This window comes from Salvelinus fontinalis, chromosome 25 (assembly GCF_029448725.1).
Source record: "Salvelinus fontinalis isolate EN_2023a chromosome 25, ASM2944872v1, whole genome shotgun sequence".
NCBI lineage: Eukaryota > Metazoa > Chordata > Actinopteri > Salmoniformes > Salmonidae > Salvelinus > Salvelinus fontinalis.
Window position 1 is genome coordinate 23781983 of NC_074689.1, and position 102519 is coordinate 23884501.

General features: G+C 44.7%; 1 protein-coding gene across 1 annotated transcript; it reads left to right on the forward strand.

Annotated features, from left to right (window-relative positions):
• The first annotated feature begins 22766 nt into the window (after nt 1-22766).
• Nucleotides 22767-80599, forward strand: LOC129823003 (vesicular, overexpressed in cancer, prosurvival protein 1-like). The gene is made up of 5 exons (XM_055881654.1): nt 22767-23258; nt 31609-31667; nt 65616-65693; nt 75852-75985; nt 77648-80599. The coding sequence occupies exons 1-5, from the start codon at nt 23208-23210 to the stop codon at nt 77833-77835; spliced, it is 510 nt and encodes a 169-aa protein (XP_055737629.1). The 5' UTR covers nt 22767-23207; the 3' UTR covers nt 77836-80599.
• The last annotated feature ends 21920 nt before the right edge of the window (nt 80600-102519 follow it).

A 102519-nucleotide genomic window follows, 5' to 3' on the forward strand; every position in this document is an offset into this window, starting at 1 on the left:
GGTTCCCCGCTCCCCTGGGTTCCCCGCTCCCCTGGGTGCCCACTCCCCTGGGTGAGGTGAAGCAAAGCATCAGTGTTGCCCCATTAGCCATTCATATACAGCTGTTAGTTAAGAAGACTACTCTAGCCTTGCAGGTCCTCTCCTCCTCTGTCTCCTTGTCCATCTCTCACCCTCCACTTCTGATGTTTGGCTTTCCAGTGTGTTCTTTTAATAACCACCCTCCAACACCATTATCTTTAGGAAGAAGTTATTGAGGCAGCAATTTCGATATAAAACATTTTCCAGTAGTCCATTGAGTAAGTCATGTCTTTGGTGCAGCTTAAAGAACATACAGAACTGTGACTTAATCCTGTACAACGTATAGGTCTGGGTAGAGAATTATAAATTATATTTGTCAGCAACACAAGAAGGACGTGGTCTATACATTGTTTTCTCCCAAATGACCACTAGATGGCAATGTTGTCTCTATTCTGGGACCTACACATGAGTCATTCACGTTCCATAAAAGTGCCTCCGTTCTTCCTCCCGTCCTTGACGTGATCACTGATTAGACGTGATCGAACAGGTGAGTGCAAGGCCTCCATCACATGGCTTTCACCTCAAGGGAAGGGTGGAAATAAATCGTGCTTGTTTGACACTATTATAAACCTTGATTCAAACAGAACTGTTTCTATATTTACTCCAACCTGATGTAGCCAGTTTGGGAGAGGTGAGGAACAGCTATGGAACAGGGCTTTGTGGTAATGGAAGAATATATCAATATTTTATGTGAGTCATCTTATTTGGTCTGGCAGTAGTGTGGTATGTCATCTTAAAAGATAGCTTACCAAGTATATATACATTTTTTCATGACATTGTTGAACTATTGTAGCCTACTGTTCCAACATGTAGGCCTGCTATGAAATTGCAAACATAAATTTTTTCTCATCCTCCAGGATTTATGCTGCAATAGTTTGTGTCGGGGGACTAGGGTCAGTCTGTTATATCTGGAGTATTTCTCCTTTCTTATCCGGTGTCCTGTGTGAATTTAAAGTATGCTCTCTCTAATTCTTTTCTCTAATTCTGAACACTAGGACCATGCATCAGGACTTTCTGGCCTGATGAATCCTTGCTGTCTCCAGTCCACCCGCTGCTGCTCCAGTTTCAACTGTTCTGCCTGCGGCTAAGGAACCCTGACCTGTTCACCGGACGTGCTACCTGTCCCAGACCTGCTGTTTTCAACTCTCTAGAGACAGCAGGAGCGGTAGAGATACTCTTAATGATCGGCTATGAAAAGCCAACTGACATTTACTCCTGAGGCGCTGACCTGTTGCACCCTTGACAACTACTGTGATTATTATTATTTGACCCTGCTGGTCATCTATGAACATTTGAACATCTTGGCCATGTTCTGTTATAATCTCCACCCGGCACAGCCAGAAGAGGACTGGCCACCCCTCAGAGCCTGGTTCCTCTCTAGGTTTCTACCTAGGTTCTGGCCTTTCTAGGGAGTTGTGCTTCTACAAATGCATTGCTTGCTGTTTGGGGTTTAAGGTTGTGTTTCTGTATAGCACTGTGACATCAGCTGATGTTTTTTTATTTTATTTATTTCACCTTTATTTAACCAGGTAGGCAAATTGAGAACACGTTCTCATTTACAATTGCGACCTGGCCGACCTGATGTATTTATAAAGCCCTTTTTTTTCACATTTGATTTGATTGACATATCCGAAGGGGCCCATTGAGACAAACCTTAACATATCAGATACATATTGCAATTGATTTCCTGCTCTGGCGTTTTAATTTACGATCTAAACGTCTAAATATTTCAGATTGTATCTAAATTCATCCATTTGTTGAGCATTTTAGGATTCTTTTTTTTTCTAGAAGTTTATACGTCTTGACTAATTGAAAAGCTTTGAATTACACAAATAGGTAACGTGAGTTGACTCATGTTAATCAAAGTTAGTTTTTTTTTAAACATGAGTTGGCGCACACCCAGAATAATGGTTTGCGTGGAGGTGCTGACTAACGGCCAATAAACTATCAATATAAAGTCGCACACTCCATGTATAAACTCCCAGCAATTTAATGGGTATTTACCAACATTTTTGGCATCACTGTGCCTTCCTTCGACCCTGTGGAAGGCACAGTGATGCCAAAACGTTGGTAAATACCCATTAAATTGCTGGGAGTTTATACATGGAGTGTGCAACTTTATTTTTGATATTTTATAGTTAATCAGTTTTAACATTTCAGTATGGCGGTGCTGACTTAATTTAACCCAATTATTTTTAACAATGCATGGTTGGCGGTACTTACTTAAGCCTAACAAGCCAATTTGTATCAAAGATACCTCACAACTGTGAAGACAAGGAAAGATGCCATTAGCCTGCAGTGTAGGGTTACTGTGTATTGTTGCTAAATGCATACCATCTTTAATGTTAATTCAAGGATCAGTGAAGTAAGTCTTTTGTTGGAATTCAGTCTGCATATTCCTCATCATTACAGAGGAGCCTTTGTTATTGATGAAGTGAATAAGCATCTCCGCAGTCCAATTAAAAGTAACATACCGAGAGGACTGGCGAGGGGAAATACATATAGATACACCTCTCAGAACAGTGTCATAAATGAAGCATAGCACCAATTACAGGCTGAACATGGAACTCCAGAATAATGAATTGTTGTGACAGACCGCTTGACAAGGGGACATTTGTCATCTGCTCCCCCCGACAGCTATAGTTTATATTAGAATACCCGCACACTCATATTAACTCCCCCGACAGCTATAGTCTACATTAAAAGACACGCACCTTCATATTTACTGTGTCTCTGGCAAACCATTCCAGTTTATTTTGAGTAACTGATGTATGCATGTTGATAGGAGGTATTGCAGGGTTGTCAAGTCTTTCATGTTCAGAAAAAGGGGTTGGCTGCTATATTCTGTCACTGATGTGGAAACCTATGGAAGAAAGCCTATTTGTAGCAGAGGTAGTTCCCTACCTTTACTTTAGCTCCCCAAAACCAATCCCTTGCTTTAGCTCAGTTGGCTAACACTATCTTGTGTTGCAGACAGCCTCGAGTTCGAACCCAGTTGGTCATAGTTCCACAGCTCTTTCGCACTAGCGTGGATGAAGGGAAGGAAACAAGGAGAGGAATCCTAGTCAGGCTACTGACGTTTCACTGTTCCTGAATGTGAATGACACTGATGATAGGGTCCTGCAGAGGGCAGCATGGTCTATCACAATGTTCAGACTGTCCTCTGTCTGCGATGTCTGTGGATGTTTGGCAGAGGCCAATAGCACGGACTTACAGAAGGATATTGGCAGTCAAATACAGTAACTTTCCTTGGAAACTGATGGGAAAGGGTTTCATCACAAGGGTAAAGTCTGATGTGATTGCTGTGGAAAGAACTGACGAAGACACAGGTTCTACTAAATCGAATCCCGTCTGTCCTTGTCATTGGGCCTGAAAATGACTAGAAAATCCTACAGGCCTACTATAGTAAATCCTATAGGCCTACTATAGTAAATCCTATAGGCCTACTATAGTAAATCCTATAGGCCTACTATAGTAAATCCTATAGGCCTACTATAGTAAATCCTATAGGCCTACTATAGTAAATCCTACAGGCCTACTATAGTAAATCCTACAGGCCTACTATAGTAAATCCTATAGGCCTACTATAGTAAATCCTATAGGCCTACTATAGAAAGAAACCCTATAGGATTTACTAGAGAAAGAAACCCTATAGGATTTACTAGAGAAAGAAACCCTATAGGATTTACTAGAGAAAGAAACCCTATAGGATTTACTAGAGAAAGAAACCCTATAGGATTTACTAGAGAAAGAAACCCTATAGGATTTACTAGAGAAAGAAACCCTATAGGATTTACTAGAGAAAGAAACCCTATAGGATTTACTAGAGAAAGAAACCCTATAGGATTTACTATAGAAAGAAACCCTATAGGATTTACTTCTAGGTTAAAATAATCAATTTTCATCCACCACTTCTTCTGGTGTTGATGACTATCATCAATTAGTGCCTGGTATGTTTTTCCCTGATTTTCAGTTGAATCTGCCATTTGTCTGTGCGTCTGTGCCAGCTCTTTGTAGATTGTAGTACAGTGTCTCCATGATACGGCAGAACTCTCTAGTAACAACGTATTGAGATGTTGGTGGAATGAGGGCTAACCCATAATCAGTCAGGATAACAACTTAAATGGGAGGTGGTTACGTTCCCCAGTTTCTGTGGTGTAGTTTGTGTATTTAAGTGTGTGTTTCAGGAGATGGCTTCCTGAGTTCTCCCCAAGCAGCTGATTGGTCGACTCCATGGCTAATTGGAGCTGACCCAGCCCCCTCGTCAGGACGCAGCTGTCTTCAATTACCCATTCCTTCTAAAGCTATATAAAAGCCAGCGTTCTGTTCAGAAAGGAGATCATTGCTGGGAGGAGAATGCAGAGAGGAGATTGATTGTGATAAGAGAGAATTCAATTGCTGAGAGCGATGTTGGTCGTTTTTCAGGGAGCTGAGGGTTATATAGTGTTGGTTGTTTCTCAGAAAGCGATTTGGTATGTACTGTGTTAGTTTGTTGCATTATCAGATGGAGCTTATTTGATGTCCTTGGTTTCTTAATTTGTTTGAGTATTGTTTGATATTCTGTTTCATTTGTTCCCGAAGGGGAAGGCACCTAGGGAGTGCTTAGGCAAGAGGCCCGCGGGCATACATATACCCGTAGTATATTCACTGTCTAGGCACACTAGGTAAGACCGGGGCGGACCACCCCCTGTATTTTGGTTAGCGCACCAGGTGGTACTAGTTAGGTAAGTAGTGGGTAGGCAGGTTAGATAGGAGAGGGAGCTTTGATATTTACTTTCTTTGCGTTGGTTCCGTCCAGCCCCTTTTCACAATATTACCGTGTGATGGAATAAATTCCTTGTGAACGGTACCACTCTCTCTGCCTTAGACATAATTACTCGCACCTACAGTCCATACCTCTTTCACTTCACGGGGAGTTGAGTTGTAGCAGGGTGTTGCGTTCCCTCTTCCTAGAGGCAATGAAAGATCTCTCGTTATAGTTTACAAATGCAGCATAATTCTCCCATCACCAATACAACACCTTGACAGAGCCCTCTTAGTTCATTTTAATTAATTCCTTATCAATTACACAATTAAATGTGTCCCTATGGCTGGTCCCTCTGGCTGGTCCCTCTAGCTGGTCCCTCTAGCTGGTCCCTCTAGCTGGTCTCTATGGCTGGTCTCTATGGCTGGTCTCTATGGCTGGTCCCTCTGGCTGGTCCCTCTAGCTGGTCCCTCTAGCTGGTCTCTATGGCTGGTCCCTCTAGCTGGTCTCTATGGCTGGTCTCTATGGCTGGTCCCTCTGGCTGGTCCCTCTGGCTGGTCCCTCTGGCTGGTCAATCTAGCTGGTCCCTATGGCTGGTCCCTCTGGCAGGTCCCTATGGCTGGTCCCTCTGGCTGGTCCCTCTAGCTGGTGCCTCTGGCTGGTCAATCTAGCTGGTCCCTCTGGCTGGTTCTTCTATCTGGTCTGTATGGCTGGTCCCTCTAGCTGGTCCCTATGGCTGGTCCCTCTGGCTGGTCCCTCTGGCTGGTCCCTCTGGCTGGTCCCTCTAGCTGGTCCCTATGGCTGGTCCCTCTAGCTGGTCCCTATGGCTGGTCCCTCTAGCTGGTCCCTCTGGCTGGTCCCTCTAGCTGGTCCCTCTGGCTGGTCCCTCTAGCTGGTCCCTATGGCTGGTCCCTCTAGCTGGTCCCTATGGCTGGTCCCTCTAGCTGGTCCCTATGGCTGGTCAATCTAGCTGGTCCCTATAGCTGGTCCCTCTAGCTGGACCCTCTGGCTGGACCCTCTGGCTGGTCCCTCTGGCTGGTCCCTCTAGCTGGTCCCTATGGCTGGTCCCTCTGGCTGGTCCCTCTGGCTGGTCCCTCTAGCTGGACCCTCTGGCTGGACCCTCTGGCTGGTCCCTCTGGCTGGTCCCTCTGGCTGGTCTCTATGGCTGGTCCCTCTGGGCGGTGCCTCTAGCTGGTCCCTCATGGCTGGTCCCTCTGGCTGGTCCCTCTGGCTGGTCCCTCTGGCTGGTCCCTCTGGCTGGTCCCTCTGGCTGGTCCCTCTGGCTGGTCCCTCTGGCTGGTCCCTCTAGCTGGTCCCTATGGCTGGTCCCTCTAGCTGGTCCGCATAGCTGGTCCCTCTGGCTGGTCCCTCTAGCTGGTCCGCATAGCTGGTCCGCATAGCTGGTAACTCTGGCTGGTCCCTCTAGCTGGTCCGCATAGCTGGTCCCTCTGGCTGGTCCCTCTGGCTGGTCCCTCTGGCTGGTCCCTCTGGCTGGTCCCTCTGGCTGGTCCCTCTAGCTGTTCCCTCTGGCTGGTCCCTCTAGCTGGTCCCTATAGCTGGTCCCTCTGGCTGGTCAATCTAGCTGGTCCCTATAGCTGGTCCCTATAGCTGGTCCCTCTGGCTGGTCCCTCTGGCTGGTCCCTATGGCTGGTCTGCATGGCTGGTCCCTCTAGCTGGTCCGCATGGCTGGTCCCTAGAGCTGGTCCCTCTAGCTGGTCCCTCTGGCTGGTCTCTATGGCTGGTCTCTATGGCGGGTCTCTATGGCTGGTCCCTATGGCGGGTCCCTATGGCTGGTCCCTATGGCTGGTCCCTCTGGCTGGTCCCTCTAGCTGGTCCCTCTAGCTGGTCCCTCTAGCTGGTCCCTCTAGCTGGTCCCTCTGGCTGGTCTCTATGGCTGGTCTCTATGGCTGGTCTCTATGGCTGGTCTCTATGGCTGGTCTCTATGGCTGGTCCCTATGGCTGGTCCCTATGGCTGGTCCCTATGGCTGGTCTCTATGGCTGGTCTCTCTAGCTGGTCCCTCTATCTGGTCCCTATAGCTGGTCCCTCTGGCTGGTCCCTCTGGCTGGTCCCTCTAGCTGGTCCCTCTAGCTGGTCCCTCTGGCTGGTCCCTCTGGCTGGTCCCTCTGGCTGGTCCCTCTGGCTGGTCCCTCTGGCTGGTCCCTCTAGCTGGTCCCTCTGGCTGGTCTCTATGGCTGGTCTCTATGGCTGGTCTCTATGGCTGGTCCCTATGGCTGGTCCCTATGGCTGGTCCCTATGGCTGGTCCCTATGGCTGGTCTCTATGGCTGGTCTCTATGGCTGATCCCGTCTAGCTGGTCCCTCTAGCTGATCCCGTCTAGCTGGTCCCGTCTAGCTGGTCCCTCTGGCTGGTCTGTCTAGCTGGTCCCTCTGGTTGGTCCCTATGGCTGGTTCCCTATGGCTGGGCTCCAATTCCACTTTCATCTCCTCTTGATTGCAACAACAAATTACATGCATACAGCTTTCCTCTCACTTTCTCACTTCTTACCCATTGCCATGACAACTAGAGTTATTACTCTGAATCTTATTTCACCGACTAGTCTACTCGCTTCCTCCCCTAAGGAGTGCATGTTTGCCGCGTGCTCAAGTGCTAATTTCTCCAGACTGTTTAGTGTTGCGGTGGCTAACTTCACATGCTGGAGAGTAACTCGTGTTGTACAATGGCGTGACTGCGGGAGGTCCCTGGTTGTACCCCACAGAGTTGACTACACAACTCAGCATGTCGCTTTTGATCAAATCGGGGAGGCCTCGACACCGGCTCTATGGGAGGCTTATTGTAGCCTTTGACGCTGACTGACAAGAAGGCCACTGTGGCACAGGCTATCCCTTACTCACAATTTGCAACTCGGGTCACTAGCTGAGGCCAATGTGCACCGTACCGTACCACTGGCCAGAAGACAGACTAGAGATGTAATATGATAAAGGAACATCACCTAAGGTATGATTTGGTGTGACACAGAGAATGTAGCGAACTGTACAAAGAGTTGAGTGAGGTAAAGGACTTCTCCCCCAATTCTAGTGTGGAACACGAGGTTCCCCGCTGCTCCCTGTCTGAATGGATATCACTTGGAGGAAATGTGGTCTGTAATTGAATTAGTAGATTGTCGCTGCTGACTCCTTGGAGAGCTTGACCTATTGTTGCAGGCTCAGTTCAAAGGTCACCTGGAACGGTCCCATGGTTCCATGATACTCACGCCCACAACCTCCCCTCATCAAATATGACCACACTGCTAAAAGTCTCTTACCTCTCACTAAGGAAGAGACAGAGCCACTTCTAGCCGGCCTAATCAACTGACCAGGCAAGACCTTTACCCAGGATGCATTTCTGGAACGGATGGATGTTGGACTCTTTTAGAAATGTCTTTCTTACTCATGAGGAGCATCAACAAGGACCAACTGCTCCAGTGAACTGAATTTTTGTCCCGTCTTTAGTATATCATTCCAGAAGAAGAAATTGATCTTTCTGCATGTAGAAAGTGTTTACTTGGTACATTTGACCAATGTAGTGGAACAGCACGTGACGATAAACTGTACAGGGATAGTGTCTCCAGGTGGATCCAGGGCTAGGAGTGAGGAGATGGGGTACTGCTTGGATTTATATCCTAACTAATAGGTTTAGGGTCAATGCACACAAGCAAGGCCCACCTCCAAGCAATGTCCAGGATCCCTGGTGTTAATCTGAGCTGAGTTTGGTGGTTGTTGTGTCCTGTTAAGCTTACCCTAATTAGCGAAGACTGTACCTAATGAGTGTCTGACACTCAACTAACTTGTCATACCTGCGTTAATCTCTTGTGAAAGACATTAAATATTCGGTTATGGATTCTGAGATTATACCTGTGCAAACCCTCAAACCTTTTACATAAACCACGCATGCGTTGATGTCAGTAGGAGGAGATCTGTGAAGGTTAAAGCTATGCACGTCATGTTAGGACGCGTTCCTTTTGTGATCATTCGGAGGTTTTCTAGGGCGAGTTGGAGGTCTTGAGGTCTATAATTGATTGTATGACCGCAGGAGAACATCGTAGGAAGGCTGCTATCGCTCATTTACATCCCAATTGCAACCCCTGCAGGTAGTCCCCTGTTGCCTGGCAATATTGGAGAGAACAGCACACGTCTGACTTCCTGCTGTGGATGGATACACTGATACTAATCTAATGTGATGGGGCTACGTACATGGAATTATGCGTCAAACAGGATGATGAGAGGGTAACATGGTGAGAGTGGATATCTAATCACTCCGCTACGCATTCCTCCCAGCAAAGCACATCTTCTATACGCCCTGTATATTCCATTCTAATCCTATGCCATGTTCGTCCATGTTCGTGGTAGCCTTGGTGTGGTTGTTTCATGTTGAGAGCAGGACAGCGACACTATAACCCAGCCCCATTATGTATCTCCATGGATCTGTAGGATTGTTTTAGCTAGTTTTCGGCTTGCTCATGTCCTCATACTTTTCTGACCCTGCACCTCCACTGACCGTTCCTGGTCAGTAACCCAACTCCGTCAACAAATCTGATTTCACCACGTTGTACAGAGCAGGTTTTGCTTTGTGTATCTCATGGGATGTATTGAGAGTGGTATGTCCAACTGTGTTTTTTTTAATAGATTTTGATGGATAAATCTTATTAGTGAGGTTAAAACACTTCTGTTCAACAAGCCTTTAAGGAAAGGCTTTCATCAAAGGGAAACGTGTACAGCAGATCTCTCTCTCTACCCATTGTCCTCCCTGGCAACACAGCCCCCCCCCCCCCCCAACCACGTATAAAGACCAACTCTTTCATTATGGAACGAGACTTGAGGCCAAAACACTCTCTCGTTTGAACCATCTCTCCATGGCAATGGTTGATAGGTAAATACACTTTTCTCCTTCGCTGTGATTTCCTCCTGCTGTAGGGAGGAGGCTCAGATCACAGGGATGCAGCAGGAGAGTTGGATTTGAGCCCGGGTTAGGAGGAGAAATGACTTTTCTCCTCCTGTAGATCAGCTCCAATGCAGGGAGAGAGAGGACTGTCTCCTCCTGTAGATCAGCTCCGATGCAGGGAGAGAGAGGACTGTCTCCTCCTGTAGATCGGCTCCGATGCAGGGAGAGAGAGCACTGTCTCCTCCTGTAGATCAGCTCCGATGCAGGGAGAGAGAGCACTGTCTCCTCCTGTAGATCAGCTCCGATGCAGGGAGAGAGAGGACTGTCTCCTCCTGTAGATCAGCTCCGATGCAGGGAGAGAGAGGACTGTCTCCTCCTGTAGATCAGCTCCGATGCAGGGAGAGAGGACTGTCTCCTCCTGTAGATCAGCTCCGATGCAGGGAGAGAGAGGACTGTCTCCTCCTGTAGATCAGCTCCGATGCACGGAGAGAGAGGACTGTCTCCTCCTGTAGATCAGCTCCGATGCAGGGAGAGAGAGGACTGTCTCCTCCTGTAGATCAGCTCCGATGCAGGGAGAGAGAGGACTGTCTCCTCCTGTAGATCAGCTCCGATGCAGGGAGAGAGAGGACTGTCTCCTCCTGTAGATCAGCTCCGATGCAGGGAGAGAGAGGACTGTCTCCTCCTGTAGATCAGCTCCGATGCAGGGAGAGAGAGGACTGTCTCCTCCTGTAGATCAGCTCCGATGCAGGGAGAGAGAGGACTGTCTCCTCCTGTAGATCAGCTCCGATGCAGGGAGAGAGAGGACTGTCTCCTCCTGTAGATCAGCTCCGATGCAGGGAGAGAGAGCACTGTCTCCTCCTGTAGATCAGCTCCGATGCAGGGAGAGAGAGCACTGTCTCCTCCTGTAGATCAGCAAGAGACTGTCACTGATGTATGGCTGCATCTCAATCTCTACCAGTCAATATTACAGCCTCTAAACAAGTGCTGTTTTAACTGCAACTTCAATGGTGCATCTTATTATAAAACCCACTGATTGCCGATGTAATTATACTGAACAAAAATATAAATGCAACGATTTTACTGAGTCACAGTTCATATACTGTAAATGGAAATCGGCCAATTGCAATAAATTCATTATGCCCTAATCTGTGGGTTTCAAATCAAATCAAAGTTTATTTGCTACGTGTGCTGAATACAACAGGTATAGTAGACCTTAAAGTGAAATGCTTACTTAACCAATAGTGTGGAAAAAAGGTGTGTGTGTGTGTGTGTTGGGGGGGGTAAGGAAAGAAATAAAACGACAGTAAAAAGACATTTGAAAATAACAGTAGCGAGGCTATATACAGGCACTGGTTAGTCAGGCTGATTGAGGTAGTATGTACATGTAGATATGGTTAAAGTGACTATGCATATATGATAAACAGAGAGTAGCAGTAGGCAGGCTATATAGAGTAGCGAGGCTATATACAGGCACTGGTTAGTCAGGCTGATTGAGGTAGTATGTACATGTAGATATGGTTAAAGTGACTATGCATATATGATGAACAGAGAGTAGCAGTAGGCAGGCTATATAGAGTAGCGAGGCTATATACAGGCACTGGTTAGTCAGGCTGATTGAGGTAGTATGTACATGTAGATATGGTTAAAGTGACTATGCATATATGATGAACAGAGAGTAGCAGTAGGCAGGCTATATAGAGTAGCGAGGCTATATACAGGCACTGGTTAGTCAGGCTGATTGAGGTAGTATGTACATGTAGATATGGTTAAAGTGACTATGCATATATGATGAACAGAGAGTAGCAGTAGGCAGGCTATATAGAGTAGCGAGGCTATATACAGGCACTGGTTAGTCAGGCTGATTGAGGTAGTATGTACATGTAGATATGGTTAAAGTGACTATGCATATATGATGAACAGAGAGTAGCAGTAGGCAGGCTATATAGAGTAGCGAGGCTATATACAGGCACTGGTTAGTCAGGCTGATTGAGGTAGTATGTACATGTAGATATGGTTAAAGTGACTATGCATATATGATGAACAGAGAGTAGCAGTAGGCAGGCTATATAGAGTAGCGAGGCTATATACAGGCACTGGTTAGTCAGGCTGATTGAGGTAGTATGTACATGTAGATATGGTTAAAGTGACTATGCATATATGATGAACAGAGAGTAGCAGTAGGCAGGCTATATAGAGTAGCGAGGCTATATACAGGCACTGGTTAGTCAGGCTGATTGAGGTAGTATGTACATGTAGATATGGTTAAAGTGACTATGCATATATGATGAACAGAGAGTAGCAGTAGCGTTAAAGAGGGGTTGGCGGGTGGTGGGACACAATGCAGATAGCCCGGTTAGCCAATGTGCAGGAGCACTGGTTGGTCGGGCCAATTGAGGTAGTATGTACATGAATGTATAGTTAAAGTGACCATGCATATATGATAAACGTGACATGTCCGGGCAGGGGAGCAGCCATGGGTGGGCCTAGGAGGGCATAGGCCCACCCACTTGCCAGCCAGGTCCACCCACTGGGAAGCCAGGGCCAGCCAATCAGATTGAGTTTTTCCCCACAAAAAGGCTTAATCACAGACAGAAATACTCCTCAGTTTCATCAACTGTCTGGGAGGCTGATCTCAGATGATCCCGCAGGTGAAGAAGCCGGATGTGGAGGTTCTGGGCTGGCGAGTTTACACGTGGTCTGCAGTTGCGAGGCCGGTTGGACGTACTGCCAAATTCTCAAAAATTACGTTGGAGGTGGCTTATGGTAGAGAATTTAACATTCAATTATATGGCAAGAGCTCTGGTGGACATTCCTGCATTCAGCATGCCAATTGTACACTTCCTCAACTTGAGACATCTGTGGCATTGTGTTGTCACAAAACTGCACATTTTAGTGGCTTTTTGTTGCCCCCAGCACAAGGTGCACCTGTGTAATGATCATGCCACACCTGTCAGGTGGATGGACCATGTTGGCAAAGGAGAAATGATCACTAACAGGGATGTAATAAATTTGTGCACAACATTGGAGAGAAATAAGCGTTGTGCATGTAGATAATGTCTATCTTTGATTTCAGCTCATGAAACATGGGACTACCACTTTACATGTTGCGTTTTATATATTTGTTCAGTATAGTTAGATTCATTCATTTCATAATTCAAAGGTTACAGAATTTTCAAGCGCTGGATTTTAAGTACATTTTATTCTGACTTTAGTCTGGCTTTGAACTGGTGCCGACAGTAGGTGTAGCATGTATAATTCAGTGAGAATTGGATGTGGTGATGCCGACAGTAGGTGTAGCGTGTATAATTCAGTGAGAATTGGATGTGGTGATGCCGACAGTAGGTGTAGCATGTATAATTCAGTGAGAATTGGATGTGGTGATGCCGACAGTAGGTGTAGCATGTATAATTCAGTGAGAATTGGATGTGGTGATGCCGACAGTAGGTGTAGCATGTATAATTCAGTGAGAATTGGATGTGGTGATGCCGACAGTAGGTGTAGCATGTATAATTCAGTGAGAATTGGATGTGGTGATGCCGACAGTAGGTGTAGCATGTATAATTCAGTGAGAATTGGATGTGGTGATGCCGACAGTAGGTGTAGCGTGTATAATTCAGTGAGAATTGGATGTGGTGATGCCGACAGTAGGTGTAGCATGTATAATTCAGTGAGAATTGGATGTGGTGATGCCGACAGTAGGTGTAGCGTGTATAATTCAGTGAGAATTGGATGTGGTGATGCCGACAGTAGGTGTAGCATGTATAATTCAGTGAGAATTGGATGTGGTGATGCCGACAGTAGGTGTAGCATGTATAATTCAGTGAGAATTGGATGTGGTGATGCCGACAGTAGGTGTAGCATGTATAATTCAGTGAGAATTGGATGTGGTGATGCCGACAGTAGGTGTAGCGTGTATAATTCAGTGAGAATTGGATGTGGTGATGCCGACAGTAGGTGTAGCGTGTATAATTCAGTGAGAATTGGATGTGGTGATGCCGACAGTAGGTGTAGCATGTATAATTCAATGAGAATTGGATGTGGTGATGCCGACAGTAGGTGTAGCATGTATAATTCAGTGAGAATTGGATGCACCGACGGCCACAGGAGAAAGCTTGGAAAACATTGCACGAAAGCAGCATCTGTAAGAACTGACAGTGGGTGTAGCATCTATAACTCAGTAAGACCAGACCGACGCCAGTGTTCTCAAAATAGCTCAACTGAAGATTAAAAAAAAAGCTCATTATGAGGCTTAAATCGCTCTCTTGTATTGGAGGTCACCACCGCTTTCCACTTAAGATCACAACTAAGTTGATGCCGGTGTGTTGATCGGCTAGTTTAGGTAATACACCTTAACTTGTTATTTAGGTTAAATTGATGGACGATTCTTTCTGAATTGCTTCTTGAATAGATCCCAGGAGCATGGGAGTCACTCACTACCTAACCTGTCATTCAATTTGTAGAACAACTTAACCCATTTTAAGAGGACCTTAAATGTATTCATTGTAAAATGCAGATATTAATATCTACATATTATGTGAAAACAAATCTGCTAATGTAACGGATTATCCTGTATTTTGCCAAATCTCTCCATAGTCCTGGCAGCAAATATGATACAAGACCTCATTCATGATATCCACTCAGACTGTTTGGGAAGACATGAACACAATTTCTAATATTGTCTATATGGGGTGGGGAAACACTCCATAATGTGTCTATGCTGAGGAAAGCTCCTTACTCCCCCTCGGGTATATAGCAGCATATATGCTGCGGATGGCTACAGAGAGATGCCACTTACTCAAATCATTTTATTTATGACATGATTTGTTAAACAGGTGTAAAATAATAATACAATGAGTAAGGATAACTTTTCTATATACACAGGGTACCAGTACCCAAACCGCTGTGCAGGGTTACGAGGTAATTGAGGTAGATATGTACATATAACTAGGACTAAAGTGACAGCAAATGAATAGTAGCTTCAGCGTATGTGATGAGTCAGTTAGTGCAGAAACGGGCAATGCAGATAGTCCAGATAGCTATTTGGTTTAACGACAGTATTTTACTAAATACACTGAACAAATATAAACGCAACATGTAAAGCGTTGGTTTCATGAGCTGAAATAAAACATCCCAGACTTGATTTATCTCATTCTGTGTACACATTTGTTTACATCCCCGTTAGTGAGCATTTCTCCTTTGCCAAGATAATCTATCCACCTGACAAGTGTGGCATATCAAGAAGCTGATTAAACAGCAAGATCATTACACAGGTTCCCCGTTTCCTGGGGACATAGAAAGGAGGGACATTAAAAGGACACTTTTTATGAGGGAGTGTGCAATTGGCATGCTGACTGAATTGGAGCGGGTCGAGAGTCTCAAGTTTCCCAGTGTCCACATCACCAACAAACTATCATTGTCCAAACACACCAAGAAAGTCATGAGGGCACGACAATGCTTTTCCCCCCTCAGAAGATTTGGCATGGGTCCCCGGGTCCCCAAATCCTCTAAGTTCTACAGCTGCACCATCCTGACCAGTTGCATCACCACCTGTTATGGCAACAGCTCGGCATCCGACCGTAAGGCACTACAGAGGGTAGTGCGTAAAGCTCATTACAACACTGGGGCCAAGATTCCTGCCATCCAGGACCTATATACTAGGTGGTGTCATTGGAAGGCCAAAGAAAAGTGTCGAAGTCTCCAGTCACCCAATTCATAGGCTGTTCTCTGCTACCCCACGGCATAGGTCCAAAAGTCTAGGTCCAAAAGGCTCCTTAACAGCTTCTACACCTAAGCCATAAGACTGCTGAACAATTATTCAAATGGCCACCTAGACTATTTACACCCCCCCCCCCCCCCCTTTGTTTTTACACTGCTGCTACTCGCTGTTTATCTATGCACTGTCACTTTACCCCTACCTACGGGTACAAATTACCTCGACTAATCTGTACCCCCAGAACATTGAGTCTGTACCAGTACCCCCGTATATAGCCTCGTTACTTTTTTTTAAATTTTATTTCTTACTTTAGTTTATCTAGTAAATATTTGCTTAACTCTATTTCTTGAAATGCACTGTTGGATAAGCGCTTGTCAGTAAGCATTTCATTGTTGGTTAGGGGCATGTAAGTAAGCATTTCACGTGTAAGGTCTACACCTGTTGTATTCGGCGCATGTGACAATTTTTTTTATATGTTTTTCACACTGCTGATGAGCAATAGCCTTGTCCTAAAAAGGTTATCACACCACACTAATTCATTGCACTGAATGGGCTGGGCTACCTCAGTCATCTTGACAATGCCTTGTAATTGGGATGACTTAAGTGGTTGAAGGTAAGTTGGAATCCATTTATCACAGCCAATCATCCTCCGTCATTACAAAGGCAGGCCAATTAAACACAAGAGGTGTGTGTTGAGCAAAGGCATTGTCGCCACACCTCTTCTCTTTTGTTAAGATAAAAACACTGTTACCATGACAACAGACACTGGTGAATACACCTGTGTGACAGAAACCTCTGCTTTCACCGGTTTGTTTTTGTACTTTTAGGTTGCTAGATTTTTTTGCCTGCCTATGTTAAAGGACAATAAAAAACTTATGTTCTGTGGTTCTAATGTTGGAGAATATAAGGATCCCTGGTATAAAGTGGCACTAAAACCAAAAGCAGGTAGTCTACTTACAATGTTTAGGCTAAGTTACAACTGTTCAATTATTTGAAAAATAAACAATGGCCTTAACAATGCATATAGAGCAAGGATGAGTTTTAAACAACTTGTTTTTCTAACTTTACACTTAATGTGTAGAAATGGCAATCAGTCTGTACACAAACAGAGATATAACAGCTGTAAGTACCATGTAAAAATGTTGTTAGTTCCTTTAGGGATGTATTTTAGGGACTGGGAGACTTGTCAGGATTCAGGGAAAGATGAACGGAGCAAAGTACAGAGAGATCCTTGATGAAAACTTTCTCCAGGGCGCTTAGGACGTCAGACTGGGTCGATGGCGTGATCTGACGTGATCTTCCTGTCTGGGTTGGCGCCCCCCCTTGGTTTGTGCCGTAGCGGAGATCTTTGTGGGCTATTCTCGGCCTTGTCTCAGGATTGTAAGTTGGTGGTTGAAGATATCCCTCTAGTGGTGCGGGGGCTGTGCTTTGGCAAAGTGGGTGGGGTTATATCCTTCCTGTTTGGCCCTGTCCGGGGGTATCATCGGATGGGGCCACAGTGTCTCCTGACCCCTCCTGTCTCAGCCTCCAGTATTTATGCTGCAGTAGTTTATGTGTCGGGGGGCTAGGGTCAGTTTGTTATATCTGAAGTACTTCTCCTGTCTTATCTGGTGTCCGATGTGAATTTAAGTATGCCCTCTCTAATTCTCTCCTTCTCTCTTTCTTTCTCTCTCTCGGAAGACCTGAGCCCTAGGACCATGCGTCAGGACTACCGGGCATGATGACTCCTTGCTGTCCCCAGTCCACCTGGCCTTGCTGCTGTTCCAATTTCAACTGTTCTGCCTGCGTCTATGGAACTCTGACCTGTCCACCGGACGTGCTACCTGTCCCAGACCTGCTATTTGGGACATTTACTCCTGAGGTGCTGACTTGCTACACCCTCGATAACTTCTGTGATTATTATTATTTGACCATGCTGGTCATTTATGAACATTTGAACATCTTGGCTATGTTCTGTTATAATCTCCACCCGGCACAGCCAGAAGAGGACTGACCACCCCCTCATAGCCTAGTTCCTCTCTAGGTTTCTACCTAGGTTTTGGCCTTTCTAGGGAGTTTTTCCTAGCCATCGTGCTTCTACACCTGCATTGCTTGCTGTTTGGGGTTTTGGCTAGGTTTCTGTACAGCACTTTGAGATATTAGCTGATGTACGAAGGGCTTGCAAGCCGAAAAACACCATCCCAACCGTGAAGCACGGGGGTGGCAGCATCATGTTGTGGGGGTGCTTTGCTGCAGGAGGGATTGGTGCACTTCACAAAATAGATGGCATCATGAGGCAGGACAATTATGTGGATATATTGAAGGAACATCTCAAGAAATCAGTCTGGAAGTTAAAGCTTGGTCGCAAATGGGTCTTCCAAATGGACGATGACCCCAAGCATACTTCCAAAGTAGTGGCAAGATGGCTTAAGGACAACAAAGTCAAATTATTGGAGTGACCATCACAAAGCCCGGACATCAATCCTATAGAACATTTGTGGGCAGAACTGAAACAGTGTGTGCGAGCAAGGAGGCCTACAAACCTGACTCAGTTACACCAGCTCTGTCAGGAGGAATGGGTCAAAATTCACCCAACTTATTGTGGGAAGCTTGTGGAAGGCTACCCGAAATGTTTGACCCAAGTTAAACAATTTTAAGGCAATGCTTCCAAATACTAATTGAGTGTATATAAACTTCTGACCCACTGGGAATGTGATGAAAGGAGTACAAGCTGAAATAAATAATTCTCTCTACTATTATTCTGACATTTCACATTATTAAAATAAAGTTGTGATCCTAACTGAGGTGTATGTAAACTTCCGACTTACACTGTAAAAAAATAAATAAAAAAAATCTAAATTTGCTTGTATTTTGAAAAAGCTGTTTTCGCTTTGTCATTATGGGGTATTGTGTGTAGATTGATGAGGGAAAAATACAATTTAATACATTTTTTAATAAGGCTGTAATGTAACAAAATGTGGAAAAAGTCAAGGGTATAAATACTTTCCGAATGTGATATATGTATATGATGTAATAAGACCAATGTACACTGCTCAAAAAAATAAAGGGAACACTTAAAAAACACAATGTAACTCCAAGTCAATAACACTTCTGTGAAATCAAACTGTCCACTTAGGAAGCAACACTGATTGACAATAAATTTCACATGCTGTTGTGCAAATGGAATAGACAAAAGGTGGAAATTATAGGCAATTAGCAAGACACCCCCCAAAACAGGAGTGATTCTGCAGGTGGTGACCACAGACCACTTCTCAGTTCCTATGCTTCCTGGCTGATGTTTTGGTCACTTTTGAATGCTGGCGGTGCTCTCACTCTAGTGGTAGCATGAGACGGAGTCTACAACCCACACAAGTGGCTCAGGTAGTGCAGTTCATCCAGGATGGCACATCAATGCGAACTGTGGCAAAAAGGTTTTCTGTGTCTGTCAGCGTAGTGTCCAGAGCATGCAGGCGCTACCAGGAGACAGGCCAGTGCATCAGGAGACGTGGAGGAGGCCGTAGGAGGGCAACAACCCAGCAGCAGGACCGCTACCTCCGACTTTGTTCAAGGAGGTGCACTGCCAGAGCCCTGCAAAATGACCTCCAGCAGGCCACAAATGTGCATGTGTCAGCATATGGTCTCACAAGGGGTCTGAGGATCTCATCTCGGTACCTAATGGTAGTCAGGCTACCTCTGGCGAGCACATGGAGGGCTGTGCGGCCCCACAAAGAAATGCCACCCCACACCATGACTGACCCATCGCCAAACCGGTCATGCTGGAGGATGTTGCAGGCAGCAGAACGTTCTCCACGGCGTCTCCAGACTCTGTCACGTCTGTCACATGTGCTCAGTGTGAACCTGCTTTCATCTGTGAAGAGCACTGGGTGCCAGTGGCGAATTTGCCAATCTTGGTGTTCTCTGGCAAATGCCAAACGTCCTGCACGGTGTTGGGCTGTAAGCACAACCCCCACCTGTGGACGTCGGGCCCTCATACCACCCTCATGGAGTTTGTTTCTGACCGTTTGAGCAGACACATGCACATTTGTGGCCTGCTGGAGGTCATTTTGCAGGGCGCTGGCAGTGCACCTCCTTGCACAAAGTCGGAGGTAGAGGTCCTGCTGCTGGGTTGTTGCCCTCCTATGGCCTCCTCCACGTCTCCTGATGTACTGGCCTGTCTCCTGGTAGCGCCTGCATGCTCTGGACACTACGCTGACAGACACAGCAAACCTTTTTGCCTTTTTGCCACAGTTCGCATTGATGTGCCATCCTGGATGAACTGCACTACCTGAGCCACATTCTGGGGGGAATGGCCCTAGCCCTCACCCTCCGATCCAACAGGTCCCAGACGTGCTCAATGGGATTGAGATCCAGGCTCTTCGCTGGCCATGGCACAACACTGACATTCCTGTCTTGCAGGAAATCACGCACAGAATGAGCAGTATGGCTGGTGAATTTGTCATGCTGGAGGGTCATGTCAGGATGAGCCTGCAGGAAGGGTACCACACAATCTCTCTTTCATATCGTCTGAGATCCCCAAAGATTTGAAAGCTGTCGCGGTCATCCCCCTCTTCAAAGGGGGAGACACTCTAGACCCAAACTGTTATAACCCTAACAAACTGTTATAGACCTATATCCATCCTGTCCTGCCTTTCTAAAATCTTCGAAATCCAAGTTAACAAACAGATCACCGACCATTTCGAATCCCACCGTACCTTCTCCCCTATGCAATCTGGTTTCCGAGCTGGTCATGGGTGCACCTCAGCCACGCTCAAGGTCCTAAACGATATCATAACCGCCATCGATAAAAGACAATACTGTATAGCTGAATTCATCGACCTGGCCAAGGCTTTCGACTCTGTCAATCACCGCATTCTTATCGGCAGACTCAATAGCCTTGGCTTCTCAATTGACTGCCTCGCATGGTTCACCAACTACTTCTCAGACAGAGTTCAGTGTGTCAAATCGTAGGGCCTGTTGTCCGGACCTCTAGCAGTCTCTATGGGGTGTCACAGGGTTCAATTCTCGGGCAGACTCTTTTCTATGTATATATCAATGATGTCGCTCTTGCTGCTGGTGATTCTCTGATCCACCTCTACGCAGACGACACCATTCTGATACATCTGGCCCTTCTTTGGACACTGTGCTAACAAACCTCCAAACGAGCTTCAATGCCATACAACACTCCTTCCGTGGCCTCAGCAGCTTTTTAAATGCAAGTAAAACTAAGAGCATGCCCTTCAACCAACTGCTGCCCGCACCTTTCCGCCCGACTATCATCACTACTCTGGACGGTTCTGACCTAGAACATGTGGACAACTACAAATACCTAGGTGTCTGGTTAGACTGTAAACTCTCCTTCCAGACTCACATTAAGCATCTCCAATCCAAAATGAAATCTAGAATCAGCTTCCTATTTCGCAACAAAGCCTCCTAGACTCATGCTGCCAAACATACACTCGGAAAACGGACTATCCTACCGATCCTTACAAAATAGCCCCCAACACTCTAGTCCGCAAACTGGAAACTATCACAGTGCCATCCATTTTGTCACCAAAGCTCCATATACTACCCACCACTGCGACCTGTATGCTCTCATTGGCTGGCCCTCTACATTGGCTGGCCTTCCACTACACATTTGTCGCCAAACCCACTGGCTCCAGGTCATCTATAAGTCTTTGCTAGGTAAAGCCCCACCTTATCTCAGCTCACTGGTCACCATAGCAACACCCACCCGTAGCACGCCCTCCAGCAGGTATATTGCACTGGTCATCCCCAAAGCTAACACTTCCTTTGGCCGCCTTTCCTTCCAGTTCTCTGCTGCCAATGACTGGAACGAATTGCAAAAATCTCTGAAGTTGGAGTCTTATATCTAACTTTAAGCATCAGCTGTCAGAGCAGCTTACCGATCACTGTACCTGTACACAGCCAATCTGTAAATAGCACACCCAACTTCCTCATCCCCATATTATTACTTACCATCTTGCTCTTTTGCACTCCAGTATCTCTACTTGCACATCATCATCTGCACATCTATCACTCCAGTATTAATGCTACATTTAAATTATTTCGCCTCTATGGCCTATTTATTGCCTACCTCCCTACCGTTCTACATTTGCACACACTGTACATAGATTATTACTTTTTTCTTTCTATTGTGTTATTGACTGTACGTTTGTTTATGTAACTCTGTGCTGTTGTTTTTGTCACACTGCTTTGCTTTATGTTGGCCAGGCCGCAGTTGTAAATGAGAACTTGTTCTCAACTGGCCTACCTGGTTAAATAAAGGTGAAAAAAACAACAAAAAAACATGAGGGAGGAGGATGTCTTCCTTGTAACGCATAGCGTTGAGATTGCCGGGCAATGACAACAAGCTCAGTCCGATGATGCTGTGACACACCGGCCCAGACCATGACGGACCTTCACCTCCAAATCGAGTACAGGCCTCGGTGTAACGCTCATTCCTTCGACGATAAACGCGAATCCGACCATCACACCTGGTGAGACAAAACCGCGACTCATCAGTGAGGAGCACTTTTTGCCAGTCCTGTCTGGTCTAGTGACGGTGGGTTTGTGCCCATAGGTGACGTTGTTGCCAGTGATGTCTGGTGAGGACCTGCCTTACAACAGGCCTACAAGCCCTCAGTCCAGCCTCTCTCAGCGTATTGCGGACAGTCTGAGCATTGATGGATGGAGTGTGCGTTCCTGGTGTAACTTGGGCAGTTGTTGTTGCCTTCCTGTATCCTGGATTTGATGTTTGGATGTCCGATCCTGTGCAGGTGTTGTTACACGTGGTCTGCCACTACGAGGACGATCAGCTGTCCGTCCTGTCTCCCTGTAGCGCTGTCTTAGGCGTCTCACAGTACGGACATTGCAATTTATTGCCCTGGCCACATCTGCAGTCCTCATGCCTCCTTGCAGCATGCCTAAGGCACGTTCACGCAGATGAGCAGGGACCCTGGGCATCTTTCTTTTGGTGTTTTTCAGAGTCAGTAGAAAGTCCTCTTTAGTGTCCTACGTTTTCATAATTCATTGCCTACCGTCTGTAAGCTGTTACTGTCTTAATGACTGTTCCAGAGGTGCATGTTCATTAGTTGTTTATGGTTCATTGAACAAGCATGGGAAACAGTGTTTAAACCCTTTACAATGAAGATCTGTGAAGTTATTTGGATTTTTACGAATTGTCTTTGAAAGACAGGGTCCTGAAAAAGGGACATTTATTTTTTTGCCGAGTTGAGAATAGGCTACTGCACCTAGATGAAATGTCAGAGAATCTCATTGCATATAAGATCATGTGGTGTCTTCACTCCCTCTGTGATTATACATATTCGAGTTATCAAATTTCACATTTTCAGAATCAAGAATTCCTCAACTGCACTATGGGGAGGGACAGGAGTAGACAACCTTTTGATTCACCTTATTTGATTTACCTAAGCAGGAGTATCTTCCGGGCTGTTTTGTTAGCGAAAGGGGGCGTGGATTACCGTAAATCCTAATGTAATGCAGCTGTTAGGATAGCCTGCATAATGTCATTGACTACCTTCTTTTTTATCTTTCTTTGGAGCAGTTTTGCTTCAAAATGATAAGATCTAATCGCGGAAAAAATGCCACTAGACCAACAGGAACTCGAGCTAACATTGGCGCTGTCACTGCTCCTATCCCGCATTGACAGCTGGGTTACGCGGAGGCTCGTCGGTCGTATGCTTTGTGTGATGCGGGAAGCTGCTGAACGTTTTGTAGTGGAATGAAATCGACATTGTGATAAGGACTTTGTTCATCTTTTCATTTAAAACGGAGTTTGAAATTCGGCAAGGAGAGATGAAGAATCTACCCCCTGGGATAGTCCTGACGTTTTTTATATTTTTAGAGGTGAGCAGCCCTTAGACAACATCGGCTATTGCCAACTATATAACGGGCGTTTATGGGATTACGCTGTACCTTTTTTGATATAATTTTAATTATGGTGGTAAAGAGAACATTATGACGTGAATGATGCTTTACTGTTAATTTGTCATGGTGGATATATTTAACAATATTTCCAAAGAACGAAGCATCTGCCCCCATCAGATGATATACAGTGTAGGCTACAGTATGATGCAATTTGGCTAAACCCTTTGTCTTTCTGTCCATTCCTCCGTAACAAAACGGAACTCTTCATGTAGGTAATATTGACCAAATCGAGTGCGGAAATGGTTACAAGGACATTATTTGATTTCTGTACAACCGTAAGTGATACTGTCTGGATTCCTAACTTTATCATGGCCTTTTCAATATCTCTCTTCTTTTAACATTTGAAGACGGTACAGGCTTACAAACTCATTCATGAGCCACACATTTGTATGAGAAACATACATGTGGAATTGCCCTCTTGAACCACTGAAAATCACAATGTAAGATTGTTGGAAGACTTTTTGACAATTTCACCAGGTTTTTTTATTTTATTATTATTTTTCATAAATTAACAATTTTGAATGGAATTCTAATCTGCCATGACCTAGTAAAATCTCTTGTGTGCTATATCCATAACACTTCAACAAGCCTGTTTTGGTTTCTGTCGAGTCCATTTTCATTACACTAGATCTTTATCTTTTCAATTATGCCAAGTCAGTTGAACTATGCTCTGTGCCAGATATCATGCTGTCCAATGTACTTGGCTCATATTTTTTATTTTATTTAACCTTTTATTTAACTAGGCAAGTCAGTTAAGAAGAAATTCTTATTTACAATGACGGCCTTCCTCGGCCAAAGCCTCCCCTAACCAGGACGATGCTGGGCCAAGTGTGCGTCGATCACGACTGGTTGTGATACAGCCCGGGATCGAACCAGGATCTGTAGTGACGCCTCTAGCGCTGAGGAGCAGTGCCTTAGACCTCTGCGCCTCTCGGGAGCAACATCCTATGGATGCCCTATAATATTTAATATCAGTTATGTTATTAAAGTAACTAATGTACAAGGTTTTGTGCTGGTTTAGTCCATGCTTAGTCAATAACAGACCGTTTAGCACGCATGCAAACCAACACTAACGTTCACTCGGCAAACACACGCTGAAGTTCAAGCAATATCCAAATTCTACCATGTCTGCCAATCTACTTCCACCAACCTACTTCACAAGAAGTGTAAAATTGCAGCGTAAGAAAATGTATGATTACCACTGAAATTGAAATGCTGTCTTTTTTTAAATTTAATAAAGTGAATAAGTCAAGTAGGGAAAAAGTCTCTGTGCAGGCTGCAATAACTAAGCTTTGCTTGGTCATGAATCCAGAATTGGTGTGCTCAACTCAATTATCAAATGTCTTTGGGTGCTTAGTTGGAAAGGCATATCAGTTGATGTGCTTGGTCATGGACACCTTTTCAAGAGGGGGAGAGAGAGACTGGCTATTTTTAAAGTGGCAGGTTAGTTTTGAGATTAACCTCGCCTGGCCAGCTCACTATGACACCATAACATGGCAGTGGAAAGCTCCCCCGGCAGAAATGTGACCAGAAGCTTCTGTGGTGCTGTGCTGGAGGTGTCAGGTTCTGTGGAGATGGAGGGTTTGCGGTTCAGCGACCCAATGAGACGAGTCAGCCTCTCCATGCTGGAAGGTCACTGCCCCCCTCCCCCCAGGGTGTGGCTCCATTAACTTCCCTAACACACTCTGGCACTAAGATAGCAGCTCTGTGACTGGGAGAGAGCTGGATAAGAGCTTCAGCATGGACTGCCTCACTCTTTGTAGAAGGCGCTATTATGGTTTTGTAAGCTTTTGACTCGGCAGAAATCGAGTGTACATGTTTTGATGTTTCCAGTATGACGTTTGTATCTTATAGACAAAAAAAAGCATACCCTACAGTATTGGGCTCTTTGTTACTTTGGATTCCAATAAATAGGGGTAACTGTATATCTTCACAACTCGACTACCAGAATAGCATTAGAGGGAGGAGACCCCACTAGATATTATTTCAACAATGGGTGTTCCTTGAGGGGATTGTGCCTCATCTTGTACTATAGTTCTATACTGACCAGAGGTATTAGGATAAATTCTGGGTTATCACCACCGCTTCACATTGGGGCGGCAGCGTAGCCTAATGGTTAGAGCGTTGGGCTAGTAACCGAAAGGTTGCAAGTTCGAATCCCTGAGCTGACAAGGTACAAATCTGTCGTTCTGCCCCTGAACAAGGAAGTTCCTAGGCTGTCATTGAAGATAAGAATTTGTTCTTAACTGACTTGCCTCGTTAAATAAAGGTAAAATAAACATTACCAAATTGTCTTCGGCTGTTTTCTCTGTAGCCGACGGGACAACCGAGTGAGTGACCGTTATACAACAGACTGCTGCATCCTGCTTGGTTTTGTCCCAGATGGGCCGGGATTTTGGGAGGACAAGTGTTATTGGTTTAGGAGTATAACTGCCTCTTTATATTCAGCCTCAGCCATTTGAAGCCTTTTAAAGTGGTAAAAATACTCCAGAGATTTTATTCACTCACAGTTGACGCGATCGGACAGTTTTATGACCGGTTTATGTAAAGTAAAGTGGGGAAATCCATCAAAAGACGATCACAAAGCTAACTTGCCATCCAAAAGGATATAGGATTACAAAATTATTTTAAAACTACTGCATTAATCCGACCAGTCATTCATTAGTCATATCATGTCACTGTACTGTAGCTGGGTCATAAATCATAGACATTGGAGGTAGAGTCATAATGGTAAGACTACTATTACATTTACTAGATTATAAAATGGTCAAGTCAATGAGATACTGTTTGACCAGAGTCTGTCAATCACATGACGAGTCTACTATCCATGGATGCATTAGAGATTTCTTGGCTTGGTCAATGTCTTGAAACGTGGAGGGACAGTTTTGTTATATGTTTACTTGCCGATTTGGTTGCGGAATTGTTTTGTTGACAGTATGACAACAAAGAGGGGTTCGGTTTGGGCTTGGTTGGTATACCGAGGCATTTTGGAATATTGTTGGGTATGATTTTCAGTACGGGGGGAATAGTAGTAGGTCAAGGTCATGGCCACATTTTAAAATGTATATTATCACAAGCTAAGCACAACTGAAGTTGGTTGTATACCTCTGGTCAAACAGTATCTCATTGACTTGAACATTTTATAATCTAGTAAATGTAATAGTAGTCTTACCATTATGACTCTACCTCCAATGTCTATGATTTATGACCCAGCTACAGTACAGTGACATGATATGACTAATGAATGACTGGTCGGATTAATGCAGTAGTTTTAAAATAATTTTGTAATCCTATATCCTTTTGGATGGAAAGTTAGCTTTGTGATCGTCTTTTGATGGATGTCCCCACTTTACTTTACATAAACCAGCCATAAAACTGTCCGATCGCGTCAACTGTGAGTGAATAAAATCTCTGGAGTATTTTTACCACTTTAAAAGGCTTCAAATTACTGAGGCTGAATATAAAGAGGCAGTTATACTCCTAAACCAATAACACTTGTCCTCCCAAAATCCCGGCCCATCTGGGACAAAACCAAGCAGGATGCAGCAGTCTGTTGTATAACGGTCACTCACTCGGTTGTCCCTTCGGCTACAGAGAAAACAGCCGACCAAGCAACTGACGCTCTGCAGGTCTTCAGATACTACATTAGAGGGACAATTTAACATACTTGCAAATCAAATCAAATGTATTTATATAGCCCTTCTTACATCAGCTGATATCTCAAAGTGCTGTACAGAAACCCAACCTAAAACCCCAAACCGCAAGCAATGCAGGTGTAGAAGCACGTTGTCTAGGGAAAACTCCCTAGAAAGGCCAAAACCTAGGAAGAAACCTAGAGAGGAACCAGGCTCTGAGGGGTGGCCTCTTCTGGCTGTGCCGGGTGGAGATGATAACAGAACATGGCCAAGATGTTCAAATGTTCATAAATGACCAGCATGGTCAAATAATAATAATCACAGTAGTTGTCAAGGGTGCAGCAAGTCAGCACCTCAGGAGTAAATGTCAGTTAGCTTTTCATAGCCGATCATTAAGAGTATCTCTACCGCTCCTGCTGTCTCTAGAGAGTTGAAAACAGCAGGTCTGGGACAGGTAGCACGTCCGGTGAACAGGTCAGGGTTCCTTAGCCGCAGGCAGAACAGTTGAAACTGGAGCAGCAGCACAGCCAGGTGGACTGGGGACAGCAAGGAGTCATCATGCCAGGTAGTCTTGAGGCATGGTCCTAGGGCTCAGGTCCTTCAAGAGAGAGAAAGAGAGAATTAGAGAGAGCATACTTAAATTCACACAGGACACCGGATAAGACAGGAGAAGTACTCCAAACTGACCCCAGCCCCCCAACATATAAACTACTGCAGCATAAATACTGGAGGCTGAGACAGGAGGGGTCAGGAGACACTGTGGCCCCATCCGATGATACCCCCGGACAGGGCCAAACAGGAAAGATATAACCCCACCCAATTTGCCAAAGCACAGCCCCCACACCATTAGAGGGATATCTTCAACCATCAACTAGCTATTAGCATTAGCGGCTAACAATTAGCATCTCACAAGAGTTAGGGCAACATCCTAAGAAAAGACAAACTTGCTCTTTGCTGATATATGAAACACAAACTAATAGTGTCATTATAGAACGCTAGTGGATTTATATTACGAAGCAAAGTGAAAACAGCATTGTTGTCATCAACATTGTTGCATGTGCTGCTTTGACCATGCAGACTGAACGCAAGTGTCTCGTGGTTGAGGAGCATCAAATGCGCTCCTTGAGTGACGGGGCGTGGCTAGGTCTGTGTGGAAAGTCACGGAGAGAAAGAGCGGAGAGCGAAAAAAAACTATAAAAATGTACATTACACATGGTGTATCACATTTAACAAACCAAACATTCAAATACAGGTTTGAAAGGTAAAGTAAAACCCAAACCGGTCCCTGCATCATAAAATACGGTGTACCGCCCAGCCCTACGCCTGGCTGCGTGGGAGTGTGGGTGGAATGAACGAGCTCGCCTGGCAAGCAGAGCGTGAAACTTGTGGTAAAATGAAACTTGGTAGTCTGCCTGGAAATTAATTTTCAAATATTTTTCATAACAAAAGTTGAGTGCCAAATTCAAGTACTTTAAGCACCTTTAAGCTTGGCTAGGGATGTGTCGTGTGGGGTAGCTCAAGTTTTGAGCACAAATTTGTTTATATCCCTGTAAGTGAGCATTTTTCTTTTGCCAAGATAATCCATCCACCTGACAGGTGTGGCAGATCAAGAAGATGATTAAACCGCATGATCATTACACAGGTGCACCTTGTGCTGGGGACAATAAAAGGCCACTAAAATGTCTAGTTCTGTCACTCAACACAATGCTATAGATGTTTTGAGGGAGCGTGCAATTGGCATGCTGACTGCAGGAATGTCCACTGGAGCTGTTTCCAGATAATTTAATGTTAATTTCTCTACCATAAGCCACATCCAATGTCGTTTTAGAGAATTTGGCAGTATGTCCAACCGGCCTCGCAACTGAAGACCACGTATAACCATGCCAGCCCAGGACCTCCACGTCCACCTTCTTCACCTGCAGGATCATCTGATGAGACCAGCTGCCCATACAGCTGATGAAACTGTGGGATTGCACAACCAAATAATTTCTGAACAAATTGTCAAACTGTCTTAAGGAAGCTCATGGGCGTGTTCGTCGTCATCACCAGGGTCTTGACCTGACTGCAGTTCAGTGGGCAAATGCTCACATTCGATGGCCACTGGCACGCTGGAGAAGTGTGCTCTTCACAGATAAATCCTGGTTTCAACTGTACCGGGCAGTTGGCAGACTGTGTGGGCGAGTGGTTTTCTGATGGCAACGTTTTGAACAGAGTGACCCGTGGTGGGGTGATGGTATGGGCAGGCATAAGCTATGGACAACGAACACAATTGCATTTTATTGACGGCAATTTGAATGCACAGAGGTACCGTGACGAGATCCTGAGGCCCATTGTTGTGCCATTCATCCACTGACATCACCTCATGTTTCAGCATGATAATACAAGGCCCCATGTCACAAGGATCTGTACACAATTCCTGGAAGCTGAAAATGTCGCAGTTCTTCCATGGCCTGCATACTCGCCAGACATGTCTCCCATTGAGCATGTTTAGGATGCTCTGGATCAATGTGTTCCAGTTCTCGGGAGCTTCGCACAGCCATTGAAGCGGAGTGGGACAACATTCCACATGTCACAATCAACAGCCTGATCAACTCTATGTGAAGTAGATGCTGCATGAGGCAAGTGGTGGTCACACCAGATACTGACTGGTTTTCTGATCCACACCCCTACCCTTTTTTAAGGTATCTGTGACCAACAGATGCCTATCTGTATTTCCAGTCATGTGAAATCTATAGTTTAGGGCCTATTCATTTAAATTGACTGATTTTCTTATGAGCTGTAACTCAGTAAAATTGTTGAAATGGTGTGTGTGTGTGTGTGTGTGTGTGTGTGTGTGTGTGTGCGTGTATATAAACCCTGTATTGCCGACACTATGTATTGGCTAATGAGAGGCTTTGAAGCCACCGGTTGTCCCTATTGGCACTCCTCGGAGGAAGCAGTCCTCCATAGGAATAAATGGAACCCTAAAGTATTTCAATTAAATGTTTCAAGGACAAAATTGGCTCATAATAAAATAAAAAAAAATGCATTAAGGTGTCTAATAGAATAATCATGGCAAAAACAAATGTGTGGTGGGGTGTACCTAAAGGGAGGTACGGTGGCTTCAAAACAGCGGCCCTTGTCACTCATCGTGTGTGTGTGGGTAGAACTCATTGGGTAGAACCCACATCCGTTGTGCCCTCAGTGGCCACACATTGTGGGGGAAAACACATGGCACAAACCACAAAGTGGATTCCTGGATGCTCCTGGGATAAAATGTCACATCAGCCATCCACACGTCCGGGATTTTGCTCCAGCCAGTCCGTTGGCGGGCATTTTCACTTCTCTATGAAAGCTTCTCCACCCACACCTCTCCAAAGACGAGCCAGGCTTCATTGTCTTCTATAGTTAATCTCGCACCTCGTTGAGAGATGTATGTGGGTGCACCTCAATAGTCTGACTTTTTTCCACAACTGGGCAGGTAAGAGCAGTAGGGCATGGTCACCTATTCTGAGCCAGCCACAGACTATTGAGATGCAGCCCATGTCTGACTTTATAGCCTTTATGTTGGAGGCCAGTGGATTTCAGTTACATTGAAGAGCAAAGGGACATTCTTTGGTTTTTAGTTAGACAACGCCGTATGATCCACTATGCTGTTTACACTCTACATCTGTCATATCACTGAGTCGGCAGTGAGGCTTTGGCGGAGGACTGTATTGTGTGTTGCATAAAGCCACGGCTGCCAGAGAGAAGATGTATGTATGAGTCAAAACACCAAGAATATTTGCATGGGTTAACAGACCCATAAAGGTTGTTGATTTGCTCATAGGCAAACGGATCATCTTGACACTGCAAACCCGTTTCAGTACTGTATTATAACCGTGTTTTTCATATGTGAACAGAGCGTTTTCATTTATTTTTCAAAGCTTTAACGTGGTGCCTCGTTTTTAATGAAAAACATTACTTGCGCAGAAAGCCCTGGAGGTTATGCCTGGCCTTGTGCATAACACTCCCAGGACAGATCCTCCTTTTCCTCATCTTGCCTCTTTTTATCACTCCTTGCTTTGTGTAGAAAGGATGGAGAGCGCTCTACTAAGCTACAAAGCACATCTTATGGGGGCCATAAAACTGAAATATGCCTTACGCTTTACAGAGACTGCCTCAGTCAGCATTTTGATAGAGGGCGGTTGGAGGGAGCTGCGTAGTGTTGCCGCGAGGCGTATTGATTAAGAAACAACTGCTGCCCGGGATGAACGAAGTCTGGCGTAATGCGAGGCAGGCAGATGGCACGCCGCTCTGAAGTGGTTTGTTGGTACGCTCTTTATCGCAAGACTGTCTCAAATTCTTATCCAATTCTCTGTAGGTGGAGAAAATCATCTCTTCAACAGTGAAGCCCAGAGCATATGCCGATTCGTCTAGCACTAGATTTGACGGAGAATGGAGGTTATTAATCAACCTGGTTGAAGCCTGAAATAACGAGACTTAGTAAATGTAAGCCTGAAGCCAATGTCAGGTCATACAGTCTGCACTGTGGGAGAGATGGTCTGTCAAATGTCAGGTCATAGTATTCACTGTGTGTGGGGCAGGAGGGAGTATTTTTATTTATTTCATTATGTAAAGAGCATGGACTTACTTTCTTTCTCTCCCTCTTGCAGTGCATAGAGGCCAAAAAGTACTGCTGGTATTTTGAAGGCGGATACCCCATCTACTTTATGTAAGTACCATCTGCCACAGTATGTATTGTACTGTACATAGCCAATTTTATGATATTGTGATAAGGTAACAAGCTACATACCGCCAAATGGTGGCGTCTTATGAATAACTATCATTTTGTTTGATTTTACATTTCTATTCAGAGGAACCATAGTGTCTGAGGCAATCATCTCATCTGAGTCAACACAAATGTCTTTTGTCAAGGCTTACCATACATATGTGTGAGACTGTGGCCATTTCACCTGTTAATGTCACAGTCCAACAGGCTAAGCAATCTTGCATTTCCCTTCCCTCCGACCGGGGCCTTTAATTCAGACCCCATCTCTTCTGGTTAAAGCTGTACTATGCAGAAATCGATCTGCCATTTCCTGGTTGCTAAAACTCTTAATAGTTCGCCTAGTTTTAGTTTGTGACAAAACAAGCACAAGTGTTGATTTAGATTTATTAGGATCCCTATTAGCCAATGGAGACAGCTAGTCTTACTGGGGTCCGACACACATACGTTACAGACAAAACACTTTACAATTTAGTGTGTGTGTGTGAGAGAATCATTGTACCATCTAAACCTCTGAAATATATATTCCATAAACAAAAATATTGTATTTTCAGCTGTTAGAAGCTGGTGTACAAAACGAAATTAAAGACCCAAAAACTAAACTTAAAAATGGTAAATATAGAAATACTACACATAGAACAGATCTAACGCTCTTTAGACTTGCTTTCAATTAGAATGACAGATCAAAATGTAATTATTTGGGGCCTCCCGGGTGGCGCAGTGGTCTAGGGCACTGCATCGCAGTGCTAACTGCGCCACCAGAGTCTCTGGGTTCGCGCCCAGGCTCTGTCGCAGCCGGCCGCGACCAGGAGGTCCATGGGGCGACGCACAATTGGGCTAGCGTCGTCCAGGTTAGGGAGGGTTTGGCCGGTAGGGATATCCTTGTCTCATCGCGCTCCAGCGACTCCTGTGGCGGGCCGGGCGCAGTGCGCGCTAAACAAGGGGGCCAGGTGCACGGTGTTTCCTCCGACACATTGGTGCGGCTGGCTTCCGGGTTGGAGGCGCGCTGTGTTAAGAAGCAGTGCGGCTTGGTTGGGTTGTGCTTCGGAGGACGCATGGCTTTCGACCTTCGTCTCTCCCGAGCCCGTACGGGAGTTGTAGCGATGAGACAAGATAGTAATTACTAGCGATTGGATACCATGAAAATTGGGGAGAAAAGGGGAGAAAATTTATAAAAAAAATTAAATAAAATATGTAATTATTTACAGTGGGGCAAAAAAGTATTTAGTCAGCCACCAATTGTGCAAGTTCTCCCACTTAAAAAGATGAGAGAGGCCTGTAATTTTCATCATAGGTACACTTCAACTATGACAGACAAGATTAGAAAAAAAATCCAGAAAATCACTTTCAATCATTTTCCACCATAATTTGCAAATGAATTCATAAAAAATCCTACAATGTGATTTTCTGGATTTTTTTTTCTCATTTTGTCTGTCATAGTTGAAGTGTACCTATGATGAAAATTACAGGCCCCTCTCATCTTTTTAAGTAGGAGAACTTGCACAGTTGGTGGCTGACTAAATACTTTTTTCCCCCACTGTATCTTTCGTCTCTGTTTTCATCATTTTACTTCACGTCGCAAGAGGCTGAATGTAACTCATAGGAGAAAGCATCCGAGCGAGCAGAATAGCGGCCCTCTTTCTACATGTAGCCCATCTGTCTGGTCTAAACGAGTGACATTTTCCTGCCTGTAGCATTCAAGGCAAGTGTAGCCAGCGAGCATCTGGACTCCCTTGATTATTATTATTATTATTTTTTAAATAAATGTGCCATTCAGCGTTGAGCTAAACTGAGCGAGCTCAACTGTGAATGTTCCTGGAGCACAACAAAAAGTGTCAAGGGAAACCAGTTTGGATTTGGCTTCACTTGAATTGTTCTCGTTGTGTTGTCCTCTGATGGGTAGCTAAAATTGGCCTTTTTCTTAAATTAGCCATGATGGAGATAGGGATTTGGACTTGTGGTTTTACTTAATTCTCCATACTGGCTAATGATTATAACGGAGATTCTGAACCAACCATTAATTGTTACATTGATGTGCCTCTGGCCTGAGAGGATGTTAGTTTATTATGTAGCTAGATGTAAAAGGCTCATGTTAGCTAGCTAATGTTGCCTATGAATACACACGCACACAGAAATCAGAACCATGGACAGCCACATCATATTAAGTGGATGTTGATTGGACAAAATCATTTTTGATATCTTTTATTTGTCATTGTGTTAGACTAAGTAGAGGTGATTTGATGTTGAAATGGTCCTGGAATATTAGAGGCAGCTCCTGTTTTCTTTACGACTTGCAGTAACTCTCTGTGGTTCTACATCAATAGTTGTTTAGTGGTCAGAAAATGTTGGAAACATGAACTTGCTTGACTGTGCTGTAGGTCGTGTAACTGTCTGTTAATGTACATGCAATATGCTTTGTGGACTTGTCTGGACAGAGGTTGCTCTCCGGTTTTGTGATAAAACAGGTGTGGTTCGATTTATTCTGCCACTGTCGTTTTGTCAAGGTCGCAAGGCATATGAATTAACAGGTTAGCGAGCAAACAATGCGATTATCACAACACATCCATTTTAATGTGGCTTTTGGGGGGGTGGAAACTTGGCTTCCCCAATGATTTTACCCACACACCTCTACTGCTATAACTATATATATTTTCTATGTGAATTTGATCGCCCAAAAAAGTTACATGTTGCAGCTTTTAAACTTCCCATCCATTCTCCCTCGCTGGTAACTACAGGTGTCGGCCATTGTTCAATAAAATGAGTGTGCGCCTCTGAAGAGATATGTCATGTAGGTAATGGAATGAGGATGTGCGCCTCTGAAGAGAGATCATGTAGGTAATGGAATGAGGATGTGCGCCTCTGAAGAGAGATCATGTAGGTAATGGAATGAGGATGTGCGCCTCTGAAGAGAGATCATGTAGGTAATGGAATGAGGATGTGCGCCTCTGAAGAGAGATCATGTAGGTAATGGAAGAAATCAACATTTGTCGTCTTGCCTTTAAGCTCCTGACTGTGGACCACATATGCCCCCAGGTGACATATGCCACCCTCTGTCTATGCCCCTACTTTCTCCCTCTCTGTTTCCTGCTGTACTGTCAAAAATGATAACAATCCTTAAAAAAAAAAGAGAATGTATGTAGCGGCTGTGCTATCAGAGTGAAACTAAACAACCCATCATATACAGACCAGAGCACTATGTCTACTGGTGCTCACAGTCTTTACATGAGGAAACAGTGTGCGAATCAGATCATTCCTCCAAGCTGTTTGCTGTCCAATGGTGTCTATGGGTAAAGGGGGGGGGGGGGGTGGTGTCTTAAAGTCCCAGCCCTGGTTATAGGGCAGATCATCAGGGGCTCCTGATTAATGCACAGGCCTCTGACTGCATGCTCCAGAAGGGATTCCCCTCGCCCACAACCAAATGCCAGAGCTTTGTGCTTGGGGTTTAAAAGATGCAGGTCCCCCCCCCCCCACCCCCCCTAAGGGGCCAGGCAAGAGTTCACTGAGCAGGAACCAATTATAGATAGTGCAGCGCATTTCTGAGGCCTGGAATAAGTGTTGGATTTGCATTTGCATCCCCCCCGCCGTAGCGCTAATCATTCTACCCATCTGGATTTAATGCCTCCAGCCATGCCGAGTGGGATGTTTGGGGATGTATCGTGCCATAGCGGATAGAATGCGGCTGGGTTATGTACAGTGGTAATGCAATGAAGGGCTTTTGAGGCATTTAGAAAAACGTGGCCATCAGTTTGAGGAGAGAAGCAGAAGTGGCAGAAGTGTTGGTCTGACACGGATCCCGTTCCCATCACTCTCACACCTTCATATACACACATGTGCCTGGTCATTGCTCAAGCCCCACTGCAGCCTAAACTTTGTTGTGAACGTTCAGAGGATGATATGACGGATCCCTGTTTCTCCCTGATATCAACCCTAAGGTCCCGATGACTGTCATTTCTCTCCCCACTGTCAGGGAAATTGCTCGTCACCCATTGAGTGTGTGTACACGTGTGACTTTTGCAGATACCCAAATCGCTGCTTCTTCTCTCAAGCCATCAGTGTTTTTTATAGTAGGTGAGTTGCCATGTCTCTCACATGTATACTGGAGACTTTATTAAAACATACGGTCCCCGCCAGTGGCCACCGTCCACTGATGGCACATACTTGAGTTAACTGTCACATCAGTGTGATTTTGTTTTCTGATTCAGCATTAGTTCTGCTTTCCCTCTTTCCCTCCCTTCTTCTTGCTCTTCTGTCTCCTTTTCTCTCCCTCTGTCGCTCTCTCTCTCTCTCTCTCTTCTTCCTTCCCTCCTGTCTCCTTCCTGCCTTCCCTCATTCAGATTAAACATTTATGTTAGGGTAAAATCCAGGGTTTCATGATTAGAGGACCTTGGCTCGGCCGCACCAGCTCGTAAATCACTTCATCTCCCTCTCTTGTTTCTCTTATCAATGTACTGAAGAGTGGGCCTATTCTGAATAATATCTGTCCAAAGGCAGCAGCGGGAGGCAATAAAGTGAACCTAGTTTTTGTTGACACAGCAGGTGTGCCTCAGAGAGGGGCATGAAGAATACAGGTGAGGCTGAGTTCTTTTTTCAGAATACGAGTGCTGGAGCGGCTATATGGGTCCAGAATAGGAGTCTGCTGGAGCGGCTATATGGGTCCAGAATAGGAGTCTGCTGGAGGGAATATATGGGTCCAGAATGGGAGTCTGCTGGAGGGAATATATGGGTCCAGAATGGGAGTCTGCTGGAGGGAATATATGGGTCCAGAATGGGAGTCTGCTGGAGGGAATATATGGGTCCAGAATGGGAGTCTGCTGGAGGGAATATATGGGTCCAGAATAGGAGTCTGCTGGAGGGAATATATGGGTCCAGAATGGGAGTCTGCTGGAGGGAATATATGGGTCCAGAATGGGAGTCTGCTGGAGTGGCTGTACGGGTCCAGAATAGGGACAGGGGGGGGGGAGGGGGGGGACTCTGCTTATACAGAACTGGACAACTCAACTCACATTCACACTGGAGCTAGTCCCCTGACAGCTCTCATTCACTCAGTACGTCGTAGCAAAATTTGAATCAGCTTAATATCCAAATTTGAATCAGTTTAATATGTCATATCACACAACTTTCACATCCACAATAGTACCTTAGTACTATTCCCAAACACACTCGGTAATCTCCCTTATTACCCCATGTGCATCTTCAACGATTCTCCTGTCGTTACTTCCTATGCACCTTATGGATCTTCACTATACATATAGAATAGCATCTTTGTGCTATTATCAATGGCTACATACCACATAGACATTTCTCTTATAAATGCCTACAGACAGCTGTCAGCGGGGCATGGCAACGTTTCTTGTCTCTAATGTATATATTTTATTTAACTAAGACTAACTGTAGCCCTTTTTCTGTCATGTGTATCAACACCGCGATTCCTCTACAGTCTCTACAGCCGTCACAGTCTCTACAGTATCTATAGTCGCTGAGCATCACAGTCAATATAGCATCTATGGTACCTATAGCGTCAGTCCCTACAGCATCCATAGTATCAATAGTTTACATAGCCACAAATGCTATAGACTCTATAACTCACAGTCACTCAGTAACTCCACACTCACACAACTTTCACATTCACTACACTCACATCCACATTCACTTACTACTAGCAGTACCCTCCATTTTAATGTTTTATTCGGTAATTTTCCCCCCAATTTTTAATCTTTTTTTCATTTAATTTGACTTAGTGAAATGAGCCGTCCCTCAATTGTTTGCAGATGTCTCCTCCTGGGCAGTTCACAGGAAGGGTCTGGTCAGATGAAAATGATCCCTTATATACTGGTTACAGATACGTTACATAGGGTTGGTTCCGGAATGTCTGGCACCATTTCCTATCTTATAGAACATATTCTGGGTGTTCTGCCAGATGGTCCTAAGGAGGAGGTCAAGTCGCCCCCCCCCCCCCATGCCTTTACCAAGCACAGGCAGGAACCAAGGATTATTTATGACACTAAGGCAAGATTAACATTTTCAAGGCTGTCTCTTCTCACATGATAAAAATGTCCATCACAGCTCAGTCTATGGTTTTGCATAAGGAAAAGTGAAGACGGTGTTTTATTTTGGAAATGCTGATGACTGTAGTATGCTAAAGTCTCGACAAGCCATTTCTGTATGGACCTCGCTTTGTGCGCAGGGGCATTGTCATGCTGAAACAGGAAAGGGCCTTCCCCAAACTGTTGCCACAAAGTTGGGAGCACAGAATCGTCTAGAATGTCATTGTATGCTGTAGTGTTAAGATTTACCTTCACTAGAACTAAGGGTACTTGCCAAAACCATGAAAAACAGCCCCAGACAATTCTTCCTCCTCCACCAAACTTTACAGTTGGCACTATGCAGGTAGCGTTCTCCTGGCATCCACCAAAACCAGATTCATCCATCGGAGTGCCAGATGTTGAAGTGTGATTCATCACTCGAGAGTGCGTTTCCACTGCTCCAGAGTCCAATGGTGGTGAGCTTTTAACCACTCCAACCAAATGTTTATATATATATATATATATTTTTTTTTTTGATATACGCGCGTCGGCAGTCCTGTTCTGTGAGCTTGTGTGGCCTACCACTTCGCGGCTGAGCCGTTGTTGCTCCCAGACATTTCCACCTCACAATAACAGCACTTACAATTGATCGTGGGCAGCTCTAGCAGGGAATTTTCTTTACAAACTCACTCGTTGGAAAGGTGGCGTCCTATAACTCTGCCACATTGAAAGTCACTGAGCTCTTCAGTAAGGCCATTTTACTGCCAATGTTTGTCTATGGAGATTGCATGGCAGTGTGCTCGATTTTTATACACCTGTCAACAATGGGTGTGGCTGAAATAGCCAAATCCACTAATTTGAAGTGGGTGTCCACATACATTTGTGTGTAGATATAGTGAACCAACTCAGTGCCCTTGTGGTAAGTATCTGCACAGAGATTGGGAGTTCGATATTCGGCCGAGTCACACAAGAGAGCCCTTTCGGTGCACTCCTCTGCCAGAGATGATCATTACACAGGTGCCCCTTGTGCTGGGAACAATAATAGGCCACTCTAAAATGTGCAGTTTTGTCACACAACACAATGTCACAGATGTCTCAAGTTTTGCAATTGGCATGCTGACTGCAGGAAAGTCCAGCAGAGCTGTTGCCATATAATTGAATGTTCATTTCTCTACCATAAGCCACATCAACGTTTTTTTAGAGAATTTGGCAGTACATCCAAACGGCCTCACAACCACATACCATGCCAGCCCCGGACCTCCACATCCAACTTCTTCACCTGTGGGATTGTCTGAGACCAGCCACCCGGACAGCTGATGAAACTGTGTTTTTGCACATCTGAAGAATTTCTGCACAAACTGTCTCAGGGAAACTCAGCTGCCTGCACTTCGATCTCACCAGGGTTTTGACCTGACTGCAGTTCAGCGTTGTAACAGACTTCAGTGGTCAAATGTTTACCTTCGATAGCCACTGGCACGCTGGAGAAGTGTGCTCTTCACGGATTAGTCCAGGTTTCAACAGTACCGTAAGGCGTTGTGTGGGCGAGCGGTTTGCTGATGTCAACGTTGTGAACAGCATGCCCCATGGTGGCGGTGGGTTTACTCTCTAGACACGTCACACATTGAGCATGTTTGGGATGCTCTGGATCAAGAGCGTAAGAGCGTCTGCTAAATTATATTTTTAAACAAAGTAAAATAATGTATATAAGAGATGTGCAAAGCGCAGTGTGCAATTTTGAGATAATGATGCAAAGTCCATGGATGAGAGGACCATGTGGACGGTTGGTAAAGGCCACAGCACAGGGAAATAAACTGTTCAGGTGGTGGGAGGTTTTGGTCACGCCTGACCTGAACAGTTTGCGAGAGGGGAATCTTTGGATGAGGGCGTGGAAGGGGTCGGCCACTAGAGCACACTTCCTTGCCCTGGAGTCGTGCAGGATCCTCTTAGCAGGCCGGACAATCCGCTGCAGTGATGGAGGAGGTGAGGATGGACTCTGATGGTTGTTTTAGAACTTAATCAGTACACAGAGCATTCGAACGAAGGACTGAGGACGAAAACACCATGCATTCACCAAACATTTCACTGAGGGAAAACAGATTGTTTGTATTTTTTATAGTGATTGTCTGATTGGGAGCTACCGTAGTCTACATCGTCTTGTTTATAGTTTTACATTGGAAGTTTTATTAGAGTCAGTAATAGAAGAGTCAAATCACATACAGAGTTTCATCTGATCAGATGTTATCAGCAAGCCAGAGCCGTCTGTGGAAAGAGCACAAGAGTAAAAATATAAGTGCAAACAAAAAAAATGTATCATTCAACATCCGATTCCACCTAAAACAATGACATGAGCCCTGTCCCAACTCATCTCTGCTCAACTCCTCACTTCCTCTCGCATCCTTCTTAAAACCCATTTGGAAGTCTTCGGCGAGGAACCTTGGGTTGTCTCCTCCCAATGGGGTTTTAGGAGGCCCGATGGTCAGTCCTTGCATCTATAGCTCTGTCAATGAATTTGAATGGTTACATTTTCTCCAGCCCCGTCCCTCAGATTTTTACGAAACGGGCTAGGAGAACGCTTTTGTTTAAACTGCTGATTGGCGCTTTAAGAGAAACAAATGAGCATACATGTATGTTTTAAGCATACAGTACATGACTGTTGAGAGGGTGGTGCCATACCTTTTAGATCCCAGGTGCTGACATACTAAAGATGAAGTTGTGACAGGTGTCTTGACCACCCCTCTGGCTGTTCTCCAGGCAGGTGTCTCGACCCAACCCTCTGGCTGTTCTCCAGGCAGGTGTCTTGACCACCCCTCTGGCTGTTCTCCAGGCAGGTGTCTTGACCCACCCTCTGGCTGTTCTCCAGGCAGGTGTCTTGACCCAACCCCCTGGCTGTTCTCCAGGCAGGTGTCTTGACCCAACCCTCTGGCTGTTCTCCAGGCAGGTGTCTCGACCCACCCTCTGGCTGTTCTCCAGGCAGGTGTCTTGACCCAACCCTCTGGCTGTTCTCCAGGCAGGTGTCTTGACCACCCCTCTGGCTGTTCTCCAGGCAGGTGTCTTGACCACCCCTCTGGCTGTTCTCCAGGCAGGTGTCTTGACCCACCCTCTGGCTGTTCTCCAGGCAGGTGTCTTGACCCACCCTCTGGCTGTTCTCCAGGCAGGTGTCTCGACCCAACCCTCTGGCTGTTCTCCAGGCAGGTGTCTTGACCCAACCCTCTGGCTGTTCTCCAGGCAGGTGTCTTGACCCAACCCTCTGGCTGTTCTCCAGGCAGGTGTCTCGACCCACCCTCTGGCTGTTCTCCAGGCAGGTGTCTTGACCCACCCTCTGGCTGTTCTCCAGGCAGGTGTCTTGACCCAACCCTCTGGCTGTTCTCCAGGCAGGTGTCTTGACCCAACCCTCTGGCTGTTCTCCAGGCAGGTGTCTCGACCCACCCTCTGGCTGTTCTCCAGGCAGGTGTCTCGACCCAACCCTCTGGCTGTTCTCCAGGCAGGTGTCTTGACCCAACCCTCTGGCTGTTCTCCAGGCAGGTGTCTCGACCCACCCTCTGGCTGTTCTCCAGGCAGGTGTCTTGACCCAACCCTCTGGCTGTTCTCCAGGCAGGTGTCTCGACCCAACCCTCTGGCTGTTCTCCAGGCAGGTGTCTCGACCCACCCTCTGGCTGTTCTCCAGGCAGGTGTCTCGACCCACCCTCTGGCTGTTCTCCAGGCAGGTATCTTGACCCAACCCTCTGGCTGTTCTCCAGGCAGGTGTCTTGACCCACCATCTGGCTGTAAGCTGTTAGTCTTAACGACCATTCCACAGGTGCATGTTCATTAATTGTTTGAACAAGCATGGGAAACAGTGTTTAATCCCTTTACAATGAAGATCTGTGAAGTTATTTGGATTTTTACGAATTATCTGTGAAAAACAGGTCCTGAAAAATATGTTTTTTTGTTTTTTTTGCTGAGTTTATATCTGTGAGAATATCCAAGTTTTTTAAAATATAATTCTAAATGAATAATAAAAAAATAACAATATTTTGAAGATGATTTTGTTTTCAAATAATGTAAAATAAGCCATTCTTGAACATGGGGTGAGACATTGTTACTATTTTGTAAATAAAGCCTGTTTGTTATTTATTTCTGTTTTTAGAGGGAGAGAAACCAAAAACCTACAGTCATCTCATGGTTCTCCCAGTCGAGGCCGGCACGGTTATTGAACCAGCATCTGTAGCAACACAGCTTGACACTGTTTTAGACCGTTGCGCCACCCAGGCGCTGTACAGCCTGACCGGTTGGGAGTGGACTACAGTAATACAGTAAAAGCAGAACAATCCTAATACATTTTTTAAAAGCCTTGGTGTATCAACAGTTTTAGTAAGTATTACTGAAGTCGTGCACAATTATCAGTTTCTATTTAGGTTTATGTCGCCCGTTCATTGTCAGTTAGAGACACAGTAGGACCCAAAAGCATAATCAGTGGTCTACCTCCCCCTTGTGGTGGTCTGGAGCAATGAAGTGGTGACGCAGGGTACCGTACTAAACCACAAATTACCTCTAAGTCCCGCGGCGTAATCACACAACTTTTAGTGGAGCAACCACTGTATGTCCACTTCATCCCTATTGTTTAGCAATGACTACCACATTCAGTATAGAAACATCTTTCTAACCAATAAATGAAGCAGCTTTGGATAAACTACATAGCTAAATGTTAGTTAGCTAGCGTTAGCTTCCTAGCTCACCTAGCTTGCCTCATCAATATCCTGCTTTAATAACAGAAGACCAAATAACTACGTACTTCATGAAATCATAGTTGGTTAGCTAGTTTCTCTACTGAAATTATCGAACAAACCTCTTTTTTTTCAGCCATCGTTCACCTTTCACCGTCCATTTTCATTTCCATGGTCAAAAATCTGGTTAGAGAGCATTCAAGTCGTGATTGGTCCAAAAACCTGACCAATTGCGTTTAAGTAGACTGCTACAGGCTATGTTCATTGTCTAGAATTTCCCTGTTATGCAATTTATAGTAAGCGGTTGTGAGAGCAAAATGGCTTTTGGTGTGGGGGGGACAAAAGACACCCGGAAGTGGCATACTTGTGCAGTGATTTGAGATTTGACGTGTCGAGAGGATTTCTTCAGGCGAACAAAAATGTCTGCTCTCAAATTAATTTACTGCTGAAATGCAGTTCTGCTCGCTCAGTCAGCAGTTCAATTTGCGCATTGGCCTGCGCTCGCGGAACCCGTCCTCGCTCGGCCACATGTCTTCTCTCTTCTACACGAGTGTTAGCTCACGGAATTATGTTTCATCTTGCTCGCTCACGCCATCTAGTGCTTGTTCGACTTTTGGATCGGATTTGACACCATATCAACTAGTGATGCACCGATATGACATTTTTGACCGTTATCGGATATTTTCCTTGCCAAAAAAAACGATAACCGATATTTCAATTTTTTGCGGCCTTTTAAGCGTTTTAGTACAGGTAAATAGTTAACACACACACACACATGGACGCAGCAGTCTAAGGCACTGCAACTCAGTGCAAGAGGCATCACTACAGTCCCTGGTTCGAATCCAAGTTGTATCATATCCGGTTGTGATTTGAGGAATACCTATGTAGAGGAATTCCTATGTAAGAATGCTGATCATCGACTACAGCTCAGCATTTAACACCATAGTACCCTCCAAACTCGTCATTAAGCTCTAGACGCTGGGTCTCGACCCCGTCCTGTGCAAATGGGTCCTGGACTTCCTGACGGGCCGCCCCCAGGTGGTGAGGGTAGGCAACAACATTTCCACCCCGCCGATCCTTAACACTGGGGCCTCACAAGGGTGCGTTCTCAGCCCTCTCCTGTACTCCCTGTTCACCCATGACTGCGTGGCCATGCACGCCTCCAACTCAATCATCAAGTTTGCAGATGACACTACAGTGGTTGGCTTGATTACCAACAACGACGAGACGGCCTACAGGGAAGAGTTGAGGGCCCTCGGAGTGTGGTGTCAGGAAAATAACCTCACACTCAACGTCAACAAAACAAAGGAGATGATCGTGGACTTCAGGTAACAGCAGAGGGAGCAGCCCTCTATCTACATTGACAGGACAGTAGTGGAGAAGGTGGAAAGTTTTCAGTTCCTCGGTGTACACATCACGGACAAACTGAAATGGTCCACCCACACAGACGGCGTGGTGAAGAAGGCGCAGCTACGCCTCTTCAACCTCAGGCGGCTGAAGAAATTCGGCTTGTCACCAAAAACACTCACAAACTTCTACAGATGCACAATCGAGAGCATCCTGTCGGGCTGTATCACCGCCTGGTACGGCAACTGGTCCGCCCACAACCGTAAGGCTCTCCAGAGGGTAGTGATGTCTGCACAATGCATCAACGGGGGCAAACTACCCGCCCTCCAGGACACCTACACCACCCGATGTCACAGGAAGGCCAAAAATATCATCAAGGACAACAACCACCCGAGCCACTGCCTGTTCACCCCGCTATCATCCAGAAGGCGAGGTCAGTACAGGTGCATCAAAGCGGGAACCAAGAGACTGAAAAACAGCTTCTATCTAAAGAACATCAGACTGTTCAACAGTCATCACTAACATTGAGTGGCTGCTGCCACTATACTGACTCATCTCTAGCCACTTTAATAATGAAAAAATTGATGTAATAAATGTATCACTAGCCACTTTAAACAATGCCACTTTATATCATTTTTACATACCCTACATTACTCATCTCATATGTATATTTATTTTATTTTATTTTACCAGGTAAGTTGACTGAGAACACATTCTCATTTGCAGCAACGACCTGGGGAATAGTTACAGGGGAGAGGAGGGGGATGAATGAGCCAATTGTAAACTGGGGATTATTAGGTGACCATGATGGTTTGAGGGCCAGATTGGGAATTTAGCCAGGACACCGGGGTTAACACCCCTACTCTTACGATAAGTGCCATGGGATCTTTAATGACCTCAGAGAGTCAGGACACCCGTTTAACGTCCCATCCGAAAGACGGCACCCTACACAGGGCAGTGTCACTGCGTCAGGGCCAATCACTGCCCTGGGGCATTGGGATATTTTTTTTTTAGACCAGAGGAAAGAGTGCCTCCTACTGGCCCTCCAACACCACTTCCAGCAGCATCTGGTCTCCCATCCAGGGACTGACCAGGACCAACCCTGCTTAGCTTCAGAAGCAAGCCAGCAGTGGTATGCAGGGTGGTATGCTGCTGGCTATATATATATACTGTATATATATATATATAGGCGAGGTCAGTACAGTACAGTACATATATATATATATATATACTGTACTCTACACCATCTACTGCATCTTGCCTATGCCGTTCGGCCATCACTCATTCATATATTTTTATGTACATATTCTTATTCATTTCTTTACACTTGTAGTTGGTAGTAGTTGTGAAATTGTTAGTTTAGATTACTTGTTAGATATTACTGCATGGTCTGGAACTAGAAGCACAAGGATTTCACTACACTCTCATTAACATCTGCTAACCATCAAATAAAATTTGATTTGATTTTGATCATCAAAACCTCTTTCTTTCACTTACTTGCTGTTTCGTTCAGTCGTTTCATTCTCAACCAGGATTTCCATGGAACGCCGTTTGGGTCTTTGCGTGTCAAAAAAGGTACACGTCAAATAACACTATTTGACGTGTCAGATAAGCTTGTTGACCAATCAGGACCTGAATATGAATGCATGTCACATAATTTAACTCATTCATACATTTTGTACACATTGATTACACTGTCACTCGTATTTTATATGTCACAACGATTCATCGATACGTATGCTATCATACTGGTAAAGTTGTCTCGAGCACCTACAGTGCTGGTAATTAAATAAAAACATTTTTAAAAACCTAGGCAGCTCTTGGATGCAAACAATGTTCTTCCCCAAAAATATAGCAAAACGACATCTGTTTCAGTAGCTATAGTTACCTAGCTAACTATATAGCTAGGTGTCATCTAAAATAACCCACATTTATAAGACAGTTCTTATTTGATTAATGCTGGTCGGACCCATCTATGTGAAGCTAGCCACAATAGTAGACTTTGCAGTTAGCCTTCAAAATAAAAGTATGGCATAATTCTACTATTTGTATTAATTTGCATCAGTCAATGACATACTTTTATTTTGAAGGCACACCGCAAATTACACTATTGTGCCTAATCCTTATTGTGGCAACACAACCCGGTCCGGTCGAGCATCACAAGCCAGACGAAGCTAGCTGGCTGCTTATAACTTTAGCTTTGGGCAACTGGGTTAAGTAGCTGGCTAGCTATTTATTTTCATGAACTAAAGTTAAATTTCAATAGGCGAACAACAAGTGGCAACCTAGCTAATACTTACTCACAAGGATTCCTAAATCATTGCTAAGAACTATGAAAATGACTGCAGTTTCTTCTGGTCATTGTTTTCAGGCTGGTTGTATTGGTGCTAGCTAGGTACCAAGCTAATGCTAGCTACCCCAGAAGTTGCGGTCGAACAAATGATGCTTCATTACCAACGCCGTATTGTAAACACATCGTAAATCTTTGACAAGACTGTCTCGCATTGATCAACAACCAACTTGACAGAGCTTGAAGAGTTAAAAAAAATCTGCATAATATTGTACAATCCTGGTGTGCAAAGCTCTTAGACTTGCCCAGAAAAACTCACAGCTCTGAACATTGCCAAATGTGAATACATACAGTTGAAGTCAGAAGTTTACATACACCTTAGCCAAATACATTACACTCCGTTTTTCACAATTCCTGACATTTAATCCTTGTAAAAATGCCCTGTCTTAGGTCAGTTAGGATCACCAACTTATTTTAAGAATGTGAAATGTAAATCATTTTTAGAGAGAATTAATTATTTCAGCTTTTATTTCTTTCATTACATTCCCAGTGGGTCAGAAGTTTACATACACTCAATTAGAATTTGGTAGCATTGTCTTTTGAATTGTTTATCTTGGGTCAAACGCTTCAGGTAGCCTTCCACAAGCTTCCCACAATAAGTTGGGTGAATTTTGGCCCATTCCTCTTGACAGAGCTGGTGTAACTGAGTCAGGTTTGTAGGCCTTCTTGCTCGCACACGCCTTTTCAGTTCTGCCCACAAATGTTATATTGGATTGAGGTCAGGGCTTTGTGATGGTCACTACAATACCTTGACTTTGTTGTACTTAAGCCATTTTGCCACAACTTTGGTAGTATGCTTGGAGTCACTGTCCATTTGGAAGACCCATTTGCGACCAAGCTTTAACTTCCTGACTGATGTCTGGAGATGTTGCTTCAATATATCCACATAATTTTCCATCCTCATGATGACATCTATTTTGTGAAGTGCACCAGTCTCTCCTGCAGCAAAGCACCCCCACTACATGATGCTGCCACACCCGTGCTTCACAGTTGGGATGGTGTTCTTTGGTTTGCTAGCCTCCCCCTTTTTCCTCCATACATAACGATGCTCATTATGGCCAAACAGTTCTATTTTTGTTTCATCAGACCAGAGGACATTTCTCCAAAAAGTACACATTTTGTCCCCATGTGCAGTTGCAAACCGTAGTCTGACTACTTTATGGTGGTTTTGGAGCAGTGGCTTCTTCCTTGCTGAGTGGCCTTTCAGGAAATGTCGATTATAGGACTCATTTTACTGTGGATATAGATACTTTTGTAGCTGTTTCCTCCAGCATCTTCACAAGGTCCTTTGCTGTTGTTCTTGGATTGATTTGCACTTTTCGCACCAAAGTGCGTTCATCTCTAGGAGACAGAACGCCTCTCCTTCCTGAGTGGTATGATGGCTGCGTGGTCCCATGGTGTTTATACTTGCGTACTGTTGTGAAGGTCTACAATTTTTTTTTCTGAAGTCTTGGCTGATTTCTTTTGATTTTCCCATGATGTCAAGCAAAGAGGCACTGAGTTTGAAGGTAGGCCTTGAAATACATCCACAGGTACACCTCCAATTGACTCAAATGATGTCAATTAGCCTATCAGAAGCTTCTAAAGCCATGACATAATTTTCAGAAATTTTCCAAGCTGTTTATAGGCACAGTCAACTTAGTGTATGTAATCTTCTGACCCACTGGAATTGTGATACAGAAATAATCTGTAAACAATTGTTGGAAAAATGACTTGTGTCGTGCACAAAGTAGATGTCCTATCCGACTTGCCAAAACTATAGTTTGTTAACAAGAAATTTGTGGAGTGGTTGAAAAACGAGTTTTAATGACTCCAACCTAAGTGTATGTAAACTTCCGACTTCAACTGTATGTTAATGAGGTTTCAGGCTGTAAGACAACAACAAAATGTGGACTAAGTCCAGGGGTAATGAATACTTTCTGAAGGCACTGTCGGCCTATCTGTGAATATGTCAAGTGAGCATGGGCAGCTAATGACCATCAATGCATAGACAATTTAGTGGACGATGCTGTGCTAGGGCCTACAGTATACTCAGATGAAGTACCAGTATTTTAACAAGCTCTAAAATGTTACCCACAGGAGTTTTTACAAAATCAATTTAGGACAAGAAGGATATCATACATTATGCATGTGTTACCTCCATCTCCGGAAATTGGTTTATTTTTGTTCCTGTGTAACCGAGGCTAAACAAACAAACCCCGTTTCCCCACAGAGGGAGCGAGGTGACATCTCTGTAAACACGTCGTGGGCCTGCGTCGCATCGATTACAAGGCCACTCGTCTATCATGATAGAGACGGACCGTACAGTGTCTCACTCAAACCCAAGGACACAAATGAACATGTTAAGTCTGTACTGGACTATATCATTCCTATAACCTATTTTAATAGATTTGATTCTTAAACAAATACACTGTAAGCAAACATTTCATTTCTTAAAATGTCTGTATTTTGATACTTTATTGACACTGATTTTCTTTATAAGTGCACAGTTCACTATCCACATGTACATTTAAGTCATTTAGCAGATGCTCTTATCCAGAGCGACTTACAAATTGGAAAGTTCATACATATTCATCCTGGTCCCCCCGTGGGGAATGAAGCCACAACCCTGGCGTTGCAAGCGCCATGCTCTACCAACTGAGCCACACGGGACCACGGGACCACTATCCAGAGCCTATGCTGTAAATGGAAGGTAGTACGCATCATCTTTTGAAAAAAGGGTTGATGGGCACAAGGCCAGTTGAGGAATTCTTCCAGAGGTTGCCCAACAAAAGCCTTTGACATCTCGACACTTTGCTCAAAGTACCAAGCTGTTGTTACAGAGCAAGACTTTCCATGCCCTGGCCTTTTAAAAAGGCTTCCGGTCAAAGCAGAGATCACTCGTGCTGAGTAAGAACATTGGCCTGTTCTATTCAGACTTTTCAAGCTTTGTTTGAAACCCTCAAAGGGTGTTCATTGCCTTAGGTTGGTCAGAAATGTGTGTATGGTGCTTGTTGAGTATAGAAATATGGTTGACAGTAATATATGTGCCACAGCTCTTTTCAGGGATTGCTGGAAACGATGTTTGACTGTTCAAATCAAACAGGTCCCCAAACTTATTTAAATTTCAACCGCCCAACACCCTTGACATATCCTACTAAAATAACCATGGCAGAACTTCATTTTGCCTGAGGAGCTCCTTCGAATATCAATTTTGACAGTTAGGGAGGGTACATTGTCGAAGGCGTGAAGGGTTCAGTGCTTCTCTGGTAGATGTTATTGGCGCTATCTCTGAGTGGACAGCAGAGGAGGGTAACTGCTCATGGACTCATCCAGCCTAAGCTTGCCACACTGCAGGTTGATTTGAGTCCTATTCAGTGGATGGTTACTTGAGTGGATGGTGTGCCTGTTTAAAGCTGAGATCCATGATGAGACACAACGCCGCCCCAGGCGCATTTTGTAATTATTTTTGTTGTGAGGAATTTAGCATACAGCCAACAGCAGAGTATTTACTATCGTATGTGCAGTGATGTCCATGTGAAAAAACTGAGTTCGTTGTTTGAAATAAAATCTTTGTTGTAATATAGCAAACGGAAGTGTCAGTTTCACTATATGAATTGCAGCTTGTAAAGGGACATTACACTCCAAAAATAAGCTGTGTCTCAGGCCATCGGTTGTGTAGATCCAGCTGAATGGCTCAACCCCAAAGTAAATAAAAAGATGAGCACTGCAAATGTGGAAATAACACGGTGCTCAGTATTGCGGTATAGGCCTATAACTGGAGCTGTATACAGATGTCTGGGACGTGGATTCATTTGGACATTTAAACTACTCTTGCTGTGGTCTTGTTGAAAGCTTCCATCTCTGTGCAAAATCCTTCCATTTGGCTCTGGTAATGTCGTTGTCAGTGGCTCTCATTGACTGTTAATGTCTTTGGACATTTATCCCACTGGTCCTTAATGTCCTTTTTTGTGTGTTGAAATTAACTGGAAAGTATTGTTCTTAGACTGGTTAAGGACTTGTTAAGAATGTCAAAGCTAATTTGACAATGTTAGATAATGTACTGTAGTATACTTGCCATAAAATGTCAAAGTATTTTCTTTCAGACCTGTTTTGTAAACAAGGTCTTTTCCACCGGTAAGATGTTTAGGTTCCCTAGCAACAGGGCTTTATTGTGCTCTCTCTACTCCGGCCTTTACTTTGACTGTCTGAGGCTCAAATGGCAGCCTATTCCCTCTATAGTGCTAGGGCTGTGGTGGTCACGAAAGTTTCTGCCGGTGATTGTCAAGCAAATAACTGTCGGTCTCACGGTAAATGACAGTTAATTAAGAAAACACATTTAGCATCTCCTGGCTTTCACACAGCCTACAAGCCACTGATGCAGACCTTCTGGAATATCTACATTTAAATAAAAAAATAAATCCATGTAATATAGCCTACACCTTCACAATAAATCCATGATTTATTTTAGACAGGTCTATAGAAACATGATATGAAGAAAATGTAGGAAAATAGAGGAAAATAACAGAGTAGTGAGTTGTTATGATGTGGCTATGCCAAATGTATGCGGGCTACACTAGTTAATTTAACAGACACGTTTTGCTTCTAATTCCATGGCATTAAAAAAAAATGTTTTATAGTATGAAGAATACAATTGAAAAAAAGATGAATAAAATATAAATATTTTCTCCAAACGATTTGAGGGAGTGCGCACATGGGGCTTCTGTGTTGAGCTGTCAAATAAATAGGTACTCTATGCTTAGTTATGAATGTAACTGTTTAGTTGTTCTACAAGTGTTTGGCTATATGTTTTGATTTTTAATACATTCTAAGGCTGAGACTAATGATGATTTTGAAAAAAGTCGCTTGAAACGAATGAGCTCTGCTTTGTTTTTTGCGCAGGCTGTACACACCAATAGTCTCTCATTCACAATTTTGACAAGCACTTGTAATGGCTCGAATTTCACAGCGCAATCCCCTTTGTGGCCGTAATGCACCCTAAACAAAACCCATGCCTTTTGCGGCCTGGTGTTCTGCACTCACATGGCTCTCTGTCACGTGATTGGGTCTTTCTCACAAGCTACAAGGGAAGACGGACACGTCCGGGACGCAACTGCACACATCCTTATCCAATTCCGAGGTGCATATTGAAGATATTTAAAGAACTGTCCACATTTACTTTTCGTCAGCCAACAAAATGAGGACACCTAACGAACAGCAAAAGCACTAGCCTATGTCCATAGTGCAAAAGTTGACCTGTTCTGTGCGATAAATAAATATTACAAACGTAGTCTGGGACAGTTGTGGGGCACAGTAAATCTAATTAATACAACCACTAGCATCCGAAAACATTTTTAAAGCAATGCGGCTGAAGCAACAGATGTTTAGCTTAAAATGTTGATAAACTATTAGTCTATTTCTTCACATTATCAGCGCAGCAAAGTGCACATGGTAGTAGGCTATAAGCGCCAATGTTCCATTAGCTGGAAAACACCATTATCAAAAGTGACCGCAAATGTGATTATGAATGTAATGCTTTTATTATGAAGGTGCATTTTTATGGTGAAAATTATCTTCCCCAAACTTGAAACTCACACGCTGCTTATGTATGAAGTTAGGCTCTACAACCCTTGTAAAGCAGATTAATGTGCTTCATTTTAAGAAGTTATTTGGCCACTTTAGTTGTGATATAAACCTTATCAAAACATATAGGCCTATGGGCTAGACTACATGAGGTGTGAGACTGATTCGAACAAGTCGCAAAAAAAAACTCAGTTTCTTATGCTGGTGTAACGGATGTGAAATGGCTAGCTAGTTAGCGGGTACGCGCTAGTAGCGTTTCAATCAGTTACGTCACTTGCTCTGAAACCTATTAGTAGTGTTGCACCTTGCTCTGCAAGGGCCGCAGCTTTTGTGGAGCGATAGGTAACGATGCTTCTTCGTGGGCGACCGTTGTTGATGTGTGCAGAGGGTCCCTGGTTCGCGTCAGGGCGAGGGGACGTAATAAAGTTATACTGTTACATTGATGCTGTTGACCCGGATCACTGGTTGCTGCGGAAAAGGAGGAGGTTGAAAGGGGGGTGAGTGTAACGGATGTGAAATGGCTAGCTAGTTAGCGGGTACGCGCTAGTAGCATTTCAATCAGTTACGTCACTTGCTCTGAAACCTATTAGTAGTGTTGCCCCTTGCTTTGCAAGGGCCGCGGCTTTTGTGGAGCGATGAGTAACGACGCTTCGTGGGTGTCAGTTGTTGATGTGTGCAGAGGGTCCCTGGTTCGCGCCCGAGGTCGGGGCGAGGGGACGTAATAAAGTTATACTGTTACACTGGGCATCATTCTCAGGCAATAATATATACGTCACACATGATAGGCTAATATTGTCACCCATCGGACTATTCTTGATTCAATCTTGTCTTTACATATACTAAATAATGAAATTGATTTAGAATGGACCTTAATCATGCACCTGTCTTGAAACGGGCAGCAGGAAAAAATATGTGTCTATGCACTTAAATAGTGAATGGAGGACGCTTTTGTCCATGGTTGATTTTCATGCCAGTCAGGTCTTTTGTCCATGGTTGATTTTCATGCCAGCCAGGTCTTTTGCCCATGGTTGATTTTCATGCCAGCCAGGTCTTTTGCCCATGGTTGATTTTCATGCCAGCCAGGTCTTTTGCCCATGGTTGATTTTCATGCCAGCCAGGTCTTTTGCCCATGGTTGATTTTTATGCCAGTCAGGTCTTTTGCCCATGGTTGATTTTCATGCCAGCCAGGTCTTTTGCCCATGGTTGATTTTCATGCCAGCCAGGTAGGCTATACTCCTGTTGTAAATATAGCAATGTGCTTAATATTAGTAAAGTTGAGAAATAAATATAGTAGGTCTATCCTATAAAAAGCTGATGGTTCCTCCTCTTTTTATTAGCAGCCATCACTCCATTCTCCCGCAATTTAAAAACCTATAGAAATGTTGCGCAATATGGGCTCTCATAAAGTGGTTGATAAAATGTTTGATCACATTTGCATTGATGTCAAAGTGATTAGAGGGACAATAGAGTGCTGAGTACCAGACAGTTAGCACGTTTGGTAGGATACTAATGACCATCTGCAGCACAGAGCTTGGAGACACCTAAATACCGTGACTAAACGGTCACGTGGAATTTGACTGCCTTCATGACTCGTGACCACCGGTGTGGCAGTAATATGGTCACCCCAACAGCCCTATATAGTGCACTACTTTTGGTCAAGGCTCTATTCAAAACTAGTGCACTATATAGGGAATAGGGTGCCATTTCAGACACAGGCAATATCACCAGCATTATATACCTACTGGTGGAGTAAACCTTTTTAAAACAAATTGGCCTTTGATAGAAGCGTCTTGTCATTTTGTCAAGTTCATGAACCCACCTGGAAGGAAGCAACTGTTGATCCCGGGCTTCATCACAGGGTACTGAGCTCCATTGGTGATAAATCATCTCTCCAAACCAAAACAGATTGAGTTGTGATTGTTGCCATGGGAACCCACAGCTTTGGAGCAACAAGAACACACATACGCATTCTGCCTGGGTTAGACATCACATTGCTTGCTTAGCCAGTACCACTTCCACCTGATACCTGGCTGGAACTCAGGACCTTTGTTAACACACGTGGCCGCCCTCCGTGACAACGTTCCAACGGGTTGAGCCACCCAAAAGGCAGTGGTGGAAAATGTATTCAATTGTCATACTTGAGTAAAAGTAAAGATACCTTAATAGAAAATAAATGACTCAAGTAAAAGTCAAACTATTTGGTTTTAAATATACTTAAATATCACACACTTGTTTTTTTGTTTTTTTACGGATAGCCAGGGGCAGACTCCAACACTCAGACATCATTTACAAACGAAGCATTTGTGTTCAGTGAGTCTGCAAGGTCAGAGGCAGTAGGGATGACCAGGGATATTTTTTAAATCTTTTTTATTTCACCTTTATTTAACCAGGTAGGCAAGTTGAGAACAAGTTCTCATTTACAACTGCGACCTGGCCAAGATAAAGCAAAGCAGTGCAACACAAACAACAACACAGAGTTACACATGGAATAAACAAACATACAGTCAATAATACAATAGAAAAAGTCTATATACAGTGTGTGCAAATGAGGTAGGATAAGGGAGGTGAGGTAATAAATAGACCATAGTGGCGAAGTAATTACAACATAGCAATTCAACACTGGAGTGATAGATGTGCAGAAGATGAGTGTGCAGGTAGAGATACATGAGGTGCAAAGGAGCAAAATAAATAACAGAATGGGGGATGAGGTAGTTGGATGGGCTATTTACAGATGGGCTATGTACAGGTGCAGTGATCTGTGAGCTGCTCTGACAGCTGTGCTTAAAGTTAGTGAGGGAGATATGAGTCTCCAGCTTCAGTGATTTTTGCAGTTCGTTCCAGTCATTGGCAGCAGAGAACTGGAAGGAAAGGCAGCCAAAGCAGGAATTGGCTTTGGGGGTGACCAGTGAGATATACCTGCTGGAGCGCGTGCTACGGGTGGGTGTTGCTATGGTGACCAGTGAACTGAGATAAGGCGGGGCTTTACCTAGCAAAGACTTATAGATGACCTGGAGCCAGTGGGTTTGGTGACGAATATGAAGCGAGGTCCAGCCAACGAGAGCATACAGGTCGCAGTGGTGGGTAGTATATGGGGCTTTGGTGACAAAACGGATGGCACTGTGATAGACTGCATCCAATTTGCTCATAGAGTGTTGGAGGCTATTTTGTAAATGACATCGCCGAAGTCAAGGATTGGTAGGATATTCATTTTTACGAGGGTATGTTTGGCAGCATGATTGAAGAATACTTTCTTGTGAAATAGGAAGCTGATTCTAGATTTAATTTTGGATTGGAGATGCTTGATGGGAGTCTGGAGGGAGAGTTTACAGTCTAACCAGACACCTAGGTATTTATAGTTGTCCACATATTTTAAGACTGAACCGTCCAGAGTAGTGATGCTAGACTGGCGGGTGGGTGCGGGCAGCGATCGGTTGAAGAGCATGCATTTAGCTTTACTTGCATTTAAAAGCAGTTGGAGGCCACGGAAGGAGTGTTGTATGGCATTGAAGCTTGTCAGGAGGTTAGTTAACACAGTGTCCAAAGAAGGGCCAGAAGTATACAGAATGGTGTCATCTGCGTAGAGGTGGATCAGAGAATCACCTGCAGCAAGAGCAACATCATGGATATATACAGAGAAAAGAGTCGGCCCGAGAATTGAACCCTGTGGCACCCCCATAGAGACTGCTAGAGGTCCGGACAACATGCCCTCCGATTTGACACACTGAACTCTGTCTGAGAAGTAGTTGGTGAACCATGCGAGGCAGTCAATTGAGAAGCCAAGGCTATTGAGTCTGCCGATAAGAATGCGGTGATTGACAGAGTCTAAAGCCTTGGCCAGGTCGATGAATACAGCTGCACAGTGTTGTCTCTTATCGATGGCGGTTATGATATCGCTTAGTACCTTGAGCGTGGCTGAGGTGCACCCATGACCAGCTCGGAAACCAGATATTCCCTTGATAAGTGCTGGAATTTGGACCAACTTTTGAGTGTCAGGGAAAATGTATGAAATAATAACTACATTTATTGTGTGTGTGCTACAGTGAGCAGCGACAGTATTGGGACAATGACCATTTTGGTGGGCTCTGTACTCCAACACTTTGGAGTTGAAATGATACAATGACTGAGGTTAAAGTTCATACATTCTGTTCTTATTTACAACCAAAGTGACTCCAATGACAATACATTATTTACCATTAATTTGTGTTGGGCACAAAATAATCTGAAAACACAACCAAAACAAACCGCAAATGCATCCAAGTTTGTACAGTCAAAAGCTTGAAGTAATCATTGCTAGGAATATGGAGCCAAATACAAAACTTTTGACTACATTAATACAAGTAAATTTGTCCAAATACTTTCTGTCCCCTAAAATGGGGGGGGAACTATGTACAAAAGTGCTGTAATATCTAAACGTTTCACCCGATATGATTGAAAAAACCCTCAAATTAAAGCTGACAGGCTGAACTTTAACCTCATAGTCATTAAATAATTTCAAATCCAAAGTGCTGGAGTACAGAGCTGAAACCACAACAAATGGGTCACTGTCCCAATACGTTGGAGATGAATGAATTGTCACTTGATTATCTTAATCACTCTCTTATCTGGTTACGGGCTGGAGATAAGTCTAGAGTTGAGGGTAGTGTTCTGGTGACGAGGATGGCAGGGAAAGAGAGCAGGATCTTCCAATCAGATCCAGGCTGTATCTCCTGACCTTTGCCCTGGGGAGTGTCAGGATATCCTGGCCACTGAAAAGTAAAGGGGATACCTAGTCGGTTGCACATCTGAATGGATTCAACCATCTGAAGACCGATTTATTTTGTGTTTTATCATGCGGAGGGCATAGCCGCGGGAAGTAGGGGTTATGAGGGTTCTACAGCACCCCCTGATGAATAAAATAATAATAGACATCTTCCCACGGCCATGGCAGAGGGAGACGGGGGGGGGGGGGGGGGGGTGATGGATGGGTGTTGAATAAAGATTGTGCACTCTCTCTCTCCTGACAAATCTATTGATCCAACCTGCTTCTGACCCTCTCTCCCCCTGTCAGCGAGAACCAAACCAAGCATGACAGCGGTAAGAGACCTGTCGTAAGGAGTAAAAAAAACAAAAAAAAACACCATTAGCTGACTGTATTGATATAGTTCTGCTTGTTGCCATTTGGAAGGCATGTAGCAGGCTTCTACATCGGGGCTGGAACAGAATCACTGCCCAAATCTTTCATTTTGAGGAACACTGAATAATTCAGACATGCAGTATTGGCAGCTCCCATCTCGTGCTTTCAGCCAAGTAGTATCAAAAGCATCAGAGGGCAACAGAATTTACAATTGATACTACATAGTAATGAAGAATCCTTTTTTTTTTTTTGGTCCAGCGTCAGAGGTTCAAAGGCTGTGTTGTAAAAAATTACTTTATTTATGGGAAGCATGGCATTGGCAGACATCCAGGGTCCTCATGCCACTGCATAGAGATTTCAGGCTTCTGCATTATCTAAGAACCTGTCTGTGCCTCTGCTATTGGAACTACGTTTTTATCTAAGACCCTGTCTGTGCCTCTGCTATTGGAACTCCGTTTTTATCTCTTATCACAAATCATTTGGACAAGACTTTTGCAGCCAAGAAGTGTTCAAAAGTGCCTCATGCACCTATGGACTTTACAACATTAGAAAGTGGGCACATTCTCAAAAACACCAAACTTCTAAAACACCAAATCTGTAACTTATTCTTTTAGACTTTTCATTACATTAAAACAGAATCTGATTTGAAATACAACCACACTCAAGAAGCCAGTGATAAAAAGGTATTTTCAAATAATCTGTCACCACATGAAACCCACAGAGCACCAGACCCACCAGGCTCTTTGGAATCGATGGTGAAATATGTCCCTGTACTGACCCTTCACACGTGTCCTTTCACCTCCTCATCTCCTTTGTTGTCAATCAGCTGGGGGACATTGTGGCGTAGTCCCTCGCCGCAGTACTTTTGTTGCCAGCTCTTTCCCCAGACAGCCGTGACATTGTAAAACGCCAACCACGGTCAGCAGGGCTAATTGGGTGGAGTGTAGAAGTATAGCATCAGGAGACTGTGCTGCCTGCTGCCGCCTCGCTGTCTGACTCCATGCTGTGTGGAGAAATCGACACCGCGCCTGGGGGGTTAGTTAACACAAACGTATCCTATCTCAGAATGATCATGCAAAAAAATACAAGCTGTTTATGTGGCCCCTGTCTAATGCATTACATGAACTGTATGCAGAACCTTGTCCGTAATTCTGAGATGCGACACTGAACTTGCCTGGTCAAAATAGAGATGAAATGGAAATAAGAAATGCCAATAATGACTTGGGTACACCATACATTGAAGGGCGGTTTTTGCGGACACAGATTACGCCTAATCCTAGACTAAATTGTACTTTTTAACTGAAATGGCGTTTCCCAGACATGGTTTAAAATAGTCTCAGATTTGCTCTAGTCTGGATTATAAATCTGAATTCCAAAAGGCCAATTAGTTAGTCTAGAGCTAAGTGAAGATTTTAAATTGAATCTGGCCAGAGGCGGGTTTAATTTCAGATGAATGGATATTGGCCCCCAGGTTGGCAATGAGAGAAACTGGATAACCTGGACTACTCCAATGATAATCACAGAGCACCGCCAAGACTAGACAGAAGGACGGTTATAGACCGGAGCAACCCACTGATTGATTTTTGATGAAATCAATTACCGTGTCCGTTTTTCCATACCAAGAAAAAGGAGCGGACATAGTTTGTTTGCTTGAGCCAAGGTTTTCGTCTGACTCTGTCCTCGGGGGAAGCAACATCCCTCCTTCCCGACATGTACTGATCACCTGGAACCTTCCATCATGAAACAGGAGATTTGTGTGGTATATTTTAACCAACCTGTATGCAGAATAGTCCACAAAGATTTACAGTTCATTTAAGGAAATCAGTCAGTTGAAATGAAGTTATTAGGCCCTAATCTGTGGATTCCACATGACTAGGAATACAGATATGCATCTGTTTAGTCACAGATAACTACTTTTTTTTTTAAAGCGAGTGATTGTTCAGCTTCCAGGAATTGTGTACAGATCCTTGTAACATGGAGCCATGCATTATCATGCTGAAACATGAGGTGATAGTGGAGGATGAATGGATTGATAATTGGCCTCAGGATCTCGTCATAGTATCTCTGTGCATTCAAATTGCCATCGATAAAAATGCTGAAACCTGGGATTCATCCGTAAAGAGCACACAGTGTGCCAGTGTCCATCGAAGGTGAGCATTTGCCCACTAAAGTTTGTTGCGATGCCAAACTACAGTCAGGTCAAGACCCTGGTGAAGACGACGAGACTGTTTCTGACAGTTTGTGCAAACCCCGTTTCATTATTTTTCCCGCAGGTGAAGCCGGATGTGGAGGTTCTGGGTTGGCGTGGTTACGTGTGGTCTGCAGTTGTGTGGCCGGTTGGATGTACTGACAAATACTCAAAAGACAGACATGACCTGTCAATAGCTCTGGGGGACATTCCAGCAGTCAGCATTCCAATTGCACGTTCCCTCAACTTGAGACATGTGGCATTGTGTTGTTTGACAAAACTGCACGTTTTTAGTGGCCTTTTATTGTCCCCAGCACAAGGCACACCTGTGTAATGATCAGGCTGTTTAATCAGCTACTTGATATGCCACACCTGTCGGATGAATTGTTTTGGCAAAGGTGAAATGCTCACTAAGAGGGATGTAAACAAATGATGTGCACAAAATTTGAGTGAATGGAAAATGTCTGGGATCTTTTTTTGATTTCGGCTCCTGAAACATGGGACCAAGATTTTACATGTTGCGTTTTTTATATTTTTGTTCAGTGTACATCAAGTTCCTGATACTGCCCAAGCCAACTACAAGGTAGAGTTCGATGACTATGGGAACTTCCCTGGAGTCACTGGCTGTACGTATGGATGTCATAGTGTCCCTCTACAGCAGATTTCTGTAAACATCTGGTTCTCAAATGTATAAAGTGTATGCCTTAACAGTGTTCAGTTCTCCAACGTTGTTTCACGTTGGAAAGGTGTAAATCATGACTCAAGGATTTTCTAAAACGCTTTGTGTGCTCAGCTTGAAGGAGGACAACATAGTGGAATCCTACTTGGTGATGGTGGGTATAGGGCTTTCAACCAAGGACATGCTGCATTGACATAATTGCAACAGCATGGCTTCACATTGACCTCAAACAACATGGCTGCCCAGTGCTTCACATTGACCTCAAACAGCATGGCTGCCCAGTGCTTCACAATGACCTCAAACAGCATGGCTGCCCAGTGCTTCACAATGACCTCAAACAGCATGGCTGCCCAGTCCTTCACAATGACCTCAAACAGCATGGCTGCGCAATCCTTCACAATGACATCAAACAGCATGGCTGCCCAGTGCTTCACAATGGCCCAGTGTTTCACAATGACCTCAAACAGCATGGCTGCCCAGCGCTTCACAATGACATCAAACAGCATGGCTGCCCAGTGTTTCACAATGACCTCAAACAGCATGGCTGCCCAGCGCTTCACAATGACATCAAACAGCATGGCTGCCCAGCGCTTCACAATGACATCAAACAGCATGGCTGCCCAGTGTTTCACAATGACCTCAAACAGCATGGCTGCCCAGTGTTTCACAATGACCTCAAACAGCATGGCTACCCAGTGCTTCACAATGACATCAAACAACATGGCTGCCCAGTGCTTCACAATGACCTCAAACAGCATGGCTGCCCAGTCCTTCACAATGACATCAAACAGCATGGCTGCCCAGTGCTTCACAATGACCTCAAACAGCATGGCTGCCCAGTGTTTCACAATGACCTCAAACAGCATGGCTGCCCAGCGCTTCACAATGACATCAAACAGCATGGCTGCCCAGTGTTTCACAATGACCTCAAACAGCATGGCTGCCCAGCGCTTCACAATGACATCAAACAACATGGCTGCCCAGTGTTTCACAATGACATCAAACAGCATGGCTGCCCAGTGCTTCACAATGACCTCAAACAGCATGGCTGCCCAGTCCTTCACAATGACCTCAAACAGCATGGCTGCCCAGTGCTTCACAATGACCTCAAACAGCATGGCTGCCCAGTGTTTCACAATGACCACAAACATCATGGCTGCCCAGTGCTTCACAATGACCTCAAACAGCATGGCTGCCCAGTGTTTCACAATGACCTCAAACAGCATGGCTGCCCAGCGCTTCACAATGACATCAAACAGCATGGCTGCCCAGTGTTTCACAATGACCTCAAACAGCATGGCTGCCCAGCGCTTCACAATGACATCAAACAACACGGCTGCCCAGTGTTTCACAATGACATCAAACAGCATGGCTGCCCAGTGCTTCACAATGACCTCAAACAGCATGGCTACCCAGTGCTTCACAATGACATCAAACAACATGGCTGCCCAGTGCTTCACAATGACCTCAAACAGCATGGCTGCCCAGTCCTTCACAATGACATCAAACAGCATGGCTGCCCAGTGCTTCACAATGACCTCAAACAGCATGGCTGCCCAGTGTTTCACAATGACCTCAAACAGCATGGCTGCCCAGCGCTTCACAATGACATCAAACAGCATGGCTGCCCAGTGTTTCACAATGACCTCAAACAGCATGGCTGCCCAGCGCTTCACAATGACATCAAACAACATGGCTGCCCAGTGTTTCACAATGACATCAAACAGCATGGCTGCCCAGTGCTTCACAATGACCTCAAACAGCATGGCTGCCCAGTCCTTCACAATGACCTCAAACAGCATGGCTGCCCAGTCCTTCACAATGACCTCAAACAGCATGGCTGCCCAGTGTTTCACAATGACCACAAACATCATGGCTGCCCAGTGCTTCACAATGACCTCAAACAGCATGGCTGCCCAGTGTTTCACAATGACCTCAAACAGCATGGCTGCCCAGCGCTTCACAATGACATCAAACAGCATGGCTGCCCAGTGTTTCACAATGACCTCAAACAGCATGGCTGCCCAGCGCTTCACAATGACATCAAACAACATGGCTGCCCAGTGTTTCACAATGACATCAAACAGCATGGCTGCCCAGTGCTTCACAATGACCTCAAACAGCATGGCTGCCCAGTCCTTCACAATGACCTCAAACAGCATGGCTGCCCAGTGCTTCACAATGACCTCAAACAGCATGGCTGCCCAGTCCTTCACAATGACCTCAAACAGCATGGCTGCCCAGTGCTTCACAATGACCTCAAACAACATGGCTGCCCAGTGCTTCACATTGAAGATGATGACCCAGATGTTCCCATGGTTGAGGCAGACAATGAAAGAAATGGACTAGCCTGCAGAGATGCAGTACTTCTCACAACTGATGGTTCAAGTGATTTGAAGCAAACAATAACCATGGATTGGGAACAAGGTTTTTAATTCACAAATGGAAATATGGAGACCCCCGGACTGGTGCTGGTTTGAGAAGCACATTGGTACTATTGCTGCTGCTGCTTCATGTTTCTCTCCTCCTTCATAGCCACCTTAACATGAAGCACATTGGTACTGCTTTTTCATTTGAGTTGATTGAAATACAAAATGGTGGTCCAGGCATTTATTTTCTTGTTTTGTTTTGAGGAATCATGCTGTTTGTTATTTTTATTTAACCTTTATTTAACTAGACAAGTCAGTTAAAGAACAGATTCTTATTTACAATGACGGTCTACCAAAAGGCAAAAGGCCTCCTGCGGGGACAGGGGCTGGGATTAAATAAAAAAATATATTATATATATATGACAAAACGCACATCACGACAAGAGAACCAACAACAGTACATACAGAGAGACCTAAGACAACAACACAGCATGGTAGCAACACAACATGGTAGCAACACAACATGGTAGCAGCACAAAACATGGTACAAACATTATTGGGCACAGACAACAGCACAAAGGGCAAGAAGGTAGAGACAACAATACATCACGCAAAGCAGCCACAACTGTCAGTAAGAGTGTCCATGATTGAGTCTTTGAATGAAGAGTTGGAGATAAAACTGTCCAGTTTGAGTGTTTGTTGCAGCTCGTTCCAGTCGCTAGCTGCAGCGAACTGAAAAGAGGAGCGACCCAGGGAGGTGTTTGCTTTGGGGACCTTTAACAGAATGTGACTGGCAGAACGGGTGTTGTATGTGGAGGATGAGGGCTGCAGTAGATATCTCAGATAGGGGGGAGTGAGGCTTAACCTTTCTGGCGCAGGAGTTCCGCTAGCGACCCACCTCGACAACATCCGGTGAAATTGCAGAGCGCCAAATTCAAAATACAGAAATAGTCATAATAAACATTCATAAAAAATACAAGTGTATTTTTTAGCCGCTTTGTCAGATTTCAAAAAGGCTTTACGGCGAAAGCATACCATGCGATTATCTGAGGACAGCGCCCCGCATACAAAAGCATGAAAATCATTTTCCAACCAAACAAAGTCAAACCATTACTATATACCATTTTACCATATACCATTACCATTTACCATTACCATATACCATTTTACCATATACCATTACCATATACCATTTTACAGAGGCCAGTTCATGAGGCTTGCTCCTTAAAGTTTTTTAGCAAACATCTATGACAAATCAGGACAGGTCGTTTCACAGAGCAGCCATTCACGAACACAGGCTGTTAAACAGTGATCACTAAGGTCATTACAGAAAACACCAGACTGATAGCCATCAGGATTATTTGTGAGGATAACATTGAGGAGTAGTATTTTCTGGGTATTTGGAGTCATACCTTGTGGGATTGGTAATAATCTGAGAAAGATTTAGGGAGTCCCATTGCCTTAGGACTTGGTCAGATGGTTTAAGCATGTCCCAGTTTAGGTCACCTAGCAGGACAAATTCAGACTTTGTGTAAGAGGTCAGGAGAGAGCTTAGGGCACAGGCCAGTGCTGATGAAGGACGATAGCACCCAGCAACAATCAACAAAGAGCTATTTGAAAGTTTAATGCTTAGAACCAGCAAATCAAATTGTTTGGGGACAGTCTTGGTGGAGACAACCGAGCACTGAAGGTGATCCTTGGTAAAGATTGCCACTCCCCCACCTTTGGAAGATCTGTCTTGTCGAAAAAGGTTAACATCAGTATTCAAAACTCTCTTCCTTAACCACGTCTCAGTAATGACCAAGACATCTGGATTGGAGCTGTGAACTCACACTTTCAATTAATCAATTTGAGGTAATAAGCGTCTAGTGTTAACGTGCAGAAAACACAGGCTTTTACGAGAGCAGAAATCAGAGAACCAGATTTCCAAGTACAAGTCAGAATTGGGGCTAGCAACGGTAGATGGGCCAGGGTGTACATGCACATTTCCAGATATCATCAGCAGTAGTATAATCAAGGCACTGCAGAGGACAGGGAGGGTTCTGCAGTGTTGAATGTGCACTAGATGGCAACAAGATCATATTGTACAGCAATTTCATCAGGTAACATGAAGACAAAGCCGGCGAGAGGTGGTTAGAATAGGATGTGAGGCCAAAAGTCTGTGTAACCAATAGTCAAGAGTCCCGAGTGTGGGAACAAACAGTCTGTCTCATGGTTAGGTAACAAGAAAATTCATAGTCAACAAAGCAAGCAGTTGTCATGAGGCAAATAGCAAAATGCACAAGGGGGAAAAATATATAATGTCTTAAGGCTAGCCATTGTCAGTTCAGAGTCACTCGCCCCAACAGTGCGTGTGTGTGCTGGAGGTGAGCAAAAGCACGGGAGAGAGGGGGGGGGGGGGGGGGGGGGGGGAGTGTGGTGGGAGTACTTGTACCAGACTGGGAGACGGGCTAGGGCAGACTGTGAACAGATCGCCAGGTGGAATCCAAGCAGCAGTGCAGCAGGAGTAGGTGTCACACCGACTTGGGAGAAGATTTTATTTCTGGAGGCAGATTTCTTGTAGGAAATGCCAGTGGATGGTCTTTGAACAGCAGGAGGGGACTTCAAAGACTTGTTAGGCCCAAAGGCCTCGACACTTCACACCTCAGTGCTAATTGAAATTGTATCTTGTCTGTCCTAGCAAGCCTGGCAGACTTAAGTCAGCATTCAGTCCGCATAAAGTACTTTATTATTTAAAAAAAAGAAAGATAATTGGATGCTTCGGCACAATTCTCTTTTTAGGAGTTTTTTTTTTCATAGCCACTGACATTTTTTTACGTCTTATGTTTGGTTTAGGTGATTTCCTCCAATTCCACGCAATGCTATGTATTAGTTTCCCATCCCTGGTTTCTGAAGCATCTTCAGGTCTGCACAAGTGCACATTTTTATCTAATTAGGCTTCACAAAGATTAACTGGTTAGTCCTTACATACTTTAGTCTGGGACTCCCTAGTCTAGAACTAATTAATCTAAATAATTAAGTTATTCTGGATTCATTTAAGTAGAATTTAGCCTAGTCCTGATTTTTAAACTCTGTCCGGGAAACCCATGTTGACTCCAGTGCTTTCCATAGTTTTGTCAAGTTGGCTGGATGTGCTTTGGGTGGTGGACCATTCTTGATACACATGAGAAACGGTTGAGTGTGAAAAACCCAGCAGCATTGCAATTCTTGACACACTCAAACCGGTGCGCCTGACACCTTCTACCATAGCCCCATACAAAAGCACTTAAATATTCTGTCTTGCCCATTCACCCTCTGAATTGCACACATACACAATCCATTTCTCAAAGCTTAAAAATCCTTCTTTAACATGTCTCCTCCCCTTCATCTACACTGATTTGAATTGGATTTAACAGGTGACTTCAATAAGGGATCATAGCTTTCACCTGGTCAGTCGGTCATGGAAAGAGCAGGTGTTCTTAATGTTTGGTACATTCGGTGTATATAGCTCACTCCACTCTGTTTCTAGATGTGACTAGACAAAGTATATTTTTTTTACCAAGATTGCATTCTCATTTCAGATGCCGCTCGTACGAGGACTGCTGCGGGACCCGCTGCTGTGTCCGAGCCCTCTCCATCCAGCGGCTATGGTACTTCTGGTGAGTCCATCTTAACTCTGACTATACATGGACTGGACAAGAGTTTTTGGAGAGATTTTCAGTGTTATTTGTTTGGTCCATTTAAAAGCATGCATGACGTTAGCTGAATTGTAAGGCTTATTGTAATAATGCTGTTATTGGAACATAAATACCATGTCCAGGTCATTCACGAGTCACCTCTCTGACTGGCAACCGTTCCTCAATCTGGTGGTAAACAAATCATTGACGCAAATAAGGCACACGCCATGACTACTCTCCCGGTGGTACGAGCTCAGTTGAAAATGGGGCGACGTTTGGAGCCGCTTTATTTACTGTCGATTCATACAAGACCGAATGCAACATTTCCACAGGAGAAGACAGTATTTGCACCTGTAAGTTGCTGGGGGGAAAATACTACCCAACTTCAAGACATCAAAGCGCATCATCCCAATAGACAATGTGTACAAAACATTAGGAACACCTTCCTAATATTGAGTTGCACCCCCATTTTGACCTCAGAACAGCCTCAATTCGTCGAGGCATGGACTCTACAAGGTGTCACATTCCACAGGGATGCTGGCCCATTTTGACTCCAATGCTTCCCACAGTTGTGTGAAATTGGCTGGATGTCCTTTGGACCATTCCTGATACACACAGGGAAACTGAGTGTGAAACACCCAGCAGCATGGTAGATCTTGACACACACAAACCGGTGCGCCTGGCACCTACTACCGTACCCCGTTCAAAGATACTGCAATATTTTGTCTTGCCCATTCACCCTCTTAATTGCACACATACACAATCCATGTCTCAATTGTCTCTTGGTTTAACAATTCTTCATCTCCACTGATTGAAGTGGATTTAACAAGTGACTTCCGGCGCCGACAGAGATGGCCGCCTCGCTTCGCGTTCCTAGGAAACTATGCAGTATTTTGTTTTTTTAATGTGTTATTTCTTACATTGGTACCCCAGATAATCTTAGGTTTCATTACATACAGTCGGGAGGAACTACTGAATATAAGAGCAACGTCAACTCACCATCATTACAACCAGGAATATGACTCTCCCGAAGCGGATCCTGTGTTTTGCCTTCCATCCAATACAATGGATCTGATCCCAGCCGGCGACCCTAAACAACGACACCGTAAAAGGGGCAAACGAAGCGGTCTTCTGGTGAGGCTTCGGAGACGGGCACATCGCGCTCCACTCCCTAGCATACTACTCGCCAATGTCCAGTCTCTTGACAACAAGGTTGATGAAATCCGAGCAAGGGTAACATTCCAGAGAGACATCAGAGACTGTAACGTTCTTTGCTTCACGGAAACATGGCTCACTCGAGAGACGCTAACGGAGTCGGTGCAGCCAGCTGGTTTCTTCACGCATCGCGCCGACAGAAACAAACATATTTCTGGTAAGAAGAGGGGCGGGGGTGTATGCCTTATGATTAACGAGACGTGGTGTGATCATAACAACATACAGGAACTCAAGTCATTCTGTTCACCTGATTTAGAATTCCTCACAATCAAATGTCGACCGCATTATCTACCAAGGGAATTCTCTTCGATTATAATCACAGCCATATATATTCCCCCCCAAGCAGACACATCGATGGCCCTGAACGAACTTTATCTGACTCTTTGTAAACTGGAAACCACACACCCTGAGGATGCATTCATCGTAGCTGGGGATTTTAACAAGGCTAATCTGAAAACAAAACTCCCTAAATTCTATCAGCATATCGATTGTGCTACCAGGGCTGGTAAAACCTTGGATCATTGTTATACTAACTTCCGCGACGCATATAAGGCCCTCCCCCGCCCTCGTTTTGGAAAAGCTGACCACGACTCCATTTTGTTGCTTCCAGCCTACAAACAGAAACTAAAACAGCAAGCTCCCGCGCTCAGGTCTGTTCAACGCTGGTCCGACCAATCTGACTCCACGCTTCAAGACATTAGAAAGTGCATTGACGATGTCGTACCCACAGCAACGATTAAAACATTCCCAAACCAGAAACCATGGATTGATGGCAGCATTCGCGTGAAACTGAAAGCGCGAACCACTGCTTTTAACCAGGGCAAGGTGACCGGAAACATGACCGAATACAAACAGTGTAGCTATTCCCTCCGCAAGGCAATCAAACAAGCTAAGTGCCAGTATAGAGACAAAGTAGAGTCGCAATTCAACAGCTCAGACACAAGAGGTATGTGGCAGGGTCTACAGTCAATCACGGATTACAAAAAGAAAACCAGCCCCGTCGCGGACCAGGATGTCTTGCTCCCAGACAGACTAAATAACTTTTTTTCTCGCTTTGAGGACAATACAGTGCCAGTGACACGGCCCGCTACCAAAACCTGTGGGCTCTCCTTCACTGCAGCCGAGGTGAGTAAAACATTTAAACGTGTTAACCCTCGCAAGGCTGCAGGCCCAGACGGCATTCCCAGCCGCGTCCTCAGAGCATGCGCAGACCAGCTGGCTGGTGTGTTTAAGGACATATTCAATCAATCCTTATCCCGGGCTGCTGTTGCCACATGCTTCAAGAGGGCTACCATTGTTCCTGTTCCCAAGAAAGCTAAGGTAACTGAGCTAAACGACTAACGCCCCGTAGCACTCACTTCCGTCATCATGAAGTGCTTTGAGAGACTAGTCAAGGACCATATCACCTCCACCCTACCTGACACCCTAGACCCACTCCAATTTGCTTATCGACCCAATAGGTCCACAGACGACGCAATCGCAACCACACTGCACACTGCCCTAACGCATCTGGACAAGAGGAATACCTATGTGAGAATGCTGTTCATCGACTACAGCTCAGCATTTAACACCATAGTACCCTCCAAACTCGTCATCAAGCTCGAGACCCTGGGTCTCGACCCCACCCTGTGCAACTGGGTCCTGGACTTCCTGACGGGCCGCCCCCAGGTGGTGAGGGTAGGTAACAACATCTCCACCCCACTGATCCTCAACACTGGGGCCCCACAAGGGTGCGTTCTGAGCCCTCTCCTGTACTCCCTGTTCACCCACGACTGCGTGGCCATGCACGCCTCCAACTCAATCATCAAGTATGCGGACGACACTACAGTGGTAGGCTTGATTACAAACAACGACGAGACGGCCTACAGGGAGGAGGTGAGGGCCCTCAGTGTGGTGTCAGGAAAATAACCTCACACTCAACGTCAACAAAACAAAGAAAATTATTGTGGACTTCAGGAAACAGCAGAGGGAGCACCCCCCTATCCACATCGACGGGACAGTAGTGGAGAAAGTGGAAAGTTTTAAGTTCCTCGGTGTACATATCACGGACAAACTGAATTGGTCCACCCACACAGATAGCGTTGTGAAGAAGGCGCAGCAGCGCCTCTTCAACCTCAGGAGGCTGAAGAAATTCGGCTTTTCACCAAAAGCATTCACAAACTTCTACAGATGCACAATCGAGAGCATCCTGTCGGGCTGTATTACCGCCTGGTACGGCTACTGCTCCGCCCACAACCGTAAGACTCTCCAGAGGGTAGTGAGGTCTGCACAACGCATCACCGGGGGCAAACTACCTGCCATCCAGGACACCTACACCACCCGATGTCACAGGAAGGCCATAAAGATCATCAAGGACAACAACCACCCGAGCCACTGCCTGTTCACCCCGCTATCATCCAGAAGGCAAGGTCAGTACAGGTGCATCAAAGCAGGGACCGAGAGACTGAAAAACAGCTTCTATCAAGGCCATCAGACTGTTAAACAGACACCACTAACATTTAGTGGCCGCTGCCAACATACTGACTCAACTCCAGCCACTTTAATAATGGGAATTGATGGAAATTATGTAAAAATGTATCACTAGCCACTTTAAACAATGCCACTTAATATAATGTTTACATACCCTACATTACTCATCTCACCTCATATGTATATGTATATACTGTACTCTATATCATCTACTGCATCTTGCCATCTTTATGTAATACATCTATCACTAGCCACTTTAAACTATGCCACTTTATGTTTATATACCCTACATTACTCATCTCATATGTATATACTGTACTCTATACCATCTACTGCATCTTGCCTATGCCGTTCTGTACCATCACTCATTCATATATCTTCATGTACATATTCTTTATCCCTTTACACGTGTGTGTATAAGGTAGTAGTTGTGGAATTGTTAGGTTAGATTACTTGTTGGTTATTACTGCATTGTCGGAACTAGAAGCACAAGCATTTCGCTACACTCGCATTAACATCTGCTAACCATGTGTATGTGACAAATAAAATTTGATTTGATTTGACATCAATAAGGGATCATAGCTTTCTCCTGGATTCACCTGGTCCGTCTGTCATGACTATCGCAGGTTTAGGCTTACCCTGGCGTGACGTTTTGATAACCATGTAAATCTCTTTCTCTGACATTTATGACTTTTATCAATATATTAGTCGTTGTTTACTCTCACATTCCAAAATGCTAATGAGCATCAACGTTGACATCATGCAAAGCTACAAATCCCTGCAAGCTCCTTCCTGCATGTCATCTCTAGCTGACACCTTTGCTAACAGGTATTGTGTCAATTTAAAACTTGCACAAGAAATGTAGCCAATTTATTCATTACTAAATTTAGCTAACATTAGATAGTTAATCCAGAGATTTATTACATTTGTCTCGATTCGTCAGTCTCGTAGAGATCATGGCATTTGTAGTTCTTTATGACAGCCACATTAGCAGATAATTAGCATTTAAATATGGGGGGGGTAAATACAGGCAAATATATTGATAAGTCACCTTGTCTGAGATTAACACGGTTATCAAAATGTCACACCAGGGTAAGCCTACACAACACAGCCCTTTAAGTGTTTCTAAAATCCCCTATGGGGGAAAAATTCGGTGGGAAAAGAATTGGAACCATACTTTAAAAAAAATAAGTTTTAACTTTACTTAACTAAACTCAGCAAAAAAAGAAACGTCCCTTTTTCAGGACCCGGTCTTTCAAAGATAATTCGTAAAAATCCAAATAACTTCACAGATCTTCATTGTAAAGGGTTTAAAAACTGTTTCCCATGCTTGTTCAATGACCCATAAACAATTAATGAACATGCACCTGTGGAACGGTCATTAAGACACTAACAGCTTACAGACGGTAGGCAACTAAGGTCACAGTTATGAAAACTTAGGACACTAAAGATGCCTTTCTACTGACTCTGAAAAACACCATAAGAAGGATGCCCAGGGTCCCTGCTCATCTGTGTGAACGTGCCTTAGGCATGCTGCAAGGAGGCATGAAGACTGCAGATGTGGCAGGGCAATAAATTGCAAAGTCCGTACTGTGAGACGGCTAAGACAAATGTAACACATGATAATCACTTGTTGCTGTTTACTCTTGTTTCACTCTCCTCGGTCAACAACATGATTAGGCCTGGCTGTGTGGTATCAGTAAACATGATTAGGACTGGCTGCGTGGTATCACTCTCCTCGGTCAACAACATGATTAGGACTGGCTGTATGGTATCAGTAAACATGATTAGGACTGGCTGTGTGGTATCACTCTCCTCGGTCAACAACATGATTAGGACTGGCTGTGTGGTATCAGTAAACATGATTAGGACTGGCTGTGTGGTATCAGTAAACATGATTAGGACTGGCTGTGTGGTATCACTCTCCTCGGTCAACAACATGATTAGGACTGGCTGTGTGGTATCACTCTCCTCAGTCAACAACATGATTAGGACTGGCTGTGTGGTATCAGTAAACATGATTAGGACTGGCTGTGTGGTATCAGTAAACATGATTAGGACTGGCTGTGTGGTATCACTCTCCTCGGTCAACAACATGATTAGGACTGGCTGTGTGGTATCACTCTCCTCGGTCAACAACATGATTAGGACTGGCTGTGTGGTATCAGTAAACATGATTAGGACTGGCTGTGTGGTATCAGTAAACATGATTAGGACTGGCTGTGTGGTATCACTCTCCTCGGTCAACAACATGATTAGGACTGGCTGTGTGGTATAACTCTCCTCGGTCAACAACATGATTAGGACTGGCTGTGTGGTATCAGTAAACATGATTAGGACTGGCTGTGTGGTATCACTCTCCTTGGTCAACAACATGATTAGGACTGGCTGTGTGGTATCACTCTCCTTGGTCAACAACATGATTAGGACTGGCTGTGTGGTATCAGTAAACATGATTAGGACTGGCTGTGTGGTATCAGTAAACATGATTAGGACTGGCTGTGTGGTATCACTCTCCTCGGTCAACAACATGATTAGGACTGGCTGTGTGGTATCACTCTCCTCGGTCAACAACATGATTAGGACTGGCTGTGTGGTATCACTCTCCTCGGTCAACAACATGATTAGGACTGGCTGTGTGGTATCAGTAAACGTGATTAGGACTGGCTGTGTGGTATCAGTAAACGTGATTAGGACTGGCTGCGTGGTATCAGTAAACATGATTAGGACTGGCTGTGTGGTATCACTCTCCTCGGTCAACAACATGATTAGGACTGGCTGTGTGGTATCACTCTCCTCGGTCAACAACATGATTAGGACTGGCTGTGTGGTATCAGTAAACGTGATTAGGACTGGCTGTGTGGTATCAGTAAACATGATTAGGACTGGCTGCGTGGTATCACTCTCCTCGGTCAACAACATGATTAGGACTGGCTGTGTGGTATCAGTAAACATGATTAGGACTGGCTGTGTGGTATCACTCTCCTCAGTCAACAACATGATTAGGACTGGCTGTGTGGTATCAGTAAACATGATTAGGACTGGCTGCGTGGTATCACTCTCCTCAGTCAACAACATGATTAGGACTGGCTGTGTGGTATCAGTAAACATGATTAGGACAGGCTGTGTGGTATCAGTAAACATGATTAGGACTGGCTGTGTGGTATCAGTAAACATGATTAGGACTGGCTGTGTGGTATCACTCTCCTCGGTCAACAACATGATTAGGACTGGCTGTGTGGTATCACTCTCCTTGGTCAACAACATGATTAGGACTGGCTGTGTGGTATCAGTAAACGTGATTAGGACTGGCTGCGTGGTATCAGTAAACATGATTAGGACTGGCTGTGTGGTATCACTCTCCTCAGTCAACAACATGATTAGGACTGGCTGTGTGGTATCAGTAAACATGATTAGGACTGGCTGTGTGGTATCAGTAAACATGATTAGGACTGGCTGCGTGGTATCACTCTCCTCGGTCAACAACATGATTAGGACTGGCTGTGTGGTATCAGTAAACATGATTAGGACTGGCTGTGTGGTATCAGTAAACATGATTAGGACTGGCTGTGTGGTATCAGTAAACATGATTAGGACTGGCTGCGTGGTATCAGTAAACATGATTAGGACTGGCTGTGTGGTATCACTCTCCTCAGTCAACAACATGATTAGGACTGGCTGTGTGGTATCACTCTCCTCGGTCAACAACATGATTAGGGCTGGCTGTGTGGTATCAGTAAACATGATTAGGACTGGCTGCGTGGTATCACTCTCCTTGGTCAACAACATGATTAGGGCTGGCTGTGTGGTATCAGTAAACATGATTAGGACTGGCTGCGTGGTATCACTCTCCTCAGTCAACAACATGATTAGGACTGGCTGTGTGGTATCGCTCTCCTCGGTCAACAACATGATTAGGACTGGCTGTGTGGTATCACTCTCCTCGGTCAAAAACATGATTAGGACTGGCTGTGTGGTATCACTCTCCTTGGTCAACAACATGATTAGGACTGGCTGTGTGGTATCAGTAAACATGATTAGGACTGGCTGTGTGGTATCAGTAAACATGATTAGGACTGGCTGCGTGGTATCACTCTCCTCAGTCAACAACATGATTAGGACTGGCTGTGTGGTATCACTCTCCTAGGTCAACAACATGATTAGGACTGGCTGTGTGGTATCACTCTCCTCAGTCAACAACATGATTAGGACTGGCTGTGTGGTATCACTCTCCTCGGTCAACAACATGATTAGGACTGGCTGCGTGGTATCACTCTCCTCAGTCAACAACATGATTAGGACTGGCTGTGTGGTATCAGTAAACATGATTAGGACTGGCTGTGTGGTATCGCTCTCCTCGGTCAACAACATGATTAGGACTGGCTGTGTGGTATCACTCTCCTTGGTCAACAACATGATTAGGACTGGCTGTGTGGTATCAGTAAACATGATTAGGACTGGCTGTGTGGTATCAGTAAACATGATTAGGACTGGCTGTGTGGTATCACTCTCCTTGGTCAACAACATGATTAGGACTGGCTGTGTGGTATCAGTAAACATGATTAGGACTGGCTGTGTGGTATCAGTAAACATGATTAGGACTGGCTGTGTGGTATCAGTAAACATGATTAGGACTGGCTGCGTGGTATCACTCTCCTCGGTCAACAACATGATTAGGACTGGCTGTGTGGTATCAGTAAACATGATTAGGACTGGCTGCGTGGTATCACTCTCCTCGGTCAACAACATGATTAGGACTGGCTGCGTGGTATCACTCTCCTCGGTCAACAACATGATTAGGACTGGCTGTGTGGTATCACTCTCCTCGGTCAACAACATGATTAGGACTGGCTGTGTGGTATCACTCTCCTCGGTCAACAACATGATTAGGACTGGCTGTGTGGTATCAGTCAACATGTGTTCTCATGACATTTTGATTTGGGAAGTTCTAGTATTTTTTTCCTTGGAAACTATATAATTTAACAAAATACCTGCGTCACTAGTCCAGTGCAGTCAGTGGAATGGATCATTTTAGTCAGATATACACTACAGTTCAAAAGTTTGGGGTCACTTAGAAATGTCCTTGTTTTTAAAGAAAATCCCGAGCCGACAAGGTACAAATCTGTCGTTCTGCCCCTGAACAATGCAGTTAACCCACTGTTCCTAGGCTGTCATTGAAAATAAGAATTTGTTCTTAACTGACTTGCCTAGTTAAATAAAGGTCAAATAAAATAAAAAATGTGTGTCTAGTTTGAGAAACAGATGCCTCACAAGTCCTCAACTGGCAGCTTCATTAAATTGTACCCGCAAAACACCAATCTCATTGTCCACAGTGAAGAGGCGACTCCGGGATGTTGGCCTTCTAGGCAGAGCTGCAAAGAAAAAGCCATATCTCAGACTGGCCAATAAAAAGAAAAGATTAAGATTAGCAAAAGAACACAGACACTGGACAGAGGAAGATTGGGAAAGTGTTATGGACAGACAAATCTAAGTTTGAGGTGTTCAGATCACAAAGAAGCTGAAAAGATGCTGGAGGAGTACTTGACGCCGTCTGTGAAGCACGGTGGAGGGAGAGTCTAGTCATGGTTGAGGGAAAGAATAACAGAACAAAGTACAGAGATCCTTGATGAAAACCTGCTCAGGACCTCAGACTGGGGGCAAAGGTTCACCTTCCAACAGGACAACGACCCTAAGCACACAGCCAAGACAACGCAAGAGTGGCTTCATGGTAAGTCTCTGAATGTCTTTGAGTGGCCCAGCCAGAGCCCTGACTAGAACCTGATCTAACAGCTCCAGAGAGACCTGAAAATAGCTGTGCAGCGACACTCCCCATCCAACCTGACAGAGCTCGAGAGGATCTGCAGAGAAGAATGGGAGAAACTCCCCGAATACAGGTGTGCCAAGCTTGTAGTGTCATACCCAAGAAGACTCAAGGCTGTAATCAACCAAGGACTGTGTAAAGGGTCTGAATACTTATGTAAATTTGAAGTTTGTGTTTTTATTTATTTTTTTGTAATAAATTTGCTAAAATGTCAAAATGTTTTTTTTTGCTCATTATGGGGTTTTGTGTGTAGATTGATGTTGGGGGGGAGGGGACTATTTGAATACATTTTAGAATAAGGCTGTAACGTAACAAAGTGGAAAAAGTCAAGGGGTCTGAATGCTTTCCCAATGCACTGTAAAGTATGAAAAGCTAATTTTATTTTACTTTTATTGTGTACTAGATCATATGGGTTGAAAATTATATATTTTTTCAGACCTAAATAAACAATTCCATGTGAAAGCCAAAGGTCATTGCTTTCTTGAGGTTGGAAACACTACTGCATTAATAAAATATTCCCTTCTTACTAGGTTGACTAAAGTCATAGCAAAACAGTACAAAATGGCTGCCAGTTTAACTTCATACTTCAATGCATGTCCCACTCTGACTGCTCTCTTTCTCTCCCCTTTCTCCAGGTTGATGCTGATGATGGGGGTGCTATTCTGCTGCGGAGCGGGCATCTTCTTCCGCAGGTGCATTCACCCCTCGCCCCTCAGCGACGAGCATGCCTTCAACGTCTCCTTTACCAGGCAGCCTGTATCCACGCCAGGTCAGTGGGAGTCGACGGCATAGACGAGCGGTTCCAGGAAGTGGACTCTCAATTCTTTTAACCCCATTGTGATAAATGTTAGCAATATTACTGTGCAACCTAGATGTTCTATTTTCTCTCTGAGATTGCAAGACAAATTCATATGTTGATGTATTTGGTTTCAACCTCTGTGTTGAAGTTATTTTTAGCCCGTTTCTGGTGCAAAGAGCCCCAAAAACTTCACTAACCTTGCAGTCTGTATCATCCAATCACAGAGCAGATACAAGTCACGTGATACGCCAGCAAACACATGGCGGCACCCGACAGCAAAACACGTGACTTACATCTGCCCCATGATTGGGCGATACAGCAGCATGTAATTTGGCCATGATTGACTACAAGATGTAGATAAGTAAATTAGGCTGTCCAGCTATCTTGCTGACATGGGCTAGTTGATCAACAGGGCATTTCTGACAGGTTATAAATATCTCGCCAAAGTCTGTCAGTGAATGACATGAGATGAAAACTTCCCATATTGCACCTTTGTGCCTTTTACTATTATAACTGTCAACAACAGAAATGTGAAAACCTGACTGAGTTCCTAAAAAATATGATTTAACGTCGGGACCCGCAGTCCACATTGATCCCGTTCCGTGTCTGAATCCAGAACCGCGGTCTGCCATTTGAGTATGGCTAGTATAACTGTCTTGGGGGTTAGCAATGGTTATAAATACTGTATCGTTATGTTAAAGTATTCAGAAATACATTTCTAGAGCAGGGTGATATCTGTCAAACAGGTTTCATTCTGATTAAGACATCGCTGAAGGAGACCGAATCACAAGTTATTTTGATTCAAAGTGCCAATTTTACCCCCCTGTGTTATCAGCAGTGACAGCTTTACTGGCCTTCACAGTGTTGCAGGAGATAAGATACCCAGCAGGGAGGGGGGGGGGGGGGGGGGGGGTTTAATCAGATCTAATTATGTTTATTCCAGGTGCAGTGAGATAATTAAAATGGCTGCTGATGATAAACACACGCAGAGCCAGGCAGCCGCTCTTGGTCCAAATCATATATTTAGGCAGTGGTGTAAAGTACTTAAAATAAAAAAACTACTTTGGTAGTGCTTTAAGGGGTATCTGTACTTTACTATTTAGATTTTTGATAACTTTTACTTCACTACATACCTAAAGAAAATGATGTACTTTTTACTCCATACATTTTTGCTGACACCCAAAAAGTATTCGTTGCATTTCCAATGCTTAGCAGAACAGGAAAATGGTTTAATTCACACCCTTATCAAGAGCTCATCTCTACTGCCTCTGATTTGGCAGACTCACTAAGCACACATGCTTCATTTGTAAACGATGTTGGTGTGCCCCTGAATATCCGTAAATAAAAAAACAAGAAAATGGTGCCGTCTGGTTTGCTTAATATAAAGGAATTTGAAAAGATTAATACTTTTGATACTTAAGAATATTTTTAAAACTTTGGGATGTTTGTCATGAATATTTGATGTTGCATCCTGTGTTTCAGAACACTTAACGGGGGGCCCTTGAGCTGTTTAGAAGAGGGCGGAAAGAGGAACATTTTTAACTACTTTATTTGAATCAACAAATCACATGACTCACACAGACCTGAATTTGCACTCTGATTAACAGTGGTTTCTATGTCCTCCCCATGCAGTATCCCAGCAGCCTGGCATGGTAGGCTATGGCGACCCCGGCGGCGTCATGACTTCCCCCCTCAGCCCCGTCTACCCCATCCAGCCCGGCCCCGCCCATATGATGAACGACTACCCTCCACCGCCCTCGTACTGCAACCACCCACCCCCGCCTTACGAACAGATTTTTCGGACACCAGAGAAGAAGTAAGTCTCAGCGTCGTTCCCTCCGTTCCTTCTACTTCGTTGTGACATCACCAGCAGAACGGACAAGGACAGGAGGGGGCAGCCACAGTGTCCACTGTTATACTGTCAGCCCAAGTGGTCACCCAGGTCACAGGTCACAGGAAACTAACCACCTAGAGGAACAAACTGTCCTTCCTGAGGACCTGGATACAGACCGGCTAAATATGTCTCCACGGTTTGTATTTTCACAATCATTCATCCTTTCTAATTTACACAAAAGTATAATTATATATACCAGTCTTTTTCTGCTGGCAGTGCCATCTTGATGAGCATGGTCTGTGACCTGATCTGTAGTGAGGCACTCGGACTCCTGTAAATGACACTAAACTGAGGAATTTCAATGGAGACCCAAGATCAGCACATTGCTTTTAGACGAACAGAATCATTTTAGCATTATGGTAGAGTAAGCTGACCTAGGACCAGCACATTGCTTTTAGACAAACAGAATAATTTTAGCATTATGGTAGAGTAAGCTGACCTAGGACCAGGGCATAAGAACAGACACTGTCTAAAACTGTACACGAGTGACAGCAAATTGGAGTTGAAAGCCACCTTGGAGAAGTTAAAACACGAGGTGTTTTAAATAGCTTAAATGGTTAAAGACTCTGTTAGGAGGCTGACTTGCGTCCACACTAATTGGGCTGCTTGTCTTCTCCTGAATCCTGTGACTATAAACACTCCGGGCAGGAAGTCTGATCGCAATGAAGGAGGGAAACGGACCTGGATTTATCAGACCTATTATGTGCGTTGGAGAGAGCGGTAATTTGGAGAGGCAGATTTTTTTTGTTTATTCACATTATGGACGCGTGTATTCCTACTGTGCGGACTGTGGTGATTCATCCCTCTGGATCGGCAAGAAATCCAATCAACCAGCCGGACTCCAAATTGAGACCAAGTCATGTGGTTTCCATTGTGACAATTTCAGCCAGTAACAGCTTTCACCCTAGACATGCCAACGCCATATTCTCTAAGAATCCAGTTCCACTCAAAGCCAGATTTTTTTTTTAACCATCACAGAGGTTCAGCCATGGTTTTTCAGAGATCTGGACTTCAGTTAGTATAGTAAGGAGCTCGACCAGAATGTGGATTAACTCAAATCAATGCGTTTGTTCCGCATGCATGCAGGTTGCAACTGGATCACGTTTCACTGAGGAGCTCAAGGACATTGTATACTGTACCTTCGAAGTATTCACATCCCCCTGTCTTTTTCCACATGTAGTTGTTACAAAGTGGGATTAAAATGATCTGTCTTTTTTTTTGTGTCAACGATCTACACAAAATATTCTACAGCCACCACTAGGCTTGATGATATGGAGAGGGGTACTCAGTAATGCGATGTTTGGGGCAAATCCAATACAAAACACTTTTTCAGGACAAAAAGTGAATTGCTTTGCCACATTTTTTGCAGTGTTATTTTAGTGCCTGGTTGGAAACAGGATGCATGTTTTGGAATATTTGTATTCTGTACAGGCTTCCTTCTTTCTACTCTGTCCTTTAGGTTAGTATTATGGAGTTACTACAATGTTGTTGATCCATATTCAGTTCTCCTATCATCTCCTATTCTCCTATCACAGCCATTAAACTCTGTAACTGTTTTAAAGTCACTATGGTGAAATCCCTGAGAGGTTTCCTTCCTCTCCGACAACTGAGTTAGGAAGGACGCCTGTATCTTTGTAGTGACTGGGTGTATTGATACACCATCCAAAGCCTAATTAATAACTTGACCATGCTGAAAGGGATATTCAATGTCTTTGTGGTTGAATCTGTTTGAAATTCACTGCTTGACTAAAGTACCTTATAGAGATAATTTTGTGTGGGGTACAGAGATGATTTAAAAAATCACGTTATACACTTACTGTGGAGTGTCCATGCAATTTATGTGACTTAAGCACATTTTGACTCCTGAACTTATTTAGGCTTGCCATAACAAAGGGGTTGAATATTTATTGACTGAAGACATGACACATTTTGAATGAATTTGTCAAATATATTCTTAACCTAAATTCCACTTTGACATTATGGGATTATTGTGTGTAGACCAGGGACAAATCTCAATTTAAGGAATTTTAAATGCAGGCTGTAACACACAATTTTGGGGGAAAAAGTCCAGGGGTGTGAATACTTTTCTGAAGACACTGTGTATGGGAAGCGTTGACTAATGACATACTCTGGTAGAATTGACGGATTCTCAATTTCTGCGCTGCAACAAATCTCTAGAAAATGTAGTGGTAGTCACAAACGCTAACGGCACTCTTCAAATCAAATGTTATTGGTCACATATTTAGCAGAAAAAGAAAAACGCACACCTATTTAGGCGAGGTGCTGGCTAGCGGAGTAGAAAACTTAAATAAAGGAGAGCCGCACACTCTAGGAGCTCAGATGCATCGGCTCTGCTTTATTTTCACATAGACATATTTAGCGGATGTTATTGCGGGTGAAATGCTTGTTAAAGTTGCTTAGGAGCACAGCTGTCATATCTTACTACTTTCAGTAGCCTAGTTGTTCAAACAAGCAGAATGTTATTGGTCAACTGGTCCTGCATTAGGTACAACTCTGTAAATTGGTAAAAAAAAATGATTTCATGTATAAATCTGGAAGCATTTAATTTCAGATAACACATTTCACAAGACAACCATTCTACATGATGTGTATAGTAAAGACTCCATGTGACTGGCAATTGGTTGAGTAGTTCCTAGACCCTGGTATGGACCCACGATTTGGGGGGGGGGGGGGGGTGTGTTCTGTTGACATCTAGTGTGAATGTGTTCTGACATCCAGGATGTGTTCTGTTGACATCTAGTGTGAAACAGGCACTCAAACCCTCAAGGAACACGATCATGTGAAAATGTCCTAAGAGAGGTGACTATTGTCTTTACAGGATATGAGACCATAAGATCTGTTGACCAGATCCAACTAACCAACCGTAACTGTCATAGAGCAACATCCTCGTGGACATTTCAAATCTAGTTGTAGATAGCTGGCAAACTGTGTACATGAACACTATTAGAGCAGAACCAAGAAGGGGGATCTATAGTAGGGTAAGTGTTTAGTATTGGATGTTGTGCAGACATTTGGCTAATCTGACTTTTTATTTATTTAAATCATTTTAACTATGCAACAGAGGTTTAAATCGTGGAGCTAGAGGATTTTATTTGACTGTGGTTGCGGTCGGTTGGTTTTTGCCATTTTATGTTACTACAAAAAAAAAAGTTATTACCCATCCATGAGATGTGGTTAATAAAATTTCCTTCTGATCAAAGTTGGTGTTGATTTATTCACTTTAAAGTTGTCCGTGACTGCCGTCTCATTTCAGTCCAGCTTTGAGAATTTAAAAAATATATATATACATTTTTTTTACTGGGTCACATTTGTTTAAATATTCTCAGGATGGAAAACTGTTTAGTATTTTCATTCATTCCTATTCTGACAAAGAATGTGACACTCCCTAAACATTTTATAAAATGGTATCCATGTATTTTGCTTATTGCATTACATTTGCTAGAAGCCACATTTCTGCGTGGTTCTGGTACCGACTGACAATTTCACTTATAAATTGATCTGTGGACACGGTAGACCGAAATGGCTTGCACTGAGCGATAGCCCTGGTTCCCACGGACACGTTTTTTTCTCTCAACCTGTCTGACATAGGATGTAAACTCAAACCACTTGAAGCTGGGATGCCCTCCTACCATTTTCATTTGCTCTTCAGACTCTCCAACTCCTGGCTGAACAACCTGGTCACAGAGCATTTCGTTTAATTCTGTACGTAAATCCTACACACTCCATTTAGTATGCTACGTTTCGTAAGACCGATGGTTACTTAATGCAAAAACAAAAGTATGGTGGTTGGTCAGATGTACAACGCTAACATCTATTTATTTACCGTTATTTTACCAGGTAAGTTGACTGAGAACACGTTCTCATTTGCAGCAACGACCTGGGGAATAGTTACAGGGGAGAGGAGGGGGATGAATGAGCCAATTGTAAACTGGGGATTATTAGGTGACCATGATGGTTTGAGGGCCAGATTGGGAATTTAGCCAGGACACCGGCTACTCTTACGATAAGTGCCATGGGATCTTTAATGACCTCAGAGAGTCAGGACACCCGTTTAACGTCCCATCCGAAAGACGGCACCCTACACAGGGCAGTGTCCCCAATCACTGCCCTGGGGCATTGGGATATTTTTTTAGACCAGAGGAAAGAGTGCCTCCTACTGGCCCTCCAACACCACTTCCAGCAGCATCTGGTCTCCCATCCAGGGACTGACCAGGACCAACCCTGCTTAGCTTCAGAAGCAAGCCAGTAGTGGGATGCAGGGTGGTATGCTGCTGGCAACCCAATCTAGCAACCCTACAGTTCATAGAAGGAAACCAGTCAATTCAGTCAGTTGTGAGGCAGGTTGGACTTGCTGCCAAATTCTCTAAAACGACATTGGAGGCAGCTTATGGTACAAAAATGAACATTCAAATCTCTGGCAACAGCTCTGGTGGACATTCCTGCAGTCAGCATGCCAATTATGCCAATTACACACTCCCTCAAAACATCTGTGGCATTGTGTTGTGACAAAACTGAACATTTTAGTGGCCTTTTATTGTCCCCAGTACAGGGTGTAATGATCATGCTGTTTTAATCAGCTTCTTGATATGATATTTCACACCTGTCAAGTGGATGGATTATCTTGGCAAAGGAGAAATGCTCACTAACAGGGATGTAAACAAAATTGTGCACAACATGTGAGGAAAAATAAGCTTTTCGTGTGTATGGAACATTTCTGGGATTTTATTTCAGTTCATGGGACCAACACTTTGCAACTACAGTATTTATGCTTCCCCTAACAGTAACCCTTTAACCTAACGCCTAAACTTAAAGCTAACATTAGCCACCTAGCTAGAGTTCGTAACATATTGTACATTTTAGCAAATTTGTAACAATACTAATTGTAATATATCATACGAAATGGGTGATGGACAACAAATGAATACATATCATAATAAATGGAGTGTCTCAGATTTACGTACAGAATAATAGGAAATGCTCTGACCAGGTTGGGCTGCACCCTATATTGCAGTCCAATAGGGCGGCGCACAATTGGCCCAGCGTCGTCTGGGTTCTGGCCGGGGTAGACCGTCATTGTAAATAAGAATTTGTTCTTAACTGACTTGCCTAGTTAAAGGTTACATTTAAAATAAATGTAAAATAGACCGACCAAGATTAATGAGATGAAAGGCGAGTTCCTAATGAGTTCAGGAAGCAGAACTAGAGCTCTGAGACGTTCACAGTGACGGGACAGACGGTTTAATCAAGAGACCTTTAGAAAATAGGCACATTTTCTCTAATACTAAAACGTACAAATGTGTATTTTACAGTTATAAAGAAAGTGAAATATTATAGTTATCGTTTTATAATTAGATTTGACTATATTTAGAAAGAATGTCATTTCAAGCCTTATACGGTTTTGTTGAATAGGAAATACATCAAAATATTTCATATGAGCTTGTCCTCAAAAGTGATAAACCTCAGAAATGTATAACTATTGTTTTCCAGAAAGGTGAGATTTTAACCTTTCTTGGAGAATGCAGCATTATTAATTGTTTATGGCCCTCTCATGATAAATAATTAGTCGTGGCCAAACGTTTTGAGAATGACACAAATATTAATTTCCAAAGTTTGCTGCTTCAGTGTCTTTTAGATATTTTTGTCAGATGTTACCATGCAATACTGAAGTATAATTACAAGAATTTCATAAGTGTCAAAGGCTTTTATTGACAATTACATGAAGTTGATGCAGAGTCAATATTTTCAGTGTTGACCCTTCTTTTTCAAGACCTCTGCAATCCGCCCTGGCATGCTGTCAATTAACTTCTGGGCCACATCCTGACTGATTGCAGCCCATTCTTGCATAATCAATGCTTGGAGTTTGTCAGAATTTGTGGGGTTTTGTTTGTCCACCCGCCTCTTGAGGATTGACCACAAGTTCTCAATGGGATTAAGGTCTGGGGAGTTTCCTGGCCATGGATCCAAAATATTGATGTTTTGTTCCCCGAGCCACTTAGTTATCACTTTTGCCTTATGGCAAGGTGCTCCATCATGCTGGAAAAGGCATTGTTCCTCACCAAACTGTTCCTGGATTGTTGGAAAAAGTTGCTCTCAGAAGATCTGTTGGTACCATTCTTTATTCATGGCTGTGTTCTTAGGAAAAATTGTGAGTGAGCCCACTCCCTTGGCTGAGAAGCAACCCCACACATGAATGGTCTCAGGATGCTTTACTGCTTGCATGGCACTAGGACTGATGTTAGCGCTCAGCTTGTCTTCTCCGGACAAGCTTTTTTCCGGATGCCCCAAACAATCGGAAAGGGGATTCATCAGAGAAAATGACTTTACCCCAGTCCTCAGCAGTCCAATCCCTGTACCTTTTGTAGAATATCAGTCTGTCCCCGATGCTTTTCCTGGAGAGAGGTGGCTTCTTTGCTGCCCTTCTTGACACCAGGCCATCCTCCAAGAGTCTTCGCCTCACTGTGCGTGCAGATGCACTCACACCTGCCTGCTGCCATTCCTGAGCAAGCTCTGTACTGGTGGTGCCCCGATCCCGCAGCTGAATCAACTTTAGGAGATGGTCCTGGCTCTTGCTGGACTTTCTTGGGCGCCCTGAAGCCTTCTTCACAACAATTGAACCGCTCTCCTTGAAGTTCTTGATAATCCGATAAATGGTTGCTCTAGGTGCAATCTTACTGGCAGCAATATCCTTGCCTGTGAAGCCCTTTTTGTGCAAAGCAATGATGACGGCACGTGTTTCCTTGCAGGTAACCATTGTTGACAGAGGAAGAACAATGATTCCAAGCACCACCCTCCTTTTGAAGCTTCCAGTCTGTTATTCAAACTCAATCAGCATGACAGAGTGATCTCCAGCCTTGTCTCGTCAACACTCACGCCTGTGTTGAGAGAATCACTGACACTGTCAGCTGGTCCTTTTGTGGCAGGGCTGAAATGCAGTGGAAATGTTTTTGGAGGATTCAGTTCATTTGCATGGCAAAGAGGGCAATTCATCTGATCACTCTTCATAACATTCTGACGTATATGCAAATTGCCATCATACAAACTGAGGCAGAAGACTTTGTAAATTAATTTGTGTCATTCTCAAAACTTTTGGCCACGACTGTACTTTTGGGAATTACATAATGACATTTTGATTATTTATTTAACCAGTTAAATGTATCACACTGAGTCCTACAGTGCAACACCACTATGGATTGTATAACACCAAGTTATAACAGAACGTTAGTTCATTGTACAACATTCATAATGTAACCGTTCTCCTGAGGGAAACGATATCTACTGGAAAAGGTCAACGTGGTATTTAACACACAAAGTATTCTCTTCAGCACATTAAACACAGTGGCATACAAAGAGAACAACCACGCCGCTTCACCGTTAGACATCGACCTGACAGACGCACGCGGGCACATTCCAAGGCTGACGTCCCCGTGCAAAGACAACAATGACTGACTCTCTAGGGAAGAGAGGGGAGCTGGGTGGGAAACCCCAGCGTCACACTGAAACATTGTGTGGGGGACAAGGATTAGGAATCACATTGAAAGGAGGGGTGGAGAATCTAGATAGGCATGCAGCGGCAAAGACCCCACAAATTAACAAAAATGCATTGTCTTTCCTTTCACAACGAAACCCAACATTGTATCAGAGACTCCAGGCAAGAACGCATACTGTAAACACAGCATTTACAGAGTTAATGGGCTGTTTCCTGTCTGACCATGTGTCTGCAGAACAGCAAGGTCAACGTGGTATTTAACAGTCTTCAGCACATTTTTCTGTGACAGTCTTCACGTGACACATCTCTCCTCGGGCTGCAGTTTGGAGGTTCTGGTCTGACCCAATCTCCAGACCGCAAGGTCCAGACTGCCAATCCCTACCCCCTCATCTCATCTAAGAACCCTGCTCATCTCTCACAATGTTCCACAATGTTCAGAATGGGAGGGGGATGAGGTCACAGTCTACACCTCCAGATGCCCAGGTCAAAGTTCAAATGCTGGGAAGCAGGAAGACTCGAGCTGGGTCAGTTCTGACAGGTAGTGGATAGCCCCGGGCCATGCCTGGATGGAGCAAAAAAACAGGCTGACAATACAAGCAAAAACAACAACAGTGTAACCACATATCCGGGGAGGACGACTGACGCCTCTCATTGAAGCCACGGAAGTTCAAGGCTGACCGTGGTACTGCAGGCATTGTTTGCAGAAAACAGGATCCCTCATTATAGATTTCAATATTCGTGTGCATTTTTTAAAATCTGAGACAATCATGGAACTGATAGTTGCTTCTAACATACCAGATGTATGTCCTTGAACTGATTCTTTAAAAATCTGAGACAATCATGGAACTGATAGTTGCTTCTAACACACCAGATGTATGCCCTTGAACTGATTCTTTAAAAATCGTACACAGAAGTTGTTAAGGGTAATTTAGTCGCTAATGGCAGCCTGCAGTACCCTGGTCAGCCTTCTAATTAAGTTACTCAATGAGAGGGGGGCAGCACTATACGTCATTTCCTGGACTAACTTTAACTGCGCATGTTACGTCTCCATGAGATGCCAATTTATCAGACTTAATTTGGCTTCAATACGCTATTGCGCTATTCACATAGGAATGAATGGTGTCACGCGATCGATGGATTTGTCCATCCATATACAGTCATTGCCCACATGTACAGGTAACTGCCAAAATAAAGGAAACCCCAACATTTGGTGTCTTAATAGGACGTTGGGCCTCCACTAATCAGAACAGCTTCAATGCACCTTGTCATAGATTCTAAGTGTCTGGATCTCTACTGGAGGGATGGGACCCCATTTCTTCCAGGACAAATTCCATCATTTGGTGTTTTGTTGACGGTGGTGGAAAACGCAGTCTCAGCTGCTCCACAATCTTCCGTAAGTCTTCAATTGGGTTGAGATCTGGTGACTGAGACAGCCATGGCATATGGTTTACATGCTCATCAAACCATACAGTGACCATTCATGCCCTGTGGATGGGGGCATTGTCATCCTATGAGGGCATAGCCATGGTAGCCAAAATAATGGCCTGCCCAGCCTTTTAATACATGACCCTAAGCATGATAAATAAGATATCAACTCAGGAACCACATCTGTGTGGAAGCACCTGCTTTCAATATACATTCTATCCCTCATTTACTCAAGTGTTTCCATTACATGAAAGCTTGTCTTACAAATCACTCAACCCCTCTACTTTATACAATGGCTGAAGACATGGTTTTGATAATGCACATCTTACACAGATACAAAAGTCTCAATCTCTGAAATAGTTCACAGAGCTACAAATTCCCTCACAACACTGTGGGAAGACCTGTAACGTGAAATATTCCAGCATGTATTAGGTAACTTCAAAATGTGAACATTAAATATTCTAGGTTGTACAGTCAACATTATTTATAATATATGGACATAAGTTTAACTGCTGCAATATTCTTTAGCAGCCTGTTTATCAGTGATAGATTAATTGAGGCAGGGATGGGGAAAGGGTGTGTGTGTGTGTGTGTGTGTGTGTGTGTGTGTGTGTGTGTGTGTGTGTGTGTGTGTGTGTGTGTGTGTGTGTGTGTGTGTGTGTGTGTGTGTGTGTGTGTGTGTGTGTGTGTGTGTGTGTGTGTGTGTGTGTGTGTGTGTGTGTGTGTGTGTGTGTGTGTGAGAGAGGGATTGAGGAAGGGGGTTAAGGCCAACCAATCACAGCCTGCAAATCTACTCGGACGTGGGCAACAGCTGGTTACCATGGAGATGTGGAGGTAAAGCTCCAGGCGTGTTGTTTCACGTGGCTGCACACAGCAAGTGATGGGGATGGGGGGACAAAGCTGGCAGAGGGAACCCTCACCAGAGCCAAACAGAAGGTATCACCATTGCCAAACAGAAGGTGACATCCTTGCCAAACAGAAGGTAACATCCTTGCCAAACAGAAGGTAACATCCTTGCCAAACAGTAGGTAACATCCTTGCCAAACAGTAGGTAACATCCTTGCCAAACAGAAGGTAACATCCTTGCCAAACAGTAGGTAACATCCTTGCCAAACAGTAGGGGACATCCTTGCCAAACAGTAGGTAACATCCTTGCCAAACAGAAGGTAACATCCTTGCCAAACAGTAGGTAACATCCTTGCCAAACAGTAGGTAACATCCTTGCCAAACAGTAGGTAACATCCTTGCCAAACAGTAGGTAACATCATTGCCAAACAGTAGGTAACATCCTTGCCAAACAGAAGGTAACATCCTTGCCAAACAGTAGGTAACATCCTTGCCAAACAGTAGGTAACATCCTTGCCAAACAGAAGGTAACATCCTTGCCAAACAGTAGGTGACATCCTTGCCAAACAGTAGGGGACATCCTTGCCAAACAGTAGGTAACATCCTTGCCAAACAGTAGGTAACATCCTTGCCAAACAGTAGGTAACATCCTTGCCAAACAGTAGGTAACATCCTTGCCAAACAGAAGGTAGCATCCTTGCCAAACAGAAGGTGACATCCTTGCCAAATAGAAGGTAACATCCTTGCCAAACAGAGGGTGACATCCTTTCCAAACAGTAGGTAACATCCTTGCCAAACAGTAGGTAACATCCTTGCCAAACAGTAGGTAACATCCTTGCCAAACAGAAGGTAACATCCTTGCCAAATAGAAGGTAACATCCTTGACAAACAGAAGGTGACATCCTTGCCAAATAGAAGGTAACATCCTTGACAAACAGTAGGGGACATCCTTGCCAAACAGAAGGTAGCATCCTTGTCAAACAGAAGGTCCAATTCTTGATTTGAACATGTTAAAGTATGTTAGTACTCCCCAATAAGAAAATCAGGTGTCTCAGCAGACATTCTCTTTTACCAGAGAAACGTTCTCCTCCCTCTTTTACCAGAGAGACAGTCTCCCCTCCACAGAAGGTAGCATCCTTGCCAAACAGAAGGTAACATCCTTGCCAAACAGAAGGTAGCATCCTTGCCAAACAGAAGGTAGCATCCTTGCCAAACAGAAGGTGACATCCTTGCCAAACAGAAGGTGACATCCTTGCCAAACAGAAGGTGACATCCTTGCCAAACAGAAGGTAACATCCTTGCCAAACAGAAGGTAGCATCCTTGCCAAACAGAAGGTGACATCCTTGCCAAACAGAAGGTAGCATCCTTGCCAAACAGAAGGTGACATCCTTGCCAAACAGAAGGTAACATCCTTGCCAAACAGAAGGTAACATCCTTGCCAAACAGAAGGGGACATCCTTGCCAAACAGAAGGTGACATCCTTGCCAAACAGAAGGTAACATCCTTGCCAAACAGAAGGTAACATCCTTGCCAAACAGAAGGTAGCATCCTTGCCAAACAGAAGGTGACATCCTTGCCAAATAGAAGGTAACATCCTTGCCAAACAGTAGGTAACATCCTTGCCAAACAGTAGGTAACATCCTTGCCAAACAGTAGGTAACATCCTTGCTAAACAGAAGGTAACATCCTTGCCAAACAGAAGGTAGCATCATTGCCAAACAGAAGGTAGCATCCTTGCCAAACAGAAGGTCCAATTCTTGATTTGAACATGTTAAAGTATGTTAGTTCTCCCCAATAAGAAAATCAGGTGTCTCAGCAGACATTCTCTTTTACCAGAGAAACGTTCTCCTCCCTCTTTTACCAGAGAGACAGTCTCCCCTCCACAGAAGGTAGCATCCTTGCCAAACAGAAGGTAACATCCTTGCCAAACAGAAGGTAGAATCCTGGCCAAACAGTAGGTAGCATCATTGCCAAACAGAAGGTAGCATCATTGCCAAACAGAAGGTGACATTCTTGCCAAACAGTAGGTAGCATCATTGCCAAACAGAAGGTAGCATCATTGTCAAACAGAAGGTAACATCCTTGCCAAACAGAAGGTGACATCCTTGCCAAACAGAAGGTGACATCCTTGCCAAACAGAAGGTAGCATCATTGCCAAACAGAAGGTAGCATCATTGCCAAACAGAAGGTAGCATCATTGCCAAACAGGTGACATCCTTGCCAAACAGTAGGTAGCATCATTGCCAAACAGAAGGTAGCATCATTGCCAAACAGAAGGTAACATCCTTGCCAAACAGTAGGTAGCATCATTGCCAAACAGAAGGTAGCATCATTGCCAAACAGGTGACATCCTTGCCAAACAGTAGGTAGCATCATTGCCAAACAGAAGGTAGCATCATTGCCAAACAGAAGGTAACATCCTTGCCAAACAGAAGGTAGCATCCTTGCCAAACAGAAGGTCCAATTCTTGATTTGAACATGTTAAAGTATGTTAGTTCTCCCCAATAAGAAAATCAGGTGTCTCAGCAGACATTCTCTTTTACCAGAGAGACAGTCTCCCCTCCACAGAAGGTAGCATCCTTGCCAAACAGAAGGTAACATCCTTGCCAAACAGAAGGTAACATCCTTGCCAAACAGAAGGTAGCATCATTGCCAAACAGTAGGTAACATCCTTGCCAAACAGAAGGTGACATCCTTGCCAAACAGAAGGTAGAATCCTTGACAAACAGTAGGTAGCATCATTGCCAAACAGAAGGTGACATCCTTGCCAAACAGTAGGTAGCATCATTGCCAAACAGAAGGTAGCATCATTGCCAAACAGAAGGTGACATTCTTGCCAAACAGTAGGTAGCATCATTGCCAAACAGAAGGTGACATCCTTGCCAAACAGAAGGTAACATCCTTGCCAAACAGAAGGTGACATCCTTGCCAAAAAGTAGGTAGCATCATTGCCAAACAGAAGGTAGCATCATTGCCAAACAGGTGACATCCTTGTCAAACAGTAGGTAGCATCATTGCCAAACAGTAGGTAGCATCATTGCCAAACAGAAGGTAGCATCATTGCCAAACAGAAGGTAGCATCCTTGCCAAACAGAATGTAACATCCTTGCCAAACAGAAGGTGACATCCTTGCCAAACAGAAGGTGACATCCTTGCCAAACAGAAGGTGACATCCTTGCCAAACAGAAGGTAACATCCTTGCCAAACAGAAGGTAACGTCCTTGCCAAACAGAAGGTAGCATCCTTGCCAAACAGAAGGTAGCATCCTTGCCAAACAGTAGGTAACATCCTTGCCAAACAGAAGGTAGCATCATTGCCAAACAGAAGGTAACATCCTTGCCAAACAGAAGGTGACATCCTTGCCAAACAGAAGGTAGAATCCTTGCCAAACAGTAGGTAGCATCCTTGCCAAACAGAAGGTAACATCCTTGCCAAACAGAAGGTAGAATCCTGGCCAAACAGTAGGTAGCATCATTGCCAAACAGAAGGTAGCATCATTGCCAAACAGAAGGTGACATTCTTGCCAAACAGTAGGTAGCATCATTGCCAAACAGAAGGTAGCATCATTGTCAAACAGAAGGTAACATCCTTGCCAAACAGAAGGTGACATCCTTGCCAAACAGAAGGTGACATCCTTGCCAAACAGAAGGTAGCATCATTGCCAAACAGAAGGTAGCATCATTGCCAAACAGTAGGTAGCATCATTGCCAAACAGGTGACATCCTTGCCAAACAGTAGGTAGCATCATTGCCAAACAGAAGGTAGCATCATTGCCAAACAGAAGGTAACATCCTTGCCAAACAGTAGGTAGCATCATTGCCAAACAGAAGGTAGCATCATTGCCAAACAGGTGACATCCTTGCCAAACAGTAGGTAGCATCATTGCCAAACAGAAGGTAGCATCATTGCCAAACAGAAGGTAACATCCTTGCCAAACAGAAGGTAGCATCCTTGCCAAACAGAAGGTCCAATTCTTGATTTGAACATGTTAAAGTATGTTAGTTCTCCCCAATAAGAAAATCAGGTGTCTCAGCAGACATTCTCTTTTACCAGAGAGACAGTCTCCCCTCCACAGAAGGTAGCATCCTTGCCAAACAGAAGGTAACATCCTTGCCAAACAGAAGGTAACATCCTTGCCAAACAGAAGGTAGCATCATTGCCAAACAGTAGGTAACATCCTTGCCAAACAGAAGGTGACATCCTTGCCAAACAGAAGGTAGAATCCTTGCCAAACAGTAGGTAGCATCATTGCCAAACAGAAGGTGACATCCTTGCCAAACAGTAGGTAGCATCATTGCCAAACAGAAGGTAGCATCATTGCCAAACAGAAGGTGACATTCTTGCCAAACAGTAGGTAGCATCATTGCCAAACAGAAGGTGACATCCTTGCCAAACAGAAGGTAACATCCTTGCCAAACAGAAGGTGACATCCTTGCCAAAAAGTAGGTAGCATCATTGCCAAACAGAAGGTAGCATCATTGCCAAACAGGTGACATCCTTGTCAAACAGTAGGTAGCATCATTGCCAAACAGTAGGTAGCATCATTGCCAAACAGAAGGTAGCATCATTGCCAAACAGAAGGTAGCATCCTTGCCAAACAGAATGTAACATCCTTGCCAAACAGAAGGTGACATCCTTGCCAAACAGAAGGTGACATCCTTGCCAAACAGAAGGTGACATCCTTGCCAAACAGAAGGTGACATCCTTGCCAAACAGAAGGTAACATCCTTGCCAAACAGAAGGTAGCATCCTTGCCAAACAGTAGGTAACATCCTTGCCAAACAGAAGGTAGCATCATTGCCAAACAGAAGGTAACATCCTTGCCAAACAGAAGGTGACATCCTTGCCAAACAGAAGGTAGAATCCTTGCCAAACAGTAGGTAGCATCATTGCCAAACAGAAGGTAGCATCATTGCCAAACAGAAGGTGACATCCTTGCCAAACAGTAGGTAGCATCATTGCCAAACAGAAGGTAGCATCATTGCCAAACAGAAGGTGACATTCTTGCCAAACAGTAGGTAGCATCATTGCCAAACAGAAGGTAGCATCATTGCCAAACAGAAGGTAACATCCTTGCCAAACAGAAGGTGACATCCTTGCCAAACAGAAGGTGACATCCTTGCCAAACAGTAGGTAGCATCATTGCCAAACAGTAGGTAGCATCATTGCCAAACAGAAGGTAGCATCATTGCCAAACAGGTGACATCCTTGCCAAACAGTAGGTAGCATCATTGCCAAACAGAAGGTAGCATCATTGCCAAACAGAAGGTAACATCCTTGCCAAACAGTAGGTAGCATCATTGCCAAACAGAAGGTAGCATCATTGCCAAACAGAAGGTGACATCCTTGCCAAACAGAAGGTGACATCCTTGCCAAACAGAAGGTGACATCCTTGCCAAACAGAAGGTGACATCCTTGCCAAACAGTAGGTAGCATCATTGCCAAACAGAAGGTAGCATCATTGCCAAACAGAAGGTAGCATCATTGCCAAACAGAAGGTGACATCCTTGCCAAACAGTAGGTAGCATCATTGCCAAACAGAAGGTAGCATCATTGCCAAACAGAAGGTAGCATCCTTGCCAAACAGAAGGTAGCATCATTGCCAAACAGAAGGTGACATCCTTGCCAAACAGTAGGTAGCATCATTGCCAAACAGAAGGTGACATCCTTGCCAAACAGTAGGTAGCATCATTGCCAAACAGAAGGTAGCATCATTGCCAAACAGAAGGTGACATCCTTGCCAAACAGAAGGTAACATCCTTGCCAAACAGAAGGTGACATCCTTGCCAAACAGTAGGTAACATCCTTGCCAAACAGAAGGTAACATCCTTGCCAAACAGAAGGTAACATCCTTGCCAAACAGTAGGTAACATCCTTGCCAAACAGAAGGTAACGTCACTGCCAAACAGAAGGTAGCATCCTTGCCAAACAGTAGGGGACATCCTTGCCAAACAGTAGGTAACATCCTTGCCAAACAGAAGGTGACATCCTTGCCAAACAGTAGGTAGCATCATTGCCAAACAGAAGGTAGCATCATTGCCAAACAGAAGGTAGCATCATTGCCAAACAGAAGGTAGCATCATTGCCAAACAGAAGGTAGCATCATTGCCAAACAGTAGGTAATATCATCCCTCTACCAGACGATTTGGACTGTGCCTATTGACAGGTCTTATGCTGTACCTGACTGCAGTACTGTGATGTAAACTCAGCCTTGCCTGGCCTGCTGATAACAAACTAATCAAAGTTGTCTTTACACCCACTTCACGTAAAACTTATCAGATTACAATTATAGAAAAATAATGATTCAAATATGACCACATATCAACCAGTCATAGTGAGTCAGAGCGATGACGTGAATGAGTAAACAGCCTCTCAACATTAAAACAGAATTTAGAGATGTACGACGACAGTGGTTATCATCCGGCTTTTGTTCCAGGCCCAGCACCTACACACCTGAATCAAGCTAATTAACTAATCATAAAGATAGTGTGCACAGCTCTCCAGCACCAGGGTTATTGACCACGGTGTTGTGAGACTTCCACAACAAGTTAGACCACACTTCTCTGCTTCTATCAATGACAGAGGTAGTAGTTGTTACACATTGGTAGAGAATGAGGTGAGTTTCTCGCCAGACAATGTAAAGAGCTTTGAGCATCTAGAAGAAAGAAAATAGCCAATATATGCACTAGTTTTAGATCATTCCAATTCTTGATTTGAACATGTTAAAGTATGTTAGTTCTCCCCAATAAGAAAATCTGGTGTCTCAGCAGACATTGTCTTTTACCAGAGAAACATTCTCCTCCCTCTTTTACCAGAGAGACAGTCTCCCCTCCACCTCTCTCTTTTACCAGAGAGACAGTCTCCCCTCCACCTCTCTCTTTTACCAGAGAGACAGTCTCCCCTCCACCTCTCTCTTTTACCAGAGAGACAGTCTCCCCTCCACTCTCTTTTACCAGAGAGACAGTCTCCCCTCCACCTCTCTCTTTTACCAGAGAGACAGTCTCCCCTCCACTCTCTTTTACCAGAGAAACAGTCTCCTCTCCACTCTCTTTTACCAGAGAGACAGTCTCCCCTCCACCTCTCTCTTTTACCAGAGAGACAGTCTCCCCTCCACCTCTCTCTTTTACCAGAGAGACAGTCTCCCCTCCACCTCTCTCTTTTACCAGAGAAAGAGTCTCCCCTCCACCTCTCTCTTTTACCAGAGAGACAGTCTCCCCTCCACCTCTCTCTTTTACCAGAGAAACAGTCTCCTCTCCACTCTCTTTTACCAGAGAGACAGTCTCCCCTCCACCTCTCTCTTTTACCAGAGAGACAGTCTCCCCTCCACCTCTCTCTTTTACCAGAGAGACAGTCTCCCCTCCACTCTCTTTTACCAGAGAGACAGTCTCCCCTCCACTCTCTTTTACCAGAGAGACAGTCTCCACTCCACTCTCTTTTACCAGAGAGACAGTCTCCACTCCACTCTCTTTTACCAGAGAGACAGTCTCCACTCCACTCTCTTTTACCAGAGAGACAGTCTCCTCTACCTCCGTCTTTTACCAGAGAGACAGTCTCCACTCCAATAATTTTTACCAGAGACAGTCTCCTCATCTACCTCCCTCTTTTACTACACTGAAAAAGGGATGATTAGGTCATTCATTCTATTTATTAACGCGCTTCTACTGCCCTCTGATACGTTCTCTCCCTCCCACATCCGTCCTCTCTCCCTCTCTCCCACACAAAGATAACCTATCGTTAGCATAGCTAAACAATCTTACCACTCAAAGATCCACAGAGTCCCGCTTATTTTGTTGTTAACGCTGCTTTGATGTTGCCATTATGGCCACTGAACGAGACTGTCATTTCTGAGGGACGGAATTGTGTGGAGCGTCGGCGGGGCCCTTTTCATAATTGGACCTTGTCCAAGACAAGGCCAGACATATTTAAAGCAAATTCGACGTGCGCTTTTTTTCAGAAATGACAGAGAGATTATTACATTGAAGAACAAAAATACGAACAATGTCACGTAATTCAAGGATGATTTTCTGTGTTGGAATAAAGTTGAACCTTCAAAACAAATGCTGCAGCCATGGATACTGTAGTCTAGACAACACTCAGCACACTGGGGGAATGAGGAGGCAAAACACACAGGGATACTGTAGTCTAGACAACACTCAGCACACTGGGGGAATGAGGAGGCAAACACACAGGGATACTGTAGTCTAGACAACACTCAGCACACTGGGGGAATGAGGTGCAAAACACACAGGGATACTGTAGTCTAGACAACACTCAGCACACTGGGGGAATGAGGAGGCAAACACACAGGGATACTGTAGTCTAGACAACACTCAGCACACTGGGGGAATGAGGTGCAAAACACACAGGGATACTGTAGTCTAGACAACACTCAGCACACTGGGGGAATGAGGAGGCAAACACACAGGGATACTGTAGTCTAGACAACACTCAGCACACTGGGGGAATGAGGAGGCAAACACACAGGGATACTGTAGTCTAGACAACACTCAGCACACTGGGGGAATGAGGAGGCAAACACACAGGGATACTGTAGTCTAGACAACACTCAGCACACTGGGATACTGTAGTCTAGACAACACTCAGCAAACTGGGGGAATGAGGAGCAAAACACACAGGGATACTGTAGTCTAGACAACACTCAGCAAACTGGGGGAATGAGGAGCGAAACACACAGGGATACTGTAGTCTAGACAACACTCAGCACACTGGGGGAATGAGGAGGCAAACACACGGGGATACTGTAGTCTAGACAACACTCAGCACACTGGGGGAATGAGGAGCGAAACACACTGGGATACTGTAGTCTAGACAACACTCAGCAAACTGGGGGAATGAGGTGCAAAACACACAGGGATACTGTAGTCTAGACAACACTCAGCACACTGGGGGAATGAGGAGCAAAACACACAGGGATACTGTAGTCTAGACAACACTCAGCAAACTGGGGGAATGAGGAGCAAAACACACAGGGGTACTGTAGTCTAGACAACACTCAGCACACTGGGGGAATGAGGAGCAAAACACACAGGGATACTGTAGTCTAGACAACACTCAGCACACTGGGGGAATGAGGAGCAAAACACACAGGGATACTGTAGTCTAGACAACACTCAGCACACTGGGGGAATGAGGAGGCAAACACACAGGGATACTGTAGTCTAGACAACACTCAGCACACTGGGGGAATGAGGAGCAAAACACACTGGGATACTGTAGTCTAGACAACACTCAGCACACTGGGGGAATGAGGAGCAAAACACACTGGGATACTGTTGTCTAGACAACACTCAGCACACTGGGGGAATGAGGAGGCAAACACACAGGGATACTGTAGTCTAGACAGCACTCAGCACACTGGGGGAATGAGGAGGCAAAACACACAGGGATACTGTAGTCTAGACAACACTCAGCAAACTGGGGTACTGTAGTCTAGACAACACTCAGCAAACTGGGGTACTGTAGTCTAGACAACACTCAGCAAACTGGGGTACTGTAGTCTAGACAACACTCAGCAAACTGCAAAACACACAGGGATACTGTAGTCTAGACAACACTCAGCACACTGGGGGAATGAGGTGCAAAACACACAGGGATACTGTAGTCTAGACAACACTCAGCACACTGGGATACTGTAGTCTAGACAACACTCAGCACACTGGGGGAAATGAGGAGGCAAACACACAGGGATACTGTAGTCTAGACAACACTCAGCACACTGGGGGAATGAGGAGGCAAACACACAGGGATACTGTAGTCTAGACAACACTCAGCACACTGGGGGAATGAGGAGGCAAACACACAGGGATACTGTAGTCTAGACAACACTCAGCACACTGGGATACTGTAGTCTAGACAACACTCAGCAAACTGGGGGAATGAGGAGCAAAACACACAGGGATACTGTAGTCTAGACAACACTCAGCAAACTGGGGGAATGAGGAGCGAAACACACAGGGATACTGTAGTCTAGACAACACTCAGCAAACTGGGGGAATGAGGTGCAAAACACACAGGGATACTGTAGTCTAGACAACACTCAGCACACTGGGGGAATGAGGAGCAAAACACACAGGGATACTGTAGTCTAGACAACACTCAGCACACTGGGGGAATGAGGAGGCAAACACACAGGGATACTGTAGTCTAGACAACACTCAGCACACTGGGGGAATGAGGAGGCAAACACACAGGGATACTGTAGTCTAGACAACACTCAGCAAACTGGGGGAATGAGGAGCGAAACACACAGGGATACTGTAGTCTAGACAACACTCAGCACACTGGGGGAATGAGGAGGCAAACACACGGGGATACTGTAGTCTAGACAACACTCAGCACACTGGGGGAATGAGGTGCAAAACACACAGGGATACTGTAGTCTAGACAACACTCAGCACACTGGGATACTGTAGTCTAGACAGCACTCAGCAAACTGGGGGAATGAGGAGCAAAACACACAGGGATACTGTAGTCTAGACAACACTCAGCAAACTGGGGGAATGAGGAGCGAAACACACAGGGATACTGTAGTCTAGACAACACTCAGCAAACTGGGGGAATGAGGTGCAAAACACACAGGGATACTGTAGTCTAGACAACACTCAGCACACTGGGGGAATGAGGAGCAAAACACACAGGGATACTGTAGTCTAGACAACACTCAGCAAACTGGGGGAATGAGGAGCAAAACACACAGGGGTACTGTAGTCTAGACAACACTCAGCACACTGGGGGAATGAGGAGCAAAACACACAGGGATACTGTAGTCTAGACAACACTCAGCACACTGGGGGAATGAGGAGCAAAACACACAGGGATACTGTAGTCTAGACAACACTCAGCACACTGGGGGAATGAGGAGGCAAACACACAGGGATACTGTAGTCTAGACAACACTCAGCACACTGGGGGAATGAGGAGCAAAACACACTGGGATACTGTAGTCTAGACAACACTCAGCACACTGGGGGAATGAGGAGCAAAACACACTGGGATACTGTTGTCTAGACAACACTCAGCACACTGGGGAATGAGGAGCAAAACACACAGGGATACTGTAGTCTAGACAGCACTCAGCACACTGGGGGAATGAGGAGGCAAAACACACAGGGATACTGTAGTCTAGACAACACTCAGCAAACTGGGGTACTGTAGTCTAGACAACACTCAGCAAACTGGGGTACTGTAGTCTAGACAACACTCAGCAAACTGGGGTACTGTAGTCTAGACAACACTCAGCAAACTGCAAAACACACAGGGATACTGTAGTCTAGACAACACTCAGCACACTGGGGGAATGAGGTGCAAAACACACAGGGATACTGTAGTCTAGACAACACTCAGCACACTGGGATACTGTAGTCTAGACAACACTCAGCACACTGGGGGAATGAGGAGGCAAACACACAGGGATACTGTAGTCTAGACAACACTCAGCACACTGGGGGAATGAGGAGCAAAACACACAGGGATACTGTAGTCTAGACAACACTCAGCACACTGGGGGAATGAGGAGCAAAACACACTGGGATACTGTAGTCTAGACAACACTCAGCAAACTGGGGATGGTGTACTGCAGTGTAATTTACTGTACTATAGTTTTACTGTAATGTGGGGCACTGTAGTGTAGTTTACTGTAGTGTAGTGTAGTTTACTGTAGTGTCGTTTACTGTACTATAGTTTACTGTAGTGTAGTGCAGTGTAGTTTACTGTAGTGCAGTTTACTGTAGCGTAGTGTAGTGCAGCATAGTGTAGTGCAGTGTAGTGCAGTGAAACGTAGTGCAGTGTAGTGCAGTGCAGCATAGCGTAGTGTATTGCAGTGTAGTGTAGTGAAACGTAGTGCAGTGTAGTGCAGTGCAGCATAGCGTAGTGTATTGCAGTGTAGTGTAGTGCAGTGTAGTGTAGCGTAGTGTAGTGCAGCGTAGTGTATTGCAGTGTAGTGTAGCATAGTGTATTGCAGTGTAGCATAGTGTATTGCAGTGTAGCGTAGTGTAGCGTAGTGTAGTGCAGTGCAGTGTAGAGTAGTGTATTGCAGTGTAGTACAGCGTAGTGTAGCGTAGTGTATTGCAGTGTAGCGTAGTGCAGTGTAGCGTAGTGCAGTGTAGCGTAGTGCAGTGTAGCATTGTGCAGTGTAGTGCAGTGTAGTGTAGCATAGTGCAGTGTAGTTTAGCGTTGTGTGGTGCAGTGTAGCGTTGTGTAGCGTAGTGCAGTGTCGCGTGGTGCAGGGTAGCATAGTGCAGTGTAGTGTAGTGCAGTGTAGCATAGTGCAGTGTAGTTTAGCGTTGTGTGGTGCAGTGTAGCGTTGTGTAGTGTAGTGCAGTGTAGCATAGTGCAGTGTAGTTTAGCGTTGTGTGGTGCAGTGTAGCGTAGTGTAGTGCAGTGTAGTGCAGTGTAGCATAGTGCAGTGTAGCATAGTGTAGCGTAGTGCAGTGTTGCGTGGTGCAGTGTAGCATAGTGCAGTGTAGTGTAGTGCAGTGTAGCATAGTGCAGTGTAGTTTAGCGTTGTGTGGTGCAGTGTAGCGTAGTGTAGTGCAGTGTAGTGCAGTGTAGCATAGTGCAGTTTAGCGTTGTGTAGTGTAGCGTAGTGCAGCGTAGCGTAGTGTAGCGTAGTGCAGTGTAGCGTAGTGCAGTGTAGCATTGTGCAGTGTAGTGCAGTGTAGCGTAGAGCAGTGTCGCATGGTGCAGTGTAGCGTAGTGCAGTGTAGCATAGTGCAGTTTAGCGTTGTGTAGTGTAGCGGAGTGCAGCGTAGCGTAGTGTAGCGTAGTGCAGTGTCGCGTGGTGCAGTGTAGCATAGTGCAGTGTAGCATAGTGCAGCGTAGTGCAGTGTTGCGTGGTGCAGTGTAGCGTAGTGTAGCGTAGTGCAGTGTCGCGTGGTGCAGTGTAGCATAGTGCAGTGTAGTGTAGTGCAGTGTAGCATAGTGCAGTGTAGTTTAGCGTTGTGTGGTGCAGTGTAGCGTTGTGTAGTGTAGTGCAGTGTAGCATAGTGCAGTGTAGTTTAGCGTTGTGTGGTGCAGTGTAGCGTAGTGTAGTGCAGTGTAGTGCAGTGTAGCATAGTGCAGTGTAGCATAGTGTAGCGTAGTGCAGTGTTGCGTGGTGCAGTGTTGCGTGGTGCAGTGTAGCATAGTGCAGTGTAGTGTAGTGCAGTGTAGCATAGTGCAGTGTAGTTTAGCGTTGTGTGGTGCAGTGTAGCGTAGTGTAGTGCAGTGTAGTGTAGTGCAGTGCGGTGTAGTTTAGCGTTGTGTAGTGCAGTGTAGCGTAGTGTAGTGCGGTGTAGTTTAGCGTTGTGCAGTGTAGTGCAGTGTAGCGTAGTGTAGTGCGGTGTAGTTTAGCGTTGTGTAGTGCAGTGTAGCGTAGTGTAGTGCGGTGTAGTTTAGCGTTGTGCAGTGTAGTGCAGTGTAGCGTTGTGTAGTGCAGTGTAGTGCAGTGTAGCATAGTGCAGTGTAGTTTAGCGTTGTGTGGTGCAGTGTAGCGTAGTGTAGTGCAGTGTAGTGCAGTGTAGCATAGTGCAGTGTAGCATAGTGTAGCGTAGTGCAGTGTTGCGTGGTGCAGTGTAGCATAGTGCAGTGTAGTGTAGTGCAGTGTAGCATAGTGCAGTGTAGTTTAGCGTTGTGTGGTGCAGTGTAGCGTAGTGTAGTGCAGTGTAGTGCAGTGTAGCATAGTGCAGTTTAGCGTTGTGTAGTGTAGCGTAGTGCAGCGTAGCGTAGTGTAGCGTAGTGCAGTGTCGCGTGGTGCAGTGTAGCATAGTGCAGTGTAGCATAGTGCAGTGTTGCATAGTGCAGCGTAGTGCAGTGTTGCGTGGTGCAGTGAGAGAGAGCTACAGAGAGAGAGAGAGCTACAGAGAGAGAGAGCGTGTGCTAGAGAGAGAGCTACAGAGAGAGAGAGAGCTACAGAGAGAGAGAGAGCTACAGAGAGACAGAGAGCTACAGAGAGAGCGCCACAGAGAGCTACAGAGAGAGCGCCACAGAGAGTTACAGAGAGAGCTACACAGAGAGCTACAGAGAGAGCTACACAGAGAGCTACAGAGAGAGCTACACAGAAAGAGAGCTACGCAGAGAGAGAGAGAGCTACACAGAGAGCTACAGAGAGAGAGCTACACAGAGAGCTACAGAGAGCGAGAGCTACAGAGAGCGAGAGCTACAGAAAGAGAGCGTGCTACAGAGAGAGAGAGACAGAGAGAGCGCGAGAGAGAGCGACAGACAGCGACAGACAGAGCCACAGACAGAGTGAGAGAGGGGGCTACAGAGAGAGAGAGAGAGAGAGAGAGCCACAGACAGTGAGAGAGGGCTACAGACAGAGTGAGAGAGAGAGCTACAGAGAGAGAGAGGGAGACAGAGCAAGCGAGCGTGCTACAGAGAAAGAGCTACAGAGAGACAGCTAGCGAGAGAGAGAGAGAGTGAGCGAGCGAGCTACAGAGAGAGAGAGTGAGAGCGTGAGAGAACTAGAGAGAGCTACACAGAGAGAGAGAGAGTGAGAGCTACTGTTAGAGAACATTACACTCAGACAGACAAAGAGAGAGAGAGAGAGCTACTGTAAGAGAACATTACACCCAGACAGACAGTTTAGCGTTGTGTTTAGACAGTTTAGCGTTGTGTAGTGTAGCGTAGTGCAGCGTAGCGTAGTGTAGCGTAGTGCAGTGTCGCGTGGTGCAGTGTAGCATAGTGCAGTGTAGCATAGTGCAGTGTAGCATAGTGCAGCGTAGTGCGGTGTTGCGTGGTGCAGTGTAGCGTAGTGTAGCGTAGTGCAGTGTCGCGTGGTGCAGTGTAGCATAGTGCAGTGTAGTGTAGTGCAGTGTAGCATAGTGCAGTGTAGT

Coding starts and splice junctions, on each gene's coding strand:
- LOC129823003 (XM_055881654.1), top strand. CDS start 23,208: ATGAAGAATCTACCCCCTGGGATAGTCCTGACGTTTTTTATATTTTTA. Junction 23,259..31,608: donor CGTTTTTTATATTTTTAGAG/GTGAGCAGCCCT, acceptor TCCCTCTTGCAG/TGCATAGAGGCCAAAAAGTA. Junction 31,668..65,615: donor GGATACCCCATCTACTTTAT/GTAAGTACCATC, acceptor TTCTCATTTCAG/ATGCCGCTCGTACGAGGACT.